The 144179-nt window shown below is 42.4% G+C and overlaps 1 protein-coding gene across 3 annotated transcripts; it reads right to left on the bottom strand.

The window, feature by feature from the left end:
• Positions 1–59183: 59183 nt before the first annotated feature.
• On the bottom strand, positions 59184–123789 carry ATCAY (ATCAY kinesin light chain interacting caytaxin). 3 transcript variants are annotated; one of them, XM_083179363.1, is made up of 12 exons: positions 123430–123788; positions 114904–115041; positions 83591–83652; positions 83052–83273; positions 82146–82331; positions 80205–80307; positions 76740–76871; positions 72946–73032; positions 70177–70275; positions 69282–69317; positions 60251–60283; positions 59184–60169 (listed from the first exon to the last, which is right to left on the bottom strand). In XM_083179363.1, the coding sequence occupies exons 2-12, from the start codon at positions 114984–114986 to the stop codon at positions 60136–60138; spliced, it is 1077 nt and encodes a 358-aa protein (XP_083035489.1). In that variant the 5' UTR covers positions 114987–115041; positions 123430–123788; the 3' UTR covers positions 59184–60135. The 3 variants fall into 3 exon arrangements, with proteins under 3 accessions (XP_083035489.1, XP_083035488.1, XP_083035490.1); XM_083179362.1 differs by having other exon boundaries at positions 60251–60286; positions 123430–123787; XM_083179364.1 differs by lacking the exons at positions 59184–60169; positions 60251–60283; positions 69282–69317; positions 70177–70275 and adding an exon at positions 70936–72664 and having other exon boundaries at positions 123430–123789.
• Positions 123790–144179: the final 20390 nt, after the last annotated feature.

The raw sequence follows: 144179 nt of genomic DNA, 5'->3' as shown, positions 1-144179 counted from the left end.
ACTGTGGCTGGTTTTGCTGGTGTTCAATTAAACTAGGGGTAAGAAGGACCTCAGTAAGTTATGGAGAGCAAATAAAGTCATTATGCAAATTAGTTTAGAATTGAGACCATCTGATTGGTTGATGCACTTATCATTCAAAATAAGCCATTCTGATTGGTTCATGTACTGTCAGTCAACAGTTTTCTATTTCACAACTTTTGTTGGGACCATCATGCAATAGTCTTCAACCAGCAAGACACTTGGTCAAGAATGCTCTTGTTATCAACTATCTGTGGCTGGTTCTGCTGGTGTTCAATTAAACTAGGGTTAGGAAGGACCTCAGTAAGTTATGGAGAGCAAATAAAGCCCTTGTGCAAATTAGTTTAGAAATGAGACCATCTGATTGGTTGATGCAATTGTCATTCAAAATAAGCCATTCTGATTGGTTCATGTACTGTCAGTCAACAGTTTTCTATTTTAAACTTTTGCTGGGACCATCATGCAATAGTCTTCAACCAGCAAGACAATTGGTCAAGAATGCTCTTGTTATCAACTATCTGTGGCTGGTTCTGCAGGTGTTCAATTAAACCAGGGTTAGGAAGGACCTCAGTAAGTTATGGAAATGAAATAAAGTCATTATGCAAATTAGTTTAGAATTGAGATCACCTAATTGGTTGATGCAATTGTCATCCAAAATAAGCCATTCTGATTGGTTCATGTACTGTCAGTCAACAGTTTTCTATTTTACAACTTTTGCTGGGACCATCATGCAATAGTCTTCAACCAGCAAGACAATTGGTCAAGAATGCTCTTGTTATCAACTATCTGTGGCTGGTTCTGCAGGTGTTCAATGAAACTAGAGTTAAGAAGGACCTTAGTAAGTTATGGAGAGCAAATAAAGCCCTTATGCAAATTAGTTTAGATTTGAGACCATCTGATTGGTTGATGCACTTGTCATTGAAAATAAGCCATTCTGATTGGTTCATGTACTGTCAGTCAACAGTTTTCTATTTTAAACTTTTGCTGGGACCATCATGCAATAGTCTTCAACCAGCAAGACAATTGGTCAAGAATGCTCTTGTTATCAACTATCTGTGGCTGGTTCTGCAGGTGTTCAATTAAACCAGGGTTAGGAAGGACCTCAGTAAGTTATGGAAATGAAATAAAGTCATTATGCAAATTAGTTTAGAATTGAGATCATCTAATTGGTTGATGCAATTGTCATTCAAAATAAGCCATTCTGATTGGTTTATGTACTGTCAGTCAACAGTTTTCTATTTTACAACTTTTGCTGGGACCATCATGCAATAGTCTTCAACCAGCAAGACAATTGGTCAAGAATGCTCTTGTTATCAACTATCTGTGGCTTGTTCTGCAGGTGTTCAATGAAACTAGAGTTAAGAAGGACCTTAGTAAGTTATGGAGAGCAAATAAAGCCCTTATGCAAATTAGTTTAGATTTGAGACCATCTGATTGGTTGATGCACTTGTCATTCAAAATAAGCCATTCTGATTGGTTCATGTACTGTCAGTCAACAGTTTTCTATTTCACAACTTTTGTTGGGACCATCATGCAATAGTCTTCAACCAGCAAGACAATTGGTCAAGAATGCTCTTGTTATCAACTATCTGTGGCTGGTGTTCAATTAAACTAGGGTTAGGAAGGACCTCAGTAAGTTATGGAGAGCAAATAAAGCCCTTGTGCAAATTAGTTTAGAAATGAGACCATCTGATTGGTTGATGCAATTGTCATTCAAAATAAGCCATTCTGATTGGTTTATGTACTGTCAGTCAACAGTTTTCTATTTTAAAACTTTTGCTGGAACCATCATGCAATAGTCTTCAACCAGCAAGACAATTGGTCAATAGTGTAGTCAACATGTTTCTATTTTACATCTTTTGCTGGGACCATCACGCAATAGTCTTCAACCAGCAGGACAATTGGTTAAGAATGCTCTTGTTATCAACTATCTGTGGCTGGTTCTGCAGGTATTCAATGAAACTAGGGTTAAGAAGGACCTTAGTAAGTTATGGAGAGCAAATAAAGCCCTTATGCAAATTAGTTTAGATTTGCGACCATCTGATTGGTTGATGCACTTGTCATTCAAAATAAGCCATTCTGATTGGTTCATGTACTGTCAGTCAACAGTTTTCTATATTAAAACTTTTGCTGGGACCATCACGCAATAGTCTTCAACCAGCAAGACAATTGGTCAAGAATGCTCTTGTTATCAACTATATGTGGCTGGTGTTCAATTAAACTAGGGTTAGGAAGGACCTCAGTAAGTTATGGAGAGCAAATAAAGCCCTTGTGCAAATTAGTTTAGAAATGAGACCATCTGATTGGTTGATGCAATTGTCATTCAAAATAAGCCATTCTGATTGGTTTATGTACTGTCAGTCAACAGTTTTCTATTTTACAACTTTTGCTGGGACCATCATGCAATAGTCTTCAACCAGAAAGACAATTGGTCAAGAATGTAGTCATAATTTTTCTATTTTACATCTTTTGCTGGGGCCATCATGCAATAGTCTTCAACCAGCAAGACAATTGGTCAAGAATGCTCTTGTTATCAACTATCTGTGGCTGGTTCTGCTGGAGTTCAATTAAACTAGGGTTAGGAAGGACCTCAGTAAGTTATGGAGAGCAAATAAAGCCCTTGTGCAAATTAGTTTAGAAATGAGACCATCTGATTGGTTGATGCAATTGTCATTCAAAATAAGTCATTCTGATCATTTTATGTACTGTCATTCAACAGTTTTCTATTTTACAACTTTTGCTGGGACCATCATGCAATAGTCTTCAACCAGCAAGCCGATTGGTCAATAATGTAGTCAACATTTTTCTATTTTACATCTTTTGCTGGGACCATCATGCAATAGTCTTCAACCAGCAAGACAATTGGTTAAGAATGCTCTTGTTATCAACTATCTGTGGCTGGTTCTGCAGGTATTCAATGAAACTAGGGTTAAGAAGGACCTTAGTAAGTTATGGAGAGCAAATAAAGCCCTTATGCAAATTAGTTTAGATTTGCGACCATCTGATTGGTTGATGCACTTGTCATTCAAAATAAGCCATTCTGATTGGTTCATGTACTGTCATTCAACAGTTTTCTAATTTAAAACTTTTGCTGGGACCATCATGCAATAGTCTTCAACCAGCAAGACAATTGGTCAAGAATGCTCTTGTTATCAACTATATTTGGCTGGTGTTCAATTAAACTAGGGTTAGGAAGGACCTCAGTAAGTTATGGAGAGCAAATAAAGCCCTTGTGCAAATTAGTTTAGAAATGAGACCATCTGATTGGTTGATGCAATTGTCATTCAAAATAAGCCATTCTGATTGGTTTATGTACTGTCAGTCAACAGTTTTCTATTTTACAACTTTTGCTGGGACCATCATGCAATAGTCTTCAACCAGAAAGACAATTGGTCAAGAATGTAGTCATAATTTTTCTATTTTACATCTTTTGCTGGGGCCATCATGCAATAGTCTTCAACCAGCAAGACAATTGGTCAAGAATGCTCTTGTTATCAACTATCTGTGGCTGGTTCTGCTGGTGTTCAATTAAACTAGGGTTAGGAAGGACCTCAGTAAGTTATGGAGAGCAAATAAAGCCCTTGTGCAAATTAGTTTAGAAATGAGACCATCTGATTGGTTGATGCAATTGTCATTCAAAATAAGCCATTCTGATTGGTTTATGTACTGTCAGTCAACAGTTTTCTATTTTACAACTTTTGCTGGGACCATCATGCAATAGTCTTCAACCAGCAAGACGATTGGTCAATAATGTAGTCAACATTTTTCTATTTTACATCTTTTGCTGGGACCATCATGCAATAGTCTTCAACCAGCAAGACAATTGGTCAAGAATGCTCTTGTTATCAACTAACTGTGGCTGGTGTTCAATTAAACTAGGGTTAAGAAGGACCTCAGTAAGTTATGGAGAGCAAATAAAGTCATTATGCAAATTAGTTTAGAATTGAGACCATCTGATTGGTTGATGCACTTATCATTCAAAATAAGCCATTCTGATTGGTTCATGTACTGTCAGTCAACAGTTTTCTATTTTACAACTTTTGCTGGGACCATCATGCAATAGTCTTCAACCAGAAAGACAATTGGTCAAGAATGTAATCATAATTTTTCTATTTTACATCTTTTGCTGGGGCCATCATGCAATAGTCTTCAACCAGCAAGACAATTGGTCAAGAATGCTCTTGTTATCAACTATCTGTGGCTGGTTCTGCTGGTGTTCAATTAAACTAGGGTTAGGAAGGACCTCAGTAAGTTATGGAGAGCAAATAAAGCCCTTGTGCAAATTAGTTTAGAAATGAGACCATCTGATTGGTTGATGCAATTGTCATTCAAAATAAGCCATTCTGATTGGTTTATGTACTGTCAGTCAACAGTTTTCTATTTTACAACTTTTGCTGGGACCATCATGCAATAGTCTTCAACCAGCAAGACAATTGGTCAAGAATGTAGTCATAATTTTTATATTTTACATCTTTTGCTGGGGCCATCATGCAATAGTCTTCAACCAGCAAGACAATTGGTCAAGAATGCTCTTGTTATCAACTATCTGTGGCTGGTTCTGCTGGTGTTCAATTAAACTAGGGTTAAGAAGGACCTCAGTAAGTTATGGAGAGCAAATAAAGCCCTTATGCAAATTAGTTTAGAATTGAGACCATCTGATTGTTTGATGCAATTGTCATTCAAAATAAGCCATTCTGATTGGTTCATGTACTGTTAGTCAACAGTTTTCTATTTTACAACTTTTGCTGGCACCATCATGCAATAGTCTTCAACCAGCAAGACAATTGGTCAAGAATGTAGTCATAATTTTTCTATTTGACATCTTTTGCTGGGGCCATCATGCAATAATCTTCAACCAGCAAGACAATTGGTCAAGAATGCTCTTGTTATCAACTATCTGTGGCTGGTTCTGCTGGTGTTCAATTAAACTAGGATTAAGAAGGACCTCAGTAAGTTATGGAGAGCAAATAAAGCCCTTATGCAAATTAGTTTAGAATTGAGACCATCTGATTGTTTGATGCAATTGTCATTCAAAATAAGCCATTCTGATTGGTTCATGTACTGTCAGTCAACAGTTTTCTATTTTACAACTTTTGCTGGGACCATCATGCAATAGTCTTCAACCAGCAAGACAATTAGTCAAGAATGCTCTTGTTATCAACTATCTGTGGCTGGCTCTGCTGGTGTTCATTTAAACTGGGGTTAGGAAGGACCTCAGTAAGTTATGGAGAGCAAAAAAAGCCCTTATGCAAATTCGTTTAGAATTGAGACCATCTGATTGGTTGATGCAATTGTCATTCAAAATAAGCCATTCTGATTGGTTCATGTACTGTCAGTCAACATTTTTCTATTTTACAACTTTTGCTGGGACCATCATGCAATAGTCTTCAACCAGCAAGACAAATGGTCAAGAATGCTTTTGTTATCAAATATCTGTGGCTGGTTCTGCAGGTGTTCAATTAAACCAGGGTTAGGAAGGACCTCAGTAAAATATAGAGAGGAAATAAAGTCATTTTGCAAATTAGTTTAGAATTAAGATAATCTAATTGGTTGATGCAATTGTCATTCAAAATAAGACATTCTGATTTGTTTATGTACTGTCAGTCAACTGTTTTCTATTTTACATCTTTTGCTGGGGCCATCATGCAATAGTCTTCTACCAGCAAGATAATTGGTCAAGAATGTACTCAACAGTTTTCTATTTTACAACTTTTGCTGGCACCATCACGCAATAGCCTTCAACCAGCAAGACAATTGTTCAATAATGTTCTTGTTATCAACTATCTGTGGCTGGTTCTGCTGGTGGTCATTTAAACTAGGGTTAGGAAGGACCTCAGTAAGTTATGGAGAGCAAATAAAGCCCTTATGCAAATTAGTTTAGAATTGAGACCATATGATTGGTTAATGCAATTTTAATTCAAAATAAGCCATTCTGATTGGTTCATGTACTGTCAGTCAACAGTTTTCTAGTTCACAACTTTTGCTGGGACAATCATGCAATAGTCTTCAACCAGCAAGATAATTGGTCAAGAATACTCTAGTTATCAACTATCTGTGGCTGGTGTTCAATTAAACTAGGGTTAAGAAGGACCTCAGTAAGTTATGGAGAGCAAATAAAGCCCTTATGTAAATTAGTTTAGAATTGAGACCATCTGATTGGTTGATGCAATTGTCATTCAAAATAAGCCATTCTGATTGGTTCATGTACTGTCAGTCAACAGTTTTCTATTTTACATCTTTTGCTGGAACCATCATGCAATAGTCTTCAACCAGCAAGACAATTGGTCAAGAATGTAGACAACAGTGTTATATTTTACAACTTTTGCTGGCACCATCACTCAATAGCCTTCAACCAGCAAGACAATTGGTCAAGAATGTTCTTGTTATCAACTATCTGTGGCTGATTCTGCAGGTGTTCAGTTAGACTAGGGTGAGGAATGACCTCAGTAAGTTATGAAGATCGAATAAAGCCCTTATGCAAATTAGTTCAGAATTGAGACCATCTGATTCGTTGATGCAATTGTCATTCAAAATGAAACAATCTGATTGGTTTATGTACTGTCAGTCAACAGTTTTCTATTTTACAACTTTTGCTGGGACCATCATGCAATAATCTTCAACCAGCAACACAATCGGTCAAGAATGTTCTTGTTATCAATTATCTGTGGCTGGTTCTACAGGTGTTCAATTAGACAAGGGTGAGGAAGGACCTCAGTAAGTTATGGAGAGCAAATAAAGGCCTTATGCAAATTAGTTTAGAAATGAGACCATCTGATTGGTTGACACAATTGTCATTCAAAATGAAACCATCTGATTGGTTTATGTACTGTCAGTCAACAGTTTTCTATTTTACAACTTTTGCTGGGACCATCATGCAAAAGTCTTCAACCAGCAAAACAATTGGTCAAGAATGCTCTTGTTATTAACTATCTGTGGCTGGTTCTGTAGGTTTTCAATTAAACTAGGGTTAGAAAGGACCTAAGTAAGTTATGGAGAGCAAATAAAGCCCTTATGCAAATTAGTTTAGAATTGAGACCATCTGATTGGTTGATGCAATTGTCATTCAAAATAAGTCATTCTGATTGGTTTATGTGCTGTCAGTCAACAGTTTTCTATTTTGCAACTTTTGCAGGGACCGTCATGCAATAGTCTTCATCCAGCAAAACAATTGGTCTAGAATGTTCTTGTTATCAACTATCTGTGGCTGCTTCTGCAGGTGTTCAATTAGACTAGGGTGAGGAAGGACCTCAGTTAGTTATGGAGAGCCAATAAAGGCATTATGCTAATTCGTTTTGAAATGAGACCATCTGATTGGTTGATGTAATTGTCATTCAAAATGAGACCTTCTGATTGGTTTATGTACTGTCAGTCAACAGTTTTCTATTTTACATATTTTGCTGGGACCATCATGCAATAGTCTTCAACCAGCAAGACAATTGCTCAAGAATGCTCTTGTTATCAACTATCTGTGTTTCTGTAGGTTTTCAATTAAACTAGGGTTAGGAAGGACCTCAGTAAGTTATGGAGAGCAAATAAAGCCCTTATACAAATTAGTTTAGAATTGAGACCATCTGATTGGTTGATGCAATTGTCATTCAAAATAAGCCATTCTGTTTGTTTTTTGTGCTTTCAGTCAACATTTTTCTATTTCACAACTTTTGCTGGGACCATCATGCAATAGTTTTTAACCAGCAAGACAATTGGTCAAGAATCCTCTTGTTATCAACTATCTGTAGCTGGTTCTGTAGGTGTTCAATTAAACTAGGGTTATGAATGACCTCAGTAAGTTATGGAGAGCAAATAAAGCCCTTATGCAAATTAGTTCAGACTTGAGACCATCTGATTGGTTGATGCAATTGCCATTCAAAATAAGCCTTTCAGATTGGTTTATGTACTGTCAGTCAACAGTTTTCTATTTTACAACTTTTGCTGGGACCATCATGCAATAGTCTTCAACCAGCAAGACAATTGGTCAAGAATGCTTTTGCTATCAACTATATGTGGCTGGATCTGTAGGTTTTCAATTAAACTAGGGTTAGGAAGGACCTCAGTAAGTTATGGAGAGCAAATAAAGCCCTTAGGCAAATTAGTTTAGAATTGAGACCATCTGATTGGTTGAAGCAATTTTTATTCAAAATAAGCCATTCTGATTTGCTTATGTACCATCAGTCAACAGTTTCCTATTTTACAACTTTTGCTGGGACCATCATGCAATAGTCTTCATCCAGCAAGACAATTGGTCAAGAATGTAGTCAACAGTTTTCTATTTTACAACTTTTGCAGGCACCATCACGCAATAGCCTTCAACCAGCAAGACAATTGGTCAAGAATGTTCTTGTTTACAACTATCTGTGGCTGGTTCTGCAGGTGTTCAATTAGACTAGGGTGAGGAAGGACCTCAGTAAGTTATGGAGATCAAATAAAGCCCTTATGCAAATTAGTTTTGAAATGAGACCATCTGATTGATTGATGCAATTGTCGTTCAAAATAAGCCATTCTGATTGGTTTATGTACTGTCAGTCACCAGTTTCCTATTTTAGAACTTTTGCTGGGACCATCATGCAATGGTCTTCAACCAGCAAGACAATTGGTCAAGAATGCTCTTGTTATCAACCATCTGTGGCTGGTTCTGTATCTTTTCAATTCAACTAGGGTTTTGAAGGACCACAGTAAGTTATGGAGAGCAAATAAAGTCCTTATGCAAATTAGTTTAAAATTGAGACCATCTGATTGGTTGATGCAATTGTCATTCAAAATAATTCATTCTGATTGGTTTATGTGCTGTCAGTCAACAGTTTTCTATTTCACAACTTTTGCTGGGACCATCATGCAATAGTCTTCAACCAGCAAGACAATTGGTCAAGAATGTACTCAACAGTTTTCTATTTTACAACTTTTGCTGGCACCATCACGCAATAGCCTTCAACCAGCAAGACAATTGTTCAATAATGTTCTTGTTATCAACTATCTGTGGCTGGTTTTGCAGGTGTTCAATTAGACTAGGGTGAGGAAGGACCTCAGTAAGTTATCAAGAGCAAATAAAGCCCTTATGCAAATTAGTTCAGAATTGAGACCATCTTATTGGTTGATGCAATTGTCATTCAAAATAAGCCATTCTGATTGGTTCATGTACTGTCAGTCAACAGTTTTCTATTTTAGAACTTTTGCTAGGACCATCATGCAATAGTCTTCAACCAGCAAGACAAATGGTCAAGAATGTAGTCAACAGTTTTCTATTTTACATCTTTTGCTGGGACCATCATGCAATAGTCTTCAACCAGAAAGACAATTGGTCAAGAATGCTCTTGTTATCAACTAACTGTGGTTGGTTCTGCTGGTGTTCAATTAAACTAGGGTTAGGAAGTACCTCAGTAAGTTATGGAGAGCAAATAAAGCCCTTGTGCAAATTAGTTTAGAATTGAGACCATCTGATTGGTTGATGCAATTGTCATTCAAAATAAGCCATTCTAATTGGTTTAGGTACTGTCAGTCAACAGTTTTCTATTTTACAACTTTTGCTGGGACCATCATGCAATAGTCTTCAACCAGCAAGACAATTGGTCAAGAATGTAGTCATAATTTTTCTATTTTACATCTTTTGCTGGGGCCATCATGCAATAGTCTTCAACCAGCAAGACAATTTTTTTTTTTTTTTTTTTTTAAACCATCAGGTTTAGAGATAACATGCATTGTTCCCAAAGGAACTAATCCTTCAATCATGCTCAACCTGTAGCATTTATCTCCAACTCATCATTCTGGTCTTTAATTTTTCATAATTTTTAACTTATAGAGACTAGCATAATTTACATAAGCACACCTCCTTTCCAGTGCACCTCCCCAAACGATCACGCCCCAAACACTAAGCATGGGGGCCATTTTAAACAATACTAAACAAAAAACACACTAACCAAATTTAAACATAATGGTCCACATAATTCACTTCTTCACGAAAAACAGGAACCCACTCTTTGGCAGGTTTAAACCCTTCTGGAACCACCCAAAAATCTGTGTCCGATTTCCAGGTTACAAACCCCAATTTCTCCAGCATTTCTGTCTTCACAGCCTTAAGCACCTGCTTTAAGATAACTGCAACCTTTTTCTCCCCACACCGTTTCCCAGCCTTAACTGATTCCTCCGAAGTACTTGAGTCTTCGCTTTCGGACCAGTTCTTAACCTTCTTCTCCTTGCCCACCTTTCTAGGCCGTACAGTTAAGTCCTCAGCCATGCACATCTCCTCCTCCACACATTCCTCCTTCTCAGCAGATTCTACTCTCTCATTCACCACCTTTGCTTCCTTTTGTGCACCTTTCCCTTTTTCCTGTGGTTCTGGCATATTCTCCTCTTTATTCATCCCCTGCTGATTTTTATAAGCAGGACAGTCCCTTGCCCTATGCTTTGTATCACCACAAATATCGCACTTTTTAGCTTCTGGGCATTTTGCAGCTTCATGCCAAGCTTTCTTACAATTCCTGCATTTTCTCTCTTCTGGACACTCACTTTGGACATGACCATAACAAAAACATTTCTTACAATATGTAGGCTGTCCAGGATAGTAAAGAAAGCCACGCTTCCCTCCAATGTTAAAGTTAGCTGGTGGTTGTTTAACCCCTCCAATCCCACTTGGGTCAGCCTTAAATTTCACAAAAAATTTAATTTTGCCATTGAAGATACCATGCGTATTAACCATACGTTCTTCACCTTTCACCTCCGTGCAATATTGCAGTAAAAAGGACTTCACCAAATTTATGTCTGTATAAGGGTCATACAGGTGTACATACAATGGTCTTTGTGGTGCAAAGAACAACTCAGTGAGTTTAAAGCCATTCATAATAGCCTCAGTCCCCTTTAAACAGTCCTTCAGCTTCCCACAAGCATCATAACAGCGACTCATTTCATATAGAGTAATGTCGTACATACCACTCTTTTGAAAGTCCTGTAAACAGAAAATTTCCTCTTTCCTCACTCCAGCCACTTCCATCAAGATTTTCTCCACAACGTAATCCAAATCGACCTCAAGTCGGAAAGTATTTCGCACCATCTTGGACAGGCTCCAATTCCACTCCTTCGACTCCCCGTTCTCAGGGGACCTCCAACATGAAGAACCCCCAAACAGACAGTTGGTCAAGAATGTTCTTGTTATTAACTATCTGTGGCTGGTTCTGCTGGTGTTCAATTAAACTATGGTTAAGAAGGACCTCAGTAAGTTATGGAGAGCAAATAAAGCCCTTATGCAAATTAGGGTACTTATGTAATATCTGGGCTCCCGTTTTTCTTATGACACCGTGTACCCTCACGGAGCTCGCTTCGCTCGCCACGCTTCGGGCACGGCGGCTCGCTGCACTCGCCACACTATACAAAATCAACTCCATGCGTAATTGGATAGTATGGGTATGAAAAAATGGGGTGCATTTAACATGGGAGCCCAGATAATACATAAGTACCCAAATTAGTTTAGAATTGAGACCATCTGATTGTTTGATGCAATTGTCATTCAAAATAAGCCATTCTGATTGGTTCATGTACTGTCAGTCAACAGTTTTCTATTTTACAACTTTTGCTGGGACCATCATGCAATAGTCTTCATCCAGCAAGACAATTGGTCAAGAATGCTCTTGTTATCAACTATCTGTGGCTGGTTCTGCTGGTGGTCATTTAAACTAGGGTTAGGAAGGACCTCAGTAAGTTATGGAGAGCAAATAAAGCCCTTATGCAAATTAGTTTAGAATTGAGACCATATGATTGGTTAATGCAATTTTAATTCAAAATAAGCCATTCTGATTGGTTCATGTACTGTCAGTCAACAGTTTTCTAGTTCACAACTTTTGCTGGGACCATCATGCAATAGTCTTCAACCAGCAAGATAATTGGTCAAGAACGCTCTAGTTATCAACTATCTGTGGCTGGTTCTGCTGGTGTTCAATTAAACTAGGGTTAAGAAGGACCTCAGTAAGTTATGGAGAGCAAATAAAGCCCTTATGTAAATTAGTTTAGAATTGAGACCATCTGATTGGTTGATGCAATTGTCATTCAAAATAAGCCATTCTGATTGGTTCATGCACTGTCAGTCAACAGTTTTCTATTTTACAACTTTTGCTGGGGCCATCATGCAATAGTCTTCAACCAGCAAGTCAATTGGTCAAGAATGCTCTTGTTATCAACTATCTCTGTTTGGTTCTACTGGTGTTCAAATAAACTAGGGTTAAGAAGGACCTCAGTAAGTTATGGAGAGCAAATAAAGCCCTTATGCAAATTAATTTAGATTTGAGACCATCTGATTGGTTGATGCAATTGTCATTCAAAATAAGCCATTCTGATTGGTTCATGTACTGTCAGTCAACAGTTTTCTATTTTACATCTTTTGCTGGGACCATCATGCAATAGTCTTCAACCAGCAAGACAATTGGTCAAGAATGTAGACAACAGTGTTATATTTTACAACTTTTGCTGGCACCATCACTCAATAGCCTTCAACCAGCAAGACAATTGGTCAAGAATGTTCTTGTTATCAACTATCTGTGGCTGATTCTGCAGGTGTTCAGTTAGACTAGGGTGAGGAATGACCTCAGTAAGTTATGAAGATCAAATAAAGCCCTTATGCAAATTAGTTCAGAATTGAGACCATCTGATTCGTTGATGCAATTGTCATTCAAAATGAAACAATCTGATTGGTTTATGTACTGTCAGTCAACAGTTTTCTATTTTACAACTTTTGCTGGGACCATCATGCAATAATCTTCAACCAGCAACACAATCGGTCAAGAATGTTCTTGTTATCAATTATCTGTGGCTGGTTCTACAGGTGTTCAATAAGACTAGGGTGAGGAAGGACCTCAGTAAGTTATGGAGAGCAAATAAAGGCCTTATGCAAATTAGTTTAGAAATGAGACCATCTGATTGGTTGACACAATTGTCATTCAAAATGAAACCATCTGATTGGTTTATGTACTGTCAGTCAACAGTTTTCTATTTTACAACTTTTGCTGGGACCATCATGCAAAAGTCTTCAACCAGCAAAACAATTGGTCAAGAATGCTCTTGTTATTAACTATCTGTGGCTGGTTCTGTCGGTTTTCAATTAAACTAGGGTTAGAAAGGACCTAAGTAAGTTATGGAGAGCAAATAAAGCCCTTATGCAAATTAGTTTAGAATTGAGACCATCTGATTGGTTGATGCAATTGTCATTCAAAATAAGTCATTCTGATTGGTTTATGTGCTGTCAGTCAACAGTTTTCTGTTTTGCAACTTTTGCAGGGACCGTCATGCAATAGTCTTCATCCAGCAAAACAATTGGTCTAGAATGTTCTTGTTATCAACTATCTGTGGCTGCTTCTGCAGGTGTTCAATTAGACTAGGGTGAGGAAGGACCTCAGTAAGTTATGGAGAGCCAATAAAGGCATTATGCTAATTAGTTTAGAAATGAGACCATCTGATTGGTTGATGCAATTGTCATTCAAAATGAGACCTTCTGATTGGTTTATGTACTGTCAGTCAACAGTTTTCTATTTTACATATTTTGCTGGGAACATCATGCAATAGTCTTCAACCAGCAAGACAATTGGTCAAGAATGCTCTTGTTATCAACTATCTGTGTTTCTGTAGGTTTTCAATTAAACTAGGGTTAGGAAGGACCTCAGTAAGTTATGGAGAGCAAATAAAGCCCTTATACAAATTAGTTTAGAATTGAGACCATCTAATTGGTTGATGCAATTGTCATTCAAAATAAGCCATTCTGATTGGTTTTTGTGCTTTCAGTCAACATTTTTCTATTTCACAACTTTTGCTGGGACCATCATGCAATAGTTTTTAACCAGCAAGACAATTGGTCAAGAATCCTCTTGTTATCAACTATCTGTGGCTGGTTCTGTAGGTGTTCAATTAAACTAGGGTTATGAATGACCTCAGTAAGTTATGGAGAGCAAATAAAGCTCTTATGCAAATTAGTTCAGACTTCAGACCATCTGATTGGTTGATGCAATTGCCATTCAAAATAAGCCTTTCAGATTGGTTTATGTACTGTCAGTCAACAGTTTTCTATTTTACAACTTTTGCTGGGACCATCATGCAATAGTCTTCAACCAGCAAGACAATTGGTCAAGAATGCTTTTGCTATCAACTATCTGTGGCTGGATCTGTAGGTTTTCAATTAAACTAGGGTTAGGAAGGACCTCAGTAAGTTATGGAGAGCAAATAAAGCCCTTAGGCAAATTAGTTTAGAATTGAGACCATCTGATTGGTTGAAGCAATTTTTATTCAAAATAAGCCATTCTGATTGGCTTATGTACCATCAGTCAACAGTTTCCTATTTTACAACTTTTGCTGGGACCATCATGCAATAGTCTTCATCCAGCAAGACAATTGGTCAAGAATGTTCTTGTTAACTATCTGTGGCTGGTTCTGCAGGTGTTCAATTAGACTAGGGTGAGGAAGGACCTCAGTAAGTTATGGAGATCAAATAAAGCCCTTATGCAAATTAGTTTAGAAATGAGACCATCTGATTCGTTGATGCAATTGTCATTCAAAATGAAACAATCTGATTGGTTTATGTACTGTCAGTCAACAGTTTTCTATTTTACAACTTTTGCTGGGACCATCATGCAATAATCTTCAACCAGCAACACAATCGGTCAAGAATGTTCTTGTTATCAATTATCTGTGGCTGATTCTGCAGGTGTTCAGTTAGACTAGGGTGAGGAATGACCTCAGTAAGTTATGAAGATCAAATAAAGGCCTTATGCAAATTAGTTCAGAATTGAGACCATCTGATTCGTTGATGCAATTGTCATTCAAAATGAAACAATCTGATTGGTTTATGTACTGTCAGTCAACAGTTTTCTATTTTACAACTTTTGCTGGGACCATCATGCAATAATCTTCAACCAGCAACACAATCGGTCAAGAATGTTCTTGTTATCAATTATCTGTGGCTGGTTCTACAGCTGTTCAATTAGACTAGGGTGAGGAAGGACCTCAGTAAGTTATGGAGAGCAAATAAAGGCCTTATGCAAATTAGTTTAGAAATGAGACCATCTGATTGGTTGACACAATTGTCATTCAAAATGAAACCATCTGATTGGTTTATGTACTGTCAGTCAACAGTTTTCTATTTTGCAACTTTTGCTGGGACCATCATGCAAAAGTCTTCAACCAGCAAAACAATTGGTCAAGAATGCTCTTGTTATTAACTATCTGTGGCTGGTTCTGTAGGTTTTCAATTAAACTAGGGTTAGAAAGGACCTAAGTAAGTTATGGAGAGCAAATAAAGCCCTTATGCAAATTAGTTTAGAATTGAGACCATCTGATTGGTTGATGCAATTGTCATTCAAAATAAGTCATTCTGATTGGTTTATGTGCTGTCAGTCAACAGTTTTCTATTTTGCAACTTTTGCAGGGACCGTCATGCAATAGTCTTCATCCAGCAAAACAATTGGTCTAGAATGTTCTTGTTATCAACTATCTGTGGCTGCTTCTGCAGGTGTTCAATTAGACTAGGGTGAGGAAGGACCTCAGTAAGTTATGGAGAGCCAATAAAGGCATTATGCTAATTAGTTTTGAAATGAGACCATCTGATTGGTTGATGTAATTGTCATTCAAAATGAGACCTTCTGATTGGTTTATGTACTGTCAGTCAACAGTTTTCTATTTTACATATTTTGCTGGGACCATCATGCAATAGTCTTCAACCAGCAAGACAATTGGTCAAGAATGCTCTTGTTATCAACTATCTGTGTTTCTGTAGGTTTTCAATTAAACTAGGGTTAGGAAGGACCTCAGTAAGTTATGGAGAGCAAATAAAGCCCTTATACAAATTAGTTTAGAATTGAGACCATCTGATTGGTTGATGCAATTGTCATTCAAAATAAGCCATTCTGATTGGTTTTTGTGCTTTCAGTCAACATTTTTCTATTTCACAACTTTTGCTGGGACCATCATGCAATAGTTTTTAACCAGCAAGACAATTGGTCAAGAATCCTCTTGTTATCAACTATCTGTGGCTGGTTCTGTAGGTGTTCAATTAAACTAGGGTTATGAATGACCTCAGTAAGTTTTGGAGAGCAAATAAAGCCCTTATGCAAATTAGTTCAGACTTGAGACCATCTGATTGGTTGATGCAATTGCCATTCAAAATAAGCCTTTCAGATTGGTTTATGTACTGTCAGTCAACAGTTTTCTATTTTACAACTTTTGCTGGGACCATCATGCAATAGTCTTCAACCAGCAAGACAATTGGTCAAGAATGCTTTTGCTATCAACTATATGTGGCTGGATCTGTAGGTTTTCAATTAAACTAGGGTTAGGAAGGACCTCAGTAAGTTATGGAGAGCAAATAAAGCCCTTAGGCAAATTAGTTTAGAATTGAGACCATCTGATTGGTTGAAGCAATTTTTATTCAAAATAAGCCATTCTGATTTGCTTATGTACCATCAGTCAACAGTTTCCTATTTTACAACTTTTGCTGGGACCATCATGCAATAGTCTTCATCCAGCAAGACAATTGGTCAAGAATGTAGTCAACAGTTTTCTATTTTACAACTTTTGCTGGCACCATCAAGCAATAGCCTTCAACCAGCAAGACAATTGGTCAAGAATGTAGTCAACAGTTTTCTATTTTACAACTTTTGCAGGCACCATCACGCAATAGCCTTCAACCAGCAAGACAATTGGTCAAGAATGTTCTTGTTTACAACTATCTGTGGCTGGTTCTGCAGGTGTTCAATTAGACTAGGGTGAGGAAGGACCTCAGTAAGTTATGGAGATCAAATAAAGCCCTTATGCAAATTAGTTTAGAAATGAGACCATCTGATTGATTGATGCAATTGTCGTTCAAAATAAGCCATTCTGATTGGTTTATGTACTGTCAGTCACCAGTTTCCTATTTTAGAACTTTTGCTGGGACCATCATGCAATGGTCTTCAACCAGCAAGACAATTGGTCAAGAATGCTCTTGTTATCAACCATCTGTGGCTGGTTCTGTATCTTTTCAATTCAACTAGGGTTTTGAAGGACCACAGTAAGTTATGGAGAGCAAATAAAGTCCTTATGCAAATTAGTTTAAAATTGAGACCATCTGATTGGTTGATGCAATTGTCATTCAAAATAATCCATTCTGATTGGTTTATGTGCTGTCAGTCAACAGTTTTCTATTTCACAACTTTTGCTGGGACCATCATGCAATAGTCTTCAACCAGCAAGACAATTGGTCAAGAATGTACTCAACAGTTTTCTATTTTACAACTTTTGCTGGCACCATCACGCAATAGCCTTCAACCAGCAAGACAATTGTTCAATAATGTTCTTGTTATCAACTATCTGTGGCTGGTTTTGCAGGTGTTCAATTAGACTAGGGTGAGGAAGGACCTCAGTAAGTTATCAAGAGCAAATAAAGCCCTTATGCAAATTAGTTCAGAATTGAGACCATCTTATTGGTTGATGCAATTGTCATTCAAAATAAGCCATTCTGATTGGTTTATGTACCTTCAGTCAACAGTTTCCTATTTTAGAACTTTTGCTTGGACCATCATGCAATAATCTTCAACCAGCAATACAATTGGTCAAGAATGCTCTTGTTATCAACTATCTGTGGCTAGTTCTGCAGGTGTTCAATTAGACTAGGGTGAGGAAGGACCTCAGTAAGTTATGAAGAGCAAATAAAGCCCTTATGCAAATTAGTTCAGAATTGAGACCATCTGATTGATTGATGCAATTGTCATTCAAAATAAGCCATTCTGATTGGTTTATGTACTGTCAGTCACCAGTTTCCTATTTTAGAACTTTTGCTGGGACCATCATGCAATGGTCTTCAACCAGCAAGACAATTGGTCAAGAATGCTCTTGTTATCAACCATCTGTGGCTGGTTCTGTATCTTTTCAATTCAACTAGGGTTTTGAAGGACCACAGTAAGTTATGGAGAGCAAATAAAGTCCTTATGCAAATTAGTTTAAAATTGAGACCATCTGATTGGTTGATGCAATTGTCATTCAAAATAATCCATTCTGATTGGTTTATGTGCTGTCAGTCAACAGTTTTCTATTTCACAACTTTTGCTGGGACCATCATGCAATAGTCTTCAACCAGCAAGACAATTGGTCAAGAATGTACTCAACAATTTTCTATTTTACAACTTTTGCTGGCACCATCACGCAATAGCCTTCAACCAGCAAGACAATTGTTCAATAATGTTCTTGTTATCAACTATCTGTGGCTGGTTTTGCAGGTGTTCAATTAGACTAGGGTGAGGAAGGACCTCAGTAAGTTATCAAGAGCAAATAAAGCCCTTATGCAAATTAGTTCAGAATTGAGACCATCTTATTGGTTGATGCAATTGTCATTCAAAATAAGCCATTCTGATTGGTTTATGTATCTTCAGTCAACAGTTTCCTATTTTAGAACTTTTGCTTGGACCATCATGCAATAATCTTCAACCAGCAATACAATTGGTCAAGAATGCTCTTGTTATCAACTATCTGTGGCTAGTTCTGCAGGTGTTCAATTAGACTAGGGTGAGGAAGGACCTCAGTAAGTTATGAAGAGCAAATAAAGCCCTTATGCAAATTAGTTCAGAATTGAGACCATCTGATTGGTTGATGCAATTGTCATTCAAAATAAGCCATTCTGATTGGTTTATGTACCATCAGTCAACAGTTTCCTATTTTACAACTTTTGCTGGGACCATCATGCAATAGTCTTCAACCAGCAAGACAATTGGTCAAGAATGTAGTCAACAGTTTTCTATTTTACAACTTTTGCTGGCACCATCACGCAATAGCCTTCAACCAGCAAGACAATTGGTCAAGAATGCTCTTGTTATCAACTATATGTGTCTGGTTCTGCAGGTGTTCAATTAGACTAGGGTGAGGAAGGACCTCAGTAAGTTATGAAGAGCAAATAAAGCCATTATGCAAATTAGTTCAGAATTGAGACCATCTGATTGGTTGATGCAATTGTCATTCAAAATAAGCCATTCTGATTTGTTTATGTACCATCAGTCAACTGTTTCCTATTTTAGAACTTTTGCTGGGACCATCATGCAATAATCTTCAACCAGCAATGCAATTGGTCAAGAATGTTCTTGTTTTCAACTATCTGTGGCTGATTCTACAGGTGTTCAATTAGACGAGGGTGCGAGCTACCAGTAGCTCGCCTGAGCAAAACGGGTGGCTCGACCACTATTGCCTTCACAGAGGACATCACTGACCACCAGCCAAACCTGCACCCTGTCCGCTATTCATGAGTCTTTCTCCTTGGAGGGAGCTTCCAGGGCATTGCTTCTGCAGCTTCCAGAAATAGACATGCAGAGATCTAGCAGCCCACGCCCTCTCTCCGATGCCACCAGTGCCGCTCCACCATTCAGTCCGTCATTCTGGCATGCTCTGTCTTCTGTCCGTTAGCGCTGGTGGGCAGGGGGTCCCTGTGGCGTAGGTGAGGTTAGCGGCAAGGTCTCTGCTGCGGATAGGAACTACTAGTTCCCATCTGCCGCTGACTTCACATACGCCGCAGGGACCTCCTGCCCGCCAACGGAGGACAGAGCATGCTGGAATGATGCACTGAATGGTGGAACAACATTTGGCGGCAGTGGAGGGAGGGCGTGGGCTGCTGGATCTCTGCATGGCTATTTCTGGAAGCTGCAGAAGCAATGCCCTGGAAGCTTCCTCCTAGGAGAAAGACTCATGAATAGCGGACAGGGCGCAGGTTTGGCTGGTGGTAATGATGTCCTCTGTGAAGTCTAATCACAGATCTCATTCTGTGTCGGCATCACACAGAACCGTGCAGCGTCCATTGTTTTATTAATATGTAATGTGAGAGTGGCGCCAGCTTCCCACAGGGGGTGAGCGTGGTGCAACCCATCCATTAGCTTTCACAATAAACCTTGATGATGCCAGCCAGGCACCAGCAGTTCATCTTACACTTGTATTAGGGTATGGTGCCACTGCCTACTGGAGAAGTGAACTTAAGGAGGAATAGAGAACTTCTAAACTTTCATCCCATGTCACTAAAATTGAGACCATAGAATTTATACATTATTAATGATAATATTATTGCACATTTCAGTAACATATCTTATGTATAAAGTGACTTTTTTAATTTTCTTTATATTTTTTACATTTGTCATAGATGTTGTTCTTGCTGCTTAGCACACATAAGTGCGGCAGCAGGCAGGGGGTCCCTGTGGCGTATGTGAGATCAGCGGCGGGGTAACTGTGGCAGATGGAAACTACTAGTTCTCATCCACCGCAGGGACCCCGCCGCTGAGTTCACATACACAGCAAAGGACCCCCTGCCCACCAGCGCTACTGCCCAGATCTATTCATCCCTTCTCTGCACTGCACAGGTAGGGGGCGGGGGAAATGATGCCTCTGTCCGAGAGGGGGGTCCCTGCGGCGCCCACAGACCTTAATACGGCCCTGCGGAGGGATGTGGGGGAAGATGCAAAAACCCCAGTGTGTCGGGCATTGCAGTGTGGCATAATGCATTCCTCCCAACTGTATCGATTTTTGCGTGACATCCCGTTTTTTGGGGGATGGTCCTGCAGGGATTAGACACTGTGTATGCGTCTAATCAGGCAAGCAGAGGGGCTGGTGGCATGGCCAGCAGTTCACACAGCACTGGCTGTGCCCCCACAGCGACAAAATGGTGCCCAAAATGTTTTCCTATATTCACTGCCAAAGTTGGGAGGTATGCATTAGGTGTGAGGGGCATTGCAATGTGTGGCAAAATGTGTCATGCTTTACAGTGTGCAGCATATTGTGCAGGGGCATTACTGTGTGCGGCATAGTATCAGGTAAAGTTTTCGGGAAGTTTTTTTTTGTCGCGAGTAGCTCTCGCTCAATTAAGGTTGGAGACCTCTGATATAGACTGTTGCACGGAACTTGGATATAAGTTGGCTATAACTGTAAAGAGGTTGAGGTTAGCTTGTGGAATATACTGTGAACTTGGAGACAACTGTAAAGATGTTGGAGATGACTTGTGAAGGACTTGTAGACAACAGTAAAGTATGAGTAAATTATTGAATGACGAAACGACTGTAGATAACTTGGAGATGACTAAAGGATTTTGGAGACCACTGGAAAGATGTTGTAGATGATTGTGGAGTCCTTGGAAATAACTGTAATGAACTTGGAGATGACTGTGAACAACTTGGAGACAACTATGTAGAACTTGGAGATGACTGGAACCACGTCTAAAGACCTTGGAGACGACTGTGAACAACAATGAAAAACTTGGAGATGACTGAACAACCGTGAAGAACTTGGAGATGAATGTGAACAACTCTGAAGAACGGAGATGACTGTGAACAACTATGAAGAACTTGGAGACGACTTTGAAGCGCTGAGAAGCTATCCCAGCAGCACACTGGTGGACCACTGCGGCACTGGTTACCTTTAAGGAACACTGGACATGAGCTACAGCAGGGTGGACAGGAACAAATGTGGAGCGCAAAGCCACAGAACCACTTTCCAGGAGGTAGACTGAAGCACTGGCAGGGAGAAATGGGCCAGACCCCTTTTTTTAACAATCTTTTTTATTGTATAGAAAGGTACACATCACATACAACAAGAAAAGGCTGTTGTGTATATATATTGCATTATTTCAGAAAACATTGCATGTAAGATAGTCATAAGTCAAACATATAAGTCTGCATTATGCATCCAAACTATATAATATGGGAATTAAAGTGTATAACGTCAACAGTTTGTAGTAGAATCAAATGATGCAATCTCTGTATGTTTCGATGTGGGTTGAATCCTTGTACAGTAATTATTCATACAAATTGTATTATATTTATGCATATAATATAATTTGCGGAGGAGATCACTGTATAAAATATATATTTTGATGCATATATACAATAAAGGTTGGCAACTGTAACTAAAACCAATCTGAGTTTTTCTTTTATATTGACAATGTAGGAATAATGGGTACTTGTGAGTTATCCGGGCGTCCGATTTTTTGATTGTATGCCTTAAGTTAAGGCATACAATCAGATGCGATGCGATATCGCATCGCATCGCATCGCATCGCATGCGACCATCGGATGCGATGACCCGATTTTTCCATAGGAATCAATGTTAAAATGATTCCTATGGAAAAAGGGGTCCTTTTCATACCCCTACTATCCAAGTGGGCATGGAGTTGGATATAAACCTGTGGCGAGCGTAGCGAGCCACCGAGCCCGAAGCGTGGCGAGCGAAGCGAGCCCCGCGAGGGGACGGTATTCCGTGTCCCCTCGCGGGGCTCGCTACGCTCGCCACGCTTCGGGCTCGGTGGCTCGCTACGCTCGCCACAGGTTTATATCCAACTCCATGCCCACTTGGATAGTAGGGGTATGAAAAGGACCCTTTTTCCCATTGAATTCCATGTTAAAATGGACTCAGTCCATTTTAACATTGATTCCTATGGAAAAATCGGGTCATCGCATCGCATCGCATCGCATCCGATGGTCGCATGCGATGCGATGCGATGTCCCGATCCGACCCGATTTCAAAATCGGACGCCCGGATAACTCACAAGTACCGAATAATGTAATTGTTTAACGATATAATTGATAAACAATAGGTAGAATGTGATTTAGGGAAGGGAAATTGGGGTAGAGAATTTAAGTAGAGGGGAGACATACATAGTGTAATAAAAAAGGGAAGAGTGAGAAGTGGTAAAGGGGAGATAGGAATATAGATAATTGTAGTCATATCTAGTGGTATGTATGTTTATATGTATACATAAGAAAGTGGAGGGCAAATAAAGATAAAAAAGGAGCAGTTAGCGGAATAGGAGGAAAGGTAAAATAGAAAGAAGAAGAAGAGTGAGAAAGGAGGAATAGAATAATAATAAGAACAAGAGCACCTAGTCTGGACTGCCTATCCACAACCTTCATTTAGGGTATCATAATTGAATTTCTATAGTACCTCTAATTGCCATATATCAATTTGTTTTACCACGTCAGGTGATTGGGTGTTAATATAGTTGTTCCAAAGGCATAACAATTTTATTATATGAGGACATTTTTGTATAGAAGCATCTATCCACAACATTCTATAGACAAAGAAGAGTTTTTCTTTAAACATATTTAAAGATGGCAGTAGAGGTGAGATCCATTGTTGTTGTAGTAGTAGTAGTAGTAGTAGTAGTAGTAGTAGTAGTAGTAGTAGTAGTAGTAGTAGTAGTAGTAGTAGTAGTACATTTATTTATAAGTCGCCACATATGTCCGCAGTGCCGTACATAGCAAACCAAAAAACTAATTACAAGGTAACGTACTGGTGTGTTGATAAAATACAGCATAAATAGGGGTATAGCTGGTAGAACTAAAATCAGCATCAGTTCTGAAGTAGGTGTCGAAATTGTCGAGGAGATTTATGCCTAAATATGGGATACTAGTAGATGCCCAAGTGAGATTTAAATTGTGTGCCCATCAGGGGTATCTGTCAGGTGAAAGGAGTAATGCTACTGATTTTTTATGTTTATTGTGAATCCTGATATTTCCCCATATTGTGAAATTTTCTCCATCACTTGGGCAAGACTATCCTGTGGATTAGAGAAGCACAGTATAGGTCATCAGCGAATGCTAATAATTTTACTTCCCTTCTTACCTCTTGAATACCTTTATGAATAGAAAATGCATTAAATATATGTATGAGGGGGTCCAGGGAAAGGTTGAATAACAGAGGCAACAAAGGACATCCCTGTCGAGTTCCTCTAAAAAGTTGGACAGGTTGGCCAATTAGTCCATTCACTAAAAGCTTCGTAGATGGGTTATTATATTTTTTTTTAATGAGGTCTATAAATCAAGGGCCAAATTCTCACCTCTCCAAAACCCTGTATAAGTGTGACCATGCTATTTTATCAAAAGCCTTTTCGAGACTTAACAACATATTGTTTTTGTTTCTTGAATTATCAGCAGCTGCGATTGCGGTGATTGCTGCTCTAATTCCAGTTACAGAGCAGCGAGTGCAAGTAAAGCCTAGTTGATGACTAGTCAGGATAGCATCAGCTTTTGAAGGTGGGAGGCAATTCGTTTTGTCAGTATTTTAAAATCCTGGTTCAGTAATGTTATGGATCTATACGATTCATCCTGTTCTTCATCCTTATTCGGTTTGGGAAGTAGAATGGTATAAGCCTCATTAAAATCCGGGAATTTGGCCTTACCATTCATGATATGTTGAACTAATGCCATCAAATCAGAGCCTAAATCCTCTTAAAGAAGCTTATAATATTCTCCACTGAAGCCGTCTGGGCCAGGGGATTTATTAAGTTTGAGATTTGATGGTTGTTATGATTTTGTCTAATGATATTTCTGCTTCCAAAATTTTTGATTGTGTTGTGGTTATTTTGGGTAGGACAGTTTCAGAAAGTAAAGACGATGCTGTCACGATCCGAGCTGTCAGACAGACTTTCCTACCGGCTAAGTGCCTCCGCAGGTTCAGCTTGCGGTCCAGACGTCATCTCTGCCGGCGTCCTGTCTCCCAGTGACAGTCCCCAGTGCACGGCAATCCACCTGTCCGCCGCCATTGCTCCCAGTATCCAGCATGGTGTGCCCAAACACACTTTCCCGCCATAGCAGACATGGGGGCTGCCATGTTCTTCCCAGTCACATGTCTGTGCTGTCCAATCCTGTTGGTTCTGATCTCCCTGTCATACTTCCTCGGCCAATCCTGGCCACCCAGTGGGGATAAGTATGCTGGGAGCTCTCAGAACCATTGCTAGTGCTTCAGTTGTCTCCAGTGTATGGTCAGCTGTCCTTGTCTCTGTACAAGTGTATTCTCTGCTGGTGTTGTCTTCCATGCTGCAGTGTGTTCCAGGTTGTTCCATCTCCTGTGAAGTCCAGGTTATTCCATCGCCTGTGATCCTGCCTCTACAGCCCAGCGACCAAGCCTAGCTCCGGGACTCTGGTCCTTCCGATGCTCCAGCATCATCCACCATCGATGTTTCATCGCTAGTCCGATATTCCGGATCTCCTGCTTCCGTCCGTCATTCCGGACCCACAGTCATCTCCCGTCCGTCATTCCGGACCCACAGTCATCTTCCATATCCGATACCCGGATCCGATGTTCCCACATCATCATCGATAGTCCGATATTCCGGATTTCCAAGCCAAGCTTCCGTCCGTCTTTCCGGACCCACAGTCAAGCTCAAGTCTTCCGTCCGTCATTCCGGACCCACAGTCTCCACATCCGATGTTCCACCATCGATCCCACATATCATCACATCTGTAAAGTATTGCAATCTGCATGAACTGTCATTTCTCCTGCATACTTTACTGTCTGTTTATATTACAACCATCTGCAAATAAACTCAGGTTGTATTTTACCTCTGACTGCTTATTGGCTCTGGGTACACTGTCGCGCAGTCCATGCGCAAGGGTCCTCTCAAACCTTCCCGGTTCAGGTACCGGTCCAGGTCCCCACCAGAGGTCTCAGTCTCGTCGACTAAGCCCCCTGGTGTGACAGTAAGCACTAGCCAAATGGATCCAGCCGCAAACCAAGCTTCTCCACCCAGCCCTGTACAGCAACTGGCTGTTCGCTTGGATCAGCAAGAGGCTGCGCAGAGCCAAGTGATTCATTGTCTGCAAGATCTGTCTTCCCGGCTGGATAAGCTACAGACCACTCTCAGTGGCCCTGAGCCTGTCAGAGAACTTTCAAGTCCAGTTCATCCTCCTGTAATGGCTGCTGCACCTCGCCTTCATCTGTCTGTCCCCACCAAGTATGATGGGAACCCCAAGACCTGTCGAGGTTTTCTCAATCAGTGTGAGATTCACTTCGAGCTGCAACCCAGCAACTTCCCTACTGAAATGGTCAAGATCGCCTACATCATCTCCCTCCTGTGTGGAGCAGCGTTAGAATGGGCGTCTCCCTTATGGGAAAGATCTGATGCCATCCTGTTCAATTACAAGGACTTCGTGTCAACATTCCGGCGTATCTTCGATGAGCCTGGGCGATCAGCATCTGCCTCCACTGAACTCCTCCGTCTCAGACAGGGATCCCGCTCCGTCGGGCAATATCTGGTCCAGTTCCAGATTCTGGCGTCTGAACTCTCCTGGTGTGATGGGTCCTTATACGCAGCTTTCTGGCATGGCCTATCCGATCGTATTAAGGATGAACTCGCTACCAGAGACTTACCCTCAGGTCTAAGTGACCTTATTTCATTGTGTATCAAAGTAGACCTACGCTTCCGAGAAAGGGCTGTAGAACGTCACAGAGCGCTCCAGTTAAAGTGCCAACTCCTCCGCCTTCTTTACCCACTGCTCCTGCGGTCCATTCTAAAGAAGAACCAATGGAAATAAACCGTTTCCATTTGTCTCCAGGAGAACGTCGACGTCGACGGTTGGCACAGCTCTGCCTGTATTGTGCCGATCCTGCACATCAAATTTCTGCATGCCCAAAGCGTCAGGAAAACTCCTCCTCCTAGCCCGTCAAGGAGAGGGTAGGCTAGGAGTAATTAAGTCCTCTCCATCAGCAACTGATTGTGTCCTTCCAGTTTCCCTACAAGTTGGTCAGCATTTCAAGACTGTCTCCGACTCCTTGATTCCGGTGCCGCTGGCAACTTCGTTACTGCAGAACTGGTCCGCAAGTGGGGGTTACCCACTGAAAGTCTTTCCAAGACTGTCTTCCTTACTGCTGTGGATGGCAGTAGGATTCCTGATGCGACAGTCTCCCGCAGAACTTTGCCACTTACAGTAAAAGTGGGAGTCCTGCACACTGAACTTTTGTCCTTCCTGGTTTTACCCCGAGCCACTCATGCTCTGGTTCTGGGTTTACCCTGGCTCCGTCTTCACAATCCTCGTCTTGATTGGAAGACATCGGAAATCCTTTCCTGGGATCCTTCCTGCTCCGGTACCTGTCTCCAAAAGGTACTTCCAGCTCGTCATTCTTCAGCCGATGCAGCAGACCTTCCGCCTCTTCCCTACCAAGAGTACTCAGATGTATTCAGCAAGTCTGGCGCTGATGTCCTACCTCCTCACAGACCGTGGGATTGCCCTATCGAACTGATCCCAGGCAAAGAACCACTCAGAGGTAGAACCTATCCTCTCTCTCTTCCAGAGACTCAAGCCATGACCAATTACAAGGAAAATCTGGTTAAGGGATTCATCCGTCCTTCGACTTCTCCTGCTGGCGCAGGATTCTTCTTCGTCAAGAAGAAGGATGGAGGCCTACGTCCCTGCATTGATTATCGCGGCCTCAATGACATTACAGTAAAGAACCGATATCCGTTGCCCCTCATCACCGAGCTGTTTGACCGTGTCAGCGGTGCAACCATCTTTACGTAACTCGATCTGAGGGGTGCATACAATCTCATCCGCATACGAGAGGGCGACGAGTGGAAGACGGCGTTTAATACCAGAGACGGCCACTATGAGTACCTCGTCATGCCCTTTGGGCTCAGCAATGCCCCAGCCGTGTTCCAGCACTATGTCAATGAGATTTTTCGGGACATTCTGTATCGTCATGTAGTGGTATATCTCGATGACATTTTAATCTACGCCAATAACATCACAGAACATCGTTATTGGGTCAAAGAGGTTCTGTCCCGGCTGTGAGCAAATCATCTCTACTGTAAACTGGAGAAGTGTGTCTTCGAGGTGAAGTCTATACCCTTCCTAGGGTACATTGTCTCCGGTTCTGGTCTTCAAATGGACCCAGGAAAACTGCAGGCCATCCAAGATTGGCCAATTCCCTCTTCGCTGAAAGGTATTCAACGTTTCCTGGGTTTTGCCAATTATTACAGAAAATTAATTCGTAATTTCTCGTCTATTGTGGCTCCCATCACTGCCTTAACGAAAAAGGGGTCTAATCCAGCGAAGTGGCCGGCAGAAGCCATCGAAGCCTTCCATCTGTTGAAACAGAGGTTCACTTCCGCTCCTGTTTTAAGACAACCTGATACCACCTTGCCCTTTATTCTCGAGGTTGATGCCTCCTCCATGGGTGTGGGGGCATTCCTCTCGCAGAAAGCGCCCGATGGTCGTCTTCATCCCTGTGGGTTCTACTCCCGTAAGTTCCTGCCTGCAGAGCGTAACTATGCCATCGGTGACCAAGAGCTCCTCGCCATCAAGTTGGCATTAGAAGAATGGAGATATCTTCTAGAGGGCGCTGTTCATGAGATCACAATTATCACAGACCATAAGAATCTTCTGTATCTCAAGTCTGCTCAATGTTTAAATCCCCGTCAAGCCAGATGGACACTTTTCTTTTCCAGGTTCCGTTTCAAGCTGTCGTTCTGTCCAGGGACACAAAACCGAAAAGCTGATGCCCTTTCCCGCTCATGGGAGCAAGAAAGTGAGTCTAAGTCCACACATCAACATTTTATTATTGATCCAGTGGCCTTCTCCGCAACGAGAGTTTCAAAGCTCACGCCCCCTACAGGGAAAAGATATGTAAAGCCAGCTCTAAGAAAGAAGTTGCTCTGTTGGGCGCATTCTTCAAAATTCGCTGGCCATGCAGGCATTCAGAAAACTTACGAGTTTATCACCAGGTCCTACTGGTGGCCGTCCCTCAAACAGGATGTACAGGACTTTGTCTCCTCTTGTGCTAAATGTGCTCAGCACAAGACCAGTCGTCAGTCTCCTCCTGGGCAATTGATGCCACATCGTCCTTGGACGCATATCTCTATGGACTTTGTAACTGATCTTCCAGAGTCTGACAAGTTCACCACCATCTGGGTGATTGTTGACCGGTTCACCAAGATGGCTCACTTCGTTCCCCTCACCGGTCTTCCGTCAGCTTCCAAGCTGTCCCAGCTCTTCATCAAAGAGATATTCAAGCTTCATGGGCTGCCTCTTGAAATCATCTCCGATAGAGGAGTCCAATTCGTAGCCAAGTTCTGGCGAAGCCTGTGCTCCCTGCTTCAAATCAAGTTAAAGTTTTCCACAGCCTACCACCCTCAAACCAATGGCCAAACGGAGAGGGTGAATCAGGACCTTGAAGCATTTCTCCGCACATATGTCTCTTCTTCCCAAGATGACTGGGCTCAACTCCTTCCATGGGCAGAGTTCTGCCATAATAACCAATATCATTCTTCGTCAAATGTCACTCCATTCCTTGCCAATTATGGGTTTCATCCTCGAGTTCCTGACTTCACTCTGCAACCTGTGTCCTCTGTTCCAGCGGTCGACACGACCATCCGGCAATTCGTCAAATCCTGGAAGCTCATTCGTTCTTCACTTCTGAAGGCTTCAAGCAGGTACAAAAAATTTGCCGACAGGAAACGCAGAGCTGTGCCAGCCCTCCGTCCAGGAGATCGTGTCTGGTTGTCAACCAAGAATCTTCGATTGAGAGTGCCATCGATGAAGTTCGCTCCCCGATATATTGGTCCTTTCCCAGTTGAGCGAGTCGTCAATCCAGTAGCTTACAAGCTCAAGTTGCCGCCCTATTTGAAAGTGCCAGCTACATTCCACATTTCGCTGCTCAAGCCGCTGGTTCTGAATCGCTTTCATTCCAAGCTCCCCAAGGCTCCTAAGGTTTGCACCCAGCGTGGAACAGAATATGAGGTCAGTAAGATCTTGGACTCTCGCATCCGATATGGTCGTCTGCAATATCTGATCGATTGGAAGCGCTACGGCCCCGAAGAGCGATCATGGACCAATGCCATCGATGTCCATGCTCCCAGACTCATCCGGGCGTTCCACTCCAAGTTTCCCCGCAAGCCTAAAAGGTGTCCTGGGGCCACCCTTAAAGGGGGGGGTGCTGTCACGATCCGAGCTGTCAGACAGACTTTCCTACCGGCTAAGTGCCTCCGCAGGTTCAGCTTGCGGTCCAGACGTCATCTCTGCCGGCGTCCTGTCTCCCAGTGACAGTCCCCAGTGCACGGCAATCCACCTGTCCGCCGCCATTGCTCCCAGTATCCAGCATGGTGTGCCCAAACACACTTTCCCGCCATAGCAGACATGGGGGCTGCCATGTTCTTCCCAGTCACATGTCTGTGCTGTCCAATCCTGTTGGTTCTGATCTCCCTGTCATACTTCCTCGGCCAATCCTGGCCACCCAGTGGGGATAAGTATGCTGGGAGCTCTCAGAACCATTGCTAGTGCTTCAGTTGTCTCCAGTGTATGGTCAGCTGTCCTTGTCTCTGTACAAGTGTATTCTCTGCTGGTGTTGTCTTCCATGCTGCAGTGTGTTCCAGGTTGTTCCATCTCCTGTGAAGTCCAGGTTATTCCATCGCCTGTGATCCTGCCTCTACAGCCCAGCGACCAAGCCTAGCTCCGGGACTCTGGTCCTTCCGATGCTCCAGCATCATCCACCATCGATGTTTCATCGCTAGTCCGATATTCCGGATCTCCTGCTTCCGTCCGTCATTCCGGACCCACAGTCATCTCCCGTCCATCATTCCGGACCCACAGTCATCTTCCATATCCGATCCCCGGATCCGATGTTCCCACATCATCATCGATAGTCCGATATTCCGGATTTCCAAGCCAAGCTTCCGTCCGTCATTCCGGACCCACAGTCAAGCTCAAGTCTTCTGTCCGTCATTCCGGACCCACAGTCTCCACATCCAATGTTCCACCATCGATCCCACATATCATCACATCTGTAAAGTATTGCAATCTGCATGAACTGTCATTTCTCCTGCATACTTTACTGTCTGTTTATATTACAACCATCTGCAAATAAACTCAGATTGTATTTTACCTCTGACTGCTTATTGGCTCTGGGTGCACTGTCGCGCAGTCCATGCGCAAGGGTCCTCTCCAACCTTCCCGGTTCAGGTACCGGTCCAGGTCCCCACCAGAGGTCTCAGTCTCGTCGACTAAGCCCCCTGGTGTGACAGATGCTAAATGAGTGTGGTCTGGGGCAGCAGAGTATAGGCTAAAAAAGTATGAGTGAAATTTAGCTGCAATATCATTCTGAGATGTTTTAATCTTGGTATCAATTTACTTTTAGTCTGCTGGCGTACCATATAAGCCAATAATTTCCCGGCCTTGCCTCCCCATTTAAAATATATGTTTTGTATAGTCTATTTTCAAATGAGCTTCCTTGGTCAAGAAAGTTTCTATTAGTAGTTTATGTTGCATGCAGTTGGTTTTATTAGGTTCAAAAGGGTTATTGAGGTATGATTGATAGGGCATTGTTTAGATTAGATGTAAGTGTTGTGGTTTTTTCTCTACATTCTTTCCTCTTTCTAGAGATATAAGCAATGATATGGCCACGCATAACTGCCTTTGACGTGGACCAGAAAAGGACCGGATCTGAGTGATGAATAGAATTTGTGATTATAAATTCATTCCATTTCGTTTTAAGAAAGGTGCGGAATTCTGTGTTAGCATATAAGAAGGGAAACGCCATGTAATGTCTCTGTTCAAGGGATTTTGGAGCGTTATATCTAGACATATGATGGCATGATCTGAAATTAGGATATTTCCTAGTTTGGCTTGTTGAAATTTTGGTAGAAGGGAATCTGATGCTAATATATATAATCAATTGTAGTGAAGGTCTGAAAAAAGGTATATTCTCTGTTATTGTGATGTAATAAACGCCACGGGTCAATAAGATTGTGGTGGGATAAACGTAAACCATCTTTGTGTTTAGAAGTGTGATTCGGAAATGAACGGGATCAAATAGTAAATTAAAAGGTTTTTTGGACATTAGGAGGTTAAAGATTTTGGAATAAAATTCAAAATTAGGAGTATTAGGGGCATATATGTTCAGTATGGTAAACATTTCACCTAATATTTTTACTGATAACAGCATATATCGCCCTTCCGGGTTTATAGTTTTGTCAATTACTTCAAATTGTTAATTTTTATTAAAAATGATTGTCACTCCTCTCTTCTTTTGATTACAGGATGCGTAAAAGCATTCTCCCAGCCACTGACTTGTTAGTTAAGCATATGGACCCTCCTGTAATAGCATTACATCTGGTTTCATAGCTTTCAAATAAGATATTATTTTTTTACGTTTAATAGCTTAGTTTAATCCTGCCACGTTCCATGATAAGTAGCGGATGTAAGTAGCGGAGCTAGTTATAGTAGTAGGTGTAAGGTTCATGTTGGGATTAGCCACCTGAAATTATATAGTTGTTATGAGTATAGTTTTCATACCATATTAGAGCCGTCCTCCTGTCCCAAGCAAGCTGGACGACTTGGCTCTAAGTGTGACGGACGGGAGTTTAAATAGCCAGACTCAGTGCTCAGAGAAAGGAAAAAGGATACAATTAGGAGAAAGAGAAAGATAGGGGGTAAGTAAGTTGTACATATAATAAAAGGCTTATAATATAACATCATTTAAGCGACAATTGTAAATGCCAAAAAGTGAGGACATCAAAAACAGCAGATATTGAGGCCCGACCTCTCAGGTCTCCCTAATTAGACACCGGAGAAACCCTAGTCCAGTGTCCTGTCAGCTGTAACCCCGTAGTCCCCTGCTAGCAGCAGTTCAGCATTCAGCATTTGAACTGTCAGTATAGTCCTCTGTGAAAAATTAGCAACAACCTGGGTGCAACATGTAATTCTCCTCTGCAAGCAGCTCTTTGGTGTTTGGATGTGAAAGCCAACATTCCCTGTGCATTCTTAGGAGTTAGGCTTCAGTGTTTTACAGCCTACTAGGCTCTCCATTTCTAAGCCTTTTTGTCCTTTCCATTTCAAAGCCTACCTGGAGTACTGACATCACAGGGTCTGATCATCAGACCATGAGCTATCCAATCCTGTGTCAATCTGATTCTCTTTGAATCACCTGACTCTAGTCATCAATCACCTAGTTATAAATAGAGAGGGATTCAAAGGCTGTCAGTTTACTCTAGTAACACAGCTTAGTATCCAAGCTTCCTTTGAGCACAGTACTGACTTCTGGTTCCTGTGAACCTCTGCTCTTATTATCCAGCAGCTCCATAGCTATAATCTGGTTCCCAGTCCAGTTCGCAGTCTGCTTCCATGGATATGCAGCATCCAGTCCGGTTCAGTAGTATCCAGTCCGGTCCAGCCCTATTCATATCCAGTATCCAGCCCGGTCCAGTCCTATTCATATCCTGCCCGGTACAGTCGTATCCAGCCCGGTCCAGTCCTTTTCATATCCAGCCCGGTACAGTCATATCCAGCCCGGTCCAGTCCTATTCATATCCAGCCCGGTACAGTCGTATCCAGCCCTGTACAGTCCTATTCATATCCAGCACGGTCCAGTTCTATTCATATCCAGCATTCAGTCCAGTTGCATCCAGTCTCGTCCAGTTCTATTCAATATCCTGTCTTGTCCATAGATCACTGACAACCATTACAGTTCAGTCATACAGCTATACATTTATCATTCTGCTATTAAAACCAACTTCCTGGTGATCTAGTAGTCAGGGTATGGCTCTCTGCTGAAGCCCGGGTTCGATTCCAGTCAGGGATCGCTCTCTGTCTCTTTGTCTCTCTGCTTTCCACCTACTTGCACAGACCTCACATATATGCTGGGTTCACGAAATTCATAGTCATGCCAGTAACACAATAGTAACACAGTATAAATCAAATATACAATATTACAATAACTACTAACAGGGGAAAACAGACAATCAGCAATTATACAACTACAACAATCCAAAAGTAACAGTTACTGTCAGCTTACGCAGCATTGTAGTCAGGATTGATCACAGCATAATGAGCTCCTAGCCCAGGGAACAGTAATTTAAAGTGAAAAACAATAGGATCCAGCAGGTCTTACATTTGTCAGGGGGTCAGCTTTTACCTCTTCTGATTGGCTTAGTCCAGATGCACAGCTGTGTCTTTGTTACATGCTCGTCACCTTGAACTAAAGGGCACTCTGACTGGACTGCACTAAGCAAGAGCCAGGCAAAGTGTGTATTTATAAGTGAGTCACAGTTACTGGTGCGTAGTTACACACAGTGACATTGCATAGTTATGGAAAATTACTTTATAACCCTTAAATATAACGGCAAACACTGAAATAATTGCACACCAACACAAACTTGTAAAAAAATGTATGACAATGCTTTACTTGTAAATTAGCTTAATTACAGGTATTTGCAATTGCAGGCTAACACAGGAAACATAAAATTGATTATCTAACACTTAAACAATAATTCTAAATCAAAGAAAAATGGAAACCTATCACGGACAGTGATCAGCCATTAAACCTCATTTCATAGTTACCTCCAGCCCCCTGCTTGCCTGTTCTTCCTCCACTGCCTCCCCTTTCCTTCTCTAACTCTGATATTTAAACCTTAATCACATGAATTAATTACTCATAAGCATTGAGTCCTATTGGCAAGCTCTGCTTTCAATCATGATGTCATAATTAACCCAACACCCAACCTCCTTGTTACTAGGGAAAGATTCAGTGGCCTTGGGTTCTACGCTTGTGTGGCCCTGTTCTTATAATGTTGACAAGTTTGTGGAGACTAGCTGGCTGTCCTTGCTCATCTATACTGTCAAGATCGCATTCTTAAACTTATAAAACCAAAAACAATTTTCTAGAAGAAATCACTCTTCCAGCACTGTTCTGAATCTTCAGCCATTTTGAAATGTTTTTATGCAAGTCATAGTTGACAAAATGGTTGCTGCTTCTAACAAACACATGCTGCTTAGCGCAAAGGGTAGGCCTCATACGCCGTGGCTAGTACCTTGTGCAACAAGCTAACACCATCTGCAGCAATAATAACAGTATTTAAGAAAACATAGTGTAATAAAAGCATAGAATTATTGATGCGTCAATTTCTGTTTTAACAGGGATACAGATTTTTTCCAGCAGTGAGGTGTGGGAAATGACACTGTGTGCCTCTTATCTCCTGACCCCAGCACATAGAAACAGGAGGCAGCACCCAGGAGGGAGAAATGGCAGCCACTCTACGGGATTGCAGGCAAGATGGCCACCGCATCCCAGTCATGGATGGAGAACTGCAGCCAAGCAGCACTGCCCTGCGGCCAAGATCACAGGTGCGAAGAGAAGAAGTGGGCGGACACTGAAGGTTGAGGGGTCCGTGGCACACCTGTAGGATGGGCGGCAGCAGCAACACCTCCACACTCAGCACTCAAAGCTAATGCAGGCCAAATCTGAGGCATGGCACTGAGCAGGTCGCAGTGTGCAGAGATGCCCAGAATGTCCCCCGTCTCTGCAGCACGTACCTGCTGGTACAGGGGAAAAAGGTAGCGGGGATTAAGGACTTCCAGGGGAGCGAAGAGTGACCCAGGAATGTAGGGTAAGCAGAGATCTCCTCAGGCACGTCAGCTTCAGTAGCCGGCTAAGCCTCGCCGACTTTACATCTGTATACATTTTTAGTTATATTATCATAATTCTTCATCATTATTTTCATATTACAGTAGGAGCAAGTTTCATCTTTGCTCCTTTGCTCATGGCTAGCCATGGCTAGCCATGGCTATTCTATTGTTCTCAGCTGCAATACAGTACGTATTGCAGCTGAGAACAATAGAATAGCCATGGCTAGCCATGGCTATCCTTGCCAAAGGAGCAAAGATGAAACTTGCTCCTACTGTATATTCTATTACTCACTTCATATGTATATATATATATATATATATATATATATATATATATATATATCCCCACGCATCTCCTATTATTATTATTATTATTATTATTATTACTGTTTATATGATTTAAATATTACCATTATGTCCTTATTCATATTATCCATATTATCAGTTAACTAATCATATTACTTATTATATAACGTCTTAGTTTCCTGAACCTATAGATAGCAATTTCTAAGAGATTTTGTATATAATTGTAGTATAATCAGAGCTGTCCCAGTTTATGGACGGCTGATAATCCGATTGGAAACCCATTTCCATGTGATCGGAGCCAGGTCTCCAAGGAAAACCAATGCCACGGACTGGGACAGTTGATAATCTGATTGGATGCCAGCTCCCATTAGAGATGGGGGTGATCCCCTCTGGGATGATGAACGACTTCCAGCGCCTGCAGTAGGCATAGCACTGTAGGATCCTCCAGAGGAATCACGGATAGAAGAGGAGTCAGTCATGCAGGACTACCTCTAATCTGTATCGAGGAAATTGATGAAGAGTGACTTGCTGGTGTACTTTTCAGGTGCTTGGATACAACAGAACCAAGGGAATTAGTTGTTCCTGGTCTGCTTACGTTCATATCCAGTTCCTGAAGTAAACAGTGACTTATGAATGAGCTTCAGGTGATGCATAAGGGAAGATGTCCCTAGGTGGCCAATGTCCTTACCCCTGCTTTTTGCAGCTTTACATATGTAGCTTACATATGGTGAGACAAAGAGGTCAAATTTTTTTGATCTCCTGGTCAAGGCATGATGACTGCCTTTTGCATCCCACAACTGTCTCACCTGGTGCCTCATTTAAGCAAACCACATCACCATCAGCATCCTCCTCATCCTGGTGTACTTCAACAGTGACACCTTCAAAATAAATATTAGGAACTGCACTGTGGGTACTCCTTCCAGCATATGCAGAAGGTGTGCAAATGGTGGAAGGAGCCACCTCTTCCTTGTACAGTGATGTGAAGGGTCAGGCTTCGCAACCAATACACTTGGACTCTCCTTGGGGATTTGTGATATCATGTTTTTAGAAGGCACAGTTGTTTGCTTTGTTTTTGATGACACTTCTCAAAGGGCCTTATTCTAGTTCAGGCATGTCCAACGTTGGCCCTCCAGATGTTGTGAAACTACACATCCCAGCATGTTTTGCAATAGTGTTAGCATTCTCTAATAGCAAAACTGTGGCAAAGCATGCTGGGATGTGTAGTTTCACAACATCTGGAGGGCCAACGTTGAACATGCCTGTTCTAGTTTATTCTTTCTGACAAAATCCTTCTTAGCTGGACAAAACCATGTGCACTGCAGGGGGGGCAGATGTAAAATGTGTAGAGAAAATTAGATTTGGGTGAGTTTTGTTTCTGTGCAGGGTAAATACTGGCTGCTGTATTTTGACACTGCAATATAGATCTCACTTTGAAGTAAACTCCACCCAAAACTAATTCTCTCTGAACAAGTAACATCTGCCCCACCTGCAGTGCACATGATTTTATCCATCTAAAGGAGCCCATACACGGTCCGTTGTGTAGGGCTCCGTTCTGTACTATGCGATGCGCGCTCCCGCGCATCACATAGTACGGTGCAAAAAGTATGTGCTGCACATACTTTTTGTACTAGGTACACATCGGAACGGATCGCAGTGCATGCACACTGCATGCACTAGGGATGCGATCCGATGTGTACTTTAAAAGTACAGAACGGACCAAAAAAACGGACCGAGTATGGGGGGCATAAGAAGGAATTTGGCAGAAAGAGTGAACCAAAATAACCCCCACAGTTCCTAGTGGGAGGGAGGGCTTAGATTGTCGTTTGAAACTGAATCACTAGCCACTCTGTGTTGTAAATGGCAACCTTACTTTCTCCTCAAATTATTTACATTTTTTTTTTCTTCACGTTACTGAACTTTTTGGATTTTACTTGCCCTCTACGATGACACGGCATCGGCCTTGGCAGACGATGTTGATGTAATTCCATGTTTTATGTCATCATGACTAGTGGCAGAAGCCATTATGCACCAGTAATATCACTGGACTGGAATTATGCAGCTGTATCACTGGACTGGAATTACAGCTTTATTATTGGACTGGAATTATGCACCAGTAGTATAACTGGATTGGAATTATGCACCAGTAATATCACTAGATTTATGCAGCAGTATCAATGGACTTTAACGGCAGTGCCACTGGACTAGATTTATACAGCAGTATCACTTGACTATATACAGCACTATCACTGGACGGCTGGCGGGCAGTCAGGCACTCCGTGCCTGAAGTGAAGATGGCGTCCGGCCGCTCACCCCATTTCAGGGTCCGGATCTTGCGAGATCCAACAGTGTATATATATTTTACACACACGTTTTTATTAGGGGAACCCCAGAAATTGTGATGCACTGTCCCTGCCTGCCAAGGCAAAACACTACTCTGTATGGATTTATCAGCACACATCGTGGGTGTTCAGCAATGTGTGCTGAGCAATCGATCTGTCACTCAGTACTGGCTCCGCCATCGCCCTGTTTACAGGGCTTAAGTCTTATTATGTTGTTTAATGTTCTCTTTTTTCTTACCTCTGTGTGGAGCTCTTTGGGGATAAATAAACATTTTTATATATAACCAACACAATTCTACCCCTTTGTGTCTGGGGTTGCAGGATGACATTCCGACAGTGGGGATTCCGACAGTCAGTATCCCGACATCAGAATCCCAACTGCTGGTGCTCCGACAGTGGGGATCCCGACTCACAGGGGCTAGTCTCCCTTGTGGGGGTCAATGACCCCCATAGATGGAGAACAGAACCTGTGGCGAGCACAGCGAGCCACCCAGCCCGCAGCACGGGGGCCCACAAGGGGCTTCTTTGCGCTCAATCCCCTGTCGGAGCACCGGCAGTCGGGATACTGACTGGATCCCCACTGTTGGAGGCGCATACCACCCCTGTGGCTGATATACATGCATTTCTTGCATCTGTAGCTCTGTACTGAACTCATGCAGGCTGTTTTCAATTTCAATTAACCTCCTAATTGAGCAGTGGATTTATTTAATGGAAGTCACTATGAAGGTAATTACTTGGTCCTCTTCACCATTTTCTTGATTTCCACTGTTAGCATCTGAGGATGATAGTTTTAGTTTGGAAAGTCTTGTATTCAGGTTTTTCTGAGCATACTTACAGTAACTTGGCCATTATTTGACTTATGTATCAGTATAATGCTTATAATCTGTTACCAACCTGAATTTTTTTACTTTAATCTAACTGACCACAAACCTTCCCAGATATACAGCAGAAATTCTAACCTCTGTCTGGCTACTGGAAGAATATCTCAAATGGTTTTGTGAATTCAGAAAGTAGAGAACCCAGAAGCGTATTTCTCTATTTCCTTGCAGTATGTGCAAATACTCCTGCTAACTCCTACCTTGATTTTTCAAGAGGTTGGAGTAATTGCCAATGTTTAACTTTTCTACCCAAAACCAAAATGCCATAGAAACTAATATTCCAACCAACTGCAGACTTGAAGAGGATGCCTAAGCTCATTAAAGGTTGCAATGAAGAGATACGGGTGGTCATTCTGGTTCATCCGCACGGGGGACCAATATTTTTTCACTAATGATTTATGTGCATGTGCTGGGTTTATAGGTGAACAGCCTCAGCGATATGCATAGTCACCAATCAGTTTGCACGTATCAATGCAGCCCTGGAGGTGTGGGGTGGCGGACTTGTGTCATGCCCAGCGTTTCATGTGCATCCCCATGAAAACAGTGGGAATTTCCATGGGGATTCAGGCGGGACACAGAGTGCCGGCGTGGGCGGCTGACATCATGTGGCCAATTTTTTTCTATAGATCTTGAGGAGACCCATTCTCCAGCAATATAAAATGATGCCTCACTATTCTGGCAAAAGTTATCATCAACAGAAATTGGTTAGCAGTGACCTCTCCTAATGTACAGGTATTTCACTGGCGAATTTTGGTGAATGAAGTGTCAGGGCATGAGAAATTAACCTACAGTTCCCGGGGCACAGTACACCACTACTTTACTACATGGGATAGATGGAACACCTCCTACCTAGCTAAGCAAATGCCCAGTGATTATGATCTGAATATGCCTATGTTGTATTATGGCCTACTGTTATTGTCAATTTGATATTGAGAATAATTATATTATGTAGAGTGATTAGTGATTGATGTGCATTTCTTCTTTTTATTTTAATTGTTTATTTCAGCAGAGACACAACTGTTCTTGTTTCTGTTTGCTTTGTATTTCAATTAAAAATTACACAATTAAAAATAAATAAATAAGGGGCACTACTGTGTGGTGTAACATACATAAGGGGCACTACGGTGTGGTGTAATGTGAAAGAGACACTACTGTGTGGTGTAACATACATAAGGGGCACTACGGTGTGGTGTAATGTGAATAAAGTTGCACTACTGTGTGGATTCATTTGAATTGGGGAATATTATTGTGTGGCCATGCCCACTTTTTGGAAGGGGAGGTCTTGACATGACACAAAAATGTTTATACAGGTTGAGTATCCCCTATCCGAAATGCTTGGGACCACGAGCATTCCGGATAGGGGAATTTTTCGGTTTTTGGAATATATTTTTTAAAGCATACTTACCTGTCCCCTGATGGTGTCCGGTGGTCCCTCGGCATCCACGCAGTCCCCGGGCATCCACAGCAGGCCTCCGGCATCTTCTCTGGGTCTCCTGCGGTCCCAGGAATGCATTGCGCGAGTGTGCGCGCGCACCGGTGACGTCAGAAGATGCCAGAGGCCTGCTGTGGACGCCCGGGGACTTGGTAAGTATGAAAAGAGGGTTAGGGGGTTAAAAAAAAAAATTCAAATGATTCCACGGTTTTTGGAATAATTCGGATAAGGGATGTCCGGATACCGGATACTCAACCTGTAATAGTATTGTATTGTATAGAACTCGGGGCCTAACTCAGACTTGATCGCAAAGCACATTTTTTTCTCAAATGGACAAAATGTTGCACTGCATGTGGGGAAGATGCGATAGGTGCAGAGAGTAAGATTTGGGTGGGTCATATTGTTTCCTTGCAGGGTAAATACTGTCTGCTTTATTTTACACTGCAATTTAGATGTCAGTTTGAACACACACTGCCCAAATCTAAATTGCTCTGCATGTTACATTTACCCCGCTTGCAGTGCAACACGGTTTTTGTCCATTTGAGAAAAAAATGTCCTTTGCAATCAATTCTGAATTAGGCCCTCGATTCAGACCTTACTGCTCATCTGCAAAGTTGCATAAGACTGCAAGTAGTTAACTGCCACCAGACAGAAATAAAACCCACCCTGTATAAATCTGCAAATGAATTGCAAAACTATTGCAGAACGCTATCCACTTGCAAATCCATACGCAATACATGAACCATCTAATTATTTTTTCAGACTTGGGCATGCCTGCATTTTCTGACCCTCCCAGAAAATGGCAGGTTCCCACCACCCCCAAACACTGACTTCCTGTTAGTCAAACTGCGAGGCAATTGTGATTAGATCCCTTAGTTATTTTTTATGCTATTTTGGCTTGTACATGCACCTTACAATCCGTACACATGCACAGTCATTCAATAATCAAGTGGATTGCAAATTCGCACATAAGCTATCAATTCTGAACCTAAGTCTCAACACACAAACCCATAAATATACTTTTATGCATGCCACTTTTCCTATGGGCTTTTCACAAATGCATGCAACTTTAAATAAGCCTTTATACTGTGGGGGGAATTTACTAAATAGGAATTCTACTTCACATGTGATGTTGCTATGGGCAACCAATCATATCCTGTCTACTATGTTCTAGAGCAGGGCTGGGCAACACCGGCCCTCCAGATGTTAATGAACTGCACATCCCAGCATGCTTTGCATCAGTTTTTCATGGCCACATAGCAAAACTAATGCAAAGCACCCTGGGATGTGTAGTTCATCAACATCTGGAGGGCCGGTGTTGCCCAGCCCTGTTCTAGAGGGTGCTAAATAAATAAGTAGTTTCTAATTGGTTGCCCATAGCAACATCACATGTGAAGTAGAATACACATCTTAGTGAATTTCCCCCTGTGTGTGTATACTTCCTATTTATTTATAAACAATGCGTGTATGTACTGTGTATATATATATATATACAGTGGCGGATTCAGGGGGGCACCCGGGCATGTGCCCCCCACTGTCATTTAAATTTGTAACTGAGAACCATGGCTTTCCAACGAGCCCAGCCCCGTGTCTCTAGCCCCCCGGGAACCAGAGATATCGCCTGGCAAAGCTGTAACGTTTTTTCCCCATAGGATAATATGGGACCCGTCAATTCCGACCCCCACCCAGTTCCTACAGCTGCCAGTTCCCCCCCCCCCCCCCCCCCCCCCCAGAAGCTTTTGGTTGATCTCATTCAATTCCAAATCGCTGGGCCTTCAATATGATGCCTGGCTGGTCCATATCGGTCAATCGGTTCCAGAGATATTGCGTGTAAACCGATTTTATTTTATTTTTGAAATGTGAGGGCAGATTACTCTGGAACCAAACGTTCCAGTTTCACTGGACCAAAATCATTCAAAGCCCACTCAAAAGTTCTTCAATATGATACTTGTCTCATGTAAATGGGTCAGTTGGTTCCGAAGATATAGCCGGTTAAATGATATAACTGGTTAAACTGGGGAGGGGTGGTTTTCTCTCCCCCTCACACCAGAAAATGCAGGGACTAGGCTGGTGTAAAAGGGGCCAACCTGGGAATGCATTTTCTGGTGTGAAAGGGGTATTGTTTCAAATAGCCAGGACCTGCAGTGCTCTGAATGCAGCCAGGCTCTGCCACTGTCAGTGGCTATCACTTCTGCCTGGCGGCATGCATGGAACCTCTAGCAATGAGCATGGAACCCTTGGCAATGAGCATGTAGATAAGCAGCACTTATGTAGCATAATTTTTAATAGGCATTATGGTGTTTGGCATAATCAGAGCCGGATTAACAATGGGCCTGATGGAGCTATAGCTCCAGGCCCATTCTCCAAATAGGCCCATTTTGTAGCTGAGGGTCAGGGCTTTCCAACGAGACCAGCCCCGCGTCGCTAGCCCCCCGGGAACCGGAGATACCGCCAGGCAAACCTGGAACGTTTTCCCCATAAGATAACATGGGACCCGCTAATTCCGACCTCCACCCGGTTCCAACGGCTGCCAGTTCCCCCTACAGCAGGGGTGGCCAGAATTTTGTGTCATGGGATCTACTTTTAGTTCACATATTTAGCGGAGATCTACCAATGGGCCTGATTCGGAGGTGACCATATACTGATATTTAGTTTTGCTATTCCGCATGCATGAAAGTACCGAAAACCCCTTACTGCAGACCCGTACATCTAACTGTATGCACATGGCATTGCTGCCAGTAGAGATGGTAACTGTATATTTCTGCAGATATGAATATATAAGAATCAGCAACTGCACATACATACACAAACATAAAACATATATACATACATACATATGTTCGCTAGGCTGCTAACATACACAACCTACCGAACAGTCTGTATCACTGGAACCATTACCACAGCCCACAGTTATCACTCCTGAGCTGTCAGCAATCCACAATCCATATTATATGCAATTCAGAGTTTAACATCTTCCAAATGTAACACGGAATTAATATCGTTTTTCTCTGCAGTGTGTATCCTGTCCTACCCCTTTCACATCACAAAATGCAGGGTCGCACTGGGACTTTGAAACGGTTCAGTCCCTGGACAACCCTGCATTTTACTCTGTTCACATCCCCTCAGCGAACTGCCAATATTGCCGGTTCACTGACCTCACCCAGGGGCGTGGCAGAGCATCATCGGGGGAGGTGGAGGAGGCAACGCTTAGTGCTGGCGCTGCTCCAAGCACTGCCTCCTCCATTGGTGTGAACGGGAAACAAGTCACTCGACCTTATTAACCTGTTCACACCGCAAAGCAACACGGCAACAAACCGGTAAGAACCCTTCTTTTTTACTGGTTCATATTGCAGTGTTGCTACCACTTTGCAGGACCCAGTAACCCCTTTCACATCGCACCAATTACCGGGTCGAACCGGCAAGAAACCGGAATGAACCTGGTAATCACAGTAGGTGCGATGGGAAAGGGGTATAGGTTGCTTTTTATTTTACCATTGTATGTTCTATTGTCATGTATTGCTAATTGCACATTTTAACCTACGTAGTGCGTCCAAGATGGCCGCCTCGCCTGGGACTCTCCTGTGTAGAAAGAGCCGTGACTGGTTCTGAAGGAGCCGGGGCCGGTAATTAAAAATCAGGGAACCCGACAAATAGGGGTTCCCCGATTTTTAACAACCAGCCCCAGGCTCCAGGTCCGGGGCTGGTTCCCAAAATACGGGGGACAAAATTAGTAGGGGTCCCCCGTATTTTAAGAACCAGCCCCAGGCACAACCAGCCGGCAGGGTAATGTCACAGCCGGGGGACACTTATAATATAAGGTCCAGCGGCCAAAACATTCTCCCTACCGACCAGTCAGCCTGGCCAGGGGCCCTGGGGGAGTGGGGACCCCCCCAATGAAGGGGTCCCCCCCCTCCAGGACTTACCTGACCAGGCTGAAGCCTGGTGCTGTCCTCGATGCCCCTGGGCGGTGGGCATCGAGCTGATAAATGGTGTAAAAAAAAGATGAACCTATTGTTTTTTACTGTGGCACTACAAGTGCCAGCAAGCCTCCCCAGCAAGCTGGGACTTGGAGAACCACAAGTCCCAGCCTGCTGGGCATTAAAGGGCCCGCTGGCACTTGTAGTTCTACAGTTAAAAAAATAGTGCACAAAACACACTGACACACTTTTAAAATAAAACTTTATTACACACAAAGCCCACACATACTAATACTTACCTATCTTCTTCCCATAGGTCGCCCTGGTCCTGTGTCGGCGTCTTCTGGTCCTGTGTCGTCTTCTTCCTCCATGTCGACCGTCGCTGTCGCCGTCCGGATCCGACGAAATCCATTTGGGAAGCTGTGGAAGGAAACCATACTCACCTGTCCCAGCGCGACGTAGTCCAGGTAAGGGTCTTTGCAAAAAAACAAACCGACACCCCGAAACCAGACCGGACTGACGGAGACGCACGGTGTTTACATCGTGCGGCTCCGCCTCCCGAATGCCGCTATTGGCCGCCTTGCGGCCTAGCGGCCAATCAGGAGCCGCTAGGCCGCAAGGCGGCCAATAGCGGCATTCGGGAGGCGGAGCCGCACGATGTAAACAAACACACGTGCGTCTCCGTCGTGTCCGCTTGGATTCGGGTGTCGGTTTGTTTTTTTGCAAAGACCCTTACCTGGACTACGTCGCGCTGGGACAGGTGAGTATGGTTTCCTTCCACAGCTTCCCAAATGGATTTCGTCGGATCCGGACGGCGACAGCGACGGTCGACATGGAGGAAGAAGACGACACAGGACCAGAAGACGCCGACACAGGACCAGGGCGACCTATGGGAAGAAGATAGGTAAGTATTAGTATGTGTGGGCTTTGTGTGTAATAAAGTTTTATTTTAAAAGTGTGTCAGTGTGTTTTGTGCACTATTTTTTTAACTGTAGAACTACAAGTGCCAGCGGGCCCTTTAATGCCCAGCAGGCTGGGACTTGTGGTTCTCCAAGTCCCAGCTTGCTGGGGAGGCTTGCTGGCACTTGTAGTGCCACAGTAAAAAACAATAGGTTCATCTTTTTTTTACACCATTTATCAGCTCGATGCCCACCGCCCAGGGGCATCGAGGACAGCACCAGGCTTCAGCCTGGTCAGGTAAGTCCTGGAGGGGGGGGACCCCTTCATTGGGGGGGTCCCCACTCCCCCAGGGCCCCTGGCCAGGCTGACTGGTCGGTAGGGAGAATGTTTTGGCCGCGGGACCTTATATTATAAGTGTCCCCCGGCTGTGACATTACCCTGCCGGCTGGTTGTGCCTGGGGCTGGTTCTTAAAATACGGGGGACCCCTACTCATTTTGTGCCCCGTATTTTGGGAACCAGCCCCGGACCTGGAGCCTATTTGTCGGGTTCCCTGATTTTTAATTACCGGCCCCGGCTCCTTCAGCCTGGTGCTGGTTATGGCTGTGGGGGGGACCCCACGCCGTTTTTTTATTTATTTATTTATTTTTCTATTTTTTTACACTGTAGCCTGCACGGATCTGACTGATCCATGCAGGCTAAAACGCAAATAGAACAGGAAAATGGTGTTCTATTTTCCTGTCGTATTTGCGTGGGTGTTTCACACCACTAAGCAGCCGTATTGTCAGTACGGCTGCTTAGTAAATCAGAAACCACCATTCTTTTGAATGGTGACTTCTGTCGTATCCTATCGATGGTGTAGGGCACGGGTGTCAAACACAAGGCCCGCGGGCCAAATCCGGCCCTCCAGACCTCGTCATGTGGCCCGCGCAGCCGCCGCCACCCACCCCGGCCTGGCGCAGATTACATTACTGCGGGAAGCCATCACAGTGTGAGTGTCACATCACATTCAGTGACACTAACATGACGACTTGAGACTGAGAGACATACCTAACAACGTGAGGAAGCCGGGTGACACAGTCACTCCGCCGCGGCGCTCGCTGGGAGGAGGAGGGAGGCAGGACAGTGGACACACACTTGTTAGTGTCACTGTGTGACGTGCCCGACTCCTCCCCGGCTCCTCCTGCGGGCAGCGGCTACGGCGCTGCCATGAATGACACACGCCCGCCTGACAGCAGTGCTAGTGACACCGTGATGTGCATGCTGCTGCGGCTGCCTGTCGGACTTGGACGCCGGCCCAGTGGTGAGCTGCCTCCTGCCTGTGGTGCCGCGCTGCGCAGCAGTGGCATCAGTTGGTTCAGTATATTTACTGTAAGTTCGGCAGTGGGGTGGGCACAGTTGTGTTGTCTCTTGTTGTCCAGACCAGTCTGTCCAGTCCAGAGTCCGTGGCCGGGCAGGCAGAGAGCCAGGCCAGCAGCACACAGCCGCAGCCTGAGCCCACAAATCTGCAGTGCGGCTGCCTGTGTCCAGGGTCATTATCATTATCTGTCCCACTGTCACCACCAGTCCAGAACTCTAGCGAGAGTCCTGCAAACCCAGAGGCCCAGGTCACCTGCTGCGCGATCTGACGTCACGTCACTGTGCCCTGTCCCAGGACCCCAGCCAATCTCCCTGCTAGTTATTACTTACATTATTACAAAAAAACAGTAATAATTGAATGCAGTGACATAATTTATGATAATAGAGTGGACACATAGTCCTACAGATACAACCAGCCCTTTGAGGGTGACCAAACTGCTGATGCGGCCCCCGATGAGTTTGAGTTTGACACCCATGGTGTAGGGCATTCGTATTTGTAACTACAAATACGAATGTTCCATCTTTAGGACTACGAATTGTTGTATTTTTGGGATTGTAAATCCTGAAAATACAAATTCGTAAAAAAAAGGTGTATTTCTCCCTACGAAAACACCTTTTTTCTACGAATCCATTTTGGTAAATGTCCCCCAAAATGTCTGTCACACCTTTGTATTTTATTCATTGTTTCTGTATTCTCTGAAAACCTAAACTTCTGTAATACGTGTTATCTGTAACGTGTCCTGTGCCGAATTGGAGAAAATATTGTAGAAATTTTATTTTTACTTTGTTAAATCTTGTTTTTATTTGTATATATTATTATTATTATTATTATTATTTATCAGGAGTTAATAACCCATATATCATATAACCGACTTGCATTATTTACATACAACACATACAAATATAATGTTTCCCTACCAAACCTTGAGCACATATTAGTCGGAGGCATTGATTCATTACTCCATAAGCCCCGCCCATTTGTATGGTCAGCTCAGTGATCGGGGTGTAAACTTACTCCATAAGCCCCTCCCATTTGTATGGTCACCTCAGTGATCAGGGTGTAAGCCTACTCCATACGCCCCTCCCATTTGTATGGTCACCTCAGTGATCAGGGTGTAAGCCTACTCCATACGCCCCTCCCATTTGTATGGTCACCTCAGTGATCAGGGTGTAAGCCTACTCCATAAGCCCCTCCCATTTGTATGGTTACCTCAGTGTTCGTGGTATAAACCTACTCCATAAGTCCCGCCCATTTGTATGGTCAGCTCAGTGATCGGGGTGTAAACTTACTCCATAAGCCCCTCCCATTTGTATGGTCACCTCAGTGATCAGGGTGTAAGCCTACTCCATACGCCCCTCCCATTTGTATGGTCACCTCAGTGATCAGGGTGTAAGCCTACTCCATACGCCCCTCCCATTTGTATGGTCACCTCAGTGATCAGGGTGTAAGCCTACTCCATAAGCCCCTCCCATTTGTATGGTCACCTCAGTGATCAGGGTGTAAGCCTACTCCATACGCCCCTCCCATTTGTATGGTTACCTCAGAGATCAGGGTGTAAGCCTACTCCATTTACTTTCCATTACCACCTCTAATCTCATTTACCCACCAGCCCTCACTGCAACCTCCTGACCTTTTGGAGCATTTATTAATATAAATAAAGACAAATTCACACAAAATATATTTAATAAATAAATTCAAACTTTTATTTTAAGTAAAATGTATATATTTTTTTGCTCTGCATTATAAAATAGGGAATACTGGAACAGGATTGTTCCAGAACTCTTACACACTTGTCCTATAAGAGGAACAAGATGGTGGAGTCATCCATTAGCACTCAGGAGAGGAAAAACCCCCTGTGGGGGAAACCTCTGGGGACCCATGGCTGACGGACTGCCCGTCCCTCTAGGCATTAAGAGACTTTGCAGAGTTTGCCCAAACCACCCACCCACTAACCTTATATAACCCGTCATCCCTTCTGTCACCCCAAATCTGTATTTTAACTTTTTTCCCAGATGATGAAGAACGCACCCGATGGCACCGGGGGGCACGCGCATGTCCACAGTAATGGGGGGGAGAGACAAGGTAGGGGGGAGAGACAGACAAGGTAAAAGGGGCGAGACAGACAAGGTAGGGGGCGAGAGAGACAAGGTAGGGGGAAAGAGACAAGGTAGCTAGCTACCCAGTAGTATTAGGACTCCATGTAAGAATCAGCCAGAACCCCTTTAGGTCTCGTCTCTGGTGCTATAAGGGGTTAGGGCTGCGATGATATATATAGGACAGCTCTAACTCTGTTTCCTATGTCCCCACGGGTCTGATCTCTATACACATACACAGACGGCCGTCATGTATGTGCATTAGTCAGTAACCCATTGCCAACAGGCTGCTGGCAACACAGCAGAGGATACAGCGGAGGAGGGGACACCGCTGGTCCTCGCTGGAAAGATACTGTGTGTGATGGTAAATACCAGCGGCATATCCTGTGTATCACATGGACACTAACACAATATGCTGCCAGGATTTAGTATCACTCTTACATGGAGCCCAAACTATGATAAAGCTATAACAACAGTATCAGATAATAACAAAGTAATGGCTAAAGCACAATATACATCTCTCACACTCCTGCACATTAATAAGTAGGGATCCGAATGGGGGACTTGATGCAGCATAGGACACCTTAGTGCCTTGCGACACGTCCTAACCGCTCCATACAGGGTTTATCCAGCGCCATCCAGACACCGCCCTTAGGTGTCCCAGTCACAGCCCTAGTGGCTGCTAGGTACGGTTCTGCCTCCCTAGGTGTGAGATTCTGTTTTTATCCAATACTGTCCTGTCAGTCAGGTGATCAGTCATATATTACAGTAGTCGCGCTCTGAGTCTGCCGCCGCATCGCACTAACCTGCCCTTATCTCTGTCCAGTCACTAACCTTATGTGAGTATGTCCTCCTGCTGGTGAGCTGCGCACTGCCCGGAGTCCTGTGAGGTGAATGAGTGAGACAGCCTCAGTACAGCCCTGATTATGACATCACTATGACCTCACAGACCCCACCTGATTGGCCAGTTTGTGGTTTGAGGCCCATTATGACATCACAGCTCCTTTATCTTTTGCATGGCTGACCTGAGGGAAATGTGATTTCACTTCTCACATTAAATATTACATTCACATCAGAATCTAATGTATTATTTGATGGCAGGATTTCCCTATAAATCTTTGGGAATATGAGGTTTTATTTTCACTGTAGTTACATTGTTTTCTAGCAGGGGTGGCCAGATTTTTGTGTCCCGGGATCATACCTCCCATCATAACCCATTCCAGGAGAGACAAGATGCTCTCTTTCTGGACATTCATGTCAGTGGCAGTTGCAGGGCTGCAGCACAGTCCACAATTGAGATAGGGGAGCCCCACCAACTGCCACCCCAAACACCATAGTCTGGACTCACTGGCAGGTGTGGCTCCCCTTTTTGAATTTGTGACATTGGTGCAGTCCCACCTCTACAACTACCACTGGCAGCAAGTCCAGGAGCAGAGCATTTTGTCCCTCCTGGAATGGGTCATGTTGGGAGGTATGCGGGATCTTCTTTTAGTTCACATATTTAGCAGAGATCTACCATTGTCAATGAGCCTGATTCGGAGGTGGCCCATATACTGATATTTAGTTTTGCTATTCCGCATGCATGAAAGTACCGGAAACCCCTTACTGCAGACCCGTAAATCTAACTGTACGATGGCGGGCACAGTTGCACACGGCATTGCTGCCAGTAGAGATGGTAACTGTATATTTCTGTAGATATAAATACATAAGAATCAAGAACTGCACAATCAGCGTGAATCTCAGCCAATCAGCGTGCACCGTGCGGCCAGTGTTTTCAAAACAGAAGCGCTTCCCGCACCGCCGCATAGAGCTAGTTATTTCTTATTCACTGAAGGGACCCCCCCCACCAGCTTTATACTCAGCGCCGCACAGTGGCGTAGCTACAGGGGTCGCAGTGGTCGCACCTGCGACCGGGCCCCTGAGCCAGGGGGCCCAGCCCCCGCCACTGTCCGGCCTGGTTTCTCAGAGGTCATACCTCCGCTCTGAGTCCTCATCTCAGCTCTCACTAGGATGCCGGCAGCACTGCAATAGCTGCCGGTGCGCCTATGTTTCCGGCCACCAGCCCATCAGCTACGGCTGCCCCTGCCTTCCCCTGCACACAGAGACAGACGCTAGAAGTCATAATTCACCTCTAGCGTCTGACAGGAAGCGCAGCTCTGCACTTCCTGGTAACGCGGCTGCAGAGCTGTGCTCCCTGTCAGAGACGCTGGAAGTGAAAAATGACTCTAGTGTCTGTCTCTCTCTGCGCAGGGTAAGGCAGGGGCAGCAACAGCAGCGTGCGGGTGGCTGGGGTGGGCGCATACGTATTAACCCCTTGGCAACGAGCTAGAACCCCTGGCAACGGGAATAAACCCCCCTTGGCAACGAGCATTAACCCCTGATTAAAAAAAAATTTAACCACTTGGCAACATCCAATAACCCCTGGCAACACATATTAACCCCTTGGCAACGAGCAAGAACCCATGGCAACGGACATTAACCCCCCTTGGCAATGATGTATTAAAATATAAACAGACCGAGATTTTAATTTTGTTGTATGTAGGGGGGCCCCAAGGTGACCTTTCGCACCAGGGCCCATGAACCTTTAGCTACACCCCTGGCGCCGCAGGTACCCGCGCAGCAAGGACACCACTGCAGACTCCTGTCAGAAGCAGGCATGGACCCCCTTTGCACGGGGGGCGAGGGGCGAACTGCCGCCCTCCAGTGGCCGGCCCTGCATACATACATATACACACACACATACATATACATACATACATACAGTACATACATATATATATATATATATTTACATACATACACACATACATACATTCATACATACATACACACATATGTGTACTACCGGGAGCTGGCGTTATGAAACGTCAGATGTTCAAGTTCACGTGTATTTTGTTAATTTGGCTGTGATCTACCAGCGGATGCCCCAAGATCTACTGGTAGATCAGGATCTACCTTTTGGGCAGGTCTGCCCTACAGCATCACAGAAACTTGAGGTTGATCTCAGTCGAACCCAAATCGCTGGGCCTTCAATCTAATACCTGGTCCACATGGGTTCATTGGTTCTAGAGATATTGCAGGTAAAACTTTTTTTTTTTTCATTTCTGAAATGTAATTTCATGGCTGTTCATGTTGTTTGAGGGCAGATTTCTCTGGAACAAAACGGGCCAGTTTCACTGGACCGAAATCATCTGAAGCCTACATGTAAATGGGTCAGTTGGTTCCGAAGATTTAGCTGGTTGTTTAAAGGGGGGCGGGGGTGGTTTTCTCTCCCCCTCACACCAGAAAATGCAGGGACTAGGCTTGTGTAAAAGAGGCCAGTCCGAGAATGTCCCTGCAAGATCCTAGGACCATATTCGCTGCATTTTCTGGTATATAAGGGGTATTATTTCAAATAGCCGGGACATGCAGTGCTCTGAATACAGCCGAGCAGCCCCCTGTTCTCTGCCTGGCTGTTAATGGCTGTCATTTCTGCCCAGCGGCGACTGTCCCCCAGTTACAGCGAGCATGTATTCCCACTTGGCAATGAGCATGTAATCCCACATGGCAATGAGCATGGAACCCCTGGCAATGAGCATGGAACCCCTGGCAATGAACATGTAGGTATACAACACTTATGTAGCATCATTTTTAATAGGCATTATGGTGTTTGGCATAATACGTAATGGAGATTATGGTGTGAGGCTTAACATGTAATGAGCATTATGTTGTAAATTTTTAATGTGCGCCTTTGGCGTGCAATGCCCCTATTTATGAAGCATATTGTGCATTATTGCTCAATCTGTTTGGTATAGTGCAGGCATGTCCAAACTATGGCCCTCCAGCTGTGAAACTACAAGTCCCATCATGCATTGCCACAGTTTTGCAATTAGGGAATGCTAAAACTATGTCAAGGCATGCTGGGATGTGTAGTTTCACAACAGCTGGAGGGCCACTGTTTGGACATGCCTGGTATAGTGTGTATTTTGGCTCAATCCATGTGGCAAAATGTGAATTTTGCCTTAATCTGTGTGGCATATTGTGAATTTTTGCTCAATTGGTGTGAATTTTGTCTCATTCCATGTGGCATAATGTGTAAGAAGCAAGTACAGTATAAGGGGTTACTATTGTGTTGCATGATTTGTATAAGGGGTATATGGTGTGGTAAACTTAGGTTACCACATAAAAGGTGCTGACATACTGTCTACCAAGTTTCGGCTTTCAGTATTTTTTTATGACTGGAGTGCCGCCTCACCCCTCACCCACCTTTGGAGTGCACCCACCAATATATCTCCCTGCATTTTTCTTATGCCAGCCCCCTGCCTTTTCCAGGCATATATAATTATTTGAAAGTATTTACACAAATAGAGACACACCCATGAGCAGACCACCCAAACAGAACACTGGTCACGTCCCCCACATTATTAGATGCTGGCCGCAACCCCTATTATTGCGCATAATAGGCCCTTGATAATTTTCAGCTCCAGGCCCATTTAGACCTTAATCTGGCTCTGGGCATAATACATAATGGACATAATGGCGTGTAACTTAATGTGTAATGGACATTATGGTGTAAATGTGTAATGCGCGCCTTTGGTGGACAATATCCCTGTTTATGAAGCGTATTGTGAATTTTGGCTCAATCCATGTGCCATTATGTGAATTTTGGCTCAATCTGTGTGGCATTATATGAATTTTGGCTCAATCCATGTAGAATTATGTGAATTTTGGCTCAATCCATGTGGCATTACAGTATGTGAATTTTGGCTCAATCCGTGTGGCATTATGCAAATTTCGACACAATCCATGTGTCATTATTTGAATTTTGACAAAATCCATGTGGCATTATGTGAATTTTGGCTCATTCCATTTGGCTTCATGTGTAAGGGGCAAATATAATGGGGTCTAGTATTTTGTTTCATAATGTGTAGAAGTTGTATATGGTGTTGTACACCCCTTTTGAGTGGTCACACCCCCTTTTTCCCGGAGCGCGCCTTAAGCGCGCACAACTACATCCTTCACTTTTGTCGCCATGGTGGGCCTGCATACTTTAAATGCCAGGGCCTATTTTTAATCCCATTCCCACCCTCTCTCTGCCGCTCTCTTAGCACTGGCACTACTAACACTGCCCCTCCCCCCACCTAAACCATCTTTTATCATGGTGCCCCCCCTGTCATTTTATCCTGGATCCGCCCCTGTATATATATATATATTTTTTATATATATATATATATATATATATATATATATATATATATATATAGACTCCCGGTGGCGGCACTCAAAGTAAATGAAACACCAAAGACTGTGGGTTTTAGCCGACGTTTCAAGGCCGTCTGGCCTTTTTATCAAGGTGCAAAGAGAATAAGGTGCAATTGTCAATATGATAAACAGCAGCAACCAAACACCTTCAATCCCTGCTGCTGTTTGGTTGTGAGGCTGTCACCTTGACAAAGGCAAGGTATCGGCTGAAACGTCGACTTGGACTTCGGTCCTATACACTATTGGTGATGTACTGAATATATAGAGTGCGCTTGTACCACCAAATGGAAATTACCACCAGTTTGTAATCATATACAATTCAATAACCCGATACAATGTGTAATCATAAAACCAAGATGCTTTATTTTTGTTTCAAAGACCACATCTGACCAAAATCACTGTGATTTTTGCGCATTGCAGCGGTACACGATAGGTCCATCTGATCGTCACGCGTACATAGAAGTAACATATGCCATAGCATATTACACTGAGGTGTCCATCTCCATAGCTACCTAAATGGTGACGCGTGAGGTCACGTGACCATCATTTTTTCGCGTTTTCCGGCTACATGCAGTCTCCTTGGTTACAAGGAGACGCACGTGAATATGCGACAGGTCACCTGACCGCTCAACCCGGAACCACCCAACCCGGCTACACGTAGTCTCCTTGGTTACAAGGAGACGCACGTAAATATGCGGCAGGTCACCTGACCGCTCAACCCGGAACCACAGCGCTGTGACACATGGGGAAGACATCCCCATGGTAACACATCGCCGCAAACGTTCTATTCGTCACGTACCCGCCCATCTCCTAACGGAGTTCTGATTGGCACATGGGACACATAGGGAAGACATTCCCATGGCAACGCGTCGCCGCAAGCATTAAGCTCGTCACATACCCGCCCATCCCCTAACGGAGATCTGATTGGCATGACGACCAACAGATGGGAGGGAATCCCAAACCGGATATTACTTTTGACACGCAAATTGGAACGCACGCTAAACATTTAAGGACAAACGGAGGTTTAAACCTTCAACATCAGTTAATATACTAATGCATCTATACATCACATGCCCCACATTGCAGACCATAGTGTAAGGTAGCTTCATTATATGTTTAAGAGAAGTTATCAACTTAATAAAGTCTGTCAGTACCCGGAAGTGACCTCATAGTCCACTGGTATATTAGGCAGCTTGTGTAATAGTAGAGTTCATCTGCAGACAGCTTTTATTCAGCAATCTCCACGTTGATCAGGTAAGATGATGTGGTGTGGCGTTTAACCAAGGGCTGTGAAAAGGGGTCAGTCTTGAGTTCATTATGTATTTGCTAATTATGTATTTGCTAATTATGCATTTGCTAACATCCAGCATATATAGTCACTATGGACAAAAAAAAAAATTTAGTGTCTTTGCTTATGACCAATTGTTTGTCCGAGTTAATTGTTGTCCTTTGGCTAACATCTCTCCTTAAAGAGATATACTTAATTGATGTTGGACTTCTATCCACTCCAACTTGTATACAACTTCATTGATACCTCAAATTGCCCCATCGATATTATTAAGAGGGTTATCTAAACAAATTAGAATAACATCTGTGTCCTAATAAGATACAATTTACATTGTTTATAGAAATTGAGCTGTCTGTTGAAATTTATATTGCGGATACCTACAGATGGGGCCGGGCTCATCTTTGCAGGGGACGGCGATGGCGACGCCATTCGCCATTCCCTGCTCCCGCGCCATCTGTGTGTCGGAAGGGGACGCGCGCGCACGAGGTGCGCGCGCGTCCCCTTCCGACGGTGCTGCCGTCCCCTTCCGACGGTCACCCGGTGCCCACACCGGGCCCCCGCACCCCCCCACAGCCTCCTCGGGTCCCCCCAGCCCCCCTCGAGCGGGAGGCGGACAGTATTGCGTCCGCCTCGCCCGCCGGCCGCCCGGATACTGAGACGCACGTGCGTGGGGGACGCACGCGCGTCTCAGTCAGATGGCGCGCCGTGTTGCTGGCGGATCGCCAGCAGCATGCTGCTGGCGATTCGCCAGCAAGCATAAGGCCTGCCCTATCTGTACACGCACCTTACCCATTCTTCAGCTGAACCTCTGGTATGTAACCTATATAGGGATAAGACTATGGATGTATCTGTCGGTGATATGTATCTGGCATTTACGACAAAATATTTTTATGGTTCACTGTTTAGATTTTGCGAATCAGACTCGGTGGATCAGGCCATCTCCATCACCCAGATCCCGCCGACAGCTTTTTACTAATGAGAGGATCCTTTTAAATTAGGATTCCATGTACTTGCATACCTAATAAGGTCATAAGAAAGGATATATTGCATACTTTTTGACCCTAATAGGGGACACTTTGGGTACGTAATTGAGTGTATATACATTTTTTATTTTTTTGATTCAATATCATGTTAAAGGACTACATATCACGTGATTCCCCTTTAGATATTCGGAATCCACCCCACAGAGGGGAAGGTTATTACATCCTACAAATCCTGATTGGTTCTACGCGCAATGTTAAGCGCATGAAATTCATACTTAGGTATGTGCTTCACATCCCTTCAACTATATACAATTGTTATAACTAAGGCTTGTTTTAATGTCCCTGTATGACAATGTATAATATTATACATGTATTATCCTTGCATTATTTTGGATTTTTCTGGACTTCTGTCTCTTTCTTCTGTGCTCATTCTCTCTTTCTCAGTATGGATAAATTTGTCCGATTTTTAAAACAAAATATTATGGATTCTAATTTTATATTAATTTTAATTATGTTTATCAGTATGTAATTACTGTCTTTACCACCTACAGTGTAAAAACCCCTGATGAAGTCTTTTTCAAGACGAAACGCGTCGGGTTACTGATTTCGCTATTCCGAAAAGTATACAATGTTCAGATGTGGTCTTTGAAACAAAAATAAAGCATCTTGGTTTTATGATTACACATTGTATCGGGTTATTGAATTGTATATGATTACAAACTGGTGGTAATTTCCATTTGGTGGTACAAGCGCACTCTATACTTTCTGTTGTCCATATATATATATATATATATATATATATATAGATTTATATCTTGGTGCTCGCAATGTGTACTGCATCTCAAAGCCATCCATCAATGGGGGCAGATGTATTAAGGGGTCTACACATGGGGAGATTTTCTGAGGGATGCTAGATTGTTCAGCACCCAGTGATGTATCAGCGGCTGTGTGCTGAGCGATCTGTCAAGGCCAGTGTTCTCTGGTGAACATACCGATAGCGCATCGCTATGGTCTCTACATACTAAGTGATGAGGGACATTTTCTAAGTGATCTAGTTAGATCGCTTAGAAAATGCCCTGATAACACCCCATGTATAGGCCTAGTGAAGAGATTAAGGGGGGTATTCAATCTTCGGGTCACGGCGGACGAGCTTGCTCGCCCGCCGTGACCCAGTCCTGTTCTCGGTCAGCTCGACCGAGAACATGCAGGCGGGATTCAATGTCCCGCCTGTAGCGGGACGAGAAGGGGGCGTGGCCGCGAGTTGCGGCCGGGAAGTGACGAGCTGCAGCCGGCAGCTCGTCACTTCCCGGCTGTTCTCGGCAGAACGAGCCCGACAGCTAGAGATGTCGGGCTCGTTCTGCCGGGAAACCCTGTTCAATGCTGTCGGGGAAGACAGCATTGAATAGGGCCCGTCAAGCATCTCCCCCACGGGAGATGCTCGACGGCGATTGAATATCCCCCAAAGTGGTAGGTGATAACGCATCAACTCCTTTTATGAAAATGCCGCCCATGTGCGGTGAAAACACGTTAAAAGCCGACTGGTGCGCCATTAAAGACTTCTAACTTATTGTGTTCTATGACCCCAAGCCCATCTACAGAGACTATCTATCAGCGGCCACTATAAACAAACAGAACCTGCAAGCCTGCCACAGCAGGATTCTACCAGTAGCTATTTGAGCCAGGCCACCAGGATTCAGAGATGGCAATGTATCGTCCTGTTTGACTCTCCTGCAGTATGGAGTGGATAACATTGCAGTCTGCTACACCTCACCAGCCATACAATCATTCCATAGTGAGGAGCTACAGACTGCTGTCACATGTGTCCCAGGGTCAAAATTGGCACTCACAGTGCACTTATATTTGTGCATGGAAGCAATTATGTACTGGTTACTACACACATAATAAAGGATAAAAGTGTGCTGTTTGTCATTGTAACCCAGGGTGGCCGACTTTCAATAAATCCTCTTCGGAGAAGCCCGGAGAGGAATCTTGTATTACGAGTTTTGGGGCGGGGCTTAACGGTGACGTCATTAAGCCCCGCCCCCATTACGGCAAATAGCCGAACTAACTGATATCCATGGAGGGGGCGGGGCTAAAACGACGCGATTGTGCCGTTTTAGCTCCGCCCCCTTCCCTGAGACCCGCGGATTGCGGCATATAAATGCCGCGATCGGGGGGCTCAGTGGGGGTCCCCCTGATTCCGGGAGGGTTGCCCACCCTTCCGGGGGCCGGGAGGAAGGACCCGATTTTCGGGAGACTCCCGCAAATTCCGGGAGGGTCGGCAACCCTGTTGTAACCTTCTGGACACACTTTATACAATTAAAGGAGTGATATGCCCATGTTTAATTAACTGTATCCCACAAATACTGTGAATATATGAGGACATATATATGCTGTGAGCCTTTAACATTGAAGAGTTCTCTGCGCCTATAGCTCTTTGTTATTAATATTAATCATTAAGCTGTGATATTGTGTATTTTAAGATTAATGTTTTTGCATTTATGTTGATTTGATTAATAATTCATGGATGGATTCTTATGTATTATTAAGCGCTACATGACTTGGGTGTTTATCGCTTAGAAAATGCCCTGAAATCATCCCGTGTGTAGGAAATATTAATCCTGGTCGAGAGATAAAGTGGAAGGTTATAACGCATCAACTCCTGTCCTTTTTAAAACATATCTGATTGGCTGGTGCGATATCACCTTCTACTTTATCTCCAGTTTTCGGCCTGATTCACATTGGCTCGCTAAGCAGTGTAAATCCGCTGCTTAGCAAGACATTTAATGCTGGCCACCGGGGGAACGAATGCCTCCCCCCCCCCCCCCCCCCGCCACCGCGCGAACATCCCAGCCACATTGGGAATGGATGTTTAGCATAAACATTTATTCGCACCGGAGCGTACATGGGCAAAATCATTCAATGGCTGCCGACCATCGAATGAGTTTTCCCCTGGTCACAAATATTAGTAAATCACTGACCTATATTTGCGCCGTCCAGCTCTAAGAACTGGGCGGGCACTGACATCATGCGATGTCAGCCACTGGCCCCCGGCAGGCATCGGCCCCAGTGGTTTCCTGAGCGCACCCACCCATGGGCTCCCCATGTGACAGCCCCTGCCCGTATCCACCCTCCCCCCCATGCAAACACCTTGGCGGCTGTCCAAGTCGCCCATAGCGTCCGCACAGTGGCCCTGCACATCTGCATGCACAAGGCAAAAACATCCCTGGTGCAAATACTCTGGGGACCGAGCGTTACTGAATCGGGCCCTTTGTCTCTTCACCAGGCTTAATACATCTGCTCCAAAGTCTTGTTTTTGTTTATTTCAGCATTAATCATTTTGGTCGATTTACAAGATTTATATTCCAATTAGATATTGTACATGTCACCAATAATAAAATAAATCCTTGAAGGTATGCAAACCTAGTGCTGGCAGAATGAGAACTCATTAGAGTGCTTTGAGTAAAATGTTACTATAAGTGCTTGCGCTGTATTTTGTTAGTGTTTTATTCCAAACACAAAATGCTGCATGCGGCCATTCTAGGCTGCTATTGTTTTGCGTGATCTGATATTCAACCACTATAGTTGATATGACAAAGTCCAATCCATATGAGAAATGATTGTTTTTTTCTGATATAACTATAGAATATTGATAAACCACAGGTATAATAAGATATGTATTTTGATTGTAACATTATAACCTTGGTTTGTTTCACCTTAAAACTGATACACTTGCCACTCGCTTTTTTTTTTGCAAATAGCAAAAGTAATACAGTGTAAGTAATTAAATGTAATATTTCCATTTCAGTAGTTTTGAAAGTCCATATAAACATCTCAAAAGTCTCCAAACATTCCATCCATGATTCTTCTTCCTGTAATATATTAATCCCGTACCGTCAAACATGTGAATGAAAAAATATCTTCCTTTCTTGTTCATTGAAAATAGATTGAACCATGTGAAGTTCTAGCATCCTTACATGCATGAAGGATACAATTCTAGTCTTGATGACCAAAATATTTCACCCTGAACTATTTTTGAAAGGAGAATTCATCACGTAAGCAGTATTGTTGGAAACCCATTTTTCACGCTATAAACTGACTTAATACAAATACATTTTCTTGTGTAATAAAAGTTTATATAGTCAAGCAAAATAGTTTTGAAATAAAAGGATAGACTGGATGCTACAGTTGGGATCATCAAAGATTGAATTCCTGGTGATGTGGTGCACAAAGATCTTCCTGTGTGTCAGAATTCATTTACAAGACAAATCTTCAGCTTGTGGAATGCTAGAATTAAAGAGTACAACAATTATTCTGGATGCAATATTTGAAAAAGGTCATTAATAAAAAATATATATAAATCCATACCTTGTGGTTTCCACATTATTTTGTTTTTCTTCTCTTCTGAAGAAGAAATAAAGTTTAGAACTTGACAATTCCTCACATGTTGTTTACTGTATATTCATTTTAATGTATATTAATTCTAAGTTTTCTTTGATTTTTTATTATGTGTTAGGCCAGTGGTTCCCAAACATTTTTGGCACCCATGAGTATCTGAATTTTTTTTCTCTGCACCCATACGGCAAAGAATTCTCATTGTGAAAATCAGAAAAAAATATTCAATTTAGTAAATTGAGTTTATTTCTCATCCTTAGGGTCAGTTATGTGGTAATGGACATAATTCACTTATGTTTGTCCACAATTTGCCTATTACATTGGCCATAATAATTTGTATTATTCATATACCACCAAGCCAGGGCACCCCTGCATTTATCTCTTGTTAAGGCTTAATACATCTGCCCCACTATACCTTGTGAGAGACATTTAGTGAACACCTGTGCGGCTGCTCATAATGAAAATATCTAATCAGCTAATGATGTGTCAGCAAGTGTATAACTGAATGCAGATGTGGTCAAGAGGTTCACTTGTTGTTCAGACCAAACATCAACATTTTAACCTTCCTTTAATACACAAACTACAGAATGGACAAAAAGTGATCTAAGTGACTATGACCATGGCATAATTAAAACAGATGCTCTCCAGTGATATACATGCACAACAGCCTCTAGAGTTTCCAGAGAATGGCACGTACAAAAAAAAAAGTGAGCAGCAATTCTGAGCACCTTTTTAATTAGCGTAATCAGAGGAAACCGGTCAGACTGAAATAAGAACAGATAGCAACAGGGCAATACAGAAGAAAATCTCTGATCATAAAGCTCAACCACAAGTGGGTTGGTTACACACCAGTAGACCATACAGATTGCACTCCTGCCGGGTGAGAATAGGAAACCAATACTAAAATGGGCACAACTTAGCTAACTTAAAATGGACAATTTAAAATGTGAAAAACCCAGCCCACCATAATGTTCTTTGAAAGTAAGTAAGCATTTTTCTGAAGCGTTTTAGCATTCTAGCAGCCCCCAGAGAAGCCTATGGGGTCTTTTTTTTATTTGAAAATAGGGGCTCTCAGTATATATCTCCGATGCTGTGGTCGACTTTACTTAAATCCAGATTGCATTTTTATTATTTGCTTGTAGCTCCCAAAAAGGATATCCTGCAAACATTATATATATTAGGGTGTATAAAGGTAAGCACTGTTTGTATTGCATTGTTGACCTGAGGGGGTGGTCCCCCTTTGTCAAGGTGCGTGGTGATAACGGTTAGAGCATCTGCACTGTGGGCACACCGCTGGCAAACACTTAAGGTGCCCACACACTAGAACAATTTTTTTGCCAATTTCCGATAAAAAAAAATCGGTTGCGCACTCCTGCGGATCTTTTGCTAAATCTTCTGATCTTACATGCAGCATGTTAGATCAGAAGATTTAACAAAAGATCCATAGGAACGCACACGGGATCTTAAGAAAAATATTTGGTAAAGATGTGCGCTTGCCTGAAATTATTTGTCCAGGACGGACAAAAGATTTCAAGGCTAATTTATGGGCGCATCTTATGATCGCAGATCTTTCTTGTGTGTGGGCACTGTTAGGCGCCATACCTGGCGTCGCCGTCGTCCAGGTCCCTCGGCAGCGTCTGCGCTGCTAGGATGGCGGCCATCTTCCAACGAGCGTCATCAGGAAGCTTCGGGGATGTTGCTAGGCAACACCCCGAACTTCCGCTCCGGCCGCCTCTGCAGGGGGAAGAGTATGCAGAGCGTACAGGAAGTGATGTCGCCACAGGGGGCGGCTATTTCAAATATAAGCCGGCGTCTTTCTCTCACTGATGCCGGTTATAGCGTTCTTTCAGCTGTTTGCTAAGATCGTGTTCCTGGTCCTGGTCCCTGTCGGAAGTACCCCTGTTGTTCCCCGCCTGCTCTGCCTTGCCTGGTTTGTCCTGCCGTGCCTGGGATTCAGTTGGTGTGCCCAGCTGTGAGACTCATCATCCTCAAGAAGTCTGCAGGGGCTTGTCTGGAACTCCGTCATCTCCCCAGATAAGTCAGGGGTTACCCTGTGTTTCTCCTCCTGCAGTTTGGCATCCTTTGTTATTGTGCATCTCAGTCAGCATTATTACCATTTCTCTATATAATATCTCACCAGCATTGTTGCCATTTTGTGATATCTTCTTCAGGGCATTGTTGCCATTTCTTTATATAACATCTCACAAGCATTGTTGCCATATCTTTATATAACATCTCACAAGCATTGTTGCCATTTCTTTATATAACATCTCACAAGCATTGTTGCCATTTTGGGTCACCTGCTGAGCATTGTTGCTTCCCTGTGGTTTCTGGGAGTTCCCGGTTCTGGGGTTTAGTTAGGTTGTCCCCTTGCTCTCTCCTGGCCTCGACGGACGTGTTGTCTTTTCCTAAGACCTGCCTGTAGCGGAGTGGGGCGGACCTAATTCACCCTTCAGCCGAGACGGGCCCAGGTGAAGCCTAGCCCAGCACACGTCCGTCGATCCCAGCCAGAGGCAACGGAGTTAGGTTGCCGGGGATACTCCCAGAATCCTTACATTATAACCGGCCATACTAAGATCCCCCAGCTGTTCTGGAGGATCTCCTTGTACTCAGTTGTTGTGCTCGGGTGTCTTTTGTTTTTACACCCATCATGGATCCCACAGCAGGGGGTCCAGCTCAAGTACTCTCTGACAAGGTCCGTCTCCTCACACAGCAGATGGTGGAGTTGTCCCTGCGAGTGGAGACACAGGAGGAGGTTAGAAGAGTAGTCCCTGGTAGTTCTCAACCTGTCAAAGAACCTAAGATGAATCTACCAGATCGCTTTTCTGGCGACCGGAAGTTGTTCTTCAATTTTAGGGAGAGCTGTAAATTATATTTCCGTCTCCGGCCCGCTTCCTCAGGCTCTGAAACTCAGAAGGTCGGGTTGGTAGTCTCCCTACTCCAAGGGGATCCACAAACATGGGCCTTTGGTTTAGGGGCAGATAGTCCTGAGCTCAGTACTGTGGATGCATTTTTTACAGCTATGGGGGTGCTTTATGATGATCCCGATAAGGCAGCCTCCGCTGAGGCTCACATTCAGGCCTTAAAACAAGGTCGCCGTACTGCAGAAGCCTACTGCTCCGAATTCCGTCGCTACGCTGGGGATACCACTTGGAATGATCCTGCACTGCGGAGCCAATTCCGTGTTGGCCTAGCAGATCAGGTCAAAGATTTCCTGGTACAGTATCCGGCGGCAGCTTCTCTTGATGACTTGATGCAGTTGGTGGTCCGCATTGACAGACGCATCAGAGAGAGGCGTTCTGAGCGAGAATTGCCTTCCTATCCTCTTGCCGAGACAGGAGGAGAGCTGGTGGGCGGGTCTGAAGAACCACTGCAAATTGGTGCATCTAGCGTATCGAACCAGGAGAAGGCACGTCGTCGCTCCCTAGGCTTATGTTTGTATTGTAGGGGTAAAGGGCACCTTGTGGGCACATGTCCAGAGCGTCCGGGAAACGCCAGGGCCTAGGGGTTAGGGGAGGAATCCTCTTAGGCCAGTCCCGCTTGTCTCCCAATAATTCTCTTTTGTTATTAGTATGTTTAGGTCTGGGGGTTCAACGGTGGGAATCCCAAGCCTTTGTGGATAGTGGAGCAGCCGGGAATTTCATCGATTCTCGCCTGGTTCAGGATCTTGCCATCCCATTAGTCCCTCTTCCTTCCGAGTTGTCTGTTTTTGGCTTGGATGGCAGTCTCCTTCCCAAGGGTCTAATTTCACATTGTACCGTGCCCTTAGACCTAAGCATAGGTTCCACCCACTCTGAGAGTTTAGAATTTCTCGTTATTCACAGTCCCTTAGCTCCTGTGGTGCTTGGTTTGCCTTGGTTAAAATTACATAACCCTCATTTCGATTGGTGGACTGGGGAACTGCTGCGGTGGGGTGAGTCATGCGCTGAATCATGTCTGCACCTCCCTGTCAGGGTCTCAAGTTTCGCCAATCCTCTGCTCCCTGCTCCGTATATTTCTTTTTCTGATGTCTTTTCCAAAAAAGAGGCAGGGACCTTACCTCCCCATCGGCCTTACGACTGTGCCATCAGTCTCCTTCCTCAGGCTAAGTTACCCAAGGGTCGTTTATACGCATTGTCCTTACCTGAAGCTAAGGCGATGGAGGAGTATATTGCCGACAACTTAAAGAAGGGCTTTATTCATCCCTCAAAGTCTCCTGTGGGGGCGGGGTTTTTCTTTGTCGGCAAGAAAGATGGTACCTTACGTCCGTGTATTGATTACAGACAGCTTAACTTAATTTCTGTTAAAAACTCTTACCCGTTGCCTCTGATGTCCGTCTTGTTTGATCAATTGCGCTCTGCCACTGTTTTTTCAAAGATAGTTCTCCGAGGTGCGTATAATTTGATTAGAATCAAAGCAGGGGATGAGTGGAAGACCGCTTTTAACACTCACACTGGTCATTATGAATACCTCGTGATGCCCTTTGGGTTGGCCAATGCCCCTGCGGTCTTTCAAGACTTCATTAATGATGTCCTCCGGGACTTTTTGGGGATTTTTGTGGTCGTTTATCTGGACGATATCTTGATTTTTCTTCTTCTTTAGAGCAACATAGAGTACATGTTAAAAGGGTTTTACAGAGACTCAGAGAAAACTGTCTTTATGCTAAACTCGAAAAGTGTGAGTTTGAGGTCCATAGTATTTCCTTCCTTGGCTATGTTATTTTCCCGGAAGGCTTCTATATGGATCCTGCCAAAGTTCAGGCTATCATGGATTGAATGCAGCCCACTACTCTAAAAGCAGTCCAGAGGTTTCTGGGGTTCGCGAACTACTATCGCAGGTTTATTCCTGCGTTCTCAGATATTGTCGCGCCCATCGTTGCACTCACTAAGAAGGGTGCAGATCCCGCTCTCTGGTCTACAGAGGTCCATAATTCTTTTCGTCTTCTTAAAGAGGCTTTTATTTCTGCTCGTATCTTACGTCATCCAGATCCTGACCGCCCGTTTATTTTAGAGGTAGATGCCTCAGAAATTGGCATTGGGGCTGTGCTGTCGCAGGTAGATCCCAAGGATGGTCTTTTACATCCCTGTTCCTTCCATTCTCGTAAATTCTCTTCCGTGGAGTGTAATTACGATGTGGGGAACAGGGAACTTCTGGCCATAAAGTGCGCTCTGGAGGAGTGGAGGCACTGGCTGGAGGGAGCCAAATTTCAGGTGACCATTTTCACTGATCATAAAAACCTCTCTTATCTACAGGATGCCAAGAGGCTTAATGCCCGTCAGGCAAGGTGGGCGTTATTCTTTGCTCGATTCAATTTTCGTATCACCTTTAGGCCGGGTTCCCGAAATGTCAAGGCGGTCGCCTTGTCTAGGAGTTTTTTAGGTCTGCAGGACAAGGAATCGGCACTTGAGACCATTATCCCTTCTTCTTGGATTTATGTTGGTATCGCGCAAACACTTTTGGATAAAGTCTTACGGGCACAAATGGAGGCACCCGACCTCACCCCCTCAGGGAGATTGTTTGTCCCCTCAAGACTCCGAGGGAAAGTTCTTGCTGAGTTTCATACGGCCAAGACTGCAGGTCATCCTGGTTGTGCTAAGACATTGGATTTAATCTCTCATTCTGTATGGTGGCCATCAATGAGAGGGGATGTGGAATCTTTCGTCAAGTCCTGCGAGGTTTGTGCCAGGAACAAGTCCCTCTGCACCCCTCCCACGGGTCAACTTCTTCCTTTATCTTGTCCGGAAAGACCATGGACCCATATCTCCATGGATTTTATTGTAGATTTGCCTTCTTCCTCTGGTCATGATACCATCTGGGTAGTTGTGGACCGCTTCAGCAAAATGACGCATTTTGTTCCCCTGGTCGATCTTCCCTCCGCTCAAAAACTGGCTGCATTATTTTTGCTGCATGTCTTTCGCCTCCATGGTCTCCCCACAGATATTGTCTCGGATAGGGGGGTACAGTTTGTCGCCAGGTTTTGGAAGTTCCTCTGTGCAGCTTTAGGCATCAACCTCAGTCCATCTTCTGGGTATCATCCCCAGTCGAATGGACAGACTGAAAGAGTCAATCAAAACCTCGAGCAATTTTTAAGATGTTATGCTTTCAAGTGTCAGAACAATTGGTCGGAGCATCTGCCTTTCGCGGAGTTTGCATATAATAATGCATGGCATTCAGCTTCGAAGATGTCTCCTTTTTTCTGTATCTCTGGTCAACACCCCAGAGCCAATTCTTTTGATCCCGGATCTTCCGGGGGTGGTTCTTGGTTGTCGCAGAAGAGGGTCATTTGGAACAAAGTTCATAAGGCTCTTCTTGCTTCTTCGGCATCTGCCAAACGGTTCTCCGATCGTAACAGGAGGCCCTGCTCATTTAGAGTAGGAGACTGGGTTTTTCTTTCAACCCGGAACATTAAGATTCGCCAGGTCTCTCAGAAACTTGGGCCCCGCTTTATTGGTCCTTTTAAGATTATCAGTCAAATCAACCCAGTGGCTTTTAGGCTCCAACTGCCCCAGACCATGAAAATTCACAATACCTTTTATTGCTCTCTTTTCAAGCAGGCGTCTCAGCCCAGGCGCAAGGGACCCGCACCTATCCTTGTCCAAGGTCGCAAGGAGTTTGTTATTGAAAGGATTCTTGATTCAAAGGTGACTCGCAATCAGCTCAGATTTCTGGTGCACTGGAAAGGATATGGCCCGGAGGAGAGATCCTGGATTCCGGACAATGAGCTCCACGCTCCTTTTCTTAAAAAAAAATTTTTTGAAGAATTTCCCCATAAACCCAGGGTTGGGGGTCCCTTGACCCCTCCTCAAGGAGGGGGTACTGTTAGGCGCCGTACCTGGCGTCGCTGCCGTCCAGGTCCCTCGGCAGCGTTTGCGCTGCTAGGACGGCGGCCATCTTCCGACGCGCGTCATCAGGAAGCTTCGGGGATGTTGCTAGGCAACACCCCGAACTTCCGCTCCGGCCGCCTCTACAGGGGGAAGAGTATGCAGAGCGTACAGGAAGTGATGTCGCCACAGGGGGCTGCTATTTCAAATATAAGCCGGCGTCTTTCTCTCACTGACGCCGGTTATAGCGTTCTTTCAGCTGTTTGCTAAGATCGTTTTCCTGGTCCCTGTCGGAAGTACCCCTGTTGTTCCCCGCCTGCTCTGCCTTGCCTGGTTTGTCCTGCCGTGCCTGGGATTCAGTTGGTGTGCCCAGCTGTAAGACTCATCATCCTCAAGAAGTCTGCAGGGGCTTGTCTGGGACTCCGTCATCTCCCCAGATAAGTCAGCGGTTACCCTGTGTTTCTCCTCCTGCAGTTTGGTATCCTTTGTTATTGTGCATCTCAGTCAGCATTATTACCATTTCTCTATATAATATCTCACCAGCATTGTTGCCATTTTGTGATATCTTCTTCTGGGCATTGTTGCCATTTCTTTATATAACATCTCACAAGCATTGTTGCCATTTCTTTATATAACATCTCACAAGCATTGTTGCCATTTTGGGTCACCTGCTGAGCATTGTTGCTTCCCTGTGGTTTCTGGGAGTTCCCCGGTTCTGGGGTTTAGTTAGGTTGTCCCCTTGCTCTCTCCTGGCCTCGACGGACGTGTTGTCTTTTCCTAAGACCTGCCTGTAGCGGAGTGGGGCGGACCTAATTCGCCCTTCAGCCGAGACGGGCCCAGGTGAAGCCTAGCCAAGCACATGTCCGTCGATCCCAGCCAGAGGCAACGGAGTTAGGTTGCCGGGGATACTCCCAGAATCCTTACAGGCACCTTAAGGCTCTTATTCAGATCTGCTTGCAGTACAAATTTGTTCTCAAAATGGGCAAAACCATGTGCACTGCAGGTGGGGCAGATGTAACATGTGCAGAGAGAGTTAAATTTGTGTGGGGTGTGTTGAAACTGAAATCTAAATGGAAGTGTAAAAATAATGCAGCCAGTATTTACCCTGCACAGAAACAAAATAACTCAAACAAATGTAACTCTCTTTGCACAGGTTACATCTGCCCCACCTGCAGTGCACATGGTTTTGCCCATTTTGAGAACAAATTTGTACTGCGAGCAGATCTGAATAAGGGCCTAAATCCTATGGACTTGAGAAATAATGCAAGTAAAGCAGCTACCCAAAATTGAATAGTCACCTCCTGAATCCATTGCAAAATCTCAACAAGTGCGTACATTTCCAGCATGTTCACATTTTTGATGAGCATCGATTCCTTAGTGAGCTTATGGTCTCGCAGAATGGCCACGAGAGCTGCAACAAAGGTGCCATGTTTTCTGCACGCATGATCGCAAATGTATACAGCGACACACCCTGAAAACAATTATGACATGTCTGCATTTTTGCTGCCACTTCCAATTACTTCAAACTGTCAATCACTCTAAGAATAAATCCTAACTGCAAGTGGTATTACAAAGTACCCTGGAACATGTGCAGTGCCATTGCAGCACATGCAGTCTCCCAATAATCACTCAGCTGTGTCAATATCGACATTGTATACAAATCTCAATCAGGTCCTAAGAATGCTCTGGGCTGCTCTACAAGCTGCATGATGCAAGTCCGCTAGCTATAGTACAGCTCGGATTCAAATGTCCATAATCACAATGCATTCAGAGATGCACTTTTGCTGTAGATGTATGAAGCAGTGATAAGGGAGAATTGAGCCAGAGGAGAAGTGGCCCATGGCAACCTATCAGCTACTCTGTTTAATTTAATATTATGCAAATTAAAGATGTTACGTCAGTGCTGATTGATTGCCATGGGCCACGTCTACTCTGGCTCAATCCTCCTCCCTTATCTACTTTTTCTAATGAATGGTTATTTTAGTTACTGTTACCTTCCTGTCAGTCTGCCCATTCTTACATTCTTACATTTACAAAGCATTTTGCTTACAGAACTAGACTATCTGAGTCCTAGAGACCATTGTGCATGAAAATCAAAGTAGAATAGCATTTGTTTCATTATTACGGTGTTTGGCAACATTGAACCTCTTTACCATGTCTGCATGCTTTTATGCATTGAGCTGCAAAAAATCTGTTTGACTCACCTTTCTCTCCTAGCTTGGATTCTTTCTTCATCATACCTACATCAAAACATAACACTTATGGGTAATTGAGCAATAAAGAAAATAGAAAATAAATGAGTAAGCGATTAAAGTTGAAAAAGAGACGACTGGTACTCCCCAATGATGAAGTTAAATCACCAAATGGTATTTGTGCTGCTGGTCTACATTTTTAGAGATGTCCCATAAGCTGTGTGCACAAGGTGAAAGTTTAGCACATATCACTGGCAATATGGTCGCTGAGCGACCATATTGGCTGTGATTTGTATGTGCTGTGGGCGATAAATCACCAGGTGCGCACTCCCGTGTTCAGCCCCTAATGGTCACTGGTGGCAGGAGCCACCTCGGCCCGCACCGAGCAGGTCTACATCACCCCCATGTTGCGACCATGGCAACGTGTGGACACATTCAGGCCTCATATGCTCTAGTGTTTTACTTGTGGGCATGATTCAGGTTTGTATACAAAGCAAAGTAAAAACAAACAATAGTGCAAATCCATGTTGCACTGCAGGTGGAGCAGATGTAACTGGCAGGAAGAGCTAGTTTGGGGGGTGAATATTTACCCTGCACAAAACATCAGCCCCTCCTGTACTGCAACATTTTGTTCCTGCTTTACTTGCAGACATGAATCAGGCCCTGAGTTCCTTATCTTTAGTAATAATGCAAAAAAAACATTCATGTCAAAAAACAATAACGATACGTTTAAACACTGAAAATGCTAATAATGGAGCGAGTAACTTTATGAAAAAAATTAGACCATTAAGCCAGTAAAAACATAAAAGGTTATGATTACAATATACACAATGTGTTTTACAAATGCAAACATTTTTTAGAATATGCAAGGGGGGAAATAAATACAGTATTTCCAATGAAAACTTACTGCAAGACGCATTCAGGGATATGTACATTCTCCATTGGAATGATCTGTTCCAAGTCATCCAGACTGTGCACATACTGTATCTTATTTATAAATTTCACACTACGAAACAATGAATAAACAGAGATGTAGTAGTTGGATTGAAAATATGTCTATAAATCAATAAATCATCTTTTAAACTATAGCAAATACATTATTCCAGACATTAGCCTAGATTGGAATATATATATATATATATATATATATATATATATATATATATATATATATATATATATACAGTCCAGTAAGAATGGGGCACTCACCAATCAGCAGTAAATAATTTCCTTTTTATTGCTTCATATCACAAAGCATGAATAAGCTGACGTTTCGGACCCCACTGGGCCATTAATCATGGCGTCTGAATGGGTTGTACTTTTTGTGGGATTCAGACGCCATGATTAAGGGCCCAGTGGGGTCTGAAACATCAGCTTATTCATGCTTTGTGATATGAAGCAATAAAAAGGAAATTTGGTGATTGGTGAGTGCCCTATTCTTACTGGACTGTGGATTTGGAACATATGCTGCATATGTGACTGATGGGAGCACCGCACAAGATGTCACTTTAACCGTGAGTTCATTGGAGTTACAATTGTGTATGTATATATATATATATATATATATATATATATATATATGTGTTTTGCACAACTGCATAGTAAAGAAATATAAATATGCTATTGCAAAACTATAATATTACATATTGAAAACAATGCACACATTTCGTTTTTTTGGGGGGGGGGGGGGGTAAATTACAAGCAGCTTGTGATGTATCAAATGTAGAATGTGGTAAAAACCCGGATTTCGTGATTTTTACCGCATGTTCATATGTATTATCGTAGGGCGGCTGCGTTTCCCACACAGAGGGTAATGTCAGCTTTTTCAGTACTTCCCCTTCTGTGTCCAGCGAGGAGGAGGAGCACAAAAGTCCCTGAAGCAGGATGCTCCCGAGCTTAGGAGATGAGAGGGACCCACAGGCACCCTCTCACCCGGCACCACTGGCTTCGCAAACGGCAGCTCTTTTTTTGCTATACTGATTGCATATGTTAGTACATATGTGGTATCAATGCGATCTGTGCCAGCTGTTGTGAAACTACACATCCCAGCATGCCTTGCCATAGTTTTAGCATTCCCTAATAGCAAAACTGTGGCAAGGTATGATGGGCTTGTAGTTTCACCACAGCTGGAGAGCCATAGTTTGGACAATCACTGATAAAATGTTGTTTGTGAAAGCTTATTTGTGCTAATTCGATAGCAATTACCAGCAGTCATTGACTCTGGGTAGTTGGATAACCCTTTGTTACAGTGCAGTTTTATGATCTAGCAAGCCAACTTATTTTTGAGCTATTTTAAGATTGTGTACAAAGAATAAAACTAATATTATTATCATGAATCTTTAATTTTCATCAGATTCAATAATACAATATTGGAGAAAAAGTGAATTTTGGCCTGACTCAACAAGGCCCGCTAATTGGCGATTTCCACATTTCTACGCACAATGCAAAGGGCATGCACAAGGAAAATGCAGTATAAATGCTGTTGGGGAGTGGCAACGGGGGCTTGTCTGGACCGCTTGCGGAGCGTGTCACTGCGGCTGCATGACATCACACTTAGCCACCGCAATGGGAGAATGGTGGCCTGGCATCTGTATAATGTGTACACACCTTTGGGATATTTAGCTATAACCTTTTCCCACGTTTGCTCTGTTGGGAGACTATTCAATGCAACTGCACACAATATCCAAGGGTATCACAGTATTTCAGCTGTGACTAATATAGTGAGGTGGTATAAGCCCATGTACAATAAGTTACTCTTCCATCTTTCAACCACTGCTTTGTTACTCTGTTTGATGGGCTTTGAAATTAAATATCCATGGTCCCTTTCTTTCCTCCAGTTGTTTAAACAGTACATGATCATTTAATCTTTATTGTGCATATGGACAATAAACAAATGAGACCAAACAGACTTAATACACTTTAATATGCTATAGGATTTTGAGGACATTTACTCATGGAAGGAAGACCAACCTGTCATTTCTCCTAAATGCAAGGATCTGTGATTTAGTAAGATGGCTGCTGGCTAAAGGCCCCATACAGCTGCAATATATATGGGCAATCCCCTGATCCCTAATGGTCGGGTCACGGATTGGAAATGTTAAACATTTTTCAAAATCTTAATCACATGATCCCAACTGTTTTTAGTTCTGAATGGGGAATTGGGCATTTAAAATGGGTAATTTCCCCAATTCCAACAGGTTGTAGACAAATGGACAACAATCACCGGATCCATCTGGCAATTTGATGTTTCGTCTCATAGATGTATGGGGGCCTTAACTTTTATAATACCAACATTAGTGCAATGTCCTTATCCAGGATGTTGCTCTCGTTAAGAAAATGCCCATCTCTTTAGCAGTAATGAAGATGTTATCCAAGTATGATAGGGGAATACCAACCTGGATTTGCAAAAAGAAAACAAACGCTGCTTTAAATCCTGCTGAAAAATCACTTAATAAGCAATTTATCAAACTCTGATCCTAATACAATTGGCAACATCTCTGATCACATATAAACAAAAATGAATATGGAAAGCATTTTACTATTTACAGCCACAACACGATAAAGTACAAAAAATAAAAAGGTGCATTTATACTGTTATGAAACAGGAACATTACGGGATTTGAATTGGAAAAAGGGACAGCATAGCAGTACTGTTGATGAAGGATAAACATCTAACCTTATGAAGGGTCTGGAGATAGCCAATACTGTCCTGATAAACCAGGAAGGATGGACGATGATTAAAGATTTCAGATTTTTTCTTAGTCTGCGGGTTAGAAAGCAGTCACTATTAGTAATTGTGAGTCCCATAATAAAAATGAAAACACATTCCCTGTAAAGGCTGCCAAATTTCTTCACACAAAATATTATGGACAAGTTATTCAAACCTTAAAGAAACAGTGGTAAAATGTGTAACTCAGATCTAGACTTCAACATAAACTTACAAATAGTACACTAGTCTAACAACATATTGAAAATAGAACCTTCTAAAGCTTACGCTAAAATCATCTATAAATATGTCTAGTGTCTGTGTGTCTCCGAAACACTGCCATCTGTTGGCAGCGAGTGAAACTACATCTCTTTCTCCCCCACACATCCACAAACACAGAGTCAACCACAAGGTAGTAATCAAATCACTAGCTTTCGAAGCATTTGCTTCAAGCACGCTTACTAGTTTTGTCACAATTGTAGTTAGAAGCTAAAGGGATATTATTATTATTTACATTTACTTATATAGCGCAGCATATTCTGTTGCACTTTACAATTGGAAACAACAGTGATTAAACAAACTTGGTAGAAACAAACCGACATAGAGGTAGGATAATAGCATAAACTTTGTTTTTTAATTCAAATATGTCAGTGCATCAAATAAACCTATTTGCTGGAGCTGCTTTTACTACACTACCATTCTAATGTTTGGTGTCACCCGAAAAATTTTGTGTTTTACATCATAAAAACAGACTTTTATTTATCAAATGAGTTGCAAAATGACTAGAACATTTAGTCAAGACATTGCCAAAATTAAAAATAATGATTTTTATTTTAAATCATTTTGTCCTTTAAACTTTACTTTTGTCAAAGCATGCTTTTGCAGCAATTACAGCATTGCAGACCTTTGGCATTCTAGTTAAGTTGTTGAGGTAATCTGAAGAAATGTCACATCACGCTTCCTAAAGCACAAGATGGATTGGCTTGATGGGCAATTCTTGGGTACCATACGGTGAAGCTGCTCCCACAACAGCTCAATGGAGTTGAGATCTGGTGACTGCGCTGGCCACTCTATTACAGACAGAATAGCAGCTGCCTGCCTCTTCAGTTCTTGCATAATTTGGAGGTGTGCTTTGGGTCATTGTCCTGTTGGAGATGGAAATGGGCTCCAATCAAGCGTGGTTCACAGGGTATGGCAAGGCATTGCAAAATGTTGTAATAGCCTTTCTTATTCAAAATCCCTTTTACCATGTACAAATTTCCCAATTTACAGGAACCAGACCATCACATTACCTCCACCATGCTTGACAAATAGCATCAGGTACTCTTCCAGCATCCTTTCACTTGTTCTGATGTTCTTCTGTGTGATCCAAACACCTAAAACTTCAAGTTGTTCAACACTTTTTTCCAATCTTGTCCTGTCCAATGTCTGAGTTCATATGGCTTTTTCTTTGCCATTCTGCCTAGAAGGCCAGCATCCTGGAGTTGCCTCTTCACTCTAGACGTTTTCCAGGTACCATTTAATGAAGCTGCTAGTTGAGGACCTGTGAGGTGTCTATTTCTCAAACTAATGTACTTGTCTTCTTGCTGAGTTGTTTTCCCCCGGGGCCTCCTACATCTATTTCTACTCTGGTTAGAGCCTGTTTGTGCTGTTCTCAGCATCCGGAGCATAGCTGTTTCCTGCCTAGTCCCTATTACATATTTAGCCAGTCCCAGCCCATCATCTGAGTTTAGACAGTTCTAGCCTTTAATCCTAGTCAGGTATCAGCTTCAAAGTGTTCTCAACCACTCCAGTGTCCAGCCTCACCTCGTAGAAGCTACATGTGCCTATACAGTTTGGTCCACAATAACTTCACCACCCTTAGGGGGAGATTCTCTAAACTAAAATTGTGGTAAAACTCCCGTTATCAGGTCTTCGCGACGGGGGGGGGGGGGGGCATCGCCAGAAAAATCTGGTGATGCCCCATAGAAGCCTATGGGTTTCTAATGCGACCTACCGCCGCCCCGCACCAACCCCCTCCTCACCTGTGTCCAGGCAGCACAGGGGACCCACTGTCTCCCACCGCAAAGGACAGCTTTTAACGCAAGAGCTGTCCTTTGCCATAATTATTGCATATGTTAGAGCATATGCAATAATTATGTTTGCGGTAGCCGGCAATGGGCTGCGGTAAAGGGGCACGGATGTTAGAGCATCCCCCCCATAGACATCTCTGGGAACAGAATAACACAAAAGCCTCGCAGGTAGAAGCCAGGACGGGAGCCGGGACCACCGCAGCGCTGGCAGGATCCAGCTGACACACGGGAGCAGGGTATAAAAGCAGGAACATTGCCTACAGGTAACACACCTTGAAAAAGTCCTATGGACAGGACGAAACGCGTTTGTGAGAGTGTGGCATACCTGCTGTGAAACTTTGTGACAGACGCAGTACGGAGGACCCGGGACCAGAGGCCAGATGGGATTTAGTGTTAACACCACTATAAAACAGTGTTACATGCGCGATTAGGAACTGTTTGATCACCAGTTCCCAACTCATCTGGTAATTATTGGCTCGAGTCCTGCCTTGAACTACACTGGGACTGCACATAGCACTTTACTTGTGAATTTTATTGTTGTCATTTTATCTGTGGATTTTTATTGTTTATTAAAGGGGAGGAAGGTTTACAAAACGTGCTTCACCATTTGCACTTTTTTTTCTTCCTTCCATATCATCTCCATCATTGGGAGAAAAAGAATTTCATGATTTCCAAGAACGGGAGCGCCTGAGGGGTCTTGTTTTGATTTTTTGGTATTGTGGTGAAGGTGAAGGGTTTTTTGAGGAGACCCATAGAAACAAACACCACTCGGCTGCTTCCTTATCTGCGCCAAGTGATTTGGGACTCTCATTTGTACTAATAAATGACAGGGTACATAGTGTGGTGCAAGTACATATCGTTCCAGAGATGATGAAGGATAATGGAGCCGCTCAGAAGGGAGGTCGCTGATTGGCTGAGAGTGCTCTCTCTCAGCCAATCAGAGGCCAACTAGTCATTTGACAGGTTATTTTAAAATGATAATACCCGCCGCTGCCTGTCCTGCTGAGCACCCGCTAAGGCTCAGCACCCACCACCCGCTCCACTGCTCCTCACCGCACGCTGCAGCACCAGCACCCGCCCCGCTGCTAATCACAGCCTACTGCAGCACCCAAGGTCGGATATGATCGTATGTGCTATTTATGCCAAAATCTAGGGAAATCGTCCCAAAATCTCATAGTGTATGGGCACCTTAACTGCCTGGACTCAGGACATACTGCAGGAATAATGGCTGTCACACACTATCAGTGCGGGCTTCCTCACAACTATAATGAAAAGCGTGGGCTCACTAAACTGAAGGCGCGCGGGGAAGCAGGGGACCTCCCACACAAAGCAGGATAAACAGCCTGGAGCCTGCTGCTGTAAGACAGGTGCAGAGCACACTATACTAACAAAAATCAGGACCATGCTCATATGTTCTGATGGTTTGATTATTTTACTACCTTTTCCATCTTTCCTCTTCACTTCTGTTCCTTCCATTCCCTCTTCTCCTCCACCGCCCTTCCTTCTGCTGCTTCCATGCTCTTCCCTACAGATGTGTCCTCATACATCATTACTCTAATCACACCAAATATCTGTTTAGCATGCCACAGACTTAATGTACTCTACTTGCTACATGAAGTAATTATTATAAAATAGTTCCATACAGTAGCTGTATTAGTTCAATGAGAGTGAATGCGATAATTTGAAACTCACCTCCTGTCTATCATCTGATAGCATTTCTTCAGCCATCCTAACCCAGGCATTCTCCTTCGCGGTGTCGCACCATTCAGATAAACAATCATGTAATCCTCTGCCACTAGCAGCTCCAAACTACTGATCACATAGCTGCCAAAGCCAAGAAGAGGTATCATATTTCTGTTCAACATTGCATATACTGGATTCCTAAACTTAATGAATGCAGTAAAAAAATTGTTATAAATGGACATGTACAAGTAATTTTAAGGTAAGTGCAATCATCTATCTACATATAGTGTGTGTCTAGTGTCCATTTGTATGTCTCCAAAGCACTGACATCTGTTGGCTGCAAGAAAAACTACATCTCTTTCTCTCACACACATGTATCAACACAGAGGCAATCACTAGGTAGCAGACTATAGGTAGCAGAAGCATTTGCTTCAAGCAGGCTTACTAGCATATCAAGATGGCAATGATTTATGGGGTAACGTTTAGTTTCTTCTGGGAGGTTTTGGATAACCTTACGGACCACATACAAAAATGTAATGAAGTAGAGACTGCACATTAAGGAAATAGCTCATAATTAAGTGGGGTTCAGCTAAGTCTACCCCATAAAGCAATATGAATTATAGGGGTTATTCTGTTTGATTATCTCGGATGCGAATTCGCACCCTTTGCGAGTCAACCAGAACCCACCTGCGAATGGTGGTACGCCAGCCCACCAATTGCACGTTGGGCACGTGCGGCCGGCATGCGAATGGATGTTTTACATAAACATCCATTCGCAGGCCAGGGGGAACCTCCCACATCTTTCGATGGTTGCCGACCATCAAGAAATGCGGTGCGTGCACGCATATATGAAGTGACTCTAGGGTCACTTATAAATGTTTGCACTTTTGGGCTAAAATGGGTGTTCCCATGAGCGAGTTCTCTGGCCCATCGCCCCATGCCCCTCCCCTCCCATGTTGGTGTGCGTGCATCCAACGCATGCACATGCGCAGAAATGTGCACACACATTGAGGAAGCATCGGTCCCCGTGCAAAAGAAGGACAACAGCGAACGGGTCAGAATAAGAGGGAACAAGACAGGTAACACCTTAAGCACCACTCAGGTACATTTCATATGGGACACTTAAGGTACCCATACACTAGGGTGATACAAATGGAGCCCCTCTCATTCATCCCCGGCACCCGCCAGAATGCCCCTGCTGGTGAGCGCTGGCTGAGAGGGACTCCATCAGACTGGGATGTGCGAGCGTCTCACACGCACGCATGTCCCAGTCACTTGGCGGCTGGGCGGTAGGGTTAGGGGATGTGGGGAGGTGGGGGGGACCGACGAATGACGACGGGGAGGTGGCGCACAGCAGCAGAGAGATCTGTTGGAACGGATGGCGGGGCCTGGTGGCTGGCAATTCTATTGTCAGCCCTCGCAAAGCTGAGAGGGGCTCCTTCTGTATACATGTAATTTCCCACTTTTTATGCAATTGAGGCTATAAAAAGTAATTGAATGTATTTGACATCAGGTCGGATGCGTGGTCCTGAGGATTGCACAGGCTGCAGGAGAGAGGCTTGCCTGGGATTGAGTATGATACGTTATATGAAAAAAAGTATCGCATATGATGTATTGTATGTGATCCTGCCACCCTGGAAGCTGTCAGGCGGCTCAAGGGGGATCACATGCGAGTTTTCTCCTGGAAGTTGCACAGGTGTATGGCCAGCTTTACACACTTAAAATGTATAAAAGTGATACATGAAATAAAACAAGCCCATTACCCAAAACTCTATTCATTTGTTATTTAAAGGGTTGATAATCCTAAAATACCAGTTATCTAAACTTAACAGAGCTACTAATGACACTTACAAACAGATATGAGGTAAACTTATAGGAGTGTGCACACTGTGAGATTTTGGCAGGATATTTTGACTAGATAATCAAAATTTATTAGAAGGTTAGCCAAAATCTTCTACATAGCAAATAATAAGCCATTGACTTGCCAGTGACTTGACTTAATTTCCCTAGATCGCTTAGAAATTAAGCATAGATTGATGTGTGTAGAGCCCATAATGACAGAGATGAGCGGCCCCACGCACCGCTATCGCCAGTAGATGAAGAATGAGCATCTACCATAAATCTAGTTAGATCGCTTATCAAGAGACTGCATATCACCTGTGTCGTTGTAGCAGGCGATTGTGATCTGCATTTACTTGCTTAACTGAAATCTCCCATGCTATGTCGCTAAGCTGAATGGTGCTCATGGTGGAAACATCGCTGGACTTTCTGAGCATTCTAGATGCCAGGAAGCTCAAGGGGAATCGCCCATGCTTAATCGCTATGTGTGTAGGCTCCTTTAGATACCGATGCAGTATTTCATAGCAGAGACTGCGCAGGCAACGCAATTTTGACTATGTTATAGACTATCATTTGTTAGACAAAATTGCTTAGTCAAAATCTCCATTGCATCTAGTCAAATCGCTTAGACAAAATCTCACAGTGTGTACGGGGCTTCAGATAGTTACATTTATATCTGTTATGTAGCCAAATGAAAGCTATTTTTGTTATCAATAATTGCAATCAAAAGGTTCAGTAGCTTTAAATTATGTGTCTCATTCAGATATTTTACAAACAAGCATAAAATATCTCTTTACTATTAGTGGGGCAGTGAGTGTGTTTGCAGCTATTTATGGTGATGCAGCACAGTTTTCATAATAGAGGGACAGTGATGCCATGATAGAGAGCATGAAGTGGTGATGGGTGCGGTTACAGAAAAGAGATATTTAATAGGTCGAGCCAATATGGTCGACATGCAAAAGGTCATCAGTAACAAAAGGTCGACAGGGTCAAATGATCGACTGTGTCTAAAGCCAACAGGGCTAAAAGGTTGACATGAAAATGACCGAGTAATACAGTTTTGTTTTTTAAACACATTATGTCCATTTTGTAGGCTGATGAAAACATAGACACATGGCTTGCTTTGGACATGGTTACCATTCCCAATATTAGTCCACGTGGGTGGTAAATAATAACAGAGGTTGAAACAAAATGTAAAAAAAAAAAAATTGTGTCAACCATTGTAATCTTGACCTTTAGAATCTGCATCGCTGCAGGATCCTAGGGAGGTAGGGGGGATCCGTTCTGCGCCTGTGCAGAATGGATCTTCTAACCCTAATTCGATGTGCAATTGCCAGCTGATGTACTTGTGGCTCCTGTCGCATTTCATTTTTTCACGTAGCCAGGAAAGTGTTTAAACTATGTCTTACAGTATATCAAAGACTTGTTTTCTTCACTTATTTCACCCTCATCCATCAGTCTCTCAAATAGAAGAATGTGATGATGAGGTAACTATTATAAGCTACCAATCTTTAGTGCTACTTGTTTGGAAACATGCATTCTGCACCTTGGCACCAGTACATTTATGTGCATGTAACAATAGGTTTCTTTGTTTTCTCAGCTACACATGCTCACAACAATGTAATTTCCACATACAGAAAAAGATTCTCCATGATGTAATGGTAATCTGGACAGCTGCTATCTGGAAGACAACACGCAGCAAATACAATGATGGCATTAAGACCCTCGCCATAGTAACCTGCAGCATAGGAGATATAAATAAACATAAATAAGTTATAAAAATACCAAACGCATGTTTATATAGATAGAAAAAATAAAATGAAAATAATAAGCCTTGTAGGGCATTCGTTGAGAATATATACATGCTCTTCCCAGATCCTATCATTTGGCAGAGCTTGCAACACCTCAGTCTGAGAGCACTTTTTTGGGAATTTCGATTAAAAAGGACAAGACATTGCAAATCCTAATTGAATGGATGCTTGGCAAAGGACAGGTATGTTTTTATTATTAATAAAAAAAATATTTTCAGAGAAATAAACTTTATCTGAAAATATTTTTTTGGCTGGGATTTATCCACTTAAATTGTTCTCTATTGCTATCATGAAAGGTAACTTTATTAGGTTAATTTAAACACCAAGTGGATGATTTAGAGCAGGCATGTCCAACGTTGGCCCTCCAGATGTTGTGAAACTACACATCCCAGCATGCTTTGCCACAGTTTTGCTATTAGAGAATGCTAAAACTATTGCAAAGCATGCTGGGATGTGTAGTTTCAAAACATCTGGAGGGCCAACGTTGGACATGCCTGATTTAGAGTCAGGTGCACGTGTGACTTTGGACATCTGGGTATAAGCTGCGCATCATTTCGATAAATTAAACTGGTAAAATCCTCCACTCTGTGTCTGGTCCAGTTTATGCATGCAGATGTCTACTTCTTTTCTTTCAACCTGCAATTAGTAGATTCCAGCTGCAGCGGGTCACAGAAAAGGAGGCACAACTTGTCAAGACAAGTCCCCAGCGCCACTAGTTTATTTACTTTATCTGCACATGTGACTTTATGCAAATATATGCTGCAACAAACCTCTTTCATGGTACTGTTACTGTTGTTAGGTCAACAGTCAATCGGCCACTATTGGTCGACAGGCAAGATGTCGACATGGTCAAAAAGTCAACATGCTCTAGGCCAACACGGCAATGCTTGACACATGATACGTTCAACATAAGATTTTGCACAATTTTTTTCTTTTAGATAACTAGTTCATACTTTACGATCTGTGTGGACTACAATTGGGAATAGTTACATGAGCCGAGTGAAGCGAGGTACCATGCCTGAAGCATGGAGAGCGGAGCGAGTCATGCTAGGGTAAGCATTACACTTATTGGAGGTCCATGTCGACAAAGGCTGAATAGACACAACATTTTTTTAAAAACTCATGCTGATCTTTTCATGTGTCGACCATGTGCGTATCGACCTAGTGCATGGCGACCTTTTCTCTCTATAAGACCTTGTCACTGTCGAAAATCGTATTCAACCTTGTCACTGGCAACCTAATGATCCACACCCCCTGGTGTATATCTATGCTTACGAATGTGCAAGGACTAAGATGCCCAACACTGAAGAACTACTTGGTGCATCCTGAAGCACCATTGGCACACCGTGCGAACATTGGGCCAGATGTATCAAGCTTCAAAAGTGATAAAATGGAGAGTGATAACCAGCCAGCCAATCAGCATCTACCTGCCATGCCACAGGCTGGGTTTGAAAAATAACAGGTAGGAGCTGATTGGCTGGCTGTTTATCACTGTACACTTTATCACTTTTTGAAGCTTGATACATCTAGCCCATTGCACCTTATGATTTATGATATGGCCAGTAATGGGAGCAGTTGAGTATCCCCTTACAGAGGCACTTTCAGTGAATGTGGCAGCCCGATAACACAGCATCTCCCTGTCACTCTCTTATACACCTCAATTGCAACTTTGAATCTGTACACATGCTATTAGATTGCATTCATAGTGCAATGCATGTGTAGAAACAGATTGGGCCCTAAACATCAATATTAAGTCAATGCTCACCTCCATGTGTTACCACCTTCATGTACGGTTTTATCATTTGTAAATCAATGCGATGTTCCTGCTCCCCAATGATCACTGTCCTCCATAAGCGTCCATTTGTAGTCCCCCCCTCTTCCACTGCTCCATCTCCAAACAAGTCTGCACTATCCCCAGGCATATTCTTGGCACTTGCAACAGGGGTGTCATCTAGAATCAAAAATATTTACATAATCATCACATATTACTATACATTAAGTTATGTACATAGTTTGTAGGCACCAGTATGCCCTTAACACAGTTGCATTGAGTCAGCTTATCAATGTGCTACAGTATATAAGGGAGCACTGCAGTCAGGATCATTGTACTGGGATCTTCTGTGATGTGAGGTTGTTTATTGTCTTGACAAAGGCCCTCTAGTGGCCGAAACATTGACTGCAACTTGAAAAAGTAAGATGTAACTTATCAGGAAGTACCATTTCAAATACATTGATTTTACTGGTGAGTGTTCCTTGTGGACCTAACAAGCTCTACACCTGCACTATAAATGGAACATATACTACGTTAGCTTAGTGGAGCACCCCATATGCTGACAGGGGCTGCCCATGAGTGCAGATCCTCCAAAATATACATATAATTTAAATATATATATATATATATAATATTTATTTTGCACAATTACTTTTTCTCAAACTTAAAATGTTATAATGTTATTCCAAAAGTATAAATATAATTAATTATTGATACTTGGATAAGATGGTCTATAGTTTGTAAAAATAATTAGCATTACACTTCAACTAAAATATGATCAATTTACTCATTATAAATTCAGCTAAAAGTTCTACAATACTTAAAATTATAACTTCACAGTACTCTGTCCCTACTTAAACAATGAAAAGCAAGCTTACATTAAAATGATTTTATAATTACCTTCCCATTCCAGCTCATTACCATTGCCCAAAAACTCCAATGAATCTGTTTCATCTGGAGTCTCAATATCATCCACATTTATATCCAGGTCATCCGGTGTATCTAGGAAGTCATCAGAAAGGACAGAGCCCTCACTCTGGTCCAATGAGATGTTAATCTCTGGAGCCACAAGTGTTTTCCGCTTGCGATGGGAGTCACTGATGTTAAGCGTGCTTGGCGGGGCTGAATACAAAAACATGGATAAAGGTAAGAACATTTGTACACTGCCACATCTGGAAGTAGCATAACATCACTGGATCTAAAAGTACAATTTGCAATGCCAGTCCAACCTACCAAGGCCCTTGCACTAATCTCCTAAGCACCATGGAAGATGGAGCAGTGTTAGTCAGGGGGGTGAGAAATATATGATGTAGCCCTGTTAAATGTGTCAGCCCCACTGTATACTCTGGAGAGAAGAGTGGGGGCACACACTTCCTGGCCCTGTAGTCACCACAACTGTGGCACTTTCGCTACTGTTCGGCGTATTGCAAGGTACTTACAGGAGGTAATGTCTTCTGTGGGAGTGCCAAGGGTATCCATTCCATTGTCTTCAGGGAGAGGCCTGTGGAACAGAAATAATTGGTGTATATTAGAAAGAAGAGATGCAACAAAACTCCTACAGTGACTGTATAATGTGGCTCTAGTAATGGTCCATATATAGGGGGTTATTCAGACCTGACCACGGGGCTGCGAATTCGACTGCGCATGTGTAAGGATTGTAGCATGCATGCATGCGCAAGGACATCCTGCCATAAAATCCAGCGTCTTTTTTAATCAACAGCCATTCCCAAGTTGATTGACAGGAAGCTGGCACTTAGGGGTGGTAACCGGCTGTTTAGGGAGTGTCAGGGAACGCACTGGCCCCGTTCAGTCTGAGTAGGTTCTGGGTAACACACAGACTGCACACTTTGGGGAATTCATTCAATGGTGAGTGAGTTGCGAATGGATTTACAGCTAATTGCTGATCTGCTAAATTTTCACTGGCTTTTTCGCAGCCTTGTACGGGAGACGTTTCACTATGGCAGGGCAGCAGCTATCTGATCGCAGGGTGTAGAAATTAGCAGAGAATCTATTAGGTCTGACAAACCCCAATAGACAGTACGGGGAGTTTAATGCCATACAACCACCCCAATGCGACTTCGGAACAGCATTTCATGCTCAATATATTTGCTTATTTTTCCTCACTAAACAATACAATTATATAATCACTGTAATGTGCAGCATAAAGAGAAGAAAATGGGTACTTGTTTCCTAGAACGGCCACACCGATTTTGATCGGGTCGGGAAAATCGCGTCGATCGCATCGCATGCGACCAAATCGCATGCGATGCAACCGACGAGATGGACCCAATTATTACATTGAATCAAATGTGAAAAGGGTCCCTGGGACCCTATTTTACATTGGATTCAATGTAAAATTGTCCACAGACCCCAATTTTAACCCCCCTGATGGCTCAAATGGCCCCATTGTGAACGGCACCCCACGATTGACGCCAACCCGAAGCGTGGTGAGCGTGGCAAGCGTAGCGAGCCTGCGAGGGGCGGCGGTACGTGTCCTCCGACCTTTTCATACCCCTACTATCCACATAGTTGAGAATATAAAGTGTGGCGAGTGCAGTGAGCCACCGAGCCCGAAGCGTGACGAGCGCAGCGAGCCCCGCGTGGGGACATGCATTACTTCGCAGGTATACGCGTCCCCTCACGCTTCAGGCTCGGTGGCTCGCTATGCTCGCCACACTTTATATTCTCAACTCCACGCCGACGTGGATAGTAGGGGTATGAAAAGGTCGGAGGACGCGTACCGCCGCCCCTCGCGGGCTCGCTACACTTGCCACACTTCAGGTTGGCGTCAATCGTGGGGTGCCGCTCACAATGGGGGGGCATTAATTTATAGGCATGACGGGGGCATATACAATGAGAAATGGGCCATATTGGCCCATTTCCCATTGTTAGCTATGTAAAAATGTGCTTAATCGCGTCCATCGCATCATGTGCCATTATAATGGCACATCACCGATGCGATGAACGCGATTACAATGTTAAAAATATTTTAACATTGAACCCTATGGCAAAATCGCGTTGATCGCGTCACGTGCCATGTTAATGCACACGACCGACACGATCAACGCGATTTGATTTCAAAGGAAATCGGGTCCATCGCGTTAATCGTGTACCTTAAGTTAAGGTACACGGTTACTCCCGATTGTGGCCGTTCTAGGAAACAAGTACCGAAAATGCATGCTTTTTTTATTATGCAGGTGCTGCTATGTACTAAAACAAAGTCCTAAATAGGAATAGGATTTTTTTTTAAAATAATACATAAATAAATATGTGAGGATCTTCAACACTTTATAACCAGTCCTGTTTTATTTAGTCTAGACAGGACATGAAAAATAGGGGGCAAATTTGAGTGGGGCCCCCTGATTTTAACCAGCATTAGTCAAAAACAACCAGTGCATGTGACATTCTAAGGAAGATACACAGCGTGAGATCTTCCTCAGTGGCGGGATTAAGGGTCAGGCTGTCCCTAGGAACATAATTATGTACCTGGCTTTCCACAGTGCTTTCTATGCTCTTCACCTAGTGGATGGCAGCCTTTAAGCTCTTCTGCATGGCCACTTCTATCTTAAGGAGCTCTTCATCGCTCCTCCTTCACAGTCAGACTGGCTCCCCAGCCTTGCACTGGTTAATACTAGCCAATGTAAGTGGGCGGGTCACGGTGCCTGCTTGCATCAGCCATGCTAAAGAGCTTAATAGCAGCTGCCCCCCGGGGGGAGCTAAAAAAGTGGAGTGGAAGTCCTGGGCAAGGCAGCTACTATGCAAAAGCTGTAACTGATGATCAGATGCATTCCATAGACATGTGCCTTGTGGAAAATAAGGCACTGGTATTCCTCCCATCATGTCAGCTAGTACTAGACTACTACACCCTGTGATTACATAGTTACATAGTAGGTGAGGCTGAATAAAGACTTTCGTCCATCTAGTTCAACCTATGTTTATAGTAGCTTGTCCCTTGTTGTATAGTATGTTCTGATATTTTAAAGACAGATTGTTACTTATTTATACCCGTTGATGTTTTTAACCAATAAATGTTTATCCAACCCTATTTTAAACGTATTTATAGTGTCTACCGACACCACTTCTTCAGGAAGAGAGTTCCAAAGTTTGACTGTTCTGACTGTAAAGAATTTTTTTTTTCTAGATGAACAAAATCTTTTTTCTTCTAATCTAAACTCGTGCCCTCTCGTCCTAGATTCCTGTCTATCAGAAAAAAGGGTGCTTGACAGTTCCTTATATTGGCCCCTGATATATTTGTACATGTTGAGCATGTCCCCCCTTAAACGTCTCTTCTCTAGTGTAAATAGTCCCAGCTTGCTTAATCTCTCCTCGTAGCTTAAAGTCTCCATTCCCCTAATAAGCTTAGTTGCTCTTCTTTGTTTTTTTTCTAATTCTATGATGTCCTTTTTATAGTGTGGGGCCCAGAATTGTACTCTGTATTCGAGGTGCGGTATAACCAATGATTTGTACAGAGGCATAATTACTTTTGAATCCCTAGTTTCCATGCCCCTTTTAATACATGCTAGAGTTTTATTGGCCTTTTTAGTTGCTATATTACATTGAGCACTACACCCTAGTTTGTTGTCTATTTGGATTCCTAGATCCTTTTCGAGTACTGAATTACCCAATTCATCCCCGCTTAGGTTATAACTTGCACACTGGTTATGTCTCCCAAGGTGCATGACCTTGCATTTGTCCACATTGAACCTCATCTTCCACTTTTTTGCCCACTCGTCTAGATTGTTAAGATCATTTTGGAGCGTGGTGACATCTTCTGATGATTTAATAACTCTGCTCAGTTTTGTATCGTCCACAAAGATGGATACATTACTGAGTAACCCCATCCCAATATCGTTAATAAAAATGTTAAACAAAATGGGCCCTAGAACCGAACCCTGTGGCACTCCACTTAGTACTGGCATCATATTTGAAACTGCACTGTTCACAACCACTTTTTGTTCTCTATTACACAGCCAGATCCCTACCCATGTGCAGATATTTGCCCCTAATCCCAGGTCCTCCATTTTATTTATCAACCTCTTGTGTGGTACGGTGTCGAAGGCTTTAGCAAAATCTAGGAAAATCACATCTACAGCATTTCCATTGTCAAGGTTTTTGCTAACCTCTTCATAGAAACCAAGTAGATTAGTTTGGCATGAACGATTTTTCACGAACCCATGCTGGTTATAACTAAGTAAACTATGAAGGTCTAAATATTCCTGGATCCCATCTCTTAAAAATCCTTCAAATAGTTTACCCATTATTGATGTTAAACTAACAGGTCTGTAATTAGCGGGATCCTCCTTTTTTGAATAATGGCACTACCTCTGCTATTCTCCAGTCTTTTGGTATCTTTCCTGATGATAGTGAATTATTGAAGATCTAATGTAGAGGGGAAGCTAATTCCTCCCTTAATTCCATTAGTACCCTAGGATGAATCCCATCTGGCCCAGGTGATTTATTTGTTTTGATTTTACTGAGCCTCAATATTATTTCCTCGGTAGAGAAATCAATATTGAGGTCTGATTTGTTCATCCCATTTGTGGTATGTGTGCGTTCCACAGTCTGCTCTCTTTTAGTAAACATTGATGAGAAGAACTCATTTAACAGTTCTGCTTTTCCCTTATCCTCCGTAAAACTTTTTCCAGTGATATCGGTTAGTGGGCCTATGTTGTCCTTAATTATACGTTTACTATTTATGTATTTGAAAAACTTATTGGGGTTAGTTTTGCTTTCAGTGGCTATGCGCTCTTTATAATCCCGTTTAGCTACTTTGATTGCCCCTTTGCAAATTTTGTTTGATTCTTTGTAATTGGTGAATGCCTCCTAATTTAAGTTATTTTTATAGAATTTAAATGCTCTTGTTTTATTGTTGATTGTCCAACCACGGTGGCTTTTTTATTGAATTTACCCTTATTTACTTTAATAGTTAATGATTCGAGTACCATATACAGTATACTCGGGTATAAACCTACTTTTTTAGAACATTTTTTATGCTGAAAAAGCCCCCCTCGGCTTATACTCGAGTGAGGGTCCCACTTGCGTCAATAAGTTTTCCCAGTTTTTTTTTATGTAAAATTAGGTGCCTTGGCTTATATTTGGGTCGACTTATACTCGAGTATATACGGTACATTTCTCACATTTCCCACATTTCCTCAGCATTTTTCCCCTCAAAAACAGTTTCCCACACAATTCTTTTTAGGGCTTCTCTGAATATTTCAAAGTTAGCTTTTCTGAAGTTTAGTATTTTTGCCGATCCTTTAAGATGTAATTTACTGAAGTTGATTTCCAGTGATGTCTTCCCAAATCACTGTGGCCCCTTTCCTTGCTATGGATGGCTTAAAACTTTTAAAAACTGTATTTGCAAATAAAAAATATGGTTTACAGCAGACAGAAGTACTAATTAAGTTTTGTTAATAGTCACTTTGCAACTACCCAAATTCACTTTTAATGGCTTTTGGAAATTTACATTTCTAATTACATTTACTTTTCATGACTCTGCAGCTGTAAGCTTGCAGCTGCTTATCATTTATCATCAATGCACATGGGGCAAAGTGCCCTTTCTATGTGTACACACTGGGCTATTATGTGTCACTAACAGAACAGAACATACATTGCAGCTGTAGTTAACAGGAAACCCTGAATAAAATGACCTATTGATTTGGAATTTGGACGCATTTCAATTCTGTTTACAGAATTCTAATGCTGCTATCTAGCTCCGTAAGGGGAAATATACACATTTTATTTTCCCTTAAACATTTTTTCAGGCATAGATAATAATTTAAAGGTATACAATTTTGCAAGACAGCTAAAAACAAAACCATTCTATTTGTAATATGAAATACAAACAATAGTCTGCAATTGTTCCTACAATTGCTTTTGCATTTGATTCAGATATCAGGGGTGACATCTAACAGTAAGAGATATTTCGACATTTGCGATAGTCAAAAAAGTCAGAATATGCATGTTTTCCAAAAATCGCACATAAAGGGGGATATTCAATCTCCGTCGAGCATCTCCCGTGGGGGAGATGCTCAACGGGCCCTATTCAATGCTGTCTTCCCCGACAGCATTGAACAGGGTTTCCTGGCAGAACGAGCCCGACATCTCTAGCTGTCGGGCTCATTCTGCCGAGAACAGCCGTGAAGTGACGAGCTGCCGGCTGCATCTTGTCACTTCCCGGCCGCAACTCGCGGCCACGCCCCCTTCTCGTCCCGCTGCAGGCGGGACATTGAATCCCGCCTGCATGTTCTCGGTCGAGCTGACCGAGAACGGGACTGGGTCACGGCAGGCGAGCAAGCTCGTCTGCCGTGACCCGAAGATTGAATACCCCCCTTAATAGGATGCAAATAGTTTCCGTGAAAATCGCACATTCTGACCTGTCCATTTTTACTTTCACTTTAATTCGCATCCACATGTTTTCCCATTAAAAAGTATACAACTCGCAAATTTAATAGGATGCGATTTTTGGAAAACGTTACCAAAAATCGCAAAACAAACAGACCAAGTTCAACAAGTCGAGTTTCACAGAACCATGCACAGACCTGTGCGATCTGTGCATGGTTCTGTCCCAAAAATTTTTGTAAAAGTAAAATATGTGGGGTACCCCCACCTGAGCATAACCAGCCCTGGTCTCAAGAAATTCAGGGGCCAAAAATTCACCAGGCTGAAGGGCTGGTCCTGGTTTCCAAAATATGTGGGACAAAATGAGTAGGGGTCCTCCATATTTTGACAACCAGCACTGGCCCCAAACAGCCAACAGGGTAATGCCACACCCAGGCATTAAAAGGCCCGCTGGGTCTTGTAGTTCCACAACATTACAAAAAAACTGTTAAACATCAATGCTGTTACAGTGGGATTACTACAGTGGCACACAGAAGTCCCTGACCTGACAATGGTAGACATCTTGAATGTCAATATCAAACTAAATAAACAATTGGTCTCCATCTTTTATGAAGAAATGAGTCATAAAATACTACACAGATCCTATTACACACCAGTGACAGTTTCTCATAGGAGATGCTCCCTTCTCCAATTGTTCTAAATGTGGCTCCCCAGGTGTGGATATAACTTACTTGTCCAAAAGTACAAACGTTGTGGCAAAATATTCAAACATATATTAACTCAAATTTGAAAATATTATTTCAAATTACCAAAACATGGGCATTTTGGGGCATACACCCTAAAATACTTTTCCCCATCCTGCCCAGGGGCAACCGTATCTTACTTAATAAATTGGCTGCAGCCATAAAAAAAAAAAAAACATTCTCTCTCAATGGATTAAGCCTGACTCGATCAAAATAAATCGCTTACATCCCCAAATTGCATATTTGTTCTCTATGGACTGGACTGATACTACGTTCCAGAAAGACCAAAGGTTTTTTTGAAACATGGCTCCCATATATTCATACATTTTCTTTACCTATTAAAGAAGTACTTTGCAAATGCTTTCAATTTACCACTTGGTATAACATGTAAGTAACTGTGTCAGGTGTCCCTTTTTTATCAGACTAACAAACCACTTCTCTTTATTTAATCAATCTCTATCCTAATTCATGGAGGTCTCTTTTAACTTTGTTTTATTCTGATTATACTCTGTTATGTATATATTTTACATTGTGGTTTTGTGCTGTATATATGAGGGGTTGTGTTCCATTTAGACGGTGGTGAAATACCACTGCCTCAATACACTGTATCAATGATGCCAAAATCTTTTATATTTTATGTTGCTTGCTACAGTTTTGTTTATTGGACATATAGGGTGACATTGTATGGGATGAGATAATCTGACTGGCGAATTTTATCGCAAAAACGGCCGTTTTCGCACTTTTTCCCTAATTCGCATATTTAATGAGATGCGAAAATCGTCAAAAAGTGCGGTTTTGCCGCGAAATCGCACTTTTTAAAAGTGCGATTTTTAGTTTTCGCCAGAACTCGCATCCAGATATTTTCACATTGAAAAGTATACAATTCGCATATTTAATGAGATGAGGCGCTGGACCTGGATTGGTGAGTATATTGTTGTAAAAGTGAGGTGTGTGGATGTGTATGTAATAAATTTTTACTTCTCTTTGTGTGTGTTTTCTTTTAACATTCTTTTTACAGGTGGACTACAAGTCCCAGCGGGCCCGATAATGCCCCGCATGCTGGGACTTGTGGTTCCCTGTCCAAGGCTGACTAGCCACGGTGCTCATGTTTCGGTCGGGGGACCTTATATAAAAAGTGTCCCCCGGCTGTGGCATGACACCGAGGGCTGTTGGAGCCCGGTGCTGGTTTCAAAATACGGGGGACCCCCAGATTTTTTGTCCCCCGAATTTTTGGAACCAGGACCTGTCCAAGAGTCCGGGGCTGGTTTCAGAAATACGGGAGACCCCTATGCTTTTTGTCCCCCATATTTTTGGAACCAGCCCCGGCTCAATGAGCCCGGGGCTGGTTATGCTCAGGAGGGGGGACCCCACGCTACTTTTTTTTTTTTTTTTTTTTTATTTAAGAACAAAAAATCGCACATTTCCTTAAATTCGCACATTTTCATGCCTAAAATTCGCACATTTTCATGCCTAGAATTCGCACATTTTCATGCCTAATTGCACTTTTTTCTCCAAAATTCGCATCTCATTAAATATGCGAAAAGCGGGCAAAAAATGCGATATTAAAAAGTGCGATTTGGTGCGAATTTTAGACATGCCTAAAAATCGGAACCCATAGAATGTCACCCGTATTGTTATTTTTTTATGATCATCTGTCATTAAAAATCTTTTGAAAAAAATAAATAAAAAAACAATCAGTTGTTTTTCAGTTTATCGATCATTCTATCATTACATGACTCCTTTATCACCATCACCAACCAACTGGAGACAAGAATACCTTTAAAATAAAGGCATTATTGTATAAAATCAATAGACATCCATGGGAAAGTTAAGGTTATACGTATGTTTACCCCCAATATACCCCTTACTCCTTTCACAAACAATTCAAGAGGCTATGAGGGGGTATTCAATCTGTGCCAATTTTTCCCCATTTCCAGTCATTGGCAGGTATTTAATGCTGTGGGCGAGCGGTGACAGCGAGCAGAGCTTCCTGCTCGCTGTCACCACTCACCCTGTCAATATTCAACGCAGCCCCCTCATACGCCAATTTCCCCTCGCTCCGTTTTTTGAGCGAGGGGGAATTGGCGTATGCAGCTCCAGAAGCAGCGAGACTCGCGGCTAAATACAGCGAGTTTTCTGCTAAATACAGTCTCGCTGTTTGGGGGAATCATCGCCGTCCTGTGACGGCGAGGATTTCCCCAGAACGTTGAATAGAGCGAGCGGCCGGTGCGTGGGTTAAACAGCGAGGATCGCTGTTTTTCAGCAATCCTCGCTGTTTAACCCCCTCGCCGGCCACATTGAATACCTGCCTTATTCCAACTGGAACTTCTGTGCTGCTTTGCATAAAAAAATCTAAAGGGATACCAAGTTACAAGAGATTTGTTGAACTGTGTGAGAAACTGGTTCCAATAGCGATATTTAGCTTTAAGGCAATTTATTTGAAACATTGTCTCCAAAGTTTTTAAAATTAATGTGCCCAACAGATGTCAGTGCTGAATGAATTGTTATATTTAATATAGATATATCTATGTGTTATTAATACATTTTTATACTGTGACAACTGCGCTCTCTGTTTTTCAATTACCTGCCATTGAGTTTGTCCAAAATTCCCAAGTACCTGTTCCGGATTTTCATGATACAATAACACATCATCTGCTTGAAAGGTATCTTTATACCTTTAAAAATTGGCCAAGATTGAACAACAGGGGGGAAAGCGGGCAACTTTAATGGGTGCCTCTAAACATACAAATTGGGTCCCCTCTCTGTCTGTTTATTAGTAATGTTGTCAATGGTTGGGTGTACAAATAGCAAATTAAATCCACAAAAGAATCTCTCTTCTCCGATACCGAATATAGATGGGGCCAAGCCACAGAATCAAAAGCTTTTGTTGGTGTCTGAGCTCAACAACATTCCCTTAGAATTGGCTTTCTGAGTCCCCGTGATCACCACAGCTATTTTCAGGCTTTCACAGAAAGGCATCCTCCAACAAACCATGGGGTAGATTTATTAAGCTAGGTGAAGTGATAAAGTGTCTGTTTTTTTATCATCGGCCAATCAGCTCCTACCTGTCATTTTTCAAACCAATCCTTCACAGTTAGGAGCTAATTGGCCGGTGATAAAAACCAGACACTTTGGGCTGGATGTACTAAGGGGAAAATGCCGTAAAACCCCCGTTTTACCGGATTTTCCTATGTACTATAACCTGGCCGCACCGATTTCGCCGGGCTTCTTTTCGCCGCAACCCCGCCGCCTCGCTGACCTCGCTTCTCCCCCTCCCTTGGGCTTACCTTCCTACAGGTCCTTCCTCCCCCTAGCAATGCAGCCGGACGTCCTTCTGGCTGCAGGGGAGAGGAGGAGGCGCCGGAGACAGCCTGCTTAGCTGTCCCCGGTGTGAAGGCAGCAGGAGGCGGCAGGGAGGAGACGGAGATCCCCCGCATACCACAGTACAGGTATCATGGGGGGTCTTCGTTACCGCACTGCGATGTCAGCCGCATATGTTAGTACATATGCGCTGGCATCACGGTGGGCGGGCAGCGAAGGGTGGCGATGTAATTTATTACTTTATATGTATTCTGCGTCCCCTCGCTGGGCTCACTGCTGCCACGCGCTCGCCACGCTTCGGGCTCTGTTTATCACTCTCCATTTTATCACTCTCCATTTTATCACTTTTGAAGCGTAGTGCATCTGGCCCTAGGTCTTTTGGGAGTAGTCTTAATACCTGTGTCACGTTTAAAGTAAACTGACTGCCCACATACAGTGGATTAACATTTTGTTTGTCCTATCAAAGAGACTTTCAGAGTGTGGGCAGGTCCACGTGATGTCAGAACGTCATGCAGTAGTGATGCAGTGCTGCTCTGGAAATGTTTTGGATGGCCACAAAATCTCCTGAGCCCTAGGAAGGTACCTAGGTTGCCTTGTGGAAAATCTGCCTCTGTCAGTATAGCCAGGCCTGAATTCTTTTATTGCCTCTAACTCTATAGGTGTCTGTCTGTAAATCCAACCCCACCCTCTGAATCCAAGCTCATCTGCATCTTATGCCCCTTTCAGACCGCACAAAAAAAACGGTATTTTGCCGATTTGTAACCGTTTTGAAACGGTAATCTGTGCAGTCTGAAAGGTGCAAAGTGATTGTACCGTTTCCAAAAAAAAAAAGGTTTTTGGAAACTGTAAAAAAGCAGGGTCCTACCCGTTTCAGACCCGTTTTTTTTGGTGTCAAAGCGGATCTGAAACGTGATTCCTCCCCCCCCCCCCCCCCCGGGCAGCGCAGGGAGGGGAATAATCGCGCTGGGGGCAGGGAGTCCCTAGAGTGTATGTTATATCAGTGGCGGGGTCCCTGCAGCTACTAGTTCCCATACGCTGCAGGGACCCCGCCACTGATATAACATACACTGTAGGGACCCCCTGCGCTGGGACCCCCGGGCAGCCTCTCTCCCCCCCCCCCCCCCCCCGTGTTGTGTCCATACCGCGCTGTTTTGCAGCCTCTCTCCCCCCTCGCCCCCCCTCATACCTCCAGCATCTGCTATCACCGGACGGAATGCTGTAGATAGCCGGCTCCTGTCCAGCCGGTCCAGGCTGTTAAGGCGTTTGTGAAAACGGCTCACACTGCTCCCCTGTGCACTGTGGCCGGTCCAGGGGGGGGGGGTGGAGGCTGCCCGCGGGTCCTCCCGCAAAACTGATTAATGTATGGGGGGGGGGGGCGCGCACAGCTGCCCAGGTGTCCTCTGTAAAAATTGATTCATTGGGGGGAGGCTGCCCTGCCCCCCCCCCCCCCAATAAATTAATCAGTTTTGCGGGAGGACCCGCGGGCAGCCTCTCGACCACCCCACCCCCCCCCCGCCCAGCCTGGACCGGCCACAGTGCACAGGGGAGCAGTGTGAGCCGTTTTCACAATCGCTTTCACACCGCAAACCTGCTTTAGACCAGGTATTTAGATGCGGTGTGAAAGGGGGTAAACTTCCTCTGTCACGTCTTAAAAAAACGTTTTAAATACCTGGTCTAAAGCAGGTTTTGCGGTGTGAAAGCAGCATTATTTAAAAGAAAATATTAGTGAAGTATTTTCTCTTGCAACCTAAACCAACCAATTTGTTTCTATTTGTGTGCTGTTCTGATGGCGCATCTGTCTGTACTACTGCCTACAGCCTCTCAATCTGTGCCCACTTCTGCCTCTCTGTGCTTCTTCTTGTAGCCCCTACTGCTTCTATATGCATATATCCGACCTATAGAGTCTACTGTTCCATTAAAAAAAAAAAAAACATTCATTATGTTTGAACACAAAACAGACAGCTCGTGAGCTGAAAGTACCCACATGTATAGTGTTGTGAATAATCGAACCATGACCGATTTATAATTTATCACAATTTATTTCCTGTGGTTTTCTGCCAGGCTGAAACTCATTCCAGTTTCCTCTGCTGATGCAGCAATGTATACTGTATGTACCCTGTACTTCTGTTGTATTCAACTGGAAGTTAATGGGTTTTTTTATGCATGTACTCTATAATTGGGTCCTGCGGATCGCTTGTGGCACCATATAAATAAAGGTTATTATTATCAATAATAATAATAATAATATAGCGCACACAAATTCCGCAGCGTTTTACAGACAATATATGACCATTTACATCAGTGACCCAGTGGAGCTTACAAACTATGTTCCCTACAAGAGGCAGAACTACCATTGGTGCAGCAGGTGTATTGTACCAGGCCCTTGAGGACGAATTGGCCCACTGTTGCCACTTATTGCTGTGTGACACATTGAGAACTTGGGTTGGAGTGGATGAGGGGGGCCCAAATTATATTTTTTGCATCTGGGCCAACCATTCACAAGTTCCTAACACACACACACACACACACACACGTTAATTTTGTCAGGAGCCAATTAACTCACCAGGATTTTTTAGGATTGTGTGAGGAAACTGGAGTACCCAGATGAAAACCATGCAAGTACGAGGAGGCTATACAAAACTCAACACAGTTAGGGCAAACTCAACTAAATTCTTCACCATTGCAAATATTCATTCTCATCTACCTGTCTACCACTCACATTCCTCTGCATCTACTGTAAATACGCTAACTCCCCCAAACCCAACTCACTCATTTAGCTTAAATTAACTAAATACTCCACATTAACACCAGTTACAACTCCACCACCATTAGCCTTCACACCTCCACAAACTACATTCACAAATCCACACCACTTCCATTCCCGCTCCTCCACTCCCCATACCAGTAGCAACTAGGGAATATCAAACCAATATTTATTTATTAACAGTTTCTTATATAGCGCAGCAGACTCCGTTGCGCTTTACAATTGTAAACAGAGATAAAACAAACTGGGTGACAACAGACAGACATGGAGGTAGGAGGGCCCTGCTGCAAGCTTACAATCTATAGGGATATAGGAGGGGAATACAAGGACAGGCACCAGTAATAGCATAGCAGTCCCACAAAGCTGCAAGTCCAGAAGAAAGGCTATATAATACATACTGTAAGTGCCTCAGAGGGTTATGCGTATGGAACTTAAATATGATAGGCTTGCCTGAAGAGGTGAGTTTTCAGGGAACACTTAAAAGTTTGGAGGCTAGTGGAGAGTCTTATTGTGCGTGGAAGAACATTCCATAGGATGGAAGCAGCCCGATGAAAGTCCTGTAATAGTGAACGGGAGCTAGTGATCCGTGCAGAAGAGAGACGCAGATCTTGTGCAGAGATTTTGTGATAAGTAAAGACATATATGCTGGTGCAGTATGGTTAATAGCTTTTTATGCGGGTAGAAGTATTCTATATTGAATACGGTAAAATACAGGCAACCAATGAAGGGACAGGCAGAGCGGATCAGCAGATGATGTGCGTCTTGCTAGGAAGATCAGCCTAGCAGCAGCATTTAAAATGGATTGCAGTGGCGAGAGTCTGTTCTTGGGAAGACCAGTTAGGAGACTATTGCAATAATCAATGAAGGATATAATGAGTGCATGGATAAAATATTTTTTTAGTGTCTTGTGTGAGATAGGGTCATATTTTGGATACGTTTTTTTATATGCATGTAACATGATGTTGCGACAGATTAAATGTGGGGAACAAAGGACAGTTTAGAGTCAAGGATGACCCCTGGGCAACAAGCTTGTGGGGTAGGGTAGAGTTGTCAACAGTTATGGAGATGTCAGGATGGTAACTGTTCTATTCTGGTGGGAATATAAGTAATTCCATTTTGGAAATATTAAGTTTGAGGTGGCGATAAAACATCCAAGATGAGATGGCAGAGAGACATTCAGGAACTCAGCCCAAAACTAGTGGTGACAACTCTGGGGTTGATAGATAGATTTGAGTGTCATCCGCATACAAGTGATACTGAAATCCAAAAGATCTGTTTAGTTTGCCAAGAGAGGAGGTATAGATTGAGAATTGCAGAGGACCCAAGACTGAGCCTTGCTGAACACCGACTGAGAGAGGAAGTGAAGAGAAGGTAGAGTCAGAGAAACAAACACTGAAACAGCGATTAGATAAGAACCAAGAAAGGGCTGTATCATTACACAGCAGCAGGCCTGCCTTCTGTTGTTATTGATGCAAGTGGTCTGCCTTGCCACAACCCCACCACTTTTGTACATCCAGGAACCTCATTGCAGCATCTGGGTAACATCTCTTGAAGTGACTGCACTGCGCCAGGTCCCCAAGGACTAAATGGTCCTAGGCATCCTCTTGTAATGTCTTTTAGCTCTGGCAACAGCCACAGGCTAGACTTTTATTTAAAAAAAATATGAGACATAGGCCAATTTAATTTGGAGTTATTTTGTCAGATTTTAAAAAAAAAAGTATATCAATGGGTGAGGTATGGTGTTAGGGAGTTATGTCAAATAACTCCCTATAAGTTATGTCAATGGCCCTGTGTGGCCATGTATAAGTGCAGTAGTGCTGTCCTGTGCTGCAGTATACAGCCACATATAAGTCCAGTATTTGGTGCCATGTGCTGCTGTATATTAGTCCATTAGGCTGCCCTGTGCAGCCCACATATAAGTCCAGTGGTGCTGTCCTTGGTGCTGTATATAAGTCCAGTGGTGGTGTGTGTTCATAGAGAAATGGAGGACACACAATTTAATACTATACCACTTAATACTAGTAGTACTGAAGCTGCTGCCACCAGTCATGACATTGACGATGCATGTCCATCAACATTGTCTGCTAAGGCCGATGCCCAATCTGGCACCTCTTTTCAATGTATTATGTGTTCTTTGGGGCCAAGTTTTTTAAAACTGCTATCCTGTCTGCCACGGGTTTGTGCTGCCCACTTGTGTCTCTTAACTTAGTCATCCAGCTACCCTGGTGCAAACTTTTGGCCTAAAAACAATATTGTGAGCTGTGAGGTGTTCAAAATAGACTGAAAATTAATGTAATTGAGATTAATATTACTGACAGAACAAAACAAAAAAAAATCTGTAATTTTAGCTGTTTTTATGTTTTTGTTTTAAATACGGATCAAAAACAAAAACGGTGGTTTGGGCAAAACGAATCCAGATCCAAAACACGAAAGGAGATCCAGATCTACAATCAAAGGGGTACAAAGGGTTAACTTTTACTCCAACAGAAAGAAGAAGTACTACAGATTAACTGAGGCACCCTACTTCAGTCAGGAACTGGACAGTGAACAAAGAACGAAACCAACCATGAGATATTAACATTTGTCACCAGAGCAATACGGACACTGTGGCCTATTATCAAAACAGATAAATATCTGCCTAATCCTAATAAGAAATGACCAATGCTATGCTATACTAAAATCCACAGCATTAAAGATGTCTTACTGTAGTTCATAATGACATAACTGGATTTACTAGCGCCAACAATCAGGGTTCTAACTTCCTAACGAGACCAGCAGGCAGCTACAAGTGTGTGAAATGCACCACCTGCCTAAACATGCTAACCAGCCCTACTTTCACGCACCCAGGAGAAAACCGAGTATTTTCGATCAAGAATATCCTCACCTGCACGTCATCATACATTGGGGTTTATTCTAGTTCATTCTTTCTGACAAAATCCTTCTTAGATGGACAAAACCATGTGCACTGCAGGGGGGCAGATGTAACATGTGCAGAGAGAATTAGATTTGGGTGAGTTATTTTGTTTCTGTGCAGGGAAAATACTGACTGCATGATTTTACACTGCAATATAGATCTCACTTTGAAGAAAAACCCCACCCAAATCTAATTCTCTCTGCACAAGTTACATCTGCCCCACCCGCAGTGCACATGGTTTTGTCCATCTAAGAAGGATTTTGTCAGAAAGAATGAACTAGAATAACCCCCATTGTGTATGTGATACAGAATCCCTGTAATCTATTATATGTCGGTAAGACCATCCGACCCATCAGGGACTAAATGGCCCTACACAGATCTGCCATCAAGCAGGCATTCGCTGGTAAAAATAATGAACAACCAGTAGCGAAGTATTTCGCCCTGAAGAATCACAAATTGTCAGACTTGAGGCATATTGCTCTTGACCACATCCCTAAATCAATCTGGAGAGGTGACAGATCTGGCAAACTTTTGAGGCTTGAATCCAGATACTGTAGATACGCCACCTAAATACGGTTAAACCAAATGGACTTACAGACCGACTACCGTTGACAGTGTTCCTGTAAAGCATGTTACAGTAGGTTGTCCTGCTCTTAGGAATTACATAAATTTAGCATTTAGTGACCAATACGGCCATGTATACAAAATAATAGTTTTCTATACAAGTATTTTAAGTTTTTTTATTCACCTTGACAAAGGGGCGAGACAGCCCCAAAACACTTGGTTTTGCATTTGTATACTTTGAACTACATCAAGTTTGATAAAATCTCTTCAGAGTGCCACCACTCACACACACGCGCGTCCCAGTCAGGGACACACACGACACTTCAGGGAGACAGGGAGCTCCTTTGGAATGGGGCGCGCGAGCACCTCATGCGCATGCCCCCTCCTGGTGGCTGCCAGCCGATGGCAGAGGCTGGTGATTATATCGCCAGCCCCAGCCTGAATGAAGCCGGCTCCATCTGTATATAGGTAAGCTCATATTTTTGCACGTTTGATTGTTTGTTATTCTGCCGAAAAGCTCTGTGTGGCTTTATATAACACAATAAACATATTTTTTGCACGTTCAAAGTCCATGGAGTGCCACGTGGTTCCTGTGAGAAGGAAACATCACTGTCTCATATAATATATATATATATATATATATATATATATATATATATATAATGTTGCAAAATTCCACTATGCGCTGTTATTTATTGATAGATTATACACAAATAAATGAGGCAGCACAATCACTAAATTCCCTGAGGGTTAGGGAATTAACACATAAACATACCACCCAAAGGGATTGTCCAAAATCTCCAACTCAATTAGAAAGAGGCTTTGATCATCCACAAGGTGTATTTTTATTAAAAATGTTTTTTTTCCAGATGTCAACAGTACATAGAAACAACGTGTTTCGTTAGAAATGGCTTCATCAGGGGAATAATAACAGGTCTTCCATAGAATGATGTTATTTTTGTGAAGAATCTACCAGATAAGGAAATATTTCCTTTTAATAAGGTATTATGATGTAACAAGAAAAAAAAATTTTTTCTTTGGAGCAAGTCTATTTTTTTCAATTGGAATAGAACTCCATATTCTTTTTTTAAAAATTCATAGAGATTTGGAGTAATGAATATCCTTCCAGAAACTACACAAGTGTATAAAATCACCAATCAGTTGTAAGGCAATGCCAATCCAGATATGTGGCTTCAGAAATGACAAGCCTTAAGCCTGGAGCTCTGTCTCCTGCAGTGCTGGATATATATATATATATATAAAAAATGGGATGTCCTTAAGATATAATAGTACTCAATTTGTGGTGCTTCATAGATGGTTCTCATGATTTCATTAACAAATATTTAATGAAGCATTATCCGCCTCTTGTGGCAATATCTTGCAAGAAAATATTCATGTTAACATTAAGGGGGAAATTACTAAGGTAAAATCGTATTTAAAAAATCGTATTCGTACAGCAAAATACAATTTTTTATGCGTATTCATATTTTCAGGATTTACTATCCTGAAAATACAGTGATGTGTATTCATATTCATGGTGTATACCGTATATACTCGAGTATAAGTCGACCCAAATATAAGCCGAGGCACCTAACTTTACAACAAAAAACTGGGAAAACTTATTAACTCAAGTGGGACCCTCACTCGATTATAAGCCGAGGGGTGCTTTTTCAGCATAAAAAATGTTCTGAAAAAGTAGGCTTATACTCGAGTATATATATATATATATATATATATATATATATATATATATATATATATATATATATATATAGTACCTTGATTTGGAAGTGTATTTCACATCTTAGAATTTTATACATGAGGAAAAGATCTGAAAATAACCCCCAGCTGATAAAAATCACAATTGTGTGACTTATAAAAGGCCACTAAGCGCACAAACACACTTCTCAGCTTCAAACATGGCACAAGGTTTGCATTCACAGACCATTTCAGTGTGGGCTATGAGATACCTGGGCTGAGATTTAATGGAATGTGAAAAAAAATTGCATTTTCCAAAATCGCACCACATTGCACTTTTTTAAATTGCATTTGTACTGCTAATTTGCATGTTTAATGAGATGTGAATTTGTGGCAAAAGAGTGCAATACATATGTTGCGTTTTTAGTCATGAAATTGTGCGGTTTATAGTCCTGAAAATGTGCAAATTTGAGGACATGTGGGATTTTGTGTAAAAAAAAGGATAAAAAAAGGATATGAAGAAAATGGCATGGGGTCCCCCCTGCTGAGCATAACCAGCCCGAGGCTCATTGAGCTGGACCTGGTTCCAAAAATAAGGGGGACAAAAAGTGTAGGGGTTCCCCCTATTTTGGGAACCATGTCCGGCCCTGGGGCTTGTTTAAAAAAAATCAGCAGAGCCCTATTTAAAAGGTTTTCTGATTTTTTTTAAACCAGGCCGGGCTCTTTCAGCCTGGGGCTGGTTATGCCCATGGGGGGGACCCCACGCCGTTTTTTAAAATTATTTGTTTTTACACTGCAGCCTGCATGGATCTGACTGATCCATGCAGGCTAAAACCAATATGAATTTGTATTTTAAAATACAAATTTGTATTTAAAAATACTAATTTGTATTTAAAACACGAATTTGTATAAAAATGTGAATCGATACGCCATCGGATAATACGAATCATTCAAATACGACTGATTAGTTTATCCTCCGGAATACGAATGAAAATACGACTACACCAGTCGTATTCATTCATATTCATTTGTATTAAGAATACGAATACGATTTTTTGTATTCTTATTCTTAGTAAATTTCCCCCTAAATGTCTGAGTACATCTGTGGCTCCCCTCTATGATTCTGCCTCCACTGCATTGCATGTGAACTCCATTAATTATACAGTGAATAAGTGAAAAGGCAGTAGCAAAAGAGATTGAGTATAAAGAGTGCATTAACTAGACGTAAGTTCCTCCCCAATTGCTTCATGAGCCAAAAATAGGTCAGACTGTATTCATAGTCCTTCAGGCTTTATAGAAAAAGTGACAGGTCTATAGTTAATGCACATCCTAGCAAGCTGAAAACTATAGATGTGTCAAAATATTTGTTGACCCGAATCCTAATAGAGATATGAAAGTTAACATATCTAGAACACCAAAACATAAAATAGCAATATTTTTGAAGCTGGTTTAAAAGCAATCTTTTTTTTTTTTTTTTAAAGGTTTTGCATTATAAAATGCAGTATCATGCATCAAATTTACAAAAAGTCACTGTTCATTACATTTATCTCTAATATTGTAAGTAAACAAGTATTTATTAAATAACAGAAATCAGTCATGTAGCTCCAAATTTCAAAATGTATCTCTTGTCCTTTTGCATTATTTTATATCCTGTCAGGATTTCATTTGTTTTATTTTATTTTATTTTTATTAAAGAGAGAAACATATTGATCTTTTTCTGTATGAGATAAAATTACCCTATTTATTCAATATGTTTATACATTTTATAGTAAGCAGAGCTATTTATAAACATCATTTACAGATGGGGGTTGCCATTCAGACCTTAATGAGGGGCAAATTTATTAAGCTTGGTGAAGTGATAAAGCATCTGTTTTTTATCACTGGCCAATCAGCTCTTAACTGTGAACTTACAGGCTTGGTTTGAAAAATGACAGGTAGCTGATTGGCCAGTGATAAAAACCAGACACTTTATCACTTCACCAAGCTTAATAAATCTACCCCTCTGGATGAAAAGTGATAAAATGTAGTGATAAGCCACCAACCAATCAGCTGGTAAACCACCAACCTATGTCCGCATATAAAGCAGTCTGCACTGGTACTGTTTCGGAGAGATATTTATGATAGATAATCTGCCTGTCCCATTGACCCCCTAATGGGGCCTACACACGTAGCGATCGAGGGGTATTTTCTGCTACATCGCATTGTATGTAGGTGCCACTGCAATAATGATGTGCAAATTATTTCCTGGCAGTTATTTCCTGGCAAATAATATCCAGCATGCTGGATATTAATTGGTCAAGACCAGTGTTCGTGAAACTAGAGAAGTAAGCCAATTCAAGCCTCCAACCCTTTCACAAAGTGGTTAAACATATTTCGGTACTTGTTTCCTAGCACGGCGCCAGCGATAAAAATTGCATCCATCGGGTCCTAAAAAATCGCGTTGATCGCATTGCATGTAGCCAAATCGCATGCGATGCGATCAACGCAATTTTTACATTGGAGCCAATGTAAAATGGTCCCTGAGACCCGATTTTACATTGGCCCCAATGTTAAATGCCCCCCAGACCCCAATTTTCATTGTATCCCCACCCTGATGGGTCAAATGCCCCCTCATTGTTAATGCCACCCCACGATGAACGCCAACCTGAAGCGTGGCGAGCGTCCACGTCGGCGTGGAGTTGATTTTGTATAGTGTGGCTAGCGCAGCGAGCCACTGACCCCGAAGCGTAGCGAGCGCAGCGAGCCCCGCGAGGGGACGCGCATTACTTCACAGGTATTACGCGTCCCCACGCTGCGCTCGCCACGCTTCGGGTTGGTGGTACACATTCTCCAACCTTTTCATACCCCCACTATCCACGTCAGTGCGGAGTTGACTTTATATAGTGTGGCGAGCGCAGCGAGCCACCGAGCCCAAAGCGTGGTGAGCGGACGCGCATTACTTCACAGGTATTACGCGTCCGCTCGCCACGCCGACGTGGATAGTGGGGGTATGAAAAGGTCGGAGGACGTGTACCGCCGCCCCACGACGGGCGCCGTGCTAGGAAACAAAATATTTCTTTATTATTATTATTATTCTTGATATTATTATATAAAGTACTATATTATTCTGCTGAAATCTACAAAAAATGTAAACGCAGTGCAAACTATAAACTTACCCTGAAATTAAGATATACTCAAAATAATAATAAATATTAATATTTTATTAATGAATATAAAAAATTAACTAATGGGATCTGAGTAATATTGGCTACTGGTAAGGAGAAAAACAGCCAACAACCTGGTCTATTCACAACATTTTTTTTTTTTATAATAGGGCCATTTTTTTCTAATGAAATCTTCTATGCCATTTGTTTAGATATACTGTATGTTGTTAAACATGTAAAATCAATAGGTTGGATGCAATTAGCTGCAGAAACTGGCAATGTATGCAATGGCGTAACTACCATAGGTGCACTGACTGCAGGTGCAATGGGGCACAGAGTTTATATATGTCCACCTTTCCTGGCCAACTTACATGTCATACACATTTTTTGCCATTGGGTGGTTACATAGGGGCCCTTACAAACTTTTGCTATGGGGCCTCAAAAATATCTAGTTACTCCAATGACTATATGTGTTTACAGACATCAAATAAACACAATGAAAGTGCAGAGTAAAACAGAATGAAAAATGTGTTAAGCCTGCTTAGTCAGTGTTAACAGAAATAAATACATTTTCTCATCTGTCTTTACTCGGGAGGAGAATACAGATGAACCCACAAGCACCACACATTGGACGAACTCACTAGAACTTGATATTTAATTCACTAAAGAAGAGATCAAAAAGTTTATGGATGGGATTCCTCCTAGGATTCTAATTGAATTGAGGAGGCATTAGCAAAACCTCTGTATTACATTTTTTCGAAAAATCATTTTCATCTGGTATGTTGCCAAAGGACTGGAAAATAGCAGAAGTAGTATCGATATTCAAAAAAGGAAATATGGATGACCCAGCAAATTTTAGACTTGTGAACTTAACATCAATAGTTGAGAAATTATTTGAGGGAATTTTAAAAGACATTTAGAGATGCAAAGTATAATCAGAAATAACCAACATGGGTTTGTAAAAAATAGCTTGTGCCAAACTAACCTAATAAGGAAGTCAGTAGAAAACTAGATAATGGAAATGCTGTAGAGGCTTTTGATACTGTGCCACATAAGAGGTTGATCAATAAAATGGACTAGGGATAAAAATTTGTAGATGGGTAAGAAACTGGCTACAAGATAGAGAACAGAGAGTGGTTGTAAACTGTGCAGTTTCAGGTTGGATAACAGTACTGTGGTGTACCACAGGGTTCAATGCTAGGGCCTCTTTTATTTAAAAAATTAATTAACGATATAGGGGTGGGATTACCCAGCAAAGTTTCCATCTTTGCAGATGACACAAAACTGTGCAGGGTGATTAGAACCAACAAGAATGTCTACACGCTTCAGAGAGATCTAACATATTTCCAAACTTGCATTTCTGCTCAAGCTTCTAACCCAAAACGCCTTTTAATACATTTAAATCCCTTGTCAACCCTCCCTCACCCAAGCCACCAGCCACTATCCATGCACAAGATCTTGCTTCCTACTTCAGGGATAAGATTGACAAGATCAGAGATGAATTGGTATGTTACAACTCAGTTGGTGGTCTGCTCAATTCCATACCTGAGCCCTCAGATGCATTTACTTCATTTGCTCCCATGAATGAAGATGACGTATCTCAGGGCTATTTTTCAGTAGGCTCTAGCAGGAACTGAGGCCCTTATTCTAGTTCACTCTTTCTGACAAAATATTTCTTTGATGGATAACACCATGTGCACTGCAGGTGAGGCAGGTGTTACTTGTGCAGAGATAATTAGATTTGGGTGGGGTTTTACACCCACCTCACCTGCAGTGCACATGGTTTTGTCCATCTAAGAAATATTTTGTCAGAAAGAGTGAACTAGAATAAGGGCCTCAGTTCCTGCTGGAGCCTACTGAAAAATAACCCTGACGTATCTGCACTTCACTACCTCTCCTCTTGACCCTATACCCTCACAAATAAGTAAATCTCTGTCTCTTGTGCTCATCCCAAGCTTATCTAAAATCTGTTACCTCTCTTGGTGCCTCTGGTGTCTTTCCTTCATTGTTCAAACACGTACTTTTCACTAAAGATTCTGAAAAAAACCCCACAGAATTCTGACCCAAGCTGTCTCTCAAACTACCATCCTATGTCTCAACTACCTCCAAACTACTTGAAAGACTTGCCTACACTTGCCTCAGAAAATTTCTTAACTCGCACAACTTATTGGATCCGCTTCAGTCAGGCTTTCGTTCCCAACACTCCACAGAAACAGCACTGACTAAAGTTGTAAATGATCTGGTCACTGCTATGTCTAAAGGCCACTATTCACTACTAATTCTTCTAGATCTCTCTGCTGCTTTTGACACTGTTGACCACGCACTTCTCATACAAACACTAAAATCCCGAGGTCTTAAAGACACAGCCCTTTCTTGGTTCTCATCCTACCTATCTAACCGCTCTTTTAGTGTTAATTTCTCTGATTCTACCTCCTCTTTGCTACCTCTTTCAGTTGGAGTACCTCAGGGTTCAGTTTTAGGTACTCTGCTTCTCTCAATCTATTCCTCATCTCTTGGCAAAATAATCAGCTCTTTTGGATTTCAGTACCATCTGTATGCGGATGATACTCAGCTCTACCTATCCTCCCCGGACTTGTCTCCATCTGTATTGAGCATGTCTCTGAATGCCTTTCTGCAGGTTTCATCCTGAATGTCATATCGCCATCTCAAACTTAATATTTAAAAAACAGAATTATATTTCTGCCAATAAATAGTAGTTGCCAACCAGATATCTCTATAGCTGTTGAGAATATGACAATCACTCCTACCTCTCTAGCTCGCTGCCTAGGTGTTACCCTTGACTCTGAACTTTCCTTTGTTCCCCACATTCAATCTGTCCAGAAATCATGCCACATTCACCTAAAAAACATATTCAAAATTCGCCCTTACCTTACACAAGACACTGCAATCCAAGCTCTCATCATCTCACGCATTGATAATTGCAATAGTCTCCTTATTGATCTTCCCCAATACAGACTCTCACCACTACAGATCATCATGAATGCAGCTGCGAGGCTAATATTCCTAGCCAGACATTCATCATCTGCAAAGCTACTCTGTCAGTCACTTCTTTGGTTACCTGTATTCTACCGTATTCAATACAATTTTTTTTTTAATTACACACAAAGCCATAAACCAAACTACACCATCACACATCTCTTCTCTTGTCTCAAAATATCATCCAACCCGACCTCTATGCTCTTTACAAGATCTGCGTCTCCCTTCCACAATTATTATTCACTCCCATTCCCAATTGCAGGACTTTCTTCGGGCTGCACCCACTCTGTGGAATGCCATCCAAAGCACAATAAGTCTCCAAACCTATAAGCGTTCCCTGAAAACTCACCTCTTCAGGCAAGCTTATCAAATTCCAAAACCAGCCACTTAACCACATATACCGTTCCTATCTAATCTCATCCCCACTGTACAGTCGACAAATATCCACTTTTTCTTTTTCACATTTTCAATCCTCCTGACCCATGGCCAAACTGCTGGTTCACTGTATCTTACAGCACACCAGGAACCTTGCATTCTAGTGGAATTAATGCAATAAAGAATACAGTATCTATCCTTATGTATCAATGCCTATTTCCCTATAGATTGTAAGCTTGAGAGCAGGGCCTTCCTACCTTTTGACTGTCTCTAAATACTCTGTTTGTTGTATCACTGTCTCCTTTTGTAAAGCGCAACGGAATATGCTGCGCTATATAAGAAACTGTTAATAAATAAAATAAATAAACTGAGGTGAAAATGAGGTTCAGTGGGGGCGTGGCTTGGACGAGCTAGGAACAGGCAGCAGTCTCCTGGAGCTCCTGCATCCCATCCTGAATATTATCCTATTTAAACCTGATAGACGACTCTGGAGCTGGCGCTGCTGAGAGAATACTTACCTGATCACCTGGTGCCCCCTGCTAAATCGCTGCCGCTGTCTTTATCTGCCGCTCCGGGAACTTCATCGGCTGCGGCCTACTGCTCCTCCGGCTCTGTCACTCGCGGCCAACTGTCCTGCACGGAGCGTGACGCTCTGACCGCAGGTGGCGTAGTGGACTGGGGGGCTGGGGCTGGTGACCTCTCCGGATTTGCTTGGCGGGGGAAGCGGCTAGCGGTCTCTGAAGTGACTTGCTGCCGCGGTCCGCACGGGGAGAGCCGGCGCCATCTTGCCTGACTCACGGAGCCATCAGGCGGCGGGGCTGCGCGAAAATTAACAAAAAGTCTGCTTTTGCCAGACACTGCAAGAGTGACTCCACATCCCTCCATTGCCGTACAGCTGTTATACTGCAATAACTGCTACTGTGGTGAGTAGTGACGGTGACCACATATTTGGCGCGCAGACGCCATTTTTTCTGTTTGGAAGCCTGGCTGCGGATCTGGTGATAAAGCTTTGCCTCCTGTGACTGCACCATCAGTCTCTATCTACCACTGCCCTTTGTAACACACTTCAAACAACTACCAGCCTGGATAAACATGGATCTCCTTTTACTACAGATCCTACGAGAGATACAGGAATCCTCTACTAGATTATGCCGGCAGCTGGATGTCCTAGTCAGTGGTGACTCATCTCCCCAGTATCCCGTTGGTAATCGTGATGTGGTCGATATGGGTGATATTCCAATACGCATGGAACCTCTGGCCCCCTCTGCTGCAATCCTGGATTCTGAAATCCTGTGTGTAGGTCAGAAGGGGGATCTATCCCCTTTATTTCACTACGGAAGATGCAAGACAAAAACTGCGAGGGAGGCATACAGGTCTATAATTCCTTTGTCATATCCTGCCATGGGCATGGCTACTGCAATGGACTCACACTTCTATGTAGACCTGTGCATGCCTGTGATTGATTGGGGTACTGCTCCTGTTTGCACCGATGAAGCTACAGTTTGCCTCCAGTTTTTTGTTAAGATCCTGCAGACTATGGTTGTTTTCTATTCATGGTACTACATTTGCTTCGGATGTCACCCTAGCTGTACACGTGAGACTAATCCTTTCTACAATACTCCCATTTTGCTATATTACGAGACTGAGAAATGGCCAGATTAGCAGCCTATTTACGCCAAATTGTCAATCCATGTTATATGCGCTATACTGCTATTTCGCACTGCAACGTTTGCTCATAATGTTATAATATCTCTGACGTCTACAATCCACCAGGCTTTAGCATTATCTTTTTAATGACATAAGCTAGGCAGAAATGACTGCTTTATCTACAATTGTTTGGGGTAGGCCGGGTTTTAACTAGCCCACTTATCCTGACAATCCTGCCCCAGCTATTACCCATTTGGTCTTCTATTTGGGGGGGGGGGGGTTATGATATCAGTATTCAAACAATCTTATCCTATATCATGTTGATATTATGTTGCTCTCCTTATTGAACCACAATCCACTTTTGTATTTCTATCCTGTCAATAATGTAATAATATGCTGTGTTCTCTATATATCACATATCACTTTGACGAATATTATTCTCCCACAAACCTATATACTTAGTGGAATGGTTATTGCACTTTGGCTGGGTGTAGGGTCATATATGCATAGCCCTTGAGAGATCCTGATGCTGACATCCGGTGGTCTTGTTTGAGGGGGGGGGGGGGGGGGGGGTTTAGTCATTAATGGGTGGGTATAGGTAGGATTTAGTACTAGGTAGATTAGTTAGTGGGATAGGGGGTAATGGTTAAGGGCTCCAGGTATACCTAAGTTGGGGGTAGGTCATACAGGGTGGGGGTTTTTTGGGGATGGTTTGTTTTGGGTTCATTAGAGTTTATTTTATTTTTGTGTGATAGATGGGTATATACATACATTATTCTAGTTCTATCTGATTATTGCAGTGACTAAGGAACATTATATGTCCATTCTCTACTGTGTAGGAGGGTATTGTATAATACAACACATGCTTACTATTTGGTTACAATTTTTGCACTGTTGCTGCAGGTTCGGTCCCGAATGGCGCCTTCGGGTACTGAAATAAACATATCCACCCTATAGCGATATCCTTTGACAACATGTTATGTAAGCCCTGCCTATGTATGTTCAAGCACCACGTATTTATGCTCCATATGTTCCTAAATTGCCAGCTCCATGGGTCACTGCTGTGGCTATACCTATGTTCGTTTGGGGAGTTACTTTGTATGTTGTTTGCAAAAAAATTCAATAAAAATTATTGAATAAAAAAAAAAAAAAAAAATGAGGTTCAGTGTTGATAAATGCAAGGTTTTGCATCTTGGGAGACATAACCAGTTTGCTGGTTATAATCTAAGCATTGTGGCATTGGATAAATCAGAATCGGAAAAGGATCTAGGAGTCCAAATCAATAAAAACTGGGGTGTACTGCTCAGTGTCATGTAGCAGCAAAGGGATACGGTCATTGGGTCACCACCAAGTAGGTCGACATGCATATAGGTCGACATGATTTTAGGTCAACATGCAGTAAGGTCAACAAGACTTTAGGTCGACACGGGTTAGGTTGACAGGGTCATTATGTCGATATGGGTTAGGTCGATATGGTCATTAGGTCGACATGGGTTAGGTCAACAGGGTCATTATGTCGACATGGGTCCTTAGGTCGACATGGTTTTTTTATGTTTTTTTGAGCCGACATGTGCCGACAGGCAGTATTTCATGCCCTACCATCCACTAGGGCATGGTGGGAGAATAAAATAGTGTGCGAGCCATGCGAGGGGACGCGGTGGTATGTTTCGGTGTCCATGTCGACACAACATGTGCAGTCAGGAGGTATTTCATACCCTACCATCCACTAGGGCGTGGTGGGAGAATAAAATAGTGTGCCGAGCGCAGCGAGACACCACGCCCGAAGCATGGCGAGCGCAGCGAGCCATACGAAGGGACGTGTTGGTACCTTTCGATGCCCATGTTGACACAACATGTTCCGACAGGCGGTATTTCATGCCCTACCATCCACTAGGACAAAAGAGTAAAAAAAAAAAAAGTCTACTTTTTCACTGTTGACCTTACCCATGTCGACCTAATGACTCTGTCGACCTTACCCATGTCGACCTTATGACCCTGTCGACCTTACCCATGTCGACCTAATGACCCTGTTGACCTTATGGCCCTGTTGACCTAACCCACGTCGACCTAGACTCATGTCGACCTTCCTGCATGTTGACCTAGACACATGTCGACTTAAATGCATGTCGACCTAATGGTGTTCACCTAATGACTGTCTAGCGAAGAGCAACCAACCTAATAAAAGGGTTGGAGAATATAAGATATTAAGATAGATTGGACAAACTGGGATTGTTTACACTGGAAAAGAGAAGTTTAAGGGGAGAAATACTCAACATGCACAAATATTTTAGGGGCCAATATAACAAACTGTCAGGAACCATTTTTGCTTTGAGGAAGGAGTCTAGGACACATGGGCATGCGTTTGGACTAGAGGAGAGAAGTTTTCGTACCTTTAGAAGGAAAAACTTATTTACGGTCAGGGCAATTAAACTATGGAACTCTCCTCCTGGAGAGGTGGTATCGACAGACACAATAAATATATTAAAAATAAGGTTGGACAAACATTTATTGGTTAAAAACATCCAGGGGTACAAATACAATAATTTGTCCAAAATTAAATCAAAATACACAATTCATATATAGGGATATAAAAAAAATAGGCCATACCCTCTAACCAAAGGGTAAACTTGATGGACATATGTCTTTTTTTCAGCCTAAATTACTATGTAACTATGTTAAAAAGCTATAAAGGGTATAAAATATATATATATATATATATATATATATATATATATATAAAACAAAATTATTAGACTTGTTTTGAGCAATTCAAATCAATTAATAGACTAGACTCAAGTGCGATAAATAAAAAAAAAAAGAACTGATTAACCAATGAATGATAGCATTAATATTTATAAAGGGCACTTTTTAGTCCTCATTACATTGACATGGGCAGAGAGCAGTCTCAGAGCATCAGAAGTGCTATAATCGCCAAATACAAGACCTCTAGACAGTACAAGGCCATCTCTAAAGACCCTGGCATCCCTGTTTTAACAGTGCATAGTGGGGCAGATGCAGGGGGGGTAACCAGAACTTTGTGGGCCCCAGCGACCGGGCCCCATAGCAGCTGCATCCCCTGCACCCTCTATAGTTACGCCACTGGGCAGATGTATTATGCCTAGTAAAGTGATAAAGTGGTGATAAAGCGTTAATAAAGTGGAAGGTTATGATGCACAAGCCAATTATCTGGTTTTATTTTTTAAATAACCATTAGGAGTTGATTGGCTGGTGTGCTATCACTGTCCACTTTCTCACTGTTTTATCACCATTGTATCACTTTACCAGGCTTAATACACCTGCGCTAATGTTATTAAGAAGTATGCTACTCAGGAAACTTTGAGAACCTCCCTAGTTTTAGGGTAAAGAGAAAAATCAATGATAGAAATCATTAATTGATGGTAAAAACTGTACAAAACAACAGCTAATAGCTGATGTAGAATATGATGCATTTCAGGCGCTGGTCACCTAGCGGTAGTCATCCCAACTACCTCCAGGAGACGAGTACCAGAATACCAACATTAATGAAGAACTCCGACTGCCAGAATGCCGAACATAAGTATGCCTCTGTGTTAGGGTTAGGCTGAGGTGGGGTTTAGGCACTAAGGAGCTAATTAAGGTGACGAGGTGGTGAGAATAGGGTTAAGGTGGCCATACATCAGGAAGATATTGTACCCAATCATACAATCTCAACTGATTGTAAGATGGATTGTATGCAGATTGTGTGCACATCTTGTGTACACAATCATGCAGTAGATGGATTGTATGATTGATTGTATGATCGATTGTGTGTAGATTGTGTGTCCAAAAACCACCAAGGACTGCCGGGGATTTCAAGGGAAATTGTACACAATCATGAGCGCAATCGATCTTAAGATCGATCTTTCTGATGTATGGCCAGCTTTAGGCTGAGGCGAGGAAAGGTTTGTGTTTGGGGGAGGGGCCGGTATACTCACCTAACCCGTCTGGATTCCCTTAACCCCTTTGCTGGCACTCCCGAGAATTTTCCGGGCTATGCGCCAGTGCCCAGTCTGGCAAACCCGGAAAATCATCTGGAGTGCCACTGTTTGCGCTCTCTCTTGCCAGGCAGCGCCGCTGAGATCAGTGCTGCGCTCAGCTTCAGCCGCTGCCCAGCTCCTGTTGTCCGGCCCTGTCTGCGTGCAGCGTGACCTTGCTAACTTCATGCCGTACACAGCCGGGTTGCCGGGGACTCATTGAGACCCTGGGAAGCTAGTAACAACCTCCTTCCCCTCTATCAAATATTCCTACTGTATTTGCAACATGATAGAGTCTGTCTTTGCAGCAGCCTGTGTCTATGTGAAGCTTGGTGTGCCCTTTTTGGTGGCCTTAAAGCTGGGTACACACCTAACAATATATCTGCAGACTGATAGGGCAGTGTCTTCTGCATTCACGCTGCCTAATTAATCATGACGGACATCACAACTGGGATGGCATTGAAACGTTAACACATGCACAGCTGCAAACTGCACACAGCTACCATGTCATGATAATTATAATAAGTTACTCTCGCTGGGCAGCTGTGTTTGTTGAATATCTGTAAATGCACTACTGAATAAACAAATAAAAAAAATAAAAAATAAAATCACTTTGGCCAGGGGACTGATTCAGACCTGAGAGCTAATTAGAGAATTTGCAAATCAAGCAATTATTAAACAACTGCACATATGTACCATTCGCATGTGTGAGGGAGATTAGGGACAGAAAATGTGTATGGATCGTATATGCAAGGGGGTTGGATTTGATCGATAGGAAGCATTTGGGGGTGGAAACCTGACTTTTTCCACGTGTGTGAATAATCGCAGACGTGTCCAGGCATTTAAGAGGAGGGTCTGTGACGTCAGAGATGACCACTTCCACCCTGTCTCAGTCATAGAGTAGAGGAAGGTTCACAGTTTGCACAGATGACAAAAAATGTTTGATGGTTCGGGAATTGTGTATGGAGTTTTGATAGCGATTAGTTAGTCATTCGCAATTCACTCACAATTGAGCAAATCCACTGCGAATTCTCACATTAGCGGTCATGTCTGAATCAGGCCCTATGTTTGCACATACGAACCACAACCCACGTACCCCAGTCTATAAGACTCAATAAAATAGCAGTATTTAAACAGTGCAAAAACAGAAAAGGAACACAAAACAAATTACTACATGCAATCAGCACAAATGATCTATGAAACTAATCAGTTTACCTTTTAATTCAAGTAATCTATATTTATAAAGTGCTTACCTAGGAAAGTCTTCATCCTGCCATTCTTCTTTCACTTCCACATCAACATTTCCCATACGAAGTGTGGCCTCTGTGGTCCCCATCTGTCTGTAAAGATCAGTGAGGACTATAGAACGCAAATCCAGAGATTCAAATACCCTAGAAAAAGTGTTGAAAATACAGTATTTACCAATGTTTTTATGTTGCGTCATATTATGGTGAATGGCCCAAATGGAATCCAAGCCCTTTGCATGTGTACTAGCACAAGTGTTCATTCATCTGAAATCCACAATTTAATGATTTTGCCATTTGCAATTTGTGTTTCTTCACATACGATCTTGAAACCTGAAAATGGGCATAAAACACCTAATTGAAAACTTTATTGCAGGGGTTCTTAAACTATAATGCTTTGAGTCCACTTCAGACAATAAAAATGATTACAGAACCCCAGCAAGTTACCACAGAATGGCCACCACACATGTGAGGTCAGCAGACTGCACATACATAGCATTGCAGAGACACAAAACAAGTGAAGTAACTAATAATACAACAGGGAGGCAATGCGTAATGGGGGATGAAAGTGGGTGGCGGAGAGATGGAAGATGGGGGCAGTAGGTGTTTACTTTTTTTTTTTACTTTTATTGACAGGTTTGTACAATACACAATGGCTCTTATTCAGATCTGATAGTAGTACAAATTCGTTCTCAAAATGGGCAAAACCATGCACGCTGCAGGTGGGGCAGATGTAACATGTATAGAGAGAGTTAGATGTGTGTGTTATTTTGTTTCTGTGCAGGGTAAATACTGGCTGCATTATTTTTACACTGCAATTTAGATTTCAGTTTCAACACACCCCACCCAAACTTAACTCTCTCTGCACATGTTACATCTGCCCCACCTGCAGTACACATGGCTTTTCCCATTTTGAGAACAAATTTGGACTGCGATCAGATCTGAATAAGGGCCATTATGTACAGTATATTAAATGTGGAAAACAATACCAAAGCTTGAGACATGTGGTGACATCTGTATAACATATGTTGTCCAACAAAAGCAAAATACAATAAAATATATAAACTCTGTTGTGTGGTTTGTTCTGATTAATAATAAAATGGAATACCTGCATTGAGTACTGTATATACTCGAGTATAAGCCAAGTTTTTCAGCCCTTTTTTTTGCTGAAAAAGCCCCCCCCCCCGGGCTTATACTCGAGTGAGTGGCTTAAATAAGATGTCTGCCGGCCTCCTTAACTGAGGACATATCTAGTGCAGGAGGCCGGGCCACTATAGTATGGCCATGGAGCCAGTAGACGATGTCTACAGGTCTCCATGGGTTGTGGCCTAGCCTCACTGCAAGCCAGGACCTCAATTTAGCTGGCTACTCACATCAAAGTATAATTTGATGTGTATAATTAGGAAGGGTGATTTGGAATTTGTATACCTAAATAAGTAATCTGGTTACCTGGGACCCATTTGAATGGAGATGATGCACCTCAGCCCATTTAAGCCTCTGGAAAAAGGCCAAAGCTTCAGTTTTTAAATAGTTGATTTCAAAACCAGATATCAATTCAAACACAGTAAAGATTGAAAGTAGATGTTGAAAATAAAATACAGCAGTATGTCGTCAGCAAATGCAGAGAACTTAAGATAACAATTACTCGATCTGTATTAAAATCCATTGGAGCAGAGTAAAGGCCCCCATACATTAGTCCGACTTGTCCTAAGGACAAGTCGGACCTGATTTCCCCCTGCAGCTCCCCTGGAGGGGGACACACGATTAGGCACTGATGTGCCAAGTTTTGCAAATGATACATTGCATGCGATGTATCATTTGCAACTCCCGGGGAGCTACAAGGTGGAGGGAGCAGGGGGGCAAGGGACATCCAGGTGGCGGGTGGAGGACGCTCCGAGGTGGCTGGGGGGCGCTGCTAGTAGCCCAGAGGCAGCGGACGCTGCGGGGGACATAGGCGGCAGTAATGTAGACGCAGGCAGGGGGAGCCGGGAGCTGTCAGCGCTGGAGAAAAAAAAGCCCATACAATGAATGTGCGGCCTGTGATTGGCTGAGCGCTCTCCCCCGCAGTCCCCCGCAGCGTCCACTGCCTCTGCGCTACTAGAAGCGTCCCCCGCCCCCCCCCCCCTGCTCCCTCCACCGGACGGAGCATTGACAGCTCTCTGCTCCGGCTCCCCCTGCCCATCTCCCTCGCCAGCATCTGCCGCCTGTGTCCCCTGCCCGGCTGCACATAAGATTTAGCAAATCTTATGTGCAGTCGGTCCGACCTCCCGACTCTGACCCGATGCGCACGGGACCGCGCATTGGGTCGGACCGGGTGTCTATACCTGCGATTTGGCCCGATTTCACTGCCCGATCCATCTGAATCGGGTGAAGTCGGGACCAAATCGCATAGTGTATGGGGGCCTTTACCAGGAAGCAGTTATATAGCTTTAAAATATGTTGCTGTATTTGTGAGGAAAGAAGTTTGTAATATGTGGCCGAAAGACCACCTGGTCCCAGGTTTTCCCATTTGTTAAGGACTTGATAAAAGCTCCTATATCTGTAGTAGTAATGGGGGAAATCAGGGCTTCCCTACCTGAATTCTGTTGTCTAGGACCCTTTTCGGTATCTAAAGACGAGTCAGGTATTGTGTGAAAGTCGCCCCCTAATATCAGGTAGTCTTCCACCCAATCTTGAGAATTAGCAAATAGATCAGAGGAAAAAAACAGTATTCGGACCCGTGAGGGCATAAAGACATACCAAAGTGAACATTTCTTGTTCAATATCCACTTTAAAACAAAAAACTTCCTTCAGGATCTACCCATTCATCCCTTATTTCATAATGTAAAGTTTTCCTAAAGCAAAACTCTTGAGTTTTAGTGGTGAAGGAGGCTTGACTATAACCACCAACCCAATTATATTTTAATGTGTTAGGGTCGAATGCTTTTCAGTGCGCTTCATTTAAAAACACGACATCAAGACAGATTTTCCTTGAGATCTTTTTTCCGTTTAATTGGAGAGTTCAGTCCTTCAAAATTCCAAGAGACTAGTGTAAGTTCTTAAGTATATTATTAGAGGCATCATCACGACATGCCCCCATCTTTAGCTGATACCTTGTCTTTTGAAAGTAAAAAAGCGAAGCCACATCATAAACCCCATCCCTCTGTCCCAGCAAGCAAGGGGAAAGTCAGAACTAATAAGAAACCAATCAGAATGCCTCAAACAAATCCAAATAATATACTGAGTCGCAGTTTGTGCAACAATTAATAAAAACAAAAAAACAATTGTAACCGTCTAAATTTTTTATTTATTTTAACCCAGGCCAACAATTCAAAGAACCGTTCAAATATCAACAATTTACCTAGTAGCTTAGATAAAAAAAAGAACTATTAAATAAATCAAAACAAGCGGTGTCTACGGTGACAGTGTGCAACCTCCTTTGACAATATTGGTATTAATCCAATAACATTGTGCCATAATTTCAACCCATATAGCATGTATGCTGTGAAAGAAAGACAATCATCGGAGCAATACTTATCAGTTCACAAGCATGTCAGTCAGCATCGTCCATCTGAGGTTGGGAAGAAGCAGTGTGTTGAAGTAATGCTGTTTGTCTGCATAAACGAATCTCTGGTGAAGAGATCGTTGCAGACCTGCCGAGAATTCTCTTTATCTAGATGGAACTTTTAAGGAAAAGTCCTAGAAAATTAGCAATTCCAAGCCTTCATAACGCAGATTCTTAGGGCAGTATTCAATTACCCTAATCGCGATGTGCAGCGAATCCTGTTTAGGATTCGCTGCACATTCACCATGTTATGGAGGGCTGGAGCCCTCGCTGCCAGCCCTCGCTGACACAGTATTCAATGAGGCAGGGGCTGACGGCGAATGTGAACCCCTGTGGCGTATGCCGCAGGGAGCCGGGGGACGATGGCAGGTAGGGAGATGGAAGTCTCCCTGCCTGCCCCAGAACATATGTGGGGGGGAGGTGGGCTCCCCGGGAGCCAGGCAGCACAACCTGCCCCCCGGGAGAGCCAGCAGGGGACGGGGTATGCACTGCTCCCGATCGTGCATATGTAATGATCGGGAGCAGTGAATATATGAATATGTAATGAGCGGCTCTCAGCCCCCTGCTGTGTAAAAAAAAATATATTTTTTTAAATTAAATATATATTCATGTGCTGTAAGCACATGAATAAAAGTAGCATGCCCCTTCACAGAATAAAATTCCTGATTTTTTGACAATTTAAAAAAACAACATTATTTTAAAAGTTCACATTCCACTTCACCATGAAAAGATGGCGATTGCTACACGGTGACACACGGCGAAAATCACTTAGAGAGCAATTCGCCATCTTCTCATTGAATACACTCACGGCGAATCACATTGAAAAACCCATTTAAAAACCACAGCGAGTTGCGAGAGTATCAGACGGTGAATTGTCCCTCATTCACTGTTCACCGTCGGCGAAAAGTGCAAGTTGAATAGGGTGATTCACTTTCTGACACATAAAATCACCTTCCAAAGTGAAAATAGAACAAATTCGCCATGAAACATGACGAATTGGCCTCATTGAATACTGCCCTTAGACTTTGGCCTTGTCGAGATAGTTCAACAATTTAAAAGTCACCGGTCTAGGTCTTTGCTGTGTAGACTGTGTCTCGGGTCCGATACGATGTGCTCTTTCTACCATACAAGAGGAAGATGCTGAAGACCCAGGGTCTCAGAGAGCTATTTGGAAACCAGATGCATAAGGTCTTTCGAACAAACTGATTAGGGAAGGCCGATGAGACGCAATTTTTTTCTTTTGGTGTGGTTTTCCAAGTCTTCCACCTAATCGTGTAGTGCCGCAAGAGCAGAGTCTTGGGAACGCAATTGTGTCTTCCAATGTGGATATGCGGTCTTCTGCTTCAGTAAGCCGTTTGGTATGATGTGAAAGTTGTGCTGCAGCAACATTAATGGCTTCAGTCAAAGGTGCTAATTTTGTATCCAATAAAGGTAATATGATGTCCACTATTTTTTTGACTCCTTGAATAGAGAAAGGACTGTAGTTATCCAGCTCAGGCGTTACATCAGCTTGGTCTTCTCTCACAGGTGATTTCATGGATAATGAATCATCAGACAAGGCTACTTTTTCTTTGTCATTAGCTCCACCTTTGGTCTTGGCCTGAGATCCTCTGGGAGCCCAGGGTTTTTTTTCCCACGTACTTCTCCATGGTTTTGTGCAGATGATACCTCGAATGGCCCGTGAGAGTAAAACAAACCCAAATGCTACAGAAGAGATTGGTGTTGTTATTAGATTATTATTAAGACTAATATAGGGTTTCTGTGGTTGAATAAAGCCTATAGTTATTTTATAGCAGGAAGAAAGATGATAAAGCAACACTACATCCACTGCAGTGGCCGTGATGGGCTGTATTATATATGCAAGGGCTGTATAGTATAGTATAACTGTATCTGACACCCCCAACACAGTATATATATAGGAGGGGGAATACACTACCCCCTACCCCTTATGGAGACACTCCAACTATCAGTGCTTGTAGGGAGTTCTTCTCCCGCTGGATTAAAGATGGCTCCCGGCATTTGATTAAGGGCTGCTGTGGCTGCAGTGTCCAGATGACGGACCAGGGAGTTTTTGCTGATTTCTACCTCCTGGGGATTGTCAAGGACTCCTGTGATGGTAGCAAATGGCCGGGGTAATCCAAACAGCGCAGTTTCAATGGAGAGGTCAAAAGGCAGCTATCCAGAGCAGACTCAGACGGCAAGTATAGATACAGCGCTGCTCAGCCCCCCCCAGCTATCTCCGGACTCCTCTGATGTGTCACGATGGCGCCGAAGTCAGCAGGTAAATGGCCCCTCCCCCTCTATGGACACAAACCATAAAGGCTTCTCTCCACAGCACTGTTTGAGAGACTCTCGGGTCTCAGACCCAGAAGTCCAGAGACAGTGCCGCATTGCTAGGAAAGCTCTTATCACAAGATCTTTCACTTGCGTTACTAATCACATATGTTAGTGCATATGCGATTAGTAAGATTAGTAAGAATGCAGCAGCCGGTGGAGACAGGTGGTGGATGTTAGTTCATCATGCCCCTACCCCTTCCTCCAATTACTGTGGTGCCTGGGGATGCCCTCGCCCCATAAATCTGCCCTGTGTCTGTGTGCAAGGCAACTGAAAGCCCAGATTTTAAGCATTCAGTTCTACTAGTAAAAAAATATATCTAAATATACTGTAAATATATTGACAAAATAATAAAAGAAAGTGAAACAAATCTTACAACATTGAAAAAAAATGTATTGCATTTTCTGATTGATTTTTTTCTGTTATCGCCACCCTGAGATGGTCATTACAGAAAAAGTTATGCAATGTTACAAGTATTACTATGGTCACTGTAAAAATAGCATTGCTCTTTCAAAGCACATGGAATCTATCACTGGTAGAACTGCTTGTATATAAGATAGAAACAAGAAGACCTAGCACTCGTGAAAACACAAATTCCAACAGGCAATACAGGTTTTGTCTTTTGATAAACTGATCCAGACCTGATCACTCATCTGCAAAGCTGCAGATGACTGCATGTAGACAGCTGCCGCTCAGACAGAAGGAAAACTTGCCTGCTATCAGCTATCAGCAACTCAAGAACCAGTCTTTGCAAATTCCCCAACTCTACAACACATACAGGCTGATTGAGGCCGGTGCCAACATCACATACCTTCCCTTTAAAATGCCTGGGCAAGTCTGCCTTTTTTCAGAAACGGACAGAAAATGGCCAGTTACTACCCCCTAATGCCGAGTTCGTGTAAGTCAAATTGAGAGGCAATGGCAATTAGATCCTATAGCTACTGTATCTTTATTGGTATATTGCGTGCTGTAATCCAAATAAATGCACTGTCCTGTAATAGTTGAACTGACTGCAAATTCGCACATTAGCGATCAACTCTGAATTAGGCCTTATGTCTAGTGCTGTGTGTCATCTATAAAAATATGCTCACTTTGTCTTCCATTCAGCAATAAGTTTGCACAATTAGAGCCGGGTACACAATGCAATAATCTCGGCTTGAAATGTAGTTTCAACCTGACTCGGAATGACATGCAGTATCGTCTGGAAAGCCAGTTTGCATGCTGCTGCAGTTGCATGCGATATTGTCTGGTTGATCGTGCTGCACGACCTAAAGAACAATATTGCATGCATGCAAGGTAATGAAGAACGAAACAAGGAATTGTTACATCTTTCATTACATCATTGTAAGCTGGGTACACGCTGGCAAATTTTTCAGACATTGGGTGAGATTCACCAAACTGAAAATGCCGTAAAAACCCAGTTTTTGGGGTTTGTACCGCATTTCCATATGCAGCAAAGCCCCATCGCCGGGGCTTCGCTGCGGGGGGGTTACGCCAGTTCTATATGGCGTAACCCCATGGAAGCCTATGGGCTTCCCTTCGCATCCCCCGCCGCCCCGCGCACCCCCCGCCGATCCGCGCTGCCCTCCCTAACCTGTGTCCGGGCAGCCTCCTGCTGTGCTGCCCGGACCAGTGACCTCCTCCCTGCACCTCTTCTGAGTGCAGGGAGGAGGAAACGGGGCACCCATACAGCGGGTAAGGGTGCAGGGAGGGAGGGGGCAACCCGCTGCACATCGCCAGCCTTCGCCTTGGTGTTAATAATCGCATATGTTAATGCATGTGCGATTATTAACAATGCGAATGCCGGTAATGTACAGCGGGGGTTATTAGTGAATCCCGCCCATTGGAATGAATGTCCATTAGCGGGGATTAAGTGTACACACTGACATAATGTTAATGAAGGATAGAACAATCCTTCATTATCATGGCACAAGTCACTAGCGTTATCACTTGGTTTGATGTGTAGAACATCAAACCATGCGTCTATCACTAGCGACAACGGGAGCGGGCAATCCCTGGTATGCACTGAACGATGCCAGTGACAAATATTTAACAACATTGCTCCAGTGTATACCCTGGTTGGAAGTGTACCACGTTAAAGATACATTGGCCTGTCTGCCTCCATATCATCTTGGTACACATCGCCCCAATTTTCACTTCAGCATCCCTCAATGCACAAACAGGCTGTATGATCTTCTACCTGTGTTCCTGTGATGCTTGAGAGAAAAAAACTTTAATTATTTTATTGCCTTAATGCTTTCTTATAATCTAGTATATTTTAGAGCTGTGTAACAATATACAAGGAAACATTCAATTTTTACATACACAGTATATGGCCTACTGTACAGTACCATACACATCCTTCACTGCACTGATAGGTTTAATGTATGCATTACCATGTACAAAAAACGTCCTATCTATCTATCTATCAATCATTTGACACACATGTAAAAGCTAAGAGGGCTGATATGTGAATATTATATACTGTATGTAGCATTTTCGAGGCCCTACATTCAGTCCTTTGTTCTTCTACAAAATTACTACTGTAAACATGACATGAATAGCAGAAATACACAATAAAAAAGGTAGTTGTACTCAATTGTCTAGATGTACCTTACAGCAAGCAGTATTCTATGCATTCATATGCAGTACCTACCTTCCCAAGAAAATATTATTTAGTCTGCAAGTAAAGGACCACGAAAACGGGCTACGCAGAAATGTCTCCCGCCTCAGCCCTCTGCAGCCAGCAGCGATTCATCATTTATTGAGTCCCTGAAAAATATCTTATTTTTCTGTGGACTAATAAGAGAGCCCTAAAGCTGCTCAATTCCCTCATCTTCGGGAGGCATCGGTGACGCAACGGCGGGCACACAGGGCATGTGTGATCAGGGCTCTGTATCTGGCGTCATCACACAGCTGGGACAGGCTCAGCAGCAGCAGCTGATGCACCAGGCTGCTATTATGGATGGATGTGCAATGAAGGAGACGGGAGCACAAGAAGCAAAGCAGGATGGTTAGAATAGATTCATCATCAGCTACAACCCCTCCCTTCACAGAGGCAGGTTAGTCTGGATTGGACAGAAGCTGGCAGCATCCTGGCACGTCGGACAGCTTCTTTCAGACATAACATGGAAGTAGATTGATTAACAGTAATAATGGGTGCTCAGAGAACGCGATGTGACAGCTGACAATGAACAACTGGAATAACACACGCTGCTTTTTCAAGAACACAAACATTTATTACAGCAGTTAGATCTTATACATTAGTTAGTACAATGTTCAGTTCTTAGATTCCTAAATGGTTTTATACAGCATACAAATACACACTAGCACAGGGACATACCTCCCAACTTCTGCCGAGCTCGATGCGGGACGGAAATTTCGGGGGCGTGGCCTAATTTCGGGGGCGTGGCCTATACTCGCAGTTCTCTCGCGAGGCCACGCCCCCATTTTGCCGCTATGGGGGCATGACCCAGAGGCTCTGTGAGCCTCTAGCCATGCCCCTAGCCCCCTGGCTGCGGGAATAGAAGCTGTGCGCATGCGCACAGCGTTTATTCCCCGCTGCTTAGCAGCCGACAGGGGGGACTCCCAACAGCCCCCCCTCACCGCGGGACACTGCCCCCTGAGGGTGGGACAGCGGGACAGGCCCTGATAATCGGGACTGTTGGGAGGTATGCAGGGACCCGGACGACCCGGATCGCCGGACCGGACATCAAACTCTTGTGCGGGGAGTGTATGGCCGGTTTCACACACTCCGGCTCCTGCCGGACGGTGAAATCCCGCACGGCCAGGGAGCCGTGCCGCACACATTAGTTGTGAATGGACACTATTGTGTCCATTCACACGGGACGGCCACGGCCCGGCCGCGCGGTTGCAACCGGACCCCGTCTCTGGAAGGGACGGCTGCCGGGCTGTGGCCATCCCCTCCATGATAATCGATTTATTATTTATAATCGTCTGGCAGGAGGCGGAGTGTGTGAAACCAGCCTAATGCTGCTTTCACACCGCAAAACCTGATTTAGACCAGGTATTTAAAAACGTTTTTTTAAAACGTGTCAGAGGAAGTTTACCCCCTTTCACACCGCATCTAAATATCTGGTGTAAAGCAGGTTTGCGGTGTGAAAGCTGGGGTGGGGGGCACGAGGGGGGAGAGAGGCTGCTCGCGGGTCCTCCCGCAAAACTGATTAATTTATTGAGGGGGGGGGCTGGGCAGCCTCCCCCCAATGAATCATCAATTTTTACAAAGGACAACTGGGCAGCCGTGCGCCCCCATAGATTAATCAGTTTTGCGGGAGGACCCGCGGGCAGCCTCTCTCCCCCCTGCCCCCCCCTGGACCGGCCACAGTGCACAGGGGAGCAGTGTGAGCCGTTTTCACAATCGCTTTAACAGCCTGGACCGGCTGGACACTCACTGCAGGACAGGAGCCGGCTATCTACAGCACTCCGTCCGGTGACAGCAGACGCTGGAGGTATGACCAGGGGGGCGAGGGGGGAGAGAGGCTGCAAAACAGCGCGGTATGGACACGACACGGGAGGGGGAGGCTGCCCGGGGGTCCCAGCGCAGGGGGTCCCTACAGTGTATGTTATATCAGTGGCGTGGTCCCTGCAGTGTATGGGAACTAGTAGCTGCAGAGACCCCGCCACTGATATAACATACACTCTAGGGACCCCCTGCCCCCAGTGCGAATATTTCCCTCCCTGCACTGCCCAGGGGGGAGGGGGGGGGATCCCGTTTCGGATCCGTTTTGACACCAAAAAAAAGGGGTCTGAAACGGGTAGGACCCTGCTTTTTTACCGTTTCCAAAAACCTTTTTTTTGGAAACGGTAAAATCACTTTGCACCTTTCAGACTGCACAGATTACCATTTCAAAACGGTTAAAAATAGGCAAAATAAAATTTTTTTTGTGCGGTCTGAAAGGGGCATAAATGGCTCTGAAACTGTATTTACAAGTCATGACCAGGTCACAGACTGAACTCCTTTGTTTAATTCCTGCCTTCCTCTGACAATTTTTTTTGTAAATAGATCATTAAGGCGTTTGAGCCTATCTTCTCTAATTTGAAACATCGTATAGCAGCACAATTATGACTTAATCAACGGTGAAATACAATGCAACAGGATAATAGATATTAAATCAATATATCATGCGCTAAATGTTGGCAGCCTAAGGTACAAAACCCAATGTGAAGAACCACTCCACAAACAGACATACAATACCGAACAAGATTTTGGGTTGTCCCCTGGGCGCTCTTGATGTTTTGAGGTATATATGCTCCTCAATCAAGATGGAGAATACCCAAAAAGGAAAGAGAATATAGATACTGTAAAAATCCTTTTAAAATATCAATTCTGCTAGATGGAATTTTCCTAATTCGTACCAGAACAATATGTCTACTAGTGATGTAGACAACTGCACAAATTGGGGGAGATCACTCCTTTCAGCCAACTGCATCCACTCCACTGGACACTTGGTACTCAAATGAAAAGGTAAGAAACCATCATGGTGCAGTAAAATTTAATAAAATCCAGATAAAAAACATAAGCAGAGGGTATACAACATAGGACTCTCACCATAGATATATGTCTACAAGAATTGCAGACACAAAGCGCAAGATGTATTAGCCAAAGGCGTCCCTGGAACTGCTGCGGTAGGTTGGAGTCCTCTGGAGATCCCTCTGTCTTAAAATCCGACCGGTTTCGATACCATGCGGTAGCTTTCTCAAGGTATGAAAGCATGGTCCCCGGTTACAGGTTAAATACCATCTCTCATTAAATGTAGGTGAATCCTAATACCAGACATGGATAATCTAGCCGTCTAAAAACATAATTCATACATAAAACAGAACTAATAATCCAGTCCATGTATTCAAGTGCTTCTGGCCGTATTTGCCGCTCAATTTCTCCGTTCTGGAACTTCCGGTATTGCGTATTTCCGGCTATGACTCATTTCCGGTTTCGGACCTCACCGGAAGTGGACCGTGCGTGTCACGCTCGACTTCCTCTTTCATTTGGAACGCAGAGGAAGTAGTATTTGCGTCTCAAGCGGCGGCCATTATTCTGAGTTACGTCCTACTTGCATTTAGCAAGCAACATATTTCGATGTTTTTCTCAGAAATAAAAAACAATGTATCAGGATACATAGGACTATTTTCAAACAATACATAAATTATAACGATACATTATAAAAACCATTTGGTTTCAAAGTCCTTGTTTAACCCTTTTGGTACCAAGGTCTGATAATAGAATTTTTTTTCCATTTCGCATTTGGCCAGTTTTTTCATTGAATCTCCCCCTCTTATATTGGGACATATTTTTTGGAGGATATAGAAATTCTTTATACATTTAGGGGGGTATTCAATCCCGTTTTTTTCACCACGTTGGGTCGATCTTTTCTGTCGTTATATCATAAAACTGTGTTTTTGTTTTTTCTCGTATTCAATGTTTGGTTTTCGTCTAAAATATATATTTTTTTTCTTCTTTTTTTCGTTTCTCGCGACCGTCGATTTTGCTATTTATCGAATTTTCGTAAAGTTTTTCTCTAATTTAGTCGTTATTTTAGGCTGATCATATTCAATGTTTTTTTTTTTTGTGTGAAATATGCTGTCCTCGTGCTATTATATCGCCGGTATATTCCTGACATTTTTTTATGGCGTTCTTTTAAAAAAAAAATTGTAATATGATTAATTTGGCTTAAATGAATTGATTTTGCATAATGTTACATGCTATTGCTTGTTTCTAATGATTACCTAAACTGGGAGCAGAGCGGAATGTTATGTTATGTACAAATCTCTGATTGACTGCTTTGCTTGGCTGTTGGCTCACATCGCCAAGGGTCACACCTGTTGCCTTTTTTTGGAATGTAATGGGTACATTTGTGTACACATTCGTGGCGTAGCTATATTTTTTGCTCATCCCTGCCAAAAATGTTCCTGGTGCCCACCCCCCCCATAATGCCCATTACACCACACATTGTACTGCACCTTCCCATGCACTCGTCTCGGCCAAACCTGAAGTTTTCTGCTGAAGTTGCTGCATAAACTCCTCCGCGGTTCCACAGTGCTTCCTCCTGGATCTTCTACCGGTGTTGGAGCAGGGCAGGTGGGGGCTTGTAGACCTTGCAGACAGGCACAGGGAGGGGCAGAGATTTCTGTGGCTGTTCTTTGCCGCTCCCGTCCCCTGCAGACCCGGGTTCCTGCAGTGGCAGTAAAGGGAGCCGGGCGCACTGGGGCCATACACACGCAGATTGGGGCCATACACATACAGACTGGGACACTGACTGTCTGCTCGGTGCTCCCTCCCTGCTGTTTTTACGGCTACCAGTGAGAAGCTGAAGCTGGAGAGTCTAGAGAAGGAGAGAGACAGACCAGGCCAGCAGACACTGTAACACTGCTGTGCTGCGTCCCAGGCCAGGCAGCAGCATGTCAGATGAATATCAGTGTGCTGGCTGGGTGCTGATGGCCGGCGCCCACACAGACCCCGCTGCCACTCGCTCCCCTAAGCGGCAGCGGGGGATGACTTGCGCTAGATACGCCTCTGTACACATTAAGGAATGTCGGTCGAGTGCGTTTTGGGTGTATGACGTCATGTCGCTATGCACGCAGGGATGACCGTAATGCACCCCTGGGAACGGGTGTATCGGTTGGCAGTCATAAGTTCTATGTCAGTTTTTGCCCTTAATAAAATGACATATGCATTGGAGGTGCTATTCTAATGTGTAATTCTTGTCCAGTAATATGTGTTTGAAGTATTTTATCTAACTTTCTTTTCTATAATGGTCATGTTGATGCTCTTCCGATTGCTGTGTGATAGTTGTATTGGATGAACTTTTTTTTTTTTTTATTAATACTGTATATATGCTGCAGTTATTTCAAAATGTAATTTCCCTCCCAATTTTTACATGGTAATATCCTGGCCAATCAAATTTGTTTCATTTCCATGTTGCTGTGCTGATAGCAGATTTTCCCATCATGCTTCTTGTTGTTGTTGTTGTTGGCAGATTTTTATTTACCACTCCCTGTTTACTGTGTAAACTCACTCCTACTTTAAGACAGTAGGGAGATAGCAGCATTTGGCAGTCTGCTGTTCTGGAAACGTTTTTTTATGGAATTTTGCGGTTTTGCTTCCAGTTTCTCATTTTTAAACATTGTCTACAATAATGGAGCCCTTCTCTGACACTGTTTTGGTGTTTTTAGTTGAGGTTCTTTTGTCCAGACGTCATCATCTCCAGTTACAGAATTTCCACGTCCACGCCAGTATCGTACTAGGCGTGTGCTGGAGTCTCTCACCGAGACGGAAGTGATATCTACATATAGCTTATCATCAAGGGAAATCTATTCGCTGTATGAGCTTTTGGAACGGGACCTGTAGCCTCGGGTACGGTCTAACCATGCAATTTCTGGATTTCAGAAATTGCTTGGTACACTTAATTTTTTGGTGTCGGGCACATTCCAGCCCACTTTGTCTCAAACTTGCGGGTTTTCTCAGCCTACTCTGTCACGGAGTATTTCCCAGGTCATTACTGCGTTCCGTAAATTAACGACCCAGTTTATACATTTTTCAGCCACTGACAGCGAATGGAGAGAGGTTAAATTTGGATTTTATCAAAAATGGCAGTTCGCCAATGTGCTGGGCGCGATAGACTGCACGCATATACACATCACACCACCCAGGGAATCGGAAGAATGCTATCGTAATCGAAAGCACTTCCATTCTCTGAATCCCAGGTGGTTTGTGATGCAAACATGAAAATTATGGACATAGTTGTGGGTTTTCCTGGGTCGACCCACGACTCCTTCATCTTGAGTCAGTCGTCTATCTTCCAGGATTTTGAGACTGGTAAAATGCCTGATGGCTGGCTGTTAGGTTAGTATGATTTACACCTTAATTAATTATATTTTCAATTTGTGTATCATGTGTAAATGGTCTTTTTCACTAATTTTTTGGGTGGGGTCATGAATGTATTATTTTTGGGACTAGAGTGATCTTAGTAGTCATTTATATCTATGAGAACACTTTTTATAATCTTAATTTAAAGTTATATTTACTTCTGTAGTGTTCATTCTATCATCCGCCATATTTGAAAACCCATGCAGTTCCTCTTCCCTGCCTGGGGTGTCGCTGTCTGCTGTAGTGCTTCTAGCACAGTGTGGTCTGTATATCAGCACTTATATGCAAACCAGACTTGTGCTAGAAACACCACAGCAGACACTGACACCCCAGGCAGGGAAGACGAACTGCATGGGTTTTCAAATATGGCGGGTGCAAGAATGGACACTATTCTGTTTGTCTTATCTGTAGTTAATTTTCTGGTAGGCCTTGAGGTGGTGTGGTTCAAACAGGTTGAGCCCTTCTGCTGGTGGTAATCTACTTCTAGTTTTCTTTATTATCTTATTTATGGCAATGCATTTATGGTATTGTTGGTCCACAACAGCTGAAGAGCTGCAGTTTTGAACTGCCTGTTCAAATTAATGTAGTTTTTATAAGGAATTATGTGGATCCAGGATAGTTTTGTCGTCTGTTTGTTATGTTTGTTATGTTTTGTGTTATGCCAGAGGTTTCCAAACTCTGCGCCTAGGCTCCCTGGGGTGCCTCGGGACACTTGCAGGGGTGCCCTGGGTTGGTGGTCCAGAACCAATTCAAATTAGTTATGATCAATTATTGCTGGACAAAACCAGTGCTGGTGGCTGCAAATCATAAAATGTGTACAAACAGAAACAAATCCTTCCCTTTACCAAATAACTGAACCTAAAGAAGCACATATAAGCAAAATCTACTTCATTTGATATATTTTTTGGGGGGCCTAGTGGTGCCCTGGAAAAATTGTGATACTCTAGGGTGCAGTTATTATGAATAGATTGAGTACCCCTGTCTAATGCTATTCTTTAAAAAAAAACAGGTGTGATATATTTCTACTGGCAATTTGATAATGTTATTTTTGATATTGTGAAATGATGTAAATGTGACTGGTAGAGGTTGTGGATGTGGGTCATCATTACAGTATTATTTAAGTGATTGCAGTGTTAAATTTATTGTAGTGTTGATGTGTGTTCATAAGTTTGTTGAGTTTTGTAGTTGTTGGATGAATCTGTCTATTAGCCATTAATACCCGCCAAACTTTGTTACATTTTTCAAATAACAGTGTATGACAGATTGCTAAAGTTATATTGCTGTGTATACTAATTTAACAGAGTGATATACATATGCCTGCTTTATTACTCAATACAATATTGTGATTTGTGGTTGGCATGACTGTACAGTATTGGGTTTTTCAAGAATTCATGATATTGGTTTTGCTTTCATATAGCATAATGCTTAAGTACAATAGTGCTGGGTGTGCCAAGATTGTTAGATTTGTTCATTCCTTTTAAAATCGAATCATTATAATACTTTCGACCCCAGTATTCCTGCTCATGAATTCTGACCCAAAACTGATGCTGTTGATGGATAGAGTGCTTGTTATATCCTTATTTGTAGATGCCCATGTTATTTTAAATTCACCATTTTTAATAATTTGTGATATTTGTGATTGTATGTGTTTTTTAAACAGGTGATGCGGGATATCCTAATAAATCATGGCTATTAACCCCATTGCCTAATCCAGTTGGAAGTGCACAAAAAAGTTACCAAGCAGCCCATATAGCATCAAGGGGTATAATTGAGCGAACCTTTGGTGCACTTAAGAGCCGGTTTAGATGTTTAGACATCTCCGGCGGGGCGCTTTTATATTCTCCGGAAAAGGTTTGCAGCATATTTAATGCATGTTGCATTTTGCATAACATCTGTGTTGCAAAGAATTTTCCGGTGAATATTGATGCTGATATTCTTTCGCATGGGGAGCTTTCTTCTGTGCTTTCTGCTGGTATGGATGAAGGAGCTGAAGCTCGTACACAGCTGATACAGAATTTCTTTACATGTAAGTTGTCAATGGGGTAGTATGTTGATTCAATATGCTTGTTTGGTACCGATATTTCTGATTTTTTTTTTAATTTATCAATACAGAGTCAGATGAACTTGCATTGGAGTTTCTTGTTGACCGTGGTTTGGTCTTTATGGATTTTGAAGATTTGTTATAACATTAAAATAAAGGTTTTTCTAAATTATTCATCAGCCTCCTCCTTCAGCTGCCCACTCTAGCAGGTACAGGACTGGTTTGGCTGGCGTGAAGCTGCTGCCCGGACTGATGTCTAGGGTCGATGACTACACTTTTCCCTCTTGTCCCCCATTCCCCAGAGTGAAAGTTGTGCCTGCCTTTCTCTACCGCCCATGATGCCTGACTTACCTGGGTCTCCGCATTGCTGTTGACTACCTCCTCCTTCAGCTGCCCACTCTAGCAGGTACAGGACTGGTTTGGCTGGCGTGAAGCTGCTGCCCGGACTGATGTCTAGGGTCGATGACTACACTTTTCCCTCTTGTCCCCCATTCCCCAGAGTGAAAGTTGTGCCTGCCTTTCTCTACCGCCCATGATGCCCGACTTACCTGGGTCTCCGCATTGCTGTTGACTACCTCCTCCTTCAGCTGCCCACTCTAGCAGGTACAGGACTGGTTTGGCTGGCGTGAAGCTGCTGACCGGACTGATGTCTAGGGTCGATGACTACACTTTTCCCTCTTGTCCCCCATTCCCCAGAGTGAAAGTTGTGCTTGCCTTTCTCTACCGCCCATGATGCCCGACTTACCTGGGTCTCCGCATTGCTGTTGACTATCTCCTCCTTCAGCTACCCACTCTAGCAGGTACAGGACTGGTTTATTCAGAATTTTCATAGTCTGCCTAAGTTACAATTGTATCATCTTAAACTGTTTCCAAAGTAAAACATTACAAGTAGTATGCAAAAACTTTTTATTAAACTCTTGCTAATTACTCAAATTGTTTTTATTCTTTTACAGATTTCTTTAAAAGAATCCAACGGAATCCTTTTTACGGCATTATCCTCATTTCCAACAACTAACTGCAGCTCTTCGCAATTTGTTGTGCATTATGCAAACAACGGTGCACTCCTCATGCAGATTAAACTTTGAACTTTGAAACATTTCAAAAATTCTTCACTACCTACAAAGAAAGTTGAAATCATCAATACTGGTTTACTGCTTACATTTTTCAGAAGTTAAACCTACTACGTTATAATTAATTTATTCATAAATTGATATCAAAGAACATTTCAAATATTAATTTATAATACAATGTCCTGTAAAATTTTTGAAAAATAGGTTTCAAAGGAAATAAATGTAATGTTACTGTGTTACTAACTTTTTCGGGTATAGTATTTCAGCAATATTTCCCTTCAATATGTATACATCTCCAGTTAAATTGTTAAAATTTGGTAAGAGTATATTTGATATTATCTATCTATCTATTTAGCTCTATCTAGCTATCTGTTGCATGTGTTACCATATATAATTTTGTTCGCATAGAAATTGAATATTATTTTGATACTATAAAGTAATGTAGCTATAAATTGAATATGTATATCATTTAAACGTTTACAGAATGTAGCAATATTTGTATTTAGGTAGTCTGTGCTGTAAGGAGTAAGCAATGTATACACTATAGGCCAGACACCAGCCATCTGGTTTCCTTTATGGAGAATGTAGCTGCTAGTACATCATCCAAGTTACTTTGCAGGACAAACAAGACACTATTGTATTTTGACAACAGGAGTGTAAAATAGATTGATGCACAGGGAGAGACCAGAACAGGAGATCTCGCAAAGGAGATTACCACTAGAGTCCAGACAAGCAGGAGACCCTGTCACCATTAGCATCCATAAATTCAATAACGTCATGAGAACAGGGAACTTCAATTCATGTATTTGGGATATAAGGAGAGAGATAGAGTAGACATTCACTCTCACACACTCTCACATTCGCACACAGACACACACGGACGGTCAGCAAGAAACCTATTCAGTGAGTCAGGAGGAGAGATGTGAGACAGGAGCAGGAGAGAGAATGGAATAAATAAGCAATGGGCAGGAGGTGAGGTGAATCATAGGTAGCTATACCCATGTAACTTGTAAGTATGTCCTTTTATGTTAGTATCGTAGCAGTCTAAGTCTGTCAATTGTTTAATGTAATTTTATGTAATATAAGCAAGGAGGCGTATATATAAATATATATATAATAGCATATACATCAATTATTGTGTTAATGTATTCTGTATGGTTTGTTTTGCCTATAAATAAAATCCTCCAATTGGAGCTAAAATTACAAGTCTCGAACTCTCATATTTGGGGAATCAAATTATGACAAGTACTCTGCATATTGTATTGTAAGGTCTATTAGAATATAATTGCAGATGTCAAATATATATGTTATTATATCAATACCAGATATAATAAATATATTTTATATAATATTTTAATCTCAATAACCCTTATTGGGATAAGAGAGATATATGATCCCTAAAATAAAACTCTACAATGGCGACCGCAGCAGGACTTGTACATTTTGGTATCTGATTGTATGATTATAATATTTATAAGGAGTAGCAGATGCGTGAAGCTGGCTACCTAACCTACAGAATCACAGTGAGGATGTATCTAGGAAAACGTAATACTATTGTGTATTTTTATCTTGCATTGTTTGTAGACCTAGAATAACGTATTGGTGAAACAGAACTGATATTCCATTGTTACCATTATCTGGGAGTGCACGCTTAGATATTGATAATATGGCATTATTCAGAAACATTTTTAACTAATACTACATTTACTAGGCTCAGCACAAGGGCATGTTAGCCTGCTGACACATTGCAAGATCACAGTGGGGTATGTTACTAAATAGGCACATGATAATTGTAAGGCCTAGAATAAAATAGAATGGAAATGAGCATTTCCAAATAAATGATAATTAGTACCAGATATTAGAGTTAACTTTGAGAATCCGGACACTCTCATTGGGAGGATATCTTGTGTACAAAAGTATAAATACAGCATTGTAAAATAAGTGCAATGTTGAAAATGAAAAGAGTTGCTGTAGCATTTAGGAAACTGCACAGAGCAGCGACTTTAGAAGTTAAGCAGGAATGTAAAGAGAAATCAGGTTCACGTCTTAAGAGCTCATGCCTCAAAATGAATGCAAAGGTGCATTGCTTCTTAAAATCCCTAAAGGTTAAGAAGTGTACTCAGAAGAATTCTGAGACAAAAGTAAATTTTCTGGTAGATTGTGAACAAACTGCCCAGATCTCTCATGAAGGGATCACAGAAGCACCCAGCAAAGGTGTTAGGAGCAGGGATGAGACCACAGAGGGGCTCATTCACAAACAGACTACAAAGTCTGAAATGGTCACAGATGCTAATCAGGGCTCTGTAATAGAGAGAGAACGTAATATTACTACAAATAAGGCAGGAGCAATGAGAGATGTCCCCTGCACTGTTTTGATTAAGGGGGGAGATCAGTACAATAAGGAGAGTGATTCTGCAAAATCCACACTCATAGTCCCTATTGTGACAAAAGGAATTGTGTTGCCCTCAGGGAAAAGGGAACTGGCAATAACCTTGTACACACACACTCCAATTGTAGGTAAAGTTGTCACAGAATTAAATGAGCAAATGTATTCAGCCACAAATATGTCTGAGCTGAGCAATGGCATGAATTTGAGCATGCATGATCACACAAAAGGTTCCACCATCTCTGTAACCCCCACACAGCAGTTAGAGACATCTAGTGGTGGAGCAAATGTCCACAGTCTCTTAGAGAGACCACATGCAGAGTGTCAATCTGTGAACACCACACAGAAGTACAGGAATGCTAAAAAGCATCACCAGGATGAGAATGTTTATATGTCCTGGAGTCCTAACCATTTTATTTTAGGTTTGGTCAAACATGAAGCTCCGAGTCATACTAAGCATATTTGGTACAGCCTAAAAAGTTTTTCGCCCCACAAGTATATTTTTCAGAAGCTCCAAGTTTCCAGACTGAAGAAACTCGCAGGACCACCAAAAGCAAATAGAGAAAAGATGCATCCTGGCAATGACAACAGGGAGTATTGTTCATTTACTTTATAGATTAAATCTAGTTATTGGGTGGTGTAAGAAACTGCCACATGTTTAAATGGATACAAGATCCAGATTAAATGTAACCTGCATCATACCTGCAGCAAAGTTTATGTTGTCAGTGACATATACTATTACATAGAGGAGAGAAATGGTACAAACCAGAAAACATGGCCAGCAATGTTGGACCAGTAGATAGCACAAAAGATATAGCAGCAATGCCACTAAAGTATGGAAATAGCAATAATAGTAATTGTATTTCTTTTTGTTTCAATTTTAGGTTACAAGTTCTACACAGCAGCTTCAATACTAATGGACGCAAAGTTTTAAAGAAAGCCCCAAGTCGCAACAACAACCTCTACTAAACCTTTTATTGCTGCAATTATGCAAAGAGCCAGTACCTCGCACAGCTTGTGTTTGTCATCCAAGGAGAATCCACAGTAGCTCTAAAAAAACTGTCACATGGACAAAAATCAAAGGACTTGTTTTTATTTGTTTCTTTTTCGTTCTTCAGTCCTTCAGAGAAGGAAAAGGTTTAACTACAGCAACTATTATTTGTTTTCTGGACACATGGACAAAATCCCCTTTTCTCTTCTTCAGGAGAAGTTCATTAACCCCCTCACTACAGCAATCATTGCTTGTGTGTTTGTCAGGACACTGTGACACATGCACATTCCATTTACAGTGTGAATCTCACCCCTGCAAGTATGCAGAATCCTTTTGTACATACATTTTTTTAATCGCCAATCAATTCACACATATGATCCTCATTCTTATGTCATTGTATATACCTTGTAAATATTTTATTTTTTCTTCATATTCTTCATATGAGTATATGCTGATTATATATATACGCTTCCTTCTTAAAAAGCTTCAAAATAATTTAAATATCAGACAAAGAATGGTATGCCTTACATCAAATTGTAAAAGAGAAACGTTTTGTTAGTTGTTGAGATGGACCATTCTCTTAATACAGACTCAACCAAGTCTAAGAGAATGAATAATAGCATAGATGGAATATTGTAGTTATTTTATATGCACATGGCTGCATATCACACACACTGGATGGCATTCGATATAGTCAAACCCATTCTTAACAGATATCTAATATTTGTTTGAAGAAAAATCGTAGTCATTTATTGTATTGATAGGATGTTGTCATAGATACGTCAAATCAAAATATCATTGTTAGTTATAGGATTTAGCTGGTGTATAGTTATTTTAGTTTAAGATAACATAGTATATAGGAAGGTAGGTAAGAGATCAGAGACTGAATGGTAAATTGTTATTCAGTGAGGAAATTTAGTATAGACGGAGTGGATCCTTTAGAATCTACCCCAGACATTTACCTGCCAATGCCTGAAGACAAATGTTCTTATCAACAAGTAAAGCAAAAATACTTGGTTAAAGTTTCAACTGCTGCATTCAACATCACAAACTGTTTTGTTAACACAACGAGGTTGAGGTTAAAGAGAGACATGGACACTTATCATGATTGCAGCGTGATAATCTTAAAGGACGCACAAGGACACTTGTCCCGATCACAGCGATAATCGTAAAGGACATACAAAGCAAACTCGCTAAGGACTGCATTAATGAGGCTTATCAAAGGCCTTGTGTTTTGCAAAACTGTGGTGAAGAAATTTATCAAGACCACAGCACTCCAAGGGCCACACATGTAAAGCAACATTTCAAGCAAGTCAACAGCCTCTACACAAGTAAAGCAACATTTCAAGCAAGTCAACAGTGTCTATGAAGAATTCTACTTCTACGTCCACCATACTGCAAATGTAAAGTGTCTATGAAGAATTCTACTTCTACGTCCACCATACTGCAAATGTAAAGTGTCTCCAAGAACTGCAACCCACACAGGTGACAGCCCTCAGCCAGGAAATCACTGTGAGCAACAGTACAAGGAAAGTGTCATCACACATCGACCAAACAACATCTACAAGGCAAGCTGTGGCGTGGCATATAACTGTCTGTAGCAATGAAAATATTTTCCTCATGAATACTGAATATAAATAACCTCTGTCCCTGGTCAAATTTAGTTATTATAGGGTAAATCAGGTTAATTAAGTTAGGATATTTCACACTAATGGTTAATGTATGGTTAGGAGAGTTGGGAAAAGAATGTTTGAAAATATATATGAAGCAATTATGGTAATTTACTGTGTGACCAATCAAAATAATTTCTCATGGTCACAAGCGGGGGACTGTTACCATATATAATTTTGTTCGCATAGAAATTGAATATTATTTTGATACTATAAAGTAATGTAGCTATAAATTGAATATGTATATCATTTAAACGTTTACAGAATGTAGCAATATTTGTATTTAGGTAGTCTGTGCTGTAAGGAGTAAGCAATGTATACACTATAGGCCAGACACCAGCCATCTGGTTTCCTTTATGGAGAATGTAGCTGCTAGTACATCATCCAAGTTACTTTGCAGGACAAACAAGACACTATTGTATTTTGACAACAGGAGTGTAAAATAGATTGATGCACAGGGAGAGACCAGAACAGGAGATCTCGCAAAGGAGATTACCACTAGAGTCCAGACAAGCAGGAGACCCTGTCACCATTAGCATCCATAAATTCAATAACGTCATGAGAACAGGGAACTTCAATTCATGTATTTGGGATATAAGGAGAGAGATAGAGTAGACATTCACTCTCACACACTCTCACATTCGCACACAGACACACACGGACGGTCAGCAAGAAACCTATTCAGTGAGTCAGGAGGAGAGATGTGAGACAGGAGCAGGAGAGAGAATGGAATAAATAAGCAATGGGCAGGAGGTGAGGTGAATCATAGGTAGCTATACCCATGTAACTTGTAAGTATGTCCTTTTATGTTAGTATCGTAGCAGTCTAAGTCTGTCAATTGTTTAATGTAATTTTATGTAATATAAGCAAGGAGGCGTATATATAAATATATATATAATAGCATATACATCAATTATTGTGTTAATGTATTCTGTATGGTTTGTTTTGCCTATAAATAAAATCCTCCAATTGGAGCTAAAATTACAAGTCTCGAACTCTCATATTTGGGGAATCAAATTATGACAAGTACTCTGCATATTGTATTGTAAGGTCTATTAGAATATAATTGCAGATGTCAAATATATATGTTATTATATCAATACCAGATATAATAAATATATTTTATATAATATTTTAATCTCAATAACCCTTATTGGGATAAGAGAGATATATGATCCCTAAAATAAAACTCTACACATGGAACAAACCAGCACTCCCAAAATTCATTTAGGACTGCTGTGGTGTCCAAAGAACTCATAACCAAATTCCATGGGGGTCATAGATATACAAAAATATAAAGTGCGCACTCACCAGACTTTATAGAGCACTTCATAAATTTATTAGATCCATTAAAACTTTTAAGGCAAGGTCAACGTGTAGGGACCTCACATGACCCTTTCTCAGAATAACAAGCGCCTGGATTCCAGGATCAGTTTGACTGACATCATCCCCCTCACAAACTATTATACCTTGAGGCCCCTCCTCTCACCGATAACAGCTCATGGCTAAAAAGCCGGGTGTCCTTCTGTTGTTAGTGACCACGCTAAACAGCGTGCATTCAATAGGCATGGAAGTGGCTATTAAGCCAACTACTACTGATGCACTCAGTGCGTTCCAAATAGGCTGCGTGTGCGTTCCACGCTATAGGAAGCAGCAGTAACACTGGCCTCCACTGAGACGTATAATTGATCCCAGCCAGATCACGAGTGTGCTCCACTGTGGTAGCGCTATTAGCTAGTTCTAATCCAAGTGGAGGGGCCACATGGTATAAAAGTTGTTGAGGGAGATGATGGCAGTCAAACTGCTCCAGGAATCTAGCCGCTTTTTGTTCTGAAAAAGGGTTATGTGTGGTATCTAAAGGTCGACCTTACCTTAAAATTTTAGATGATTAGTTTTACGAGTGTGCGCTTGTATATCTTTTGAAGGAGATATAAATATATATATATATATATAAACAAAGGATGGATCCGGCACAACAGGGCTTAAAGGTAGCCAAAGAGTAGTTGATGTGCCCCGGGACCAACAATATATATATATATACACACACACACACACACACACACAAACACTAGTACATATCATGGGTGTGTACATATATACCCATGATATTTACTAATATACACACACACACACACACACACACTAGTACATATCATGGGTGTGTATATATATATATATATATGTATATATATATATATATATATATATATATATACACATATCCATGATATTTACTAATATATATATATACACACACACACACACACACACATATACCCACACCCATACATACATACATACATACATACATACTTACACATATATATATATATATATATATATATATATATATATATATATATATACACATATCTACACACTTACCCAAGCTAGGCTAGGTGTAAATTTTACATTATATTTTAGTGGCTACTGATAGAAATAAACACAATGTGGCATAGTGTATTCAATGATAGATTGAAAAGCTGTCAAATACGCTTGACAACCGAACACCTGTCCTATGCACGTTGAGCTTGAAATTTGCACATTTGTTCGGGATTCCATGTCACACCAGCCAAGCTGCCAGAAAGGAGATTTTGACACAAGCTGCGAATGGAATGGAAATAGTAGAGCACCGAACTGCAATAAGAGCCGATATGCTTGTGATGTATGGATCGTTCTGCAGAGAACAACATGATCAATGCTGATTGGTAAGACAGCATTTAATGGGACCCCGCAGCTTGCACCAACATTGGTAGATGGCTGCAAGAGCACAAATTACATTGAATATCCCTCAAAGTGCTTCATTTTGTTTCATGTTAAACACTACATTTTGTTAACAAGACCGCTTATCATAAATGGTCATTCATAGTAAAAAGAAATAGATTAATTGCAGCCGTCCTAATCATAAAACTTTCAAATTTATTTTACAAAATGAAGAATATTTATGTTGCTGCAAAGACTACTAGACTAGATAGTTTAAAATATCACTTGAATTGATGATTATCTATTAAAAAAAAACCTAGCAATCAAAAATCAATTGTAATTGCTATAGAGTTTTATTTTAGGGATCATATATCTCTCTTATCCCAATAATGGTTATTGAGATTGAAATATTATATAAAATATATTTATTATATCTGGTATTGATATAATAACATATATAGATGACATCTGCAATTATATTCTAATAGACTTTACAATACAATATGCAGAGTACTTGTCATAATTTGATTCCCCAAATATGAGAGTTCAAGACTTGTAATTTTAGCTCCAATTGGAGGATTTTATTTATAGGCAAAACAAACCATACAGAATAATTTTAACACAGTCATTTACGTATATGCTATTATATATATATTTATATACGCCTCCTTGCTTATATTACATAAAATTACATTAAACAATTGACAGACTTAGACTGCTACGATACTGACACAAACTATACCTATACCCATAAACGAACATTCATAACTACCATATTTACTGTTAGTCTCTCACTCCAGCCCATTGCTTCGGTTCCGTTCTCTCTCCTGCTCGTGTCTCACATCTCTCCTCCTGACTCACTGAATGGGTTTCTTGCTGACTGTCCGTGTGTGTCTGTGAGTGAATGTCTACTCTATCTCTCTCCTTATATCACAAATACATGGATTGAAGTTCCCTGTTCTCATGACGTTATTGAATTTATGGATGCTAATGGTGACAGGGTCTCCTGCTTGTCTGGACGCTAGTGGTAATCTCCATTGCGAGATCTCCTGTTTCTGGTCTCTCCCTGTGCATCAATCTATTTTACACTCCTGTTGTCAAAATACAATAGTGTCCTGTCTGTCCTGCAATGTAACTTGGATGATGTACTAGCAGTCTACATTCTCCAGAAAGGAAACCAGATGGCTGGAGTCTGGCCCATAGTGTCTATATAATATTGCTTACTTAATAAATATAGATATATCTGGGGAGGGTAACAACACTCTATCTGCTTAATAGTATGCCTTAGACATTTTGTCTCCTAAATGAATTCAGTTGCATTTGATATGTTACAAAGTGGTCATTCATATTATTTAGTAAACCCAAAAGCTATACTACGATGTCTAAACATTAAACTCTGATGTCCTAATTATTAAGCTATTCCTATTTTTATATACACATACATAATATATACTATGGTTAAAATCACATTACATTAATGATGGTATAAAACAATATCTATATGCCTATATGGTAACAGTCCCCCGCTTGTGACCAGGAGAAATTATTTTGATTGGTCACACAGTAAATTACCAAAATTGTTTCATATACATTTCTAAACATTTATTCTTCAAACTATTCTAAACGTAGACATTAACCATTGGTATAAAATATCCTAACTTAATTAACCTGATTTACCCAATAATAACTAAATTTGACCAGGGACAGAGGTTATTTATATTCAGTATTCATGAGGAAAATATTTTCATTGCTACAGACAGTTATATGCCACGCCACAGCTTGCCTTGTAGATGTTGTTTGGTCGATGAGTGAGGACACTTTCCTTGTACTGTTGCTCACAGTGATTTCCTGGCTGAGGGCTGTCACCTGTGTGGGTTGCAGTTCTTGGAGACACTGTACATTTGCAGTATGGTGGACGTAGAAGTAGAATTCTTCATAGAGGCTGTTGACTTGCTTGAAATGTTGCTTTACATGTATAGAGGGAATGTGTGGCCCTTGGAGTGCTGTGGTCTTGATAAATTTCTTCACCACAGTTTTGCAAAACACGGGGCCTTTGATAACCCTCATTGATGCAGTCCTTAGCGAGTTGGCTTTGTATGTCCTTTACGATTATCGCTGTGATCGTGACAAGTGTCCTTGTGCGTCCTTTAAGATTATCGCGCTGCAATCATGATAAGTGTCCATGTCTCTCTTTAACCCCAACCTCGTTGTGTTGAACAAAACAGTTTGTGACGTTGAATACAGCAGTTGAAACTTTAACCAAGTATTTTTGCTTTACTTGTTGATAAGAACATTTATCTTCAGGCATTGGCAGGTAAATGTCTGGGGTAGATTCTAAAGGATCCACTCCGTCTATACTAAATTTCCTCACTGAATAATAATTTACCATTCAGTCTCTGATCTCTTACCTACCTTCCTATATGCTATCTTATCTTAAAGTAAAATAACCATACACCAGCTAAATCCAATAACTAACAATAATATTTTGATTTGACATATCTATGAAAATATCCTATCAATACAATAAATGACTACGATTTTGCTTCAAAGTAATACCAAATATCTGTTAAGAATGGGTTTGGCTATATCGAATTCCATCCAGTATTGTGTGATATGCAGCCATGTGCATATACAATAACTACAATATCCCATCTATGCTATTATTCATTCTCTTAGACTTGGTTAAGTCTGTATTAAGAGAATGGTCCATCTGAACAACTAACAAAACGTTTATTTTCCAATTTGATGTAAGGCATACCATTCTTTGTCTGATATTTAAATTAGTTTGAAGCTTTTTAAGAAGGAAGCGTATATATAATCAGCATATACTCATATGAAGAATATGAAGGAAAAAAATAAAATATTTACAAGGTATATACAATGACATAAGAATGAAGATCATATGTGTGAATTGATCGGCGATTAAAAAAAATGTATGTACAAAAGGATTCTGCATACTTGGTGGTGAGAATGATGCACACTGTAAATGGAATGTCCATGTGCCACAGTGTCCTGACAAACAAACAAACAATGATTGCTGTAGTGAGGGGGTTAATGAACTTCTCCTGAAGAAGAGAAAAGGGGATTTTGTCCATGTGTCCAGAAAACAAATAGTAGTTGCTGTATTTAAATCTTTTCCTTCTCTGAAGGACTGAAGAAAGAAAAATAAAATAATTAAAAAAAAAGTCCTTTGATTTTGTCCATGTGACAGTTTTTGGATTCTCCTTAGGTGACAAATACAAGCTGTGCGAGGTACTGGCTCTTTGCGTAATTGCAGCAATAAAAGGGTTAGTAGAACTTTTTCTTTGGTGTGAATTGGAGCTTTGTTTGGGGTTTTGTATCCATTAGTATTGAAGCTGCTGTGTAGAACTTGTAACCTAAAATTGAAACAAAAAGAAATACAATTACTATCATTGCTAGTGGTGTGACATTGCTAGCTATATCTTTTGTGCTATCTACTGGTCCAACATTGCTGGCCATGTTTTCTGGTTTGTACCATTTCTCTCCTCTATGTAATAGTATATGTCACTGACAACATAAACTTTGCTGCAGGTATGATGCAGGTTACATTTAATCTGGATCTTGTATCCATTTAAACATGTGGCAATTGCTTACACCACCCAATAACTAGATTTAATCTATAAAGTAAATGAACAATACT

Source organism: Crinia signifera, chromosome 1 (assembly GCF_055691185.1).
Source record: "Crinia signifera chromosome 1, ASM5569118v1, whole genome shotgun sequence".
Taxonomy (NCBI): domain Eukaryota; kingdom Metazoa; phylum Chordata; class Amphibia; order Anura; family Myobatrachidae; genus Crinia; species Crinia signifera.
This window is presented reverse-complemented; position numbering and strand designations above follow the sequence as displayed.

Excerpts from the sequence above, each read along its gene's own strand:
- ATCAY (XM_083179362.1), bottom strand. The coding sequence starts at position 114,986 with ATGGGGACCACAGAGGCCACACTTCGTATGGGAAATGTTGATGTGGAA. Across the intron at positions 83,653-114,903 it reads CAGGATGAAGACTTTCCTAG|GCCTCTCCCTGAAGACAATG; the intron begins GTAAGCACTTTA and ends TCTGTTCCACAG. Across the intron at positions 60,287-69,281 it reads ATCCAAGCTAGGAGAGAAAG|AAGAGAAGAAAAACAAAATA; the intron begins GTGAGTCAAACA and ends TTTCTTCTTCAG.